The sequence below is a fragment of the Sinohyriopsis cumingii genome, chromosome 4 (assembly GCF_028554795.1).
Source record: "Sinohyriopsis cumingii isolate HCF-2022 chromosome 4, ASM2855479v2, whole genome shotgun sequence".
In the NCBI taxonomy this organism is placed as follows: Eukaryota; Metazoa; Mollusca; class Bivalvia; order Unionida; family Unionidae; genus Sinohyriopsis; species Sinohyriopsis cumingii.
In genome coordinates, this window is record NC_142964.1 from 38,468,117 (window position 1) to 38,612,295 (window position 144,179).

General features: G+C 36.9%; 3 protein-coding genes across 6 annotated transcripts; 2 read left to right on the forward strand and 1 right to left on the reverse strand.

Annotated features, from left to right (window-relative positions):
- Positions 1–18,009: 18,009 nt before the first annotated feature.
- LOC149800951 (uncharacterized) lies at positions 18,010–44,692 on the forward strand. The gene is made up of 3 exons (XM_089956758.1): positions 18,010–19,316; positions 28,128–28,138; positions 44,205–44,692. Exons 1-3 carry the CDS (start codon positions 18,985–18,987, stop codon positions 44,360–44,362), a joined length of 501 nt encoding a protein of 166 aa, XP_089812884.1. The 5' UTR covers positions 18,010–18,984; the 3' UTR covers positions 44,363–44,692.
- Positions 44,693–45,755: 1,063 nt separating this feature from the next.
- LOC149800952 (uncharacterized) lies at positions 45,756–68,302 on the forward strand. Of its 3 annotated transcripts, none has more exons than XM_089955029.1 (5): positions 45,756–45,879; positions 48,867–49,213; positions 52,215–52,501; positions 54,968–54,991; positions 66,993–68,302. In XM_089955029.1, exons 2-5 carry the CDS (start codon positions 48,925–48,927, stop codon positions 67,299–67,301), a joined length of 909 nt encoding a protein of 302 aa, XP_089811155.1. In that variant the 5' UTR covers positions 45,756–45,879; positions 48,867–48,924; the 3' UTR covers positions 67,302–68,302. The 3 variants fall into 3 exon arrangements, with proteins under 3 accessions (XP_089811155.1, XP_089811154.1, XP_089811157.1); XM_089955028.1 differs by having other exon boundaries at positions 45,841–45,938; XM_089955031.1 differs by lacking the exon at positions 54,968–54,991 and having other exon boundaries at positions 45,843–45,938.
- A 4,679-nt stretch (positions 68,303–72,981) lies between these two features.
- Positions 72,982–109,262, reverse strand: LOC149800953 (phosphorylated adapter RNA export protein-like). 2 transcript variants are annotated; one of them, XM_089955027.1, is made up of 6 exons: positions 109,144–109,262; positions 99,493–99,698; positions 89,599–90,092; positions 87,101–87,192; positions 85,569–85,711; positions 72,982–74,842 (listed from the first exon to the last, which is right to left on the reverse strand). In XM_089955027.1, the coding sequence occupies exons 1-6, from the start codon at positions 109,249–109,251 to the stop codon at positions 74,572–74,574; spliced, it is 1,314 nt and encodes a 437-aa protein (XP_089811153.1). In that variant the 5' UTR covers positions 109,252–109,262; the 3' UTR covers positions 72,982–74,571. The 2 variants fall into 2 exon arrangements, with proteins under 2 accessions (XP_089811153.1, XP_089811152.1); XM_089955026.1 differs by having other exon boundaries at positions 109,138–109,262.
- Positions 109,263–144,179: the final 34,917 nt, after the last annotated feature.

The window sequence follows — 144,179 nt, forward strand, 5'->3', positions numbered from 1 at the left end:
TGAGAGAAAGACTAGAATCTGAATCACACTTTCACTTTCATTTCCACGATTGAGTCTAACTTTCATTTTCATTACCACTAACAGTTTCTGACATAATTTTTCTTAGTTGTCTTGTGCTAGTATTGATTTTTTTTTTTGCCTCATATTCACGGGACAGTTCTGATCTAATTTTTTCTATTGCGAGAGAGAGAGAGAGAGAGAGAGAGAGAGAGAGAGAGAGAGAGAGAGAGAAATTCCCTCACTTCATTTTCCTTTACTGTGGCCAGCGATTGAAACATCCCCGTTTTAATTTTTTTTACGAACCGGTATTCTGATGGTAGCGTGTATCCACCCTCCTCCTTACGGCCTTGTAACGTTTCAAAATCAGAAATATTTTTTAGGATTTAGTTCATCAGATATATTTATGCCATCTTTTTCTAATATTTTAATAGCAGAAATAATATCATAGATATTTTAATAGTTCATTATACAGTATATAATATATCTTTAAATTATATTTCTCAATAATACAATTGTGTAAATCGCAACTTCTAGATTACTGAAGAAAATATTTTACTTACCTCTGCTGCCTCCCCTTAGTCCAGAATGACTAGAAAGTCTCTGATTCTCCGTCTTTTTATAGTTATACACATAATGTTTCCGGTGAGTTGTTTTGGGAACTTACACACGCATGCTGCACTAGGAAGTCGCTGATTCTCCGTCTTTTTATAGTTATACACATAATATTTCCAGTGAGTTATTTTGGGAACTTACACACGGATGATTCACTAGAGAACATGTGTATAACTATATAAGACGGAAAATTTTGATTTTCTAGTCAGTCGGACTAAAGTGTAAGCAGGAAAGGTAAGTGAAATAGTTTCTGTCAATTATCACGTAAACATTTAAATTGTATGATCATAACAAAAAATATTTATTTACAAGCATTTTTGAAATCTATCTTCGTTGACAGAGTCAAGGATAAAATCAGGGGAACAACGATAACTCCATCAACCACTTTACATATCAGCGGCAGAGTTTCCTCCGTTTTATTATCAAGGCTGTTGTCCGTATCTAACACAAACGGAATGTATTCAAATGAAATCCATTGTTCATTCTTGTATGAAAACGCTGATTTTTGTATTTTATCTGCAACACGTTGTACCCCTTGCGGGTGAATGCCGAAATACCTGCCAGCTGCATACATTGATTAAAATATTATTTCTTCACCGGTCTCAATATTGACAGATTTAACTGCCTTCTTGAAAAAGTTCTGCATTTTCCAGAATTCCCACGTGTAGAATTTTCACTCTGTGTGACAGCTTGTAAGTTATCAAAGAATTATTTTTTTTTTATCCGAGTCAATATCATCGATCACAAGACCGTGTTGATCACCCCAAAGAAACATTAGAATATAAATTTATGACAGAGATAATTTTTCCCCTTTTCGGCCGTGAACATGAGATAACCAGTATTATTGACAAAACCGACTGTTTTCTTCAGCCTACAGTGTCTTATTATGCCATCACAAGATGCTTCATAATTTTGGATGATAGGATGTCTGACAAATTCTCTTTGCTCTATATATACAATATTATTTGTCTAATAATAATTTGTTTTCAAATCTAGCAATATATTCTTCATGGTTTCTTATAACTTTATCAAGAGCAGAGTCCTTGACAGAGTCAGGGTTGTTATTTTTTTTATATCATAATACCGCTTTATTTCTCTATGTCTTTTACCACCATATTACACATACAACTGCGTTTTCCCTCTAAGTCCAACACCACACCTTAAACACGGTTTTGGACCAAGACTCCGTCTTCGCACGCTTTGCAAATGCTGTCCGCAGAATTCATTTACACAAGATTTGTTACAAGGAGTTAAAGATCCTATCATCAACCACTTGCACTGATTTCATATTTGAATCATTGTATATATAACATCTTAATTTAAATACTTGTTTTAAATATAATATGGAAGAGTTTGGGAGATTATCTACAATCCAGCCTTGGAAAACTTCGTTTCCTGAATCCAGATTCTATCTTGACAGGATAACTGCTGACTTGTGGAGGAGAGCTCTGGCTGATCCGACTAATAATCTGATTAATAATATTCGGAATGCTAAAAAGGAATTTCGTGATGATGGGGCGTCTCAAACGTGGTCGACATTCAAAATTATACGCACCAACAAGGGTGTCAACGAAGTCATTGATGCTACAATGAACGATGAGCGGTCGAAAAAGATTCTCGATTATCTCAATGATCAAAAATATTTTTTCAGAATAAAATTTCTTGTGCTAGCAGAAACAGATTCCGCTGAGTGGATTATCCGTGACAAACGTGACCCTGTCCTTGCTAATGGAAAAACCGTTGTGCTAAGTAAAAATTCCAAGCCAGGAATGCTGACTGGAATTGACAGACCATATTACGCTCGAGCGTATCCTATGACCGCGGTTATTTATGGAATTTATCAGCTAAATGATAACCCCAACATTAATGATATTGCGCCAATGAGACTTTCAAAGCTGAACTGTGTAGCCGAACGAGTAATCAAATATTTTACAAACGCGATGCGTGGAAATGGGTTAACAGATCTACGATGTGAAAAAATAGACAAATGGGCTGAATCGGTTAAGGAAGTAAATTAAAATGTCAAATAACTGTAGAAACGATAACCGGGTAGATTTTATACGAATCAAAGAATAAATCGAAGGAAGCTCCAATTGAAATTATTGATCATAATGCGCACGCGTGGACCAACGCAGTAACAATATTTCCACGATATCGAACCATAAGATTTTACCCAGAGAAAGACCATGGGAGAAACATGTTTGATTTTATTCACGAAATAAGTAAAAACGATCCTGTATCAATATGGCTATTTAAGAGTTCAGATGATGAAAAATATGATCAATTTGTACGACCTAACGGCGAAATATATCGTAAAGAATCTCTCCACAATGAAATGAAAAATTTGGCGCAGAAATTTTCAACAGAGAATACTGAACAATTACTAAATAATGGTTTCACCGTTCCGTCAGTTGCGACTCACTTTGAAGAGAAAAAAATTCATGGAAGCCAACACGATTTGAATTTCTCGAAGACGTACAACTAAGTTGCTGTGAATACAGACACGGTGGATTGTGGAATACCAAGTATGAGCACAACGATGTTAACTCGGTTGAAATGTTCGCGTGTTATCCTGGAAGTTTTCTTGGTAACGGAGAGTGTTCAGGGTATTTTAAAAGATTTGGACACCCCACACACAAGATGACAAGAGTATAGATAAATGGACCCGTACCTGATTTTACTCTGACCGGATTCGCTCGTATTGTGTCATTTAAGTTTGCTAAAGGTCTTCATCCGATCTGTTATATTTGGTTTGGGTAGGCAGTTTTCAGAAAAATGCTGGGTACCAATACTGCTGTTTAGATATATGCTTGATTGTAAATATTAATATTGTTGATTGTAAGTGATGCAATTATATCATACCGTCCTCAGGCCGAATTTTGGTTACCACTAACTGATGATGAAAATAAAACCGCAAAAGATCTCAATAGAAGAATAATCGGTAAATTTACTCAAGGCGGAGCATACGATCATAAACAACATTATGCACGATTGATCATATACGATGTTGAATATGATTTTATAACTGCTGATGCAACGAAGAGAGATATATCTGCAAGTCGAGAAAACGCTTACTCGTCTAACGGAACACGATTAGATACAATTGTTGGTTATATTCATGATGAGTCACCTCAGTTTACTCATGCATGATCCTCAATGCTCGCTTATGTTTTTATAAATTTATTGTCGATTATTTATTACCCCATTCACCATCAGCTTGGAAAAAACAAATGCCATCGTGCAAGATACCACCATTGCCTCTTCCATCAAAATCGACGATGTCAGCCTAGAAGCAGTCAACAACTTTACCTACCTGGGGTCAACCATCAGAAACACTCTCTCGCTTGATATGGAGCTGGACAGAAGGCTTGGAAAGGCAAACACCATCATGGCACGACTAACGAAGAGGGTGTGGGAAAACAACGCGCTGACAGAGCACACCAAGGTTCAAGTTTACCAGGCCTGCGTTATCAGCACCCTTCTATATGGAAGTGAGACCTGGAGTACCTACATGAGGCAAGAGCGCCGGCTCAACTCCTTCCATATATGGTGCCTAAAACGCATCCTGAAAATCAGCTGGCAAGACCGTGTTCCACACAGCCAGATCCTGCAGAGTGCACGTACCCCCAGCATGTACTCCCTGCTGAGCAAACGCCGCCTTCGATGGCTAGGACACGCCCGACGCATGGAGGATGGAAGGCTGCCAAAGGACATCCTATATGGACAGCTGGCCACTGGAGTGAGAAGAGTCGGCCGCCCCTCACTCCGTTTCAAGGATGTATGCAAGAGGGACATGAAGGCATGTAACATTTCACCCGATGGCTGGGAAGTGCTGGCCGAGGACCGAGGCACCTGGAGATTGACGGTAAACAAGGGCATATCAGTCGCTGATGCGAACAGAGGCCAGTTAGCGGTGGAGAAACATGAGAGAAAGAAGAACGCGGCAGCAACCACAGTAACTCAGACTTCCCAGTATGTCTGCACCAACTGCAATAGGGACTGTCACTCACGTACAGGCCTGCACAGCCACAGCAGACGATGCCAACACATAAGAGACAGACAACACCCCAAGGGCGCTATTCTCATGATCTCTCGAGACTGAGTCGCCAATGATGATGATGATGATGATTATCGATGATAAATAGATTTCCTTGTACCACGGTCAGGGTTGCAACGGACTTATTCTATATCGAAACAAAAATCTACAGAATTACTGACTCAATTTACAACCACTGATGCATCATGGGGTGAATGGAGAATACAACAAGAAATGTTATATAATTATCCTGAATCCGCCGATGTTGCGGTTAAAGACATTTATTACAAAAATAATCAGATATCAGAATTATCGTCTGCGGCATCCGTGTATGATCCATTATCTAGACACAAGACTGTTTATCTAAATGGACCGGGAGGTTCTGGTTAGACGACTCGAGTGATCGAATTATTTAGACAGAGTTCGGATGATATGGTTCTTTTAACACCTACACACAGACTCGCAAGAGAAATGAAACAACGAGGAGTGCGATCATGTACCTATCATAGCTTTTTTCGATACAAGCGTGACACATGGACTCCTGATCGAATGGGAGAGAAATATATTCCAAAAATTATTATTTGGGATGAAGTATGCACAGTATCTAAAGATATATTAAAAATGTTTCTCGATTGGATGTTATTGAAAAATACAGCTGTGATAATTGCGGAAATCATGGTCAACCAACACCGTTTGTTGGGTTATCTCCGCACAAATGGCTAAAGAATTTTGTGGATTATTACGAGGAGATAACTGATGATCATAGATCTTTCGATGTAGAATTAAGGGAGTTTAAAAAATTAATCAGACTACAACCGAATAAAATTCAACGTGAAATAATGCGTAAAATAATTTCAGTTACTTCTATGAACGATTTTCTGCAAACGTGGAGACCAAATGATTTGATAGTGGCAAGTAGAAATTTAGCTCGTGATACACTTCAACAGCGGTTATTTCAGTTGCATAAAGAAATGTTTTCAGATCTACGTGTACCGTTGTTTTATAGACCAGCTGATACACGACGACAGAATATCGACGTTGATATACCAGGACAGACTGAGAAACAGAATCTCGTATTAAATGATGTCGCAGTTGACGTTAGTGTTGTTGAGGATGCGCTACGCGCTGATAAATCCCCGTGGACACTGGGATACGCCATGACAATTAACTCATCTCAAGGGTTAACCATCTCTGATACAGTTGTTTGGATTGTTGATGATCTTGTCGAATGGTCAAACTTAGTTTATCTCACAGTGTCTCAAGTCAGAAAAATATCTCAGCTGCGGAGAATCGTCATAGACGCTACAGAAACCCTCGATAAATGCCATTGTGATAGTGATATAATAAGAAAAAATTAGCTGGTTATAAACAAAGTGACAAAAAAAAAAGAGACTTTGACCTCGATGTTGAATTTGTCATAGCGCTGAAGCAGCAGCAGAATAATCATTGTGCGAACTGTAACGCAGTAATGTTGTGGCAGTACTCGAGTAATAATCCAAGACAGTTTACCGTAGATAGAAAAGATAGTAGTCTTGGTCATACACGCGAAAATGTGATGCTGACCTGTCTTGAATGTAATCGACGTACGGGTGCTAGTTAAGTGATCGAGGTGGTAACTGTGTATCCGTAAGAATTACTTGTAATTGTTCACGTGTAAATCCACGTTGAGGAGCAGTTGAATCTAGTGTAGATTGCGGGTCTACCCGTAAATGTAACCACACTGGAAATTGTATGTGTCGTAATACTCCAGACAGGATCAGTCGCTCTTTTTTTTTACCACCTTCAAGTTCACCGGGTTCATATAAATACCTGACAGCAACATTACCCAATACTGGCTGCGCTGAAAAATCACGTCGTTGTACGGGTATATATTTTTTTGTGATCGCGCTAATAGGTTTCATGTTGGTTGTTCGAGTAATTTCATTATTTAGTACAGCTATCATACTTGGTAATCTTGCAACCCATTCACGAGATCCTTTGTCTTGAATTATCTCCTTCGCGTATTGATATCCAAATAACCGCTCAGCAAGTGTTCGATTAAATCGTTCAACAATTGCCTGATCACGGTGTATTGCAGTATGTCCGCGTCGTATTTTTACGTTATGTTGCTGCATCAAAGATGATACTGCACCCTGAAATTCTTTGCCAGGATAAACCTGTAGTAGCTGCGGCCATCGTAGACCGTCACGTCGATAAATTCGGTCCAACGCAGAAGCTACTTCAGTTGCTGTCTTTGTTGATAGTGGCTCTGCTTTTGTATCTACTTGCAACATCAACGACAGTTAGCGTGTATTTGTATATTAATTGACGTCTGTCAATTTTAATAGTATCATGTGGTAAAAATAAAATATCAGCCTGATGAACTTCATTTGGCACGCTAACACAAAAATGTGCAGGTTGAATTATTTTAGGTGGTGGTTGATAAATTTGCCATATTGCCTGTCGTGCTAACCATTTTTCAGCAGCAACACGTTCGACACATGCTGCTTCGGCGAGTTTACTAATCGCTGCTCTACCCCTCCAGTATCCTCTTGGGCTATAATAAATCGACTCCATTATAATAATAATCGGTTGATTAATTACCAGCTCCTAATACAAGCTTACCATTCAACGCAGATCTCACCAACCAATTAGCTAATGATTCTTTAAAAGATTTATTTTTGATGGAATTTAGCGCATGAATTAATTTTACATCTGCAATATGTCTATCTTGTAGGTTTTTACTTTTATAAGCTACATCATGAGCGTGACACGCTTTATCAATAGCATTTATTGGATACTCACCAGGTTTTGGTTGATCTTGGTTATCAACCTTGATATCAAGTTGAGTACCAGGACCGCAATAGTTATATCCTAGAAGATGCTTTTCTCCTGGGTATTTCCCCCATTGAGTTCCTGGTAACTTTGTTAACTGGGCGGCAATATCACCTCCCTTTTTTTCACTTTTTGGGCCCGGAATAAATTTAAACTTTTTTGTGCCACAGTGTTCACATTTGCCTGTGAGTACTTGTCTGTTATTATTTGTTGTTATAGTTGTTAGTTCACCTGTACGAGTACGTGTCCTGCATTTCACACAATATAAATCCATATTATTTATTATATTTCTATAACATGGAGGTCACTGATTTCTCGGCAACAAAAAAGCGCGAACCGATCAAGCATCATCCAATGCTGCCAAATTCTATTCGAATAATTATTATAAGACCGTTTTATTCTGGTAAAACACAATTACTACTTAATTTGATAATGAAGTGGATGAAATGGGATAAGTTGTATTTGATAGCTCCGTCAGCTGATGATCAACGATGTTACGATATACTTAAGGATTTTAACGAGCGCGCGAAAACGATAAAAGACGAAAACGTCATTGAATTTATCACTGACATCAATAATGCACATGGCATAGATGACCTTGACAGGGATATTAACAATTTAGTTGTATACGACAACATAATGCTATACAAACAGGTAAATCCCGCTAGAATATTTTCTCGAGGAAGGCATACAAACGCCGATGTGATTTTATGTACTCAGCGGCAGGGCCGGCGCTACCATATAGGCAAACTAGGCAGCCGCCTAGTGCGCTGATTTCAGGGGGCGCATTTTAAATTTTTTTTTATTGTTTATAAATTTTGAAATTGATATTTTCGGGGGCGGGGGGCTTCAGAATCTAACCTTGCCTAGGGCGCCAGATAGTCTGGCCGGGTCTGGCGCCGGCCCTGCTCAGCGGTATACACAAATACCTAAAGTGATCAGGGATAACTGTAATGTATTTGCGGTGTTTAACGGAGTTGATAAGTAAACGATAAGACATGTTTATCATACTTGGTGCAGCGGTGATATGGATTTTAATCGGTTTAAAGAATTATTTAGGAAAGTGATGTCAACCCCGTATGGGTTTATATCAGTAAACTTGCATGACCCGCAGGAGCGATATCGAATTGGTTTTGATAAAAAAAATTAATTGATAGCAGCAGAGAGGGCGAAGTCTCATACTCGGCACCCAGTCACCGCAATCCCCTTTTCTGCGATTTATTTTTTTTTTTGTTGCGATTTTCAGGAAGGCTTATTTTTGCAATTGACCTTACGCCAGAAGGTAGATCGCTCCGCCTACCGAACACGTGACTTGACAACGTCTTAACCTCCGACAAACATTATGTGAAAATGGTGGGCGTGATAACATTAAAAGATATACCAGACGATATTGGTGAGCAGTATTTGTCATATGAAACAACACTGAGACAGAGACAGAAAGCGAGAGCATTTATCCATCGCTTGCACTTCTCTAAGTTACGTCGGTATGCGGAGAACTCACCCCCACGTATCTGGAGAAGTCGCCCCAGAGTGGTTGGAGAAGTCGCCCCAATTGGTTGGAGAAGTCATTCCAAAACTTGTCACCCAAATAACCTTTTTATAACAGAATTAAGTAATCTTTTACGTGATTCATATTTATATTTGTATATATACGCGATCACAAAAGAGATATTAACTAAATTAAAGCAATATCATAGTAATATTTATAAGGACAAAATTAAGTCTGTATATAATCTAATGAATGATGACAGTATAGTGATTAAAAAGGATGATAAGTCAAACACTATTATTATTGTGAATCAAGATGATTATGTTAAAGAAGTTGAACGTCAATAAGAAATTAGATAAACAATTTCAACATGCATTAATGAGATCGCGAAAAATAATAATTCCATATGTGAGGAATTTGATACTTTCCCTCTTAACATACGTACACCTCAAAAATAGTAATTCCGTATATGAGGAATTTGATACCTTCCGTCTTAGCATACGTACACCTCAATTCTATATATTACCCAAAACTCATACAAATCCTGACCATAATTTACCTTTAAATTATCCAGGACGACCCATTATATCAGGTTGTAATTAATATACTGAAAACCTATCCAAATTTATTGATAGTGTTTTACAACCTTTAATGGAATCACTTCCTTCATACATTAAAGATACAACTACTTTCATTAAAAAGTCGAAGTCTATTCCACATCTGTCTGATAATTTCAATCCTGGTATCATTAGATGTAACATCACTATATACCAACATTCCGCATGCAAATGGTATTGAAGCGTGCAAATATTTTTTTGATAACAATCCTAATAATAGCACACTATCTAGCGAAGATATTTGTAAAATAATAAAAACTTATCTTAGAAAATAATTATTTTCAATTTAATAATACGAATTACATACAGATAATGGGTATTAATATGGCTCCTATATACTCTTCCCTTTCATGGGTGAATTAGAAAAGGATTTTATTCAAAACGAAAAGTTTAATCCATCTCTTTAGGTTTTTAGATGACATATTTATGATCTGGAAGCATTCAACTGAAGAACTGAAAAAAATTATTGATCGCCTAAATCATTTTCACCCGACGATTAAATTTACTTATACTGCATCTAGTACGCATGTTTCATTTTTAGATGTAAATGTAATAAAAAATGTTGATAACACTATCTCTACAAATATTATTAAAATGCATCTAATGATTTGAAGAGCAGAGCAAAAGGGACAGATAACACTTATTTTTCGTTAAGTACAGAAGCGGAACTGATCAAATGGAAAAGTTGAATAATTGCAAATTTTATAAATTTAATAAGTTATTAAGTTGAAGAAAAACAACAATAAATAAAGTCTTAACCATGTGGCTGTATCTCAGAATTACTATATATGATCCTTGGGGCGACTTCTCCAGGCGAAGTGGGGCGACTTCTCCGAACCGTTGCGAAATTTGTAAATATATACAATAGCCGAGTCCATATCGATAGAAGCAGCTTGTCGGAGGAAAATGGCGGACGTAAACAGTGCCTGGAGGTGTGTATAATAGCGCTCGCTGATTGGTCAATCGAGCTGAATGATTGACAACTGGCGATAGGTTAATTCGAGGGTGAGTCAATTAGAGTCTGTTCGCCCTCTCTCTGGTGGCATTATTTGTTATAATTTTATTCAACTATAGCAGCAGAGAGGGCGAATGCCTCAAATGTGTCACGGTGCCGCCGCAACCCATTTTTTGCGATTTTCAGGAAGGCTTATTTTTAGGATTCGAGAGTGAATCAATTAAAGGCTGTTCGCCCACTCTGCTGCTAGTGAAAATACCATGGTGATATAACTATCCATTTTCATCATGGCTCACATCGGCATCATTGCTTAGGAACAAACTGTACATCATAAGACGACGTTTAAGGTACCTGGACGTTTCGCCCCATGGACGTTTCGGCCCAAGACATTTCGCCCCACTTCAATGGACATTTCGCCCCACTTCAATGGACATTTCGCCCCACATGGTACATGGACGTTTCGCCCCATGGACGTTTCGGCCTATGGACGTTTCGCCCCACATTAAATAAAGTATGAACCCTCACTCGAGTACAGCCTGTCTCAGTATAATGGTAATGCGAGAAACGACACACATCATCAATCATACAAAACAATATGGTTTATTTGTCGTTTAAATATAATACACTATTTATTCACCCAAATTCTAAACTAAATTTAAAATAAAAACCGGACTAGGATTAACAACCCTATATATTACACTAGGGAAATGCATAAATACCCCGACAAAATTTTGAATTTTTTTGTTCAGAAATCTTTTATAAAGCAAACAAATCTCATACCTTTGGGGAAACATACACATATAAAACAACTTTATTTTTTTATAAGTAGGGTGTATCTGTCTGGTGCCATAAAGAAAACAAATGTTTTGGCGTTCACTATTGTTCCCAGCAAGTGTTAATATGAGTAGTTAAGTGGGGCGATTCAGGGTCTATGGGACTTACCTTTAAAAACAGGGTCCCGGCACCATAGGGTCTATGTAAATTTAACATGGGGAAAACTAGCCCGGCACTATAGGGTCTATGTAATTTAACATGGGGAATACAGGACAGGCACTATAGAGTCTATGTAAATTTAACATTAACACCCCCCTGGGCCTGTACAGGGTCTATGTAAATTTAACATGGGGAAAACTAGCCCGGCACTATAGGGTCTATGTAATTTAACATGGGGAATACAGGACAGGCACTATAGAGTCTATGTAAATTTAACATTAACACCCCCCTGGGCCTGTACAGGGTCTATGTAAATTTAACATGGACGAAAAACCCTGGGACAATATAGCGTCAAGGGAATTTAACATGGGAATAAATCGTGGGACTGTCTAGCGTCAATGGAAATTGAATATGGGAAAAATTGCTGGGTCACTCTAGGGACAAGGGGAATTGAACGTGGGAATAGAGTGTGGGTCTGTCTAGGGACTAGGGGAATTTAACATATGGAAATTGAACATGGTGGGTCTGTATAGCGTCAAGGGGAATTGAACATGGTGGGATTGTCTAGGGACAATGATGGTAGAGGGTCAAACACAACAGAGACAGAGACATACATACACTAGTACAAGCGTGAGATTTATATATAAAGCATTACCAAGACCTGAAATCTTGCTGGGGTGTACAAAAATTTGCATAATTGTAATGATGCTATAAATAGCTATAATCAAGGAAATGCTCAACGACAAAATGGATGTGACTAAAAGTAACGCTAAAATGACGAAATTGTCCCAGAATTTAAAGGAAAATAAACATATCCCCGAAAATTAAGTTACAATGGTTTAGACTAAAATGGATAAAATTAGTAACTACTTACAATATCAACTTGTGTGACGATCGTGGATAAACACCCATGTATCTATTTATAGCTATAATCAGCTAAAATTCCTATGAAATCCCACTATCTATTTATACCACAACTTGTGGGTTATTCCTTTGGAAAACCCCACTATCTTTTTATAGCCTCAGCTTGAGTGACGTTCCTGTTTATGAACTCTAGTACATATGTATAGCTACAACCTGTGGAAAACCCCAAGTCCATATTTATAGTATCAAAATTTCCAGCGTCAGTGACGTCACTGTACTGGAAACTAGGGGATAAATGGCAACAGTGTTGCAAGTGGCTGACCTGAATACGCGCTACTGTAGGTAGGTAGGTAGAATGTATTTGATAGGGATAAAGGGAGTTTTATAGGGACAAACAGAGACCAATACACACACACACACACAGACGCACACCACAGAGGGAAGAACAAAAAACAAACCCAAAATATACTATTCACACAGGGAAGAGGAAAAACCCAACAAATATACTATCCAGACGTTCTTACACACACACACACACACACAACAGATCGAATAATAAAACTAAAATTAAAATATAGTATCCATACAAACGTACGCTAACGCGTACAAACCCCAAATATACTATCCACACAAAGTCGCTAAAGCGTACAAACCCCAAATATTCTATCCACACAACGTCGCTAACGCATACAAACCCCAAATATACTATCCACACAACGTCGCTAACGCATACAAACTCAAAATATACTATCCACACGGAATGGAGGGAAAACAAAACCAAATATACTATCCATACAAACGTACCCGAACGCATACAGTTCCCAAATATACTATCCACACAACGTCGCTAACGCGGACAAACCCCAAATATACCATCTACATTCGGGAGGAAGAAGAAAAAAACAACCAAATATACGATTTACATAACGTACGCGAATACACACACACACACACAGGGAAGAGGAAAAAAACAAACCCCAAATATACTATCCACACAGAAAGGAGATAATACTAACCCCAAATATACTATCTATACATGGAAGAGGAAGAATACAAATCCCATACCTACTATCCACACGGAGGTGAGATGTAAAAAAATAAACCCCATATCTACAATCTACGCAGAGGGAAGAAGAAATAAATAACCCAATATACGCTATCCTCAAAGAGGGAAGAGGAAAAAAGCCATAATATACTAACCACACAGAGGGAAGAAGAAAAGCATTATACACTATCCACACGGAGTGAAGAAATAACCCTTTATATATACTATCAACATAGAATGAAGAAAATAACCCATTATATTCCATTAACACAGAGTGAAGAAGAAAAAGTTTTTTGAAAGCACCTAAACCCTCACCTGCAATGACCAACTCTGCCAAGCACCTACACCCCACCCCACCCCCAACACTACAAAACCCATTTAACCCGTTATTTTATGGCATCAGTGTGTGATTTAGGAAACATCAAGACACAAAATGATGGATGAATAGACTGACTATTGTTTACCGACTTGCATGCCTAAAGAGCGTGCGTGAAGGAAAACATCCTTTCATTTCAATTCTAACTAAAACATGTTCCAGAGGGATAGAGATAGGTGAAAGAGCACAATTTCATAAAGTGTGAGTAAAAAACAAAACACGTCATCCTTATTATAGAATGTCAAGACTAAGAGACACTTACGTTTTCTTTCTGGTCTATTCTCTTTTAGAAGGTAGTGTGAAATTTCACATCAGGGCCAACGCATCGGCTCACATTGTCAATTTTTCCATTTCCATGTCTTTACTGGCACAAGTTCTTCATCATCTTCAATTTCTTCTTCTTCTGAATCCCTCTTCTCTGTTTCGTTTTGTTTATGTTTCTTCTCTTTACTCGTAGGGCACTCTGAATCCCAGTGTCCTTTCTCCCGACAGCGATGTTAGGCATATTGACTTTTGTTTCTCTTTCTTAGACGAAGCAGGTATTCTGGAGACAAATACCCATTTAACTTTGCAGATATAGCAAACTTCATCAGCACTTACACACTTTCGTATGACTCTCATCAAATCAACGACCAAAAGAGTCAGTTTTGTTGCCACTTTCGCCTGTGAATTATGCTTTCGTATGACTTTTAGCAAATATTTGACCAGCAGGTCGATCTGTGCTGACTCTTCCATCTTCTTGATCGTTTGAGAGTGGAATGAATACTCTGACGCTAAGACATTCTCCCTATGTACAGGGACCTGCTGCGTATGAAGCCTAGTCAAATGTAATTTTGCAATAAGATGAAACGATTTCATTGATAAAGTAAAAGGCAATGACGTGCCGTGTCGCCTCACACAAGAGCTGAAGTGTTAGCTCAAATCCGTGTCAGCAATTTCGAAGACTACATAACTGAGCTTTCATCAATGTTCTCCACATATGCCACAAAACCACGAGTCCTGCTTCACGCCAAACGAAATTTCGTTCAGTCTTAAAATATAGTATCACATCTGAGAAACGCAAAAACGAACTTCCAGAAAACTGAGAACGACGACTTACACCTACAACGTAAATGTATGAGTTCAAGTAGTGCGTAAAACTTAGTCAAATTACATTTGTATAGTCAACACGAAACGATCTCTTTTCGAACAAGAAAGCAGACACCAAGCGACAATGGCGATCCGTGTCACACAACACTTTTCAAAATGTATATTATCAGAGGTTTGTTCTAGCGATCTGCACGGTTAAATTAAATGTTGATGTATTTTGCAATAAGACGGACACAATTTCCATGGGATCGCCCATGGTACGATTGTTCGTGCATTATTTTTATTTTTAAAAATATTTTTTATATAAATCGCCTATAGGATAGACCCAGTAAAGCATGGCCATTCTCGTCACTGTGTGAATAGCTACTCAAGTCAATTCGAAGTGAACGCGGTAAGAAAATAAGTATAGCCAATGAAATGGCTTACAACGGGTGATGCATTGTTTTGTTCTAGGACTGTGTGGCATAATAATCCCTATGTTCTTGCGTTGTTACCATTACAGTGCAGACAGACTGAAATGTGAACTTACAAGCCCTCTTTGTGTGTGTTGTACCATTTCTTCTTACCACATCAAAATACTGAGCGTCACAGTATTGGTTCGCGTTTTCAAGCTGACCATTTTTTTATATCTCACTTAAACATTTTAACATAAACACTCACACTCACATCGGTAGAGTCAGAACAGACGTGTTACAGTATTGAAAGTGAAGAGTCTGTGCAAGTGTCAAAAGCCAAAGTCATACAAGTTTTGTATTTTGTACGGCTTGTAAAGATTTCCACTTTAGAAAATGTGAAGTATCACAAGTTATTATCACACACAGAAGTGGAACATAGGGGCTTGCAAGAAAGAAAATAACCCAAGACAGTTGGTGTCATCAAGAGTGCTAGAGACGGTACCCGAACTTGCTTGCTTGCTTACTTGAATTAAAGTGATTTTCGCTCCAATGGAACATGTATCACTGGTTTCATCACGCACCGCGCGATTTTTAATTACTCCTGAGGAAGGAAAGAGAGTCTCATCCCCCAGGCACAGACCTAAAAGAAACACTCACTCACTTTTTACAGAACATTACTATTTTTAAAATTTTGATAAGCGACGGAAACGAACAACTTAGAGTCACACTTTCTAACCAAGATAAAGAAATCATGTGCTGATAGACTCACTTCTGTATTTTTTCTTCTAACTGACTAACATATCATAGGCAATGGAATGTTATTTCTTTTCGAGAGTATGGGGTAGCCCTGAAATTTTTTTTTTGGGAACTTGAAGCTATGGCGATCGCTTAGGTTATAAGATGGCTGCCTCCTCTGACGACAGGCTTTCTCACAGGATAAGGTCTGCTTCTTCGGAAAGAGAAGAACTATTTGGTGTCGATACAACTGTTGACAAAGCCTCTGTCAGGTTCATGCTGCTGCTGCTGTTGCTGCTCTCTCTGCTGTTTATGAAGTCTGTACTTCTCCGTCCATTCTTCTTTCTCCTTCTTGAATTCCTCCTTGAAGAGCTCTTCTTTCAGGTCTTCAGTGACTTTCAACATTTTGATATTGTCTATCTCTTCAGGTCTCGGTATCAGACTTGTCATGACCCTATGCAAATTCACATAGGCATCGTTCAACTTGGCTAATCTTGAGCACATCTTCGTAGGAAGACGAGTCGACAATGGATGGGCAGACTGGAGATTGTCCGTTTTTATTTTAAAAGCGCGGACGTAAAGGAAATCATTACTACACGGTTTTCGAGTCGAACCGTTCAAATAGTGTTATGGGAGGGATAGAGAGAAGTCAAAGAGCATGAATCAGGATACCTATAGTTAAACAAACTACAAAGGCATTTTTTTCTTCAAAACACAACATTTTTATTCCAAATTACTTAACACTAACAAACAACTCTAACATTTTTTAACAATAATCCAACAATATAACATCAAACATTTTTTTTTCTAATCACAAACATTTTTTTTTTCAATTCACACATTATTTTGGGCAGGGCTGACAACGTTGTGAATGAAATTGTGATTTCCACTGTTGTAAGTCATTAGGCCATTGATGGACACTACGTTTCCTAGTTAGAGCACCTTCCTGGTCATTGTTTGTGGTACTATCCACTTGGAAAGGAATGACACGCAGTAACGGCACAGAGGTGTGTCCCACCACGTTGTACTCCACCACATCGGAATACACAAAGATCAAATTAAATCCTTGGTTCAGTTCTACCGGGTTTCCAAAAGCTCTGTAAAAATCCATATTACTGTTGATCTTGGGGCTCAAATTGTTTGCGACCATTTCTGCATGTCCACCCAAAATTTCAAACAAACTACCATTGAACCTGAGGGACAATGTGTCCGTATCTTGAAATTTGATCATGAGACGATGAGCCACTTTATGGTACTCAATCTTCACACTTTTTTGGCTCTGGTCAGTGCTTTGCCAAAGGCTAAGTTGAACCTGTCCGCAATAGTGTCCACCAAATGTTCACCACTAAAATAATAACCTGAAGGAATTTTTAAGGTGTAGATAATGAACGCTGGATTGCTAGCTGGTCTTGTGTCCCCTAAAAACCCGATTTTATTGATTTCTTCCTCCAATTGGTCATTCAGGATTTCCACCCCTATAGTGCCGGGACCCTGTTTTTAATGGTAAGTCCCATAGACCCTGAATCGCCCCACTTAACTACTAATATGACTTAATTACATCCAGGTAACTTCTTTGATCTTCATATTTAAATAATCTACTAAATGTGGTATCAAGGTAATTAAGCTGCAGCCAGAGTTTTGAGTAAGTCGTGTAAGCTTTTATGAAAAGGAAATTACTATTTAGCACATATGGTATGGCGTTCACTAATAACAAAAAATAAACAACGTTTGATCTTAGTATATCAAGTGCATTGTCCGACAGATCGTTTGGTATAGAAGCTTGTGCACGTGTTTGCATGGAAATTTATCAGTGGCTCTATAAATTGCAGTCTTTCCTTTTCTTGGTACTAGTTGTTTCAATATCACGTAAATCAATAGATCGAACAATGTCTTCGTGCATTTACTGCAGAAAACCAGTTACCCGTCGTCAGCAAGCCATAGATTGCGATAGTTGCGGCCTATGGCAACACAGAGCATGTGGAAATACTGGTAAGTTTATTTATTTATTTATTTCTACATCATATTACGATCATTCCGTAACTAAACGGGCATAACAAAATAAATACATTTTTTATAATAATTTTATGTATCTAGTGACCCTTTCTCGCATGTTATTGTTCTTGTTTCAGTATATCCAATGTCTTTCAAAATAAATGTTATCATAAGACGTAGATAGAATTAACTAAATGATACTAAGAAATGGTTTCTATTTACAGGTTTATCAAGCTACAAGTATGGTCTCCTTAGACGTAAAAAGATATCTTTTCAGTTTGTGAGTGACCTGTGCAGTTCTAAACCTGAGGTAAGATTTCATTACAAACAAAATATTTTAAGAATAAAGACATGTTACAGTAGCTGGTTCCCATTCGCATTCGATGTACTTAAGCTACGGTTAAATACAAATTGCGAACAAAACGTGGATCGCTGCCTACATTCTCCCTATCACAAATGCTGGAAGATTAGTAAAAATAATTTTTCTTGTATCAAATATTTCGTTGTTTTTCTTGGGCTACACGACGTTCCATTCTAGTAAACGTTCTTATGTGTACTATTATAATATTTAAATATTAATACTGTTTACAGGCAGATGGCTACGATGTCGAAATGGACTTAAGCGGCATACCAAATACATCTGACAGATTTGAAATGTATGCCGGTACAGCACGGGGGCAGATGGAGAGCACGCGAAATTCGACGTCGATTTCTATCAATAAAGAGGATATTTCGACAAGGTGAATGTTATTTTATTTATTAGAATCGTACGGGTGCTTGCATACGTCTTTATGTTTAAATACCATATTCGGTATAGTTAAACTTGGTTTTCTCTATATTTGCTTGTATGTTTTCAACATTTTCTGACAAGTTCAGACATTTCTAATTACAGGCTGGATAGAATTTAACAAGTGAACGAGTTTATGGGCAACAATGATGCATAAATCTGTTCATCCCAATTCTTTCTTTTTAATTAAAAAATAATTGTATTTTCGTTTCCAATTCTAGCGGGTCTATCAGGAACACGACAGTATGTACAAACTTCTGCGAAAGGTTTTCGCGCTCCCCCTATTACCAGCAGACGACATACCACCGTCATTTGCAGAATTACAACGAAGAGTTGATCCAGAGGCAGTGAATGTGCAGTCATTCCTACGATATGTGGAAGACACCTGGATTCACAATGACATATGGACTGTTGACTCCTGGTCAGTTTATGGCAGAAGCATCCGATCCAATAATGATGTGGAAGGGTGGCATAATCGTATGAACAGGAGAGCAAGAAAGGGAAATTTGCCTTTCTATCTCCTCATAACTTTACTTTATAAGGAAGCCAGAGAAGTTGGATCTGTAGTAGTAGTAAAGTGGGCCACCCTAGCGACAATGGAAATTAGCATTACAAAGACCCCTGGGCCACTCTAGCGACAATGGAAATTTAACATGGAGAAAAATCGTGGGCCACTCTAGCGACAAGGGGAATTAACATGGGGAATAGAGTTTGGGCTTGTCTAGCGACAAGGGAAATTGAACATGGGATTTTTTGTTTGTTTTTTTTTTTTTTTTTAAAAATTTAAAAAAAAATTAAATTTAAATTTAAAAAAAAGGGGTAGGCAATGGAAAGGCTATCTCTTTTCGAGAAATATGGGGGCCCTGAAAAGGGCCTTTGGGTTTTCTTCTTCTGCTTCTAATTTCTTCTTTTTCTCCACCAAGTTCTTATTTTATCTCCTACACTCTTCTTTCCTTTCTTTTTTTCTTCTCCTCCTCTTCTTTCTTCTTCTCTTCCTCCTCTTCTTTCTTCCTCTTTTCATTTTCTTCTTCTTTTTCAATTTTTTCGTTCCATTTGCGTATTCTTATTCTTTCCTCTTCATCCTCCTTCTCCTCCTTTATCTCTTTCATGACACCACTAATCTTGTCCTTTGCTTTTCTTAAGTTATTAATTTCCATCTTTACACGATGGGGACTATAGGAATAATGGTCTTCAACGAGTCTTATTAGCATCTGTTCCATTATTCCTAAGTTGTCTAAAACGTTTTGCAAGGTTTGTATTTTGTCCATTTGGTTTGACGCCATCTTCTTTTTATTCTTTGCAGAATGGTTTGAACAACGAACACTGTGGGTTCTTATAGTGAAAGCGCGGACGTGAGGGAAAACATCCCCCTAATAACATAAAATTGATCTTACCTAGATCATGACCTAACATCGCGCGTACGTGAAGGAAAACATCCCCCTACTTTCTCATTTCATATAATATAACCACAACTATACTCTCTACATACGCTAAGAATCAATAAATAAACCCATAATCTACTATTCACACAAACTTACGTTAACGGTTACAAACAAAAAAACACACAAACACACAAACACACAAACACATACACTTTCACCATTAAAAAAGAGTTAGTGTTTATATTCACACTACTCTACCTACACACATTGGCAAATTGATCGTTATTTCTTTTCTAGAGTATTGGGTAGCCCTGAAAAGGGCTGTTGGTTTTTTTCAACTCCAGATGCACCTATCTAATGGTTGCACCTTCCTGGCCTTGCGCCACACACGCATCTTTTTCCCCAGTCTTCTTTCACCTTTCTTCTGGGGAGCGCAGAGGGAGGATGATTCGCTTCAACACCCCAATCCTCTGTCTCGGGAATATTGAACGACATCCTCTCTTCTCTTTTCTTTTCCTCTTCTTCCCTCTCTCTTCTCTCCTCCTCTTCTTTCTTCATTCTTGCTTCTTCTACGATAGCCTCCGCTGATAGTTCGTTTACTATGCGCCTGGCATATTCCAGGTGCATCTGGAGTTCTAGCAGCTTCACAATCCTTGTATTCATTGTCTTGCTGTTAACAGGTCGACGATGGGCCCAACTGACGATTAGTTTTTAATTTATACTGAAAGCGCGGACGTGAAGGAAAACATCCCCCTAAAAACATAAAATTCATCTTACCTAGATCATGACCAAAAAAAAACAACGCGCGGACCTAAAAGAAACACTCACTCACTTTTTTATGCTACCCATCACTATTTTAAAATTTTTTATAAATCACTTCAATAGACTATCCACATACGCAAAGCAATCCAATCTAACCCCAAATATACACCTCAAACACCCAAAAAAAACATCATATTAATCTACTATCCACACCAACGTACTTGAGCACTTACAAACACAGAATCTAACTTAGCCATTTTAAATGACGGTACAAAAACACGCCTTAACCCAGAAAACGGTCTCATGTCCGCCATCGACCTCACCATTTGCTCGCCATCAATAACCCAGGTGGCGGACTGGAGAGTGGATCAAACTGACCCCTTGGGCAGTGACCACTTTCCAGTAATAGTCACCCTGCAGATGACGGTCCAATACAACTCGCTAAAAATAACCCCTAGATGGATATATTCAAAAGCAGATTGGACCTCATTTAATGAAACACTAAGCAAAATAGACACCAAAAACATAGAAAATGATAATATTAATAAATATTACGAAGACCTGATTGATACCATACTAAAGGCAGCCACCACTAACATACCCAAAACCAGTGGTAACCCACATAAACAAGGAGTCCCATGGTGGAATGATGAATGCAAACAAGCCATCACTGATAAGAAAAAAGCCCTCAATAAATTCAAACGCACTAAAAACTCTATTGATTTCACTATATATAAACAAAAGGAGAAAAACCTTAAAAACATAATTAAACAGGCAAAGGAATCAACTTGGCATAATTACTGCACGAATATCAATATCACAACTAGTACCAAACAAGTCTGGGATAAGATTAGATCAATTAGAGGAAAGACAACTAACACCACTCCAAAAATAGCTGGAGCCATTACTAATAAAGAAAAGGCTGACCGACTAGCTCAGCATTTCTCAGATATGAGTAGCAACACCAACCACACCCCAGCATTTCAATTACATAGGGACAAAGTAGAAAGAACCCATAGTAATCTCTTTAAAGACCTCGGTCCCAAAGTCTCGAACCTAAATAAAGACATTACAACTTACGAATGGGACCTAGCATTGAAAACCAAAAACGAAACTAGCCCAGGGGAAGATCAAATAGGATACACAATATACAAAAATATCCCAAATAACATTAAACAAACAATTATTAAATTACTAAACCAAATATGGACCTCAGGCAAACTACCCGATAAATGGAAACACGCAATAGTAATTCCAATACCCAAGCAAGGAAAAGACCCTAACGATATTAGCTCCTACAGACCCATTTCCCTAACAAACAACATTTGTAAGATCATGGAAACCATAGTCACCAACCGACTCAAACACCACCTAGAGAGCAATAATTTAATCTCCGATAATCAATGCGGATTTAGAAACAAAAGATCCACCACGGATCAACTAATACGATTAGAAACCGCAATTAAATTGGCGTTCAACTCCAAACGCAAAGCTGATAGGAATTTAATTGCAGTATTTATTGACCTCGAAAAGGCATTCGACCTTGTATGGACCAAAGGCTTATTAGCCAAACTCAACCACTACGCCATCACAGGTCGAATGTTTAAATTCATTGAAAACTTCCTCGCTGACCGTAAAATATCAACCAGAGTCGGCGACACCTACTCTGAACCACACACACTTGAAAACGGTACACCACAAGGGAGCGTACTCAGCCCAACCCTTTTCAACATCATGATTAATGACTTGGACACCAACTTAACATCAAAACTAATTGAACTCTCACAATTTGCTGATGATAGTGGATTATGGAGAGCAGGAAACCCCTCCAACCACAAAGTAATCAGCGATATTCAAACAAGTTTAAACAAAATAGGGAAATGGGCTGATAAATGGGGTTTCAAAATATCCCATGAAAAAACCATAGCAGTATTATTCACCACCAAACGTAAATTACAAAATCAGTTTCCCAAACTCACCATCCAAAATCAAGAAATTAAATTCGTAAATGTAGCACGATTTTTAGGAATGCATTATGACTCCAAGCTAAACTGGGGACACCACATAAACGAACTAGTCAAAAGGTGCAATAAAGACCTTAACCTCCTTACAACCCTTAAAGGAACCACCTGGGGATCCAATCAAGAAACCTTACTAGCTTTATATAAATCGTTAATTAGATCTAAACTAGATTACGGATGCCAAATTTACAACTCGGCACCGCAAAATAACCTAAAAAAACTAGATAGCATACAAAGAAAGGCCCTAATTATTTGCACTGGTGCACTACCATCCACATCACTAGTGGAACTTCAAATCTTAACTGGAGAACTGCCGCTCCACCTTAGAAGACAAGAACTCACCCTCAGATATGCAGCCAGGCTAACAACACACCCCGACACACACCCCACCCGGCTAGCTATAAATAAATGCAACATACCTTTTAGAACTAAATTATCACAAAACATACCAGCAGGGAAATTAGTCCATCAATTAGTTGAACAACTTCCTATAGACAAACTCCAAGCAGAAATTGCAAATCACTATGACAAAGAACCATGGATAAATATCAACCCCACAGTTAACACCCTCATTACGAAATATGGCAATAAAAACGAACAGGAACTCAAACTAAACACAATCTGTACAGAAGAAATCAACTCAAAATATTGCAACTACATTAAGATTTACACTGATGGATCCAAAATTACAGAACCACCCAGAACAGCAGCAGCTTACGTAATCCCCGAACTTAACATTAAAGTAGGACGAAGACTACCTAACCTCTGCTCTATATACACAGCTGAATTCTGGGCCATACTTGAAGCACTCAAATGGATCAAAGAGAACAAAATACCCCAAGCGGTAATAATAAGTGACTCGCTAAGCGTCATAAACTCAATACTTAATAACAACACCAAATCAAGAGAAAACTATCTTAGGCAAACCAATTTATTGTTAAAAATACTGAACAATAATAACTTACAAGTAGAATTTATGTGGATACCATCCCATATTAACATACCAGGTAACGATATGGCAGATATAACAGCTAAACAAAAACTAAACGAAACCACTCACATCAACCTAGATTATAGCATATGCTAACTCAATAGCATATCTAAAACCCTCATTGATAATAAATGGCAGGAATTATGGAACACAAGCACTCAAGGCAGGAAACTAAAAACCATCATTAAAGAAGTATGTAGAAATAGGAAACCACCCAAAACAAAAGGAAGTGAACAAAAATTCATAAATAGAATACTCACGGGCAAAACCAAGCTGGCTAACAGCTTCGGACAGTACATAGGACCACAACCACATAACCCTAACTGCTATCACTGCAGGGTCCCAGAAGACATAGAGCATATTTTTAACAACTGCCATACACTTGAAAAAGAAAGGGCTAAGTTTAAAGTTAAACAGCATAAAATTGGATCCCCTACAACATACCCAGAATTCTTGATGAACACAAACCCCAATATTAATCTAACATTCAAAAATATCATAAGTTTTATACACGAATCCAATCTATTCAAAAAAATCTAAGAAAGTAAATCAAAGACCAGTTAAAAATATAACAAATCACTGTTTGGGAATTATGACGGCCGGCTCGGTCTCGTGGGTTCACAGACTGACACAGCCGTTCATAGCCCGAATAATAAAAACCAGTTAAGGACGAATATTACAAAATCACTGTTTGGGAATTATGACGGCCTGCTAGGTCTCGTAGGTTCACAAACTGACACAGCCGTTCATAGCCCGAATAATAAAAACCAATTAAGGCCACAAAAAATTAAAATAGGAAAATAGGAATTAATTAAAACAGGACTCCATAATAACATACAAACAACCATAAAACAAGTTTTCATTCCAAACCAATAAGATAGGGAATCAAAATAAATATGGAATTCATGAATAAAAAAAAAAAGAAAACGAAAAAATAAAAAAATAAAAAATAAAAAAAAAAAAAAAAAAAAAAATACTCCTAACCGTCTCCTTGTCTCTTAAACAACATCTGGCTGAACTTTTAAATCAAGCTTCCACAGCTATTTCTACTAACATACTCAGCCAAATCCAGGCAATGTTGGCAGACGACACTGAAGAATTTGAAACTTCCACGCTGGCAGCGGCCCTGGAAGTATCATCATCCAGTGGCGATGAAGCTGATGAACCTGCACCACCTAAACAGAGTGGAAAAAAGGAAGGCTCTGTCTACCGGAATATCGGACTGGGGAAGGCAATTGATGATATCAAAAAAGCGGGCCACTTCGTCAATGCCACAAGACCGGGTGTCCTAATGTGACGTCATCGCTGCCGACCAATCGTGGCGGGAGTCACACACTGCTTGGTTTGACACCTGGGGCATTTCAATCCAACTAAAAAACACGAGTGTGTGGTGTGACTATTCCCACTCATGTCTATTAGCCTTTCAGTCAGGTTGTTAAGGACTAGTTAGTCCTACACCTGAGTGGCTAAATTAAAAAGTACTCTTTGAGTACATAAAAGCCTGGGGGATGAGGCTCCTTTTCCTTCCCCCAGGAGTAATTAAAAATCACGCAGTGCGTGAATAAAAAAGTGGTACATGTTCAAAAGAACGAAAACCACTATAATCCAACTAACTAACTAACTAACTTACAAACACACAAACACATACACTCTCACTATCAATAAAGAGTTAGTGTTTATTTTCACACTACTCTACCTACACACATTGGCAAATCGATTGTTATTTCTTTTCTAGAGTATTGGGTAGCCCTGAAAAGGGCTGTTTTTTGTTTGCTATGGCATTCTTTTTTTAGTTTCTAAGAATGCGATGTCCTCTGAGGATAGACTTTCTGGCGATAGGTCTGCTTCTTCGGAAAGAAAAGAAGAACTCTTTGGTGTCGATACGGCAATCGACAAAGCCTCTGTCAGCTTCAGGTTGCTGCTGCTGTTGTTGTTGCTGCTGTTGCTGCTGTCTCTGAAGTCTGTACTTCTCTGTCCATTCTTCTTTCTCTCTGTTCATTTCTTCTCTGAAGAGCTCTTCTATCAGGTCTTCAGTGATTTTTGACATTCTCACATTCTCTATTTCTTCTGGCTTCGGTATCAGACTGTGTCTGACCCTATGCAAATTCACGTAGGCTTCGTTGAGCTTAGCTAGTTTGGAGCACATCTTCGTAGGAGGATGAGTCAACAATGGATGGTTAGACTGGAAACAACCCCGGTTCTTAAAGTCAAAGCGCGGACGTGAAGGAAAACATCCCACACAGTTTTCGAGCCGCAACGTTCATGAGAGGGATAGTAAGAAATGAAAGAGTATCAATCCAACATTCTTATAGCTAAACAAAAGACAAAGGCATTTTTTTCAAAACACAACATTTTTTATTCAAAAATCACTTAACACTAAACAACAACATTTCTAACATTTTTAACAATAATCCAACACTATAACATCAAACAATTTTTTTCAAATCACAAACATTTTTTCTCAATGGACAATCTACTTTAAACAGGGTTGACAACGTTGTGAATGAAATTGTGATTTCCACTGTTGGAAATCATTAGGCCATTGATGGACACTACGTTTCCTAGCTTGAGACAAAAGATAAGCATAATGGTCACAAAACCATCGATCTACTTTCACATCATTTCTAGCAGAAGAACGAGGATCGAAATGAGTCACTAAATGTTCTAAGGAATAGCCTAGGCTGCGATGATGCAGAAAATACACACAGTATTGTCCACACACCAAGGAATCTGTGCCTTGTAATTTCACATTATTGAATCGGGTGGTTTGAGCATTTCTTCTCATAAAGTCGATAATATCGTCTTCCAAAGGGGGCAATCCGTACGAATCGAAATATTCCACACATCCTTCTTGAGGAAAGTAGACGGCTACCCAGTGGGTTCCTGGCAGATGACTGTCGTCCGTGTTGATCACGTAAGCTTGATGGTCTTTAGGTTTGCGATGAGGGAGTTCATCTTTAGCACAGACGACAGGATTCCAAGAAGCCGTATACGAACTGTGGTTCAAAAGGTAATAAAGTTCCCAGGTATCCATTGATTTGTGTGTGCTTTTTTTTCTTCTTCTTCACAGGTAATAATAAGTCGTCAATTCGATCCTGACTTTTTGCTTGAAAATGTCTGACGAATAAACGGTTATTCGTTCTGTTTCCTCACTCTGATTCAGGAGAGCTTCGATACGATGGATATCTTGAGTGGTTAATGGTGGACAAGAATGTTCACGCAAGTCTTTATACCACTGGTGCAACACGTCTTTGTTCGAGATGAGACTCCAAGCTTCGTCCAGATACTCGTCCAATTTTTCTTCTTGACTCAACATCAGGCATTTATCGTGTTGAATTTGACTGGGATGATCGTTTTGACATCCATAACAATTTTTCTTGATCAATTCCGTCATTTTGTCGACCAAGTGTTTGGCAAAACAGGAGACTAAATGGGCTTCTTGTTCTGGCCATCTCGACTTCATCACGATCACTTCTTCGTCTTTGTCTTGAGATTCTTCTCCTTCCACGGTCTCCTCACATTCCATGTCCAAAGTTTCTCCACTAGGTAAAGGGGGATAACAATCTTCCATGACTTCTAATAATCTAGAATGACTTCTCTCAAACTGTTGATTTCTATGGTATTATCGAATTCTGCATACAGGATGACGTTCACTGTCGCTGGTAGTTTATCTGCAAACTGAAGTTCCACACGAATCTGGCCTGATTTTATAGGATGGAAATGTCCCTCGTCGCTGCCTTGGTCTGGAGTGAAATCGAAAGCCCACAAAGCATAGCCTCCTGCGTAATCGTCGTACGTAATGCCGTGACTGGTGTTGGTTCCTAACTGGCCGGTGGCTTCGTACAGGGACAAGTACGATCTCAAGTAATTCATTTTTGTGGAATCAAAGTCAGGTTCGAAAGGTCTGGTACACAAGGTCTTGCCATCGCGACTGACTTCGACTTTCTTCACAAAAAAGTGTTTAAACTCAAAAGAATTTTCAGCGAAGGCTCCGTTGAAGGCTGAATTCGAGACCATACCAAGGATTAAACGCTTGGGTAACTGTCCTTGAAACAGATGATCTTCGATCATGGAATGATGGTTAGCGGGAATGGTGAACGTTTTCACTTCCACGCGTCGTATGGGATACTTGGCGGTCGTTCTGCTCAACGTCTGACTGATGTCGTTACCTACTTTAGGTAACACTTCCACGCGTCGTACGTAGAGTTTGGCCTCCTCGATTTTGCTTTTAGGATTTCCAGCAGTAGTATCAGCCAACAAATGGAAAGCGGTACGGCTACGATTCAGTCTCAGGCGGACATTGACCCCGTTCAGCAAATATTTCTCTTGCAACCACATGTCCAAATGCAAACGATCCATCAGTTCTAAACTCTTTCCATCTTTGATTTTGTTTCTTCGTTCTGTAAATCCCTCATTGTATGGTTTATCTTTATCAGTTGTAATAATTTCGAATTCTTCAAACTGGCCTGCATCGTCAGGTTCCCATAGCACACAGGCATTAAGATGGGTGTTCTTGGCATCTATTCCGTACGTCAAGAGATTTTCCAGGTAGGCACGATAAGGGTAAGTATCCATGCTGCTACTGACTAGTTTGTTATTCAAGTACAAGTCCACTGAGCTGAACAAGGAATGCATGAAATTGTTGACGGGAGCTACTGGCTCAGTGTCTATAGCATTTCCATCCTTATCTAGAACTTTGACTTTCAAGTACAAGTAACTGCTATTCAGATCGATGTAATCTTCGGGCTGTCCCTTGATTTCAAACTCGATGTGAGCGGAATCGGCCAGTGAGGAGACGGGGTGAAATTCCACCCACTGGGACTCTTGCATCGTCATCATGGTGGGGGGCATGGCAAACAGATCCAGTTCCGTCTTGGAACAGGCGCAAGACTCTCGGTGCATCATTTTTTGTTCTGTTCTTTCTCAATAATCGAAAACGTCTAAGTCTCGAACGGTTCTTCTTTTCTTGGCCTTTCTCGCTTGAAGTCTGGTGAAAGGGTGTTTTCTTCGTCGTCTCTTTCTGCCTTGTCCTTGCTGAATGCCTGACTCGGAAGCATGCAGGGCATTTATAGGTGTGTCTCGTCGGCCCAAAATGTCTTTGCCCGTTTGCAGCAAGACATTTTTACCTGCCCTCATGAAGGCTTCTTTAGGGTTTTGTTTGTCGATGATGACATTTTGGAGAAATTCTTTGCCTTGCGTCAGTGCCGCATCTTTCAAGGCGTGCAATCCGCGTGTCACCATCGGTTCAATATCGGGGCCACCGAACGAAAGGCCGATTTTAACATGTCTCCTAAACCGTGTCCTCGCTGTCGTGCAACCCCTCGGTACACTGGATACATGACTTACTTACGAATCGTGAGAGAACCGTTTTCGAAAATGGAGTTTCACCGTGACTTTTCCTTTGGTGAATGGAATATTTTGCCCCAAATCTCCTTTTATAGCAATGTTGACCGTGTCCAAATACGACTTGCTGACAGGCAAATAGTGAGGATGCACAAATTCCCGGTGGACGTGGTAAGTGTTTCCACCTTCCTGGTCATTGGTCGTGGTACTATCCACTTTGAAAGGAATGACACGCAGTAATGGCACGGAGGTGTGTCCCACCACGTTGTACTCCACCACATCGGAGTACACAAAGATCAAATTCAGTCCTTGGTTCAGTTCTACCGGGTTTCCAAAAGCTCTGTAAAAATCCATATTACTGTTTATCTTTGGGCTCCAATTGTTTGCGACCATTTCTGCATGTCCACCCAAAATTTCAAACAAACGACCATTGAACCTGAGGGACAATATTTGGGTGTCCTGAAATTTCATCAGTAAGCGACGAGCCACTTTATGGTAGTCCAGGGTGACACTTTTTTTTATTCTGTTCAGGGCTTTGCCAAAGGCTGACTCGAACCTGGAAGCAATGGTATCCACCAAATGTTGGCCACTAAAATAAAACCCTGCCGGAAATTTCGAGGTGTAGATACTGAAGGCTGGATTGCTGGCTTGTTTTGTGATCCCTGAAAACCCGATTTCATTCATGGCTTCTTGTAATTGTTGGTTCAGGATTTCGACCTCAAAAAAGTTTTCAGTTTCAGTGATGTTTTGGATTTGTGTAGGGTGAATCATTTCCACCAAAGCCACTTCCCAATGGGCTTCGTGATCTAACGGGATGGCCTGAGGTAATTTAGCCGTGTAACAGCACAACGTGTTATTGGGAAACACCTCCATGGAACTGTCACTGGGTAAGGTTAAGTAAAATTGGTTTTGGTGACTCATAATTCCAGAGTTCTGTGGCTGTCCGAGGGGATATTACTGGACGTCAGAGGCGTGTCTCCGCCCAAAATGGGGTTCTGGTTGTGGTTGGAGTGGTGACTGGCACTGGGACTGGACACAACGTTCCCGTTCGAGGAGAATTTCAGGGAGGGATTGGGAAGCAGGTAACCGATGCAACTGCTCAATAAAATGGTCCACAATTGTTTGTCTCCTTGTTGCAAACTCAGATTGGCAATGGCTGCCCTGATGACACAATACACCACGAAGATTTGGCAGAAAAAGACGATGTGCGTTTTAGGCACACGTTCTCTACACCACACCCACAAGGGTTGTTTTTGTAAATCTTGCACAGAAGAACTAGGTGAAGAAGGACTGGTCGACGTAGCTGCGTCTGCTGTGTGAAAGGGCATGATGGTCACTTCTTCTTTTTATAGTCGATGACTTGCGAAGCGTCGATCCAAGAATCGAAACTGGGTGGATATCCTTTCCAACGTACTTTGACTTCTTTGACACGTCGTTTGCCCACTTTACGGGTTCTGCGTTCGAGAATGCTTTCGATGTCGTACACGTCGTCTTCTTTTTTGGTGACACGTTGTAACTCGGGCAAATAAAACGTTCCTTTGAGCACTTCTCCGTTCATGTCTTCCAATTTATAGACGGCAGGATGACGGCCATGCACTTGTCCAGTGACGCGAAACAATTCGGTCGTCCAGTTAGGTAAGTAACCTTTGTCGAAAGTGCGTTTGGTTTTGACAAGGCGCACCCAATCTCCTACGGTCAACTCTCCACTTTTCTTGGGGACAGCCCTCGTCGGGGACGTACCAAACAGGCGCTCGAACACCAGCACTTCGTTGTCGGGAGTCACGTCTTGCGGGGCACGTCCGATGCTTCGATGGTAAGATTGGTTGTACGCTTGCACCAGGTGCGGTAAGATGTCGATGTACTTCAGAGTGTGGTGATGCGTAAAATATTTCCACATGCGTTCTTTCAAAGTGCGTTGAAAACGTTCCACGATGCTGGCTTTGGTTTCGGGATTCTCGGTGGTAAAAAAATGAATGTCACGTTTCTTTAATTCTTTTTCGAAAGCTTGGTTCAGAAATTCGGTGCCTTTGTCCGTTTGCCATCGAAGAGGGTGACGACCGCTTTGTTTCAACACCCGTTGCAGGGCTCGCACTAACTCGTTGCTCAATTTGGAAGTCAAGGGCACGACCCAGGCAAATTTGGAAAAGACGTCGATGACACAAAACAAATATTTGTAACCACGATTGTAGCTGGCCAAATGAGAGACATCGGCTAAATCGGCTTGCCATTGATGATCGATGCCTTCCACTCGGGTGCGACTTCTGGCAAACTTGCGTCGAATGGGTTTGTGTAAAGTGTAGGTAGCTTGTTCTTGTAACCATCGTTGCACTTGAGGTAAACGGAGACTTTTCAGTCGCGTTTTGGCAGCACGATACAATTTTTGAACTCCTGCGTAACCTGCAGGATGCGAGGGATCGTAGTAAATGCTGGCTAAGACTTTTTCCATTTTTTATTTTGTGTTGGTGTGTTAATAAGTCACCCACTCTTCGGTGATGCTACTTTGGGTGGGTCGAAAGGGTGGTTTGGAAACGGATTTACGTGTCCGATGGGCTACGGGAGTAGAAGTCGAAGGTAGTGGTGGTGGTGGAGGTGGCAATGGAATGGCTTTGGTTTTCTTTTCTTTTTTCGCTTCTGGTTTCCCTTCTTTCTTTTTCACTTCTGTCGAAGGAGGCGTAGACATCATCTTTTTAACCCAAGCTTTCATTTCTTCTCGTTGGGGTGTGGGGGACGGGGTCAACAAGGATGCTGCAATCTTACTCGAAATGGGAGCTGCTGACGGTGTTTGAAACACTTCGCGCATCTCTTCTTCCTCAGGTCTTTGTGGGGTAGCATCTCTGGTGACCCTTGGGAATGGAAGTGGTGGTGGTGGTAATGATGATGATGGTGCTGGACTTTTCATCAAGGTCTTAAAATCTTTTAGAGTGGGTAAAGCTGTTTCGTCTAAAGCTTTCTGGTGAAAGAGTTGCAGTCTTTGCAAGAGTTGACCGTACTTTTGCGATTTTTCTGTTTCGGACAAATCTTGGCGATCCATCAAGGATTGCAATTCGTGTTGTAACTGGGACATCTCGCTCAAATTGGGATTGGGAGGTAAATGCGGGGTGCGTTGTTCTTGCCACCGATGGTATTCCATCCATCGTTTGTAAGGCACTAAAGCTAGTTTTCGTCCTTCCATGGGGTTGTCAGGGGTGAATTCTGAGATCTTGGGACTTCCGAGGGCCTTTTTATCTTGCTCCCACCAGTCCTCCCAACATGGTTCCCAAGACTCCTTTCAGTATGGGGCCTAACAAGAGAGGTAAAATGCCTCCACGTTGAACCAACATCTTCTTTTTTTGACGAATGGGAATTTTTTTTTGAACCATTTTCCGAAGAACGTGACGATGTTTGCCTAAGCATTGTTTCTGGTGTTTGGACAAAGGGATCGTGCCTTTCAAAACGTTCAAACAGCATTCGCACACGGTATCGATGACCTCTTTGGAGGCCGTTTGAATGAGTTTTTTTCGTAGAGGTGAAGAAGCTTTCGACAGGACAGATAACATGTCCCCATGTTTGGCTAAACGTGGTGGTAGTCCTTTTCTTTTCTTTCCTTGGGGTTTTCTGGAGGGTGACATCTTTGCTTGTGGGTTCCGGGACATTCACCGAACAGACACTGACGTCGATGACTTAACACACACCCTTTTATCTTTTTTTTTTGGGACTATCGCTTTGTCATAAAGGTGACAATGTTTTTCCCAAAATCGCCAAGGAATCCTCCCCTTTGTTGACGCCTCTTTTTCTTGGAACGACTGTGTCTTTTTTTAGGGTAACGTCGATGCTTGGCTAAGCGCTTTGTCGGATGACGCGTCTGTTTTTGTCTCTTTCTTTTGTGGCTTCTTGGAGGTGACATCTTTTACAAGTTCACTGATACCCCGACTTGGTCACAGGTCTTTTTTATACTGGAACGCGTCGCCACTGATTGTCTTTACGTCGTATCAGTTTGAGGACAGGCATGACACGTCGTGCAGGGGTACGCAACGGACTAAATCGAACCAGTTCTTGCTTGGACAAATCCAGTAAACTTTGTAACATGCCCGATCTTTCATGGACTTTGATTTTGGGAGAAGGTACTTTGTGAGCAGCAGCCACTGCCGCTAAATGGGAAGGTCCTGCCACTGGGGAAGTTCTTTTGGGGGTCATCAACGGAGAAGTTCTTGGTGTGATCAACGTCTCCAAGTACTCTTCAGTTCCTGGTGTCATCAACGGAGAAGTGGACAAACGTGAGGATGCCGGAGACGCAGTCACTGCCGTGGCAGGTCGTGGTTTGCGAGTGTAAGGCTGCGTCCTGGCCGAAGTGCCTCTCTTGCGACTAGTTTTCTTCTGTGGACTTTTCTTTTTCTGAGGACTTTTTCTCTGTTTCTTTTTCTGGGGGCTTCTTTTCTTTTTCCGGGGTGGTGTCTGGTAAGAGGAGGGTCCTGCCACTGGAGAAGTTATTCTTCTTGGGGACTTGGTCTTTTTCTTTTTCTTCTTGGGGCTTCGTTGGACTTTTGTCTTGGGGATAACTTTGGGGGCATTAGGATCCCATCTTAAGAGTGAGCGAATGATGACCCCTCCTAGAGTACCGCTCCCTCCAGGTTTCAAAATGATTTGTTTTTTGGTTTGAGTGTCGATGCGGGGATCGGCCAGTTGGACCAAAGCGACTTTGTTTCGATCGAAAAAGCGTTGGGTTTGATGAGGAATCTGAATGATTCCTTGGAGTAATTGACGTGCCGTCACCGTGAACCATCGTAAGACTTCTTTGAGACTAGCTTCTAAGACACGAGCTCGTGTTTGTGGATTTTTTTCTCGACTGATGCCATACAAGGCACGAATCAATTTGACGGGAAGATGCGACTGAAGGGACGACATGTTCACACTGTGTGAGACAGACGAAAAAGGGTCTGAGGGTTTTATAGATTTTTTGATGGGGAGTGAAATGAAGTCGAGGACGGAGACGTGTACAGGACAGGCCCTCCGTCTTGGCACCAGTGGTGAAACAAATGGGTACGAAATCGCAAATCCTCGGGAGTCGTAGGTTTCAAATCGACGAGTAAATAGGTGTGTGGCGTTTGAGTGGCATCGTCGTACGCCTGAGTCAGCCAAGGCGTTCCTAACTGTTTGGCTAAGACTTGCACTTGCGATTTATCTCGAGGGCTTTTAAACAAGACCACATAATGCGCATTGAGACTGATGGTGCGATGGGCTTTACTTTGTTGAAACAAATTTTGGGTGATGTAAACGACACTGGCATTACGGTGATGCCCTTTGCGCGTAAACCACAATTTAATTTCTTCTTCGTCTTCTCCTAACATGTCGTCGAAAATGACCAAATGGGTTAGACGGGAGTCAGAGACGATTCCGTCGTCTTCTTTAGGAATGCCTTCCACAAACACGATGGAATCGCCTTGACTTTCTCGCAAGAGGCTGTACGCCGATTGCCACTCTTTGTAACACCACACGATCCGTTGAGGGGGCCGATCGATCAAATGATGTTTATGTTCGATCAAACGTTTGACGAATTCGGTTTTGCCTGAACCGCTAGGTCCAGCAATGAGCACGTTAAAGGGATGGCGAAGATACAAAGCCTCCCAACTGGCACGATCTAAGTGTTCGTCGATGACTTTGACAGTAGAGGAAGAGGGAGCAGAGACAGCAGAGGTAGCCATGGTGTGAGAAATGTCACTTGTGACACGAAAAACAAACAAGACAAGAGTTTATATACTTTTTTCAGAACACGTTTATTGAATGTTTCAAACATGAATAAGAAAGACAAAAATGCATAAAAGCCAAAGGCTTAAGTACAACGATAAAAGGCACATGATAACGATGAACGTGGAATAACCACAAGTGTCTGTACAACAATCACATGTTTTGGGTAATGTTCTAACCAGTTCTATAGTAGGGGGTAAGGTCACACAAGTGTCCTCCCGAAAGGGTCTTTCAGATCTGTCCACGACAGTCCTGTCCTGGGTGACGGGTTCTTCTGGCACCGTCACTAACACGGGTTGAAAAGTAACTTTTTTCCTTGAACAATTCTCGTGCATACTGGGCCACTTCTTGGGTCCAAGCCTCAAAACCCCATTCTTTCCAGGCACGGACATCTGTCCAATGGGGATGTAAGTCACAAGCATCGTCATACACGTCTTGGGTAGCTAAAAGTTGACGAATCTTTTTTTCCTGTTGAGGTCGAGAAGAATCCAGATGAAACCGCAAGGCTTTGAGCAAAAGGAGTTTTTCGTGACCATTTAAGGCCATTGAGGTGGTAAGTACTGATCGTAAAGAGTCCACAAAGAATCGGCTGGTAAACGAAATCCCAAAAAACAAGTCACTAAGACACACACCACTTGTCGTCCCAAATTGAATGGATACAGTTCTTGTAATAATCGACGGTAATGATCCACGGTTTGAATATGGTCATTGAGTTCCTTCCACGGAATCTGTTGGATTACATACGACATAAGTCGTGGCATAGCAGCCTGTTTTTATAGTCTCTTTGTTTCGAAAAGAATACACGTACTTTCTAGCCAGTGATGTTCGTTTTCCAGTTGGGAATGTAAATCTTGCATACTGTAACCTGAACTTCAGATTTCGATTAGAAGTTTCCTCTTCCGCTAAGTAGATTCCACGTAACAAATGTTGGTAATCCTTTACCTCGTCTTCTTCAATGGGTTGCTCTAGGTGAATCTCGAAGTAACCAAAATGATCAACACGTGAATCATCGGGGGCTGGAAGTATTGAACAATGTCTGACCACTGAAACAATTTCTGACGAATCAGTTCTCTTATACCATTCAGGTACCAGTGCTTAAAGATCTGGTGATGTAACGGATGCAATTGTTCTTTACGTTTCACTTGTATTTTCAACAGCTCTCGGTAAATGCGTTCTCTCAACTCCACAGGCAAAGCACGAATGTTCTCTTGTAAAGTATTCATGAATAGGTCAGTCCGTACAATTCACAAAAGTAATCCACATAGTGAGTAATTTCTGACCACTGCCATTCAGGGTAACGTCCAAGAATGTCACTGAACTCTTTTGATGTAAAAGGTCTAGAGTGATATAATAGGACGAATGCACACTTGACCCAAAGAAATCTAACACACTGGTTGACTTTTTTCACTTTCCTCTTGTGAATTTCACGGCACAAAAGTTCTACAGTGACCCATTGAGAGTTCACTCTGGCAAGTCCCTGCCAAACTTCCTTGTAAATCTTCTCTTGCAGTTCTTTAGGTAATGATTCAATATCGTTTTTGAAATCAAGTTTAAATACTGGTCTCGGTGATGTCCAACATTTGACTCCTAGCCAAACTGGTTTCTTCTTCGTCAACGACATGGTAAGTTACTTCAATGTCTCGGTCCCACTAAGGGTAAGTAATGACAATTCGGTGACCATCGAGCATGTTCTACGTAGGCCGAATCTTGCGGTTCCCAGTGGTGAAGTGACACACCGCAACTGAAGCACTTGATTTTATCTCCTTCGCCCAAGTAGAAAAATCCGGCTCTGGCTAATTCTTCGGGGTTCGGTCCTCCCAGATACTTAGGCCATTTTCCTTTGAACGATTGAAGACGATTTTCAAAGTCGCAGTATTCCGACAAACGCACAGGAAACGAATATTCGTTTTTCGCAGGTTCGTTTCGATGAGGCTTGGGTGACATGAACAGGAGTTTGCTCAGGGCTGGATGACATCCGTAGGGGGGTAGACGTGAAGGTGAACATTCCCCTTTAAAACGAAACCCAGTAAAATGTCCAAGAGGACGAGCGGCATCACTTTCGCATCCCTCAGGTTTGACACGCACAGCATCCCTTTCCATGATAGGGGTAGGGACACTAAAGTTCCCATGATGCTTTACGGCATCGCTCAGGTCACAAGGTACAGCATCGTATCCATCGCAAGGCTCACAATCGCACTCGTCTGCAAACTCCGTTACGCAATTACAATGGTAACCACATGGACAATCGCAGTTTCCTTCCGGACATTTTCCGTCGCAATGCATGGGTCTTATCCATCCAATATTAGTCACACTAGAGGAAGATACAACTTTTTTACAATCCCCAAACTGGAACGATGTCTCTTTCAAAGTATTCATCTTGTTCGCTCGGTCTTGGTAGTCACAATGAACTATCGATCTTGACCATAGCCCCTTTTTTATACTAGTCGCAATGCAGTCTCCAGCTTGTACATCTTTCCTTTTTTACGTTTTTTATGTCTTGTTCTGAAAGGTACCGTCTCTAAGGTACCGTCAACATTGTACCGTAGTGTGATGGGTGGAAAGGCCATAGAAAGGTAAGGGCAATGCGGAGACCATCGAGTATGCTCCAGAATAGCTGAATCTTTATAGATACATAGATCCATTCGTAACTTCAGTTCGCAAGCGAAACACTGTACCTCGTATCCCAATCCTGACTCAGGTCCCAAGTAGACAAATCCTGTTCTAGCTAAAACATGCGAAGAAGGTAATCCTTCCCTATCCGTAGGCCATTTCTGAAACGTGTCCAATCGACGGGCACAATCACAATAGTCAGGTAAGAAGACTGGAAAATGGTAGGGTTTGAACTTGGAGTTCTCATCGGGTTTCTCACTCGATTCTTGCTGTGGCGAAGTCATCTTTCTGGTGGGGTAACTATCCTCTTACAACCAATGTTTTATACCAACGTGTCCATACGGTAAGGTGAAATGATTGGGAAGTCGCACTCGCTTCTGGTACACGATTTGATAGACTTTTTCCAAGGGTCGACTGACGATGTGGTGAGTGGGTAAACGTACAATCTTGATCGGTTGATAGGTGGTCACTTTAAAGTTTCCATCCTCTCCCGATTGCAAGGCTTCTTTCAATACCCCAAAGTTGACCACTCGACTGGTACGATGATTCAGAGTCAGTCCTTTCACTTTGCACGTCGTGTGCACTTCTCCTTGTTTGTCCCGGTATTCGTAGCCGTAATTTTTGCGACCACCACTGACGAAACTTAGAATCTTGTCGTCGGGATGCTCGTCTGTCCAGGCTCCTAAACGGTCTCCTTCGATGTTAGGGTGATGTTGAATCGGGTGATGGATGTAAATGCAACTGTCCGTGTCAAAGTACAGGACGCGTTCTTCTGACAGTTCTAAAGCTTCGTACAATTTTAAGCGAGCATGGGCTGTCACGTAAGCCGCAATGATGACATTTCCAAAAGGGTCGTCTTGTACAAAGTCCAGATCTTCTTCGTAATTGACCAAGATCAAATCCTCTCGAACGACGTCCACGTGTTTCATGTATTTGGTTTTGTCGTGAATCATCTGGAAGTAGCGGGAAGGTTCTGTCAAATATTCCGTCTTGGGTAAACACGGTCGTTGTGCCATTTTACCCCACAAGCAATTTAACATCACTTTGGCAAACGATCGCCTGCCTTCGTTTTTCTCGATGTGGTCTAAAGTGATGCCTTCTTGTTCGTAGTATTTCTCTTTGAATTTTATTTGGTCTTCGGGAGTGTGACACCAGGAAGGATAGCCGCTGGCTTCTTGTTTCAGTTTCAAAAAGGCATCCACGTAGTCGGCGAAAATGCCTTTCTGACTGGGATCACCCTTGTGGTATTGTTGTGTCTTGGGAAAGTGGCAAATTTCGTACACTTCTAACAGTTGGTATCCCATGTCCAGAGCTTTGAACAATTCTACGCTAACCCAGGTTCCCGTCAAGGCCCGTTCTTCCTGGCTGTGCTGACAAGGTTGGTCTTGGTTACACGTTTCGGCACAAGTACGGCACAAGGGAAACATCAGTTTGCCTTGACAATGGTGAGGTAAGACGGAATGGTATAGGTTCGTGGGAGGCAAAACTTTACACTTGATCAAGCCTTCGTATTGTCGAATGTTTTTCAGGTCGATGTGTTCCGTGAACAATTGCGGGTGTCCTACAGGAAAGCGACAATATTTGCACACGTAGGGATACAGCGAACACACGTCCAAGTATTTGATTTCTTCTCCTTCCTCTTCGTCGGCTTGGTACAGCAAACAGGTGGCATTGGTCCTTCCTCCGTACAAACTATCCCTCGGGTTCAGTGGGTCCATGAACTGGTAACTTTCCACGAGGCGTTTAAACTCGGGATCGGTTTTCATACGGTGATCGTACTCGTGTTCCCACATTTCCACCACTTGGTATCCTTGCTGTTCTAACTTTAGGCGACGCTGACAAGTGTCCTGGTACAAGTCTTCCATGGTCCGTTGTAAAAACTGATTTTTAGTGTCACGGTCAGGGTAGCAGACGGGACATCCGTGAAATAAGCAGCCGTTAAACTCGTACACGATCTTGGGGTTTTCTAAGTCCCAGCCATCGACCGAATACGTTCCGATGGTCTTTTCACCCCCTCCGTTGCGGGCATGCTGAATCCATTTATCTTCCTTGTCGCACAAGTAATGTAACCAGCGTAGGGCTTTGACCGAGTATTGACGCTTGACATAGTGGGTCGTTTGAGGGCTGATGACAGCTACGGTGTTTTCAGGCATGAATCGTTGACGGTACACTAAGGAACACGCTTTGGCAATGGTGCAAGCTTCTTTCAAAGGATCGACCCCTCCGTGTTCCATGAACAGTTCTCGAAATTGTCCACAGCAACGCCGTAAAATGTCCACGTCGGAACGACAATACTTTAGCATTTCTTCCTGAAAGTCGAAAGGGTCCGAAGCGTGAGCCTGGTACCAAGCGTAGAAAGCTTCTCGTTGTTCGGTACGCATGTTGTCGGGGTCGTAATAGTGAGCCTCAGGTAAATGGGGTAGAACGGCGTGTTGATTGGCTTCCGTATTGAAAAAGTGTGGAAAGTACCCTTTAGCCATTTCTGTCATTCCAAATGTTTTAGGCATTCGACTCAAAGGCATGGCCAAATAGCTCATCGAATCTTTAAACTGCACTTGTCCCACTTGCATGAAAATGATTTTGGCTCCGTTCAAAGTGACTTTAGGACGTTCGGTGCCATGTTCCGTATAGTATCTGAGAAGAAACTGTCCATCGTATCCGGAGAAATTGTGAGCCATCACCGTGGCATGACGATGACAATCTCCGTAACGTTCGATGTCCTCTTGGCTCCACGTCTTGTCGACGGGGTCTAAAACCCATTGGGCAAAATCGGCTAACGTGTTCGGTCACCGAAAGATTTTTTCACGTCCTCCAGGAATCTTGCTGCAGTGAGGGCAATGACTGAAGATAGGTTCTTGAATGCACTTCTCGCACGCTCGATGAGCCACGCAGAAATTAGGGATGTGAATGCCGGTCTCTAGCATGCATTCGAAATCGAAAAAGATGAAATTGCCTTTCTTCTTGTGACCGTCCTCTTTCTCTGGCGGGGGTTGGTATTTTTGCACGTAGCATTGGTGTTCCAAGTCCACGACGTGGTGACAAATGTGATATTTTTTCTTTCCTCGACATACGTGTGCCTTGGCATTGTTGGTAAGTATGCCTTGTCCACACGTAGGGCACAATCTCAGGAGTTGACAAGCACATTTCTTCTGTGAACCTTGTGTCTTCAGATGTTGTTGGTAACAGGTAGGGCTGACAAACGTGCGCAGACAAGTCGAACAAGGCACTGGTTCTTCGCTCAGACAGGGTGGAGAGGCCAAACATCCTGGGCATTTCCATCCACAATGTTTGTGTTGCTCTCGATTGTTATAACCATAATCACATTTCTCACAATAATATCTGTATCCCAGGAATCCAGTGATACTGGTAATGGTATCGAAATGGTCATCGTGATAATAAACATGAATGTATTTTCCGTCCTTAAAATGTTGGCCTCGAAACAACAGAGGCCCGCGCATTTCCTGAGGGTGCACTTTCAAGGTGTAGCGTGGAGCTAGGACATCTTGCAATTTTTGCATCTCAGGAATGCCACAGGGTGTGTCTTTGGACAGGCCGGCTTGTTGCAACAGGAGTTCTGCTTCGTTTCGTTGTTTGGCTCGATCGGATCGTTGAATAGTTTTCCAGGTTCTTTTCCATTCTACCGTGTCGTTCTTGTTGGCATAGGTTCGTCCCACCACGATGGCTCGGGCTAAACACATCTGGTCTTGAGGGTTGTTAATTCGGACGAGACTTGTTTTGGTGTTGCGAAGGTCGTCCACCAATAACATCTTTTTGCGTCCTGTCCCTTGAGGAAGAGAGACGTGGGCCATTTTCAGTGTGGCTTTACCATCGGTGATGTCAAACTGGTCATTAGATTGTTGTACGTGTTGAATCTTGTCCATGATTTTGGAAGGGGTTAGTTCTGCGGGTCTGCTAAACTCGATCCAAACAGGGGATTTCAAACCGTCGTGATCTATGGATAGTGTCAAGCGATCGTCTTCTTTGGGTTGACATTGTCGCTTGAGTGAGGTGAGCAAAGAATCCCACATCTCGGTGATGAACCCTTCTGCTTTCTCCAAGGGTACGTCGGCCTTGAAATCTTTAAACTTCACCGTGTAGGTGTAAGCCGTGGTTCTAAATTTTCTAGAGGAGCGCTTTTCCGTCTCTCGAATGGAATAGTATTTTTCAGGGTTGACTAAGGGTGGTGAACTTGGTTTAGAGGTTTCAAATTCTGGTTCACTCATGTCCTCTTCAAAATCACTGGCATGAATTTGTGCCAAGATTTCAGCTCTGGTACGAGGCGATAGATCACGTTTCTGCCTCTTACTTTCTTCTTCTTCTTTCTTCTCGAATGAATTAGATCGTTTCATCTTGAAAGCAAAAAGTCAAATGACTCAAGTTCAAACACCATGAGCTACTTTATAGTCATAGCAGACCAGCGTATATAAAAGGGTGTGAGTCTTGTCCTTTCACTATTCATTTCACTCTCAAGCCGAGCACAACGATGGAAGAGACTAACCAGATGGAACGTTTCGTCAGAGCTTTGCGAGGGGTCATTAGAAAATTCTCTTCAGACCAGCCTACGGACTACTCTCCTTCCTTTCGAGATAAAAGTCAAGATACTTGCTATATCTGTCAGAAGAAAGGGCATTGGTCTTCAGAGTGTCCAGACCGTCAAAAAAGAACAAAAACAGGGACTAAAAAAGACAAAAGTCAAGATACCTGTTATTATTGTAAAGAAAAAGGACATTGGTCTCCAGATTGCCCAAAAAAGAAACAAGAGGAGTCAGAAGAAAAGAGGGATTCTTCAGAAGAAGAGAGGGATTCTTCGGAAGAAGAGAGGGATTCTTCAGAGGAAGAAGAGGAAGAAAGAAGAGAATTCTATTTACAAGAGGCAAAGAAACAGGAGAAGAAGAAAAGAAGAAGGGAAGAAAATGAGGAAAAAACGGTGAAGAAATTCAAAAAACAGAGAGACTAAACAAGGAGAAGGAAGAAGTCAATGAACTTTTTATTAAAGTGTTGTGTTGTGAATTGTGAATTGGATTGTAAAAAATGGATAAAAGAATAAATTAATGATATAAGGTAAGTGTCTTTGAGTTATGATTTTAAAATAAGAACGTACACTCACGCACTCATACAAAGACACGTACTATAGGGGTAAAATGGACTGTTTGTGTTTTTTTTTTTTTTTTGAGTTATTGGCAAATTGAAATTGTATTTCTTTTCGAGAAATGTGGGTGGCCCTGAAAAGGGCCTTTTTCTTCATGGTGAAGGGGTGAGTTTAAGCAATCAACTTTAACTGCCTTAAGCCTTTGCCACGGCCAAGGCCTACTTCTGGACTGCGTAATGTTGATGATGATGATAATGATTGGGTTGAAATCACTAAGGTTGGTACGGTAGGCTTAGTCACAGGGTTGACGTGTTTAGCTCGGGAAGGTCGTATTCTCTTCGGTCGTAATAAAGAAGTCTGATACATTTGTTTCAGACTTCTTAACTCTACTAAAATGTCCAACAGTACCGTGACCGTTTGATTTTCACCCTCTTGTTTCTTTGCTGCTACTTCTTCTTGCTGTTGTTGCTGTTGTTTTTTTCTTACCTCTTCTTCTTGCTGCTGTTGCTGTAGGAGAAAAGCTTGTTCCGCTTCCTTTTGTCGTTGTATAAATTTCTCCAATTCTTCTTTCTGTCTCTGTCTAAAATTCTCCACTTGCGGTAATGAAGAAGGTAACGAAGGTTCCGGAACAAATTCTTGCGAGGAGAGAAAATCCACAAAATCCCAATTCACCTCTTCTGAAAGTAAGTCCGGGTTCCCTTGGGCGGTCTCCCCTGTTGGTGCACCCCAATGGATCGTTTTCTGAGTTTCCGTCATGTTGAATCACTGTCGCATAGATTGACTGCACACAAGCGCTAGCGAATCTATATAGACCAACAGACGTCACAGACTGCTCTCTTCGGATTGGATGCGGGCTGACTGAATTTTGTAACGCGTGTTCGGATTGGTGAATGAACTCAATCCGTTTCAATCCTTTCTGTCCCTATAAATAAGCGCAGTAAACTGTATTGATTCACCTGTTCTCGGAGCCTCAAGATGTGGACCGACGTTCAATCTTCAACCCTTGTGTCAACAATGATGTTCAGGACGGACATGCTCATGTATGTCCGGTCCAAGTGGACTGTTGTTGATAGGACAGATACTAGTCTATGGATGAGGAGAGTTTATATAGAAAGACAAGGATGTCTCAAGAGGGTACTTGTGTATGGACCGGCAGTTAGAAGGAGTTTAAGAAGAAGAAGAAGATGTGACAGATGCCATCTATGTTAATATTAATATTAACATAAACCCAAAGGCCCTTTTCAGGGCCAGCCATATTTCTCGAAAAGAGATAGCCTTTCCATTGCCTACCCCTTTTTTTTAAATTTAAATTTAATTTTTTTTTTTAAATTTTTAAAAAAAAAAAAAAACAAACAAAAAATCCCATGTTCAATTTCCCTTGTCGCTAGACAAGCCCAAACTCTATTCCCCATGTTAATTCCCCTTGTCGCTAGAGTGGCCCACGATTTTTCTCCATGTTAAATTTCCATTGTCGCTAGAGTGGCCCAGGGGTCTCTGTAATGCTAATTTCCATTGTCGCTAGGGTGGCCCACTTTACTACTTGTAGTTCGTCTGTTGCAAGAGGGGAAGATAAGACGACATCAAAAGAAACAGACAACAAAAGTTCAGGGTCGCCTTATCAAGTTATGGGAGAAGTATGGAAACCACCAAATCCGCACGAACACCTTGCTTAAATGCTGTGCCAGATTGTATGGTCCGACATAGCAACAGTAAAGCTGGACGGAGTATTGCTTTCCAAAACTGGACATATTTTATATACACGTGCCTTGTGCGTTGTCCATATGTTGAAAACATTATACTTCAGTAGAGATAATATGTATATTTGTATTTCAGTTTCGTATAGCAGTAGCTGATGTTTTACTTGCATGCATTAAAAAAGAAATAATAGATAGTTGCTGTTTAGAAGTATACTTTTGCACATCATAATTTGACACCTATACCTTGTCATGAGATGTAATTTTGATTAGTGATGTGTTTTGATTTAAAAATGCAAATACATGCTTCATATTTCAAAAATATAAATCTCTGAAACCATTTTTATATCTCTTTATTGTTAATTACAATTAACATTCCTCGCCCCTCCTCCTGTCTTTTCATTGCTCGCGATATGTCGGGCAATTCTGTGCACAGCTTTGAAAAGATGTAATGTATAACGATCGGGCTACAGAAATGAAATACATTAATTTGGACTGTTTCTGTCAGCAGTTCAGTCGAGTAATTAGGACCCGATTTATAGCTAGTTTTACAAAATTCAAAGTAACAATGCCAATAAATGGCAGGAGATAAAAAGTCAATTAACCCGAGCTTGAAAAACAAATGAGTAAAGTTCAACATTTAAAAAAAAAGTTTAACAATAGTTCTTATTACATAAATGAAGAAAAAAAAAGGAAAATATTGTTTGATATAACGGCACGCTGAATGTAATTGAAATGGATGAGAGTGATGGGATTATGGGGCATGAAATTAAATCATAACGGCAGGCCCCTAAAGTAAAATGAAGATAATGGTGTAATGCTTGTGAATTTCTATAAATGTCCGATATTTCCAATGATGTGGGGCGAAACGTCCATGGGCCGAAACGTCCATGGGGCGAAACGTCCATGTACCATGTGGGGCGAAATGTCCATTGAAGTGGGGCGAAACATCCTGGGCCGAAACGTCCATGGGGCGAAACGTCCATAATCCGTCGTTTAATATGACCGTCCAAAGCAGGAGTATCAATAATTGAATAACAATTGTTTTAATATGGCGGACATATTGGGCGGCGGGGGGCAGTTTTTATGTACAAATTTAATGCCGCAATCAGTGACCTAGTAAAAAAAAAAATCATAAAAACTCAAATACACAAGTGAGGTCAAAAAGGTATATATTTTTGGATACCTATATTAAAACAAAGCATAAGACTATTATCCACTTGACCAGAGAAGTTAATGGCAGTTCATTGCAAAAGAAATGTATGCACCCCGATTTTCATGTCCGATGGTATTTTTTGACACCATGTGTTGCTCACAGTGCAAATACAAGCCCTTTTCCTAGATGACAGTTCCGCATAATACTGTGTACTAAGCAGGCCGATGCAATCGAAAATAGCTGTCATCCAAGCCGTTTTTGAAATATTCTACTTGCTCCCAACCCACATATTTCCTTTGTTACGAGCAGTGCGCGAGCAGGCTTGTGTGTTTTACACTTAAAACTTCCGTTTAGCTTGACACACGAAGAAGGTATGTAATGATGCAGACGAAAATTATTGATCCCTACGGAGTTTCATAATAGTAGCCAGGTACTAAACTGTGCAAAGGAAAGAGAACTTCTGACCTACACTTGTAAAGAACAGAACAATGAAAATTTGTTTTGAACTTAGCTTGGGTACCGCAAAACATTTTGTACTGCGGTATTTCCTTACGGCAAAGTACCGCGCGATGCGTTCTAGGTAGTCCTACAATGTAAGACATAGCACGTTTTTTTTTGTTTTAAGTGCTATCACCCACGGGTGCTGGACGCGAGCTTGATGTTGAGAAAAAAACCCAATAATAATCTGAAGGAAAAAAAATCTTACAGAGTGAAAAAAATACCTTAGATTACCCTGGTGACCCCTTCTGACATGGGACCCTCTCTATCATAACATATATTATGATAGAGAGGGTCCTATGTCAGAACGGGCCATGAGGGTAATCTAAGGTAGTTTTGTCACTCTGTATGATTTTTTTCTTCTCTAAACATCAAGCTTGCGTCGATCACCTGTGCTATCCCCCACCCCCCGGAACAAAAATATCGGGTGATCTGTCTTACGTTGTAGGAATAGACCTGGTCCGATAAATCAAACCCACAAATCTGTGTTGATACTGATGGACGATGTTGTTGAAAATCAATATCATCACAGATGAAGGGCTGATTTATCGACCTAGACGTCCTACAACGCAAGACACATCACCTGATATTGTTTTTGTGGGGGGTGATGGCACTAAAATTAAAACCATATGTGCTATGTCTTACATTGTAGGACTACGTTCTAGGGTATACCGCATTTATATTAAGGACCAACAATATGTTGTTCTGTGGCAGGAACCTGACACTTTTTTAAATTTAATTCCATCAGACAAAAACAGGAAAAAAATATTTTTTATGGCGAGTACCCAACAGTACTTACTGTAGATGAATTTGCAATGTGTATTTTAACTGCTGTATAAGTTGCAGTCGCCAGGCTATAATTACAGTGGGATGATTAAGCTTACACTAGAACTGATAATGTGATGGACATTTGTGCTGACATAGAGACCCTATTGAAAAAATATGCAGTGTTGATACAGAAGCATTCACTTTTCTTGCTATGCTATTGATTTAATAGACAGGGAAACTTTGAAAGTGATAACCACACCTGGGCAAGATATTTACGAGATCGAGGACCAGTAAACATTAAACATTCTTACTCAACAAACGAGAAAATATTTAGAGGCCTTGAATGAATTACATTAGTTAAGACAGAGAACAAGTGTGCTGTTGAGAATCATAGGATGATTCACAAAGGAATGGGTTGTTTTCACAGACTCACGATTGTGTCACCTTGTTAGAGTATTTCCGGACAATGATCTTCGGGACACAATAACAGTTACAGATATAAAATTTCATAGCATGTGTATTATGCCAGAACTTTTGTGTACAAATGCTTTTTGCAAACACGTGCATGTGTTAAAGACAGCTGACAAACCAGTTTTATTAAGTAGGGTCAAATATTGTATTTGTGGTGGAGATTATGGATGTAGGATGATATTGAGAGAGAGAGAGAGCGGTAAAACTGTTGCTGACTGACCAACCAACAGAGCATGATGTGGGGGGGGGGTATGGAGACTTATCATAAGATTATTGTTTTTGTAGTCCATCCCTTTACTTCTCTGCTGGTTGATTAGTCCACTGTTTGACCAAAGAACAATGAGACAAAAAGAGAGAGGAGAAGAGCATCCTTCATACATTTTAATATTTAAAAGTAAAATGTTTTTAGAACCCAAATATAGGTTTTCAATAAAAGTTCAAAAAAAAGAACACACCCCGCAGGTACTATATAGATTATATTACTAACCAGTCTCAACAGGCTGTTGAAACCTTGTATGATTGGTATTATTAATAGTGTAGACAGATCTCATGAAAAATGTATACATACCATTACAATGACCCAGGTTACTTGGTGGAAGTTCAGGTTAAAAGATTTCATCCAACTCTCTCACTCCACACATTTTTGTCCTTTATGCATGAGAGAGAGAGAGAGAGAGAGAGAGAAAGCAGAGAGTTCATTGAAATTACGTACTATGTTTAATTTGTTTAGAAAACAGTGATTAATAACATTTTTTAAAATAATTTTCTTATGTCGGTATTGATGAATAAGTGGAAATTCATGACTGATTTAGAGATTATAGAAGCAGTGAGCTACTGTGTATATGCACCTTGGGCAGATCACAATTTGATATACCAACAGTATTGGTTCCATAATGATGGTAAATCTAGGGACACTGTAAGTCTTGGGACACCCTTAATTATTTTCAAAAGTAATTTTTTTTACCTACATTAGTTGGGACACAAAATTAAGGTAATATTTGCATGTACTTTAAGTCTTAGACATTTCTTCTAATGACTGATCAGAATATTTTATTGATCGTAACATCATTTTTTAAAAGTGACTTACTTTGATTATAAATTATTAGATGGAAATTTTATAAATTAAAATTTGATTTAATTCAACATTTTAAAAGTCATGTTATTTTTAATGTGTGTGGTGTGTGTGTGTGTGTGTATATATATATATATATATATATATATAATAATAATGCTGCTTTGTTGTTTCCTTCTAGTTTGGTATGTCGACACAATGTATGGCATGTGTCTCCTTAAACGGTTTGCACCAGTTGATAAATGAACTACTTGATTATATGTATTAGTTTTGGTGGTTGTACCATATTGCATGTTGATTTCTTTCTATGCTAGTTAAAAATATACTGCACAGAGTATATTTAGTAATAATTGTTTGGTAACCAGTTCTGTATGACAAATGGGAGTTGCATCGGCTGGTCTTGATTCAGGGCATTTATGGGCCTTGCTGTAAGAATTTTAAATTTGAAAATATTAATTTCTTGTCTTCAGTATATCCATGCAACAACTGCACTTATTAAACTACAAATTTTGAAGCTTGAATTTATCTTGTTCTTCTCATATTAATTAGATAATGCCCACGGTGACCGATGTATTGAACAGAACATTGTCTTGATACAAAAACAGCTATGGAAATCAATGTAGCACAGCGGAGCAGAGAATGGTTTGATTTACGTGCAAGTGTTTGCATCACTTCCTCCAAGTTTGGTGATGCTATTGGAGTTGGAAAGGGAAAACCATGGCATTTTTTTCAAGCTCACATTGAGCAAAATGCTGATGATGATCACATGGGAGATAACCCCTGTTTGCAGCATGGCATTGTGATGGAGAAGGTGATAGGTGAAGCCTATGAGTTGTTGACCGGGAACAAGACAAGAGAATCTGGAATGTGGGTTCCGAAGGATGGCATACTAAAAGGTTCGGTCATTTATCTCACACACATGACAGAGACTTTGAAAGTTGTTATCATCAGTAGAAAATTTCACCAGGTATAGATGAACATCTTTTCTTTTCACCCCAAACCTTTGTCTATATGTTCAAGATATTAACTTACATTAAGGTTATGTCTTTCTGCAGTGATTAACAATCCGTGTTACACGTGTGAATATTGTTTTTAGCAGTTTAGCCTGCTTCATCAGTTTTAGAAACAAAGTAGAGCTGCATTATCAAGTATGCAGCGTTGATGACAAAATCCTCACCTCAGTTTCTTTAAGTAATATTTAACTTGAGCATCATATCATCTTGAAATTCTAAAATGTATCAGCTGGCACAGAGAAAGTTTATAGTACATTGGACCTAGCAGATATGTAACCATACATGCCAACCATGCTTTTGGCGTAATCATTATGCTTTTTTTCCCACTAAATTACGCCTTACATGTAAACTTAATTGGATTATGCATTTTTCGTATGTCCCCCTCCCAAAAAAATTTATAATGTTTTCTTATTTTTATTAACATCCCATTAATCTTTCAGACCATATTGTAGAAAAGATGGCTGCTACATAACTACAACACAAGAGTATGCTTGTCCATAACCTTGTATGTACTTTCCTAACAATATTATGTTCTATTTATAGTATCTGTCCTATTTCCAAGAAACATGTCAGTTTTACTTTCAAACTTTTGACCTCGGTTTCTATTTATAGCAGCTGTATGGCTTAGTTAGGAGATAACAGACTGGTTTTCTAATTTTTAATCTTTGCTTGCAGATTTTTTGTTCTAATTCATATTTGATACATAATCAGTCTGTAGGTATTTGGCACTAAAAGTCAAGTCAGATTTATTCTTGTAGATGCGTGTGTTAGAGCAAAAATGTTTTTCAAATAATTTCACAGATGGATTAGAAAAAGATGAAAAACTGATTCAAAGATGAATACGTGAATTACACAATACAGCGTTCCATTCTAGGGCAGCTTCATGCCTACTGCAGGCTGTGTGGAAAGGATTTTAATATTGGTCATGATGGTAAAACAAAGAAACCTTGAATTAGCTTGTTTTACAAACTCCAATACTAAGGTAACTTGTAACTTCTATTTTAAAGCAGAATTAATAAATGCAAAGGTGTTATTTACTGAGTTCTTAATAGAACACGGACTAGAGCAGTAGAAGACTACGTTGGTCCTTTGTTCAAACGGATGTTTCCTGATTCCAAAATTGCAGAAAATATGCATCTGCAAGAACAAAATCATCTAATATTGTTAGGTGTTTAGCAGAAGATAATTCGCCTAAAATTGCAGAAGCCCTGAAAATTGGTCTGTTTAATATTGCAACAGATAGGAGCAGTGATTATGATTAAAAAAATGTTGTACTGTGTCTGTGTAAGAGACTTTGACATTGAAAAAGGGCACTGGAGAAAACATTTTTTATTTGTTTGATAATTCTTTGAATAAACATAAGTTGGCAGAACTCGATGAGGTTTTCAGCTGATAATGCATCAGTGATGACTGGAATTCATAAAGGAGTTGCATTATATATTTTGAAAAATGTCTCCATCAGTGTACATATCAGGATGTCCCTGTCATATGATGCACCTTGCTGCCAGAAAGGCTGCTGATAAATTAGGAGAACCCCTGAAGTATCAAGTTGTCATTCTACCTGACAATGTACTTCATGCGGACAGGGTTGATGTGCAGTGGCACCTTATTTGCCAGCTAAAAGATCCAATAACTGGAAGATATATATTTCTTCTTCTTTGTCAGGTTATGAAAGGAATATTGGTTCTTTGCCATTCTAATGCTGACTGTGACAGATTGTTCAGTATTGTAAACAAAAATAAAAATGAATTCAAATCCAGGCTCTGTAACCCAGCACTTGGTTCTCTACTGGTGTGTAAAACATTCATAATTTCAGCTGGTACAAAGTGTTTTGGAATGCAGTATGAGAGACATTTGCTTTTTAAAGCTCAGAGTGCTGTATATGAAAACTTGAAGCAGTAATTGATGTTAAAAGACCAGAAGGAGTAAATAAATCATTTGTTACATATGCTTATTGAATTTTATTGTGTTACATATGGATTTATCTTTTTCTGCTCAGATTACTCTTTTTGTCCACTTGGATTAAACTTTTTCATCCCAGGGGTTGGCATGTATGTGTAACTATGTATTTGTAGACACTTTCCAGCACCTGCAGTAACATTGATTTTAAGTAATTTTTCCATTGTGTATTTGCGTGATCCAGTATATCTGTAGGTCACATGGTTGATTGGGAAGGATCATCTCAGAATACATTTGTCTTAGGTTAAAACTCCCAATGCGGCTTTGTTTTTTTCTCTCTTTGTCTTATTGAAGAAGATAAAAATTCTATTTAAATAGGACCACTTGCTGAATTCACAAATATAAGTAACAGTTTAAATATGTCTTTCTTTAAGAAAGCCTTGAGCCGATGAAAATAATTCATTTTATTGCTTTGTGCACAGTACTTGGTTACAGGGGTATTTTTCTATTGAATTACACTGTTTATTTCTCCATGTTGCATATATCTTGATCTACATTGTCCAGTATACCTGTTACAAGTCAACTGAGACTGAGTCTACCTGACTTTATGGTGGGTAAAAATGCTGGGTCCAAAAGTTAAAAATGTTGATCCTGGACCTTGGAAATTTTCAGTACCTGTAATTGTGATCATTTTATCTCTTGTGACTGGAGCCACAGTTTTTAATCACCATGCTTATGATAATGATGGCAGCACTAGTGTGATAAGGATGAATATGATGTTGTTGATATGATCATGAATGTCAATTTTATCATCATTACAATGAACACTTTTATCATCATCATTATCATCATAGTTATCAATCTGAAAAAATAAATGATAATTACTCATATCTTTTAAGTTTTATACTTCATCAATTTATCTAGTATTGTGTCATATTTTCTGGCCATAAATTTAGTATTATATAGTAATTTTGACTATTTCTAGGCCTGGTAGCTGCCAGCCCTGATGCCATTGTGTGTGACCCCAACACCATGTTTCCTGTTGGACTATGTGAGTTTAAAGCACCAGTATACAAGATATATGCAGATGGGATTCCCAGACATTATATGGCTCAGATACAAGGCCAGATGGCAATCACCAACCTCCCCTGGTGCGATTTCATGGCAGTGTGTACAAAGACAAGGGAGATAACACTCCACCGAGTTTTTTTTCATCAGGGTTACTGGCAGTACTTGTCCACACTCTTGTATACATTTTGTATGGCTGTTCAGGTATTGTTCTTTGATCTTCATATTTCACGTATTTGCTTACATACATGAAAAAAGTTGTAATTAAAGAATTTAAAAATAAATTTCCAAAATACAGAACTAAAATTAAATTTCATATTCAGTATGTTAAATGAACCTCATTCTTAAAACTTTTAACAAATTTAGTACAAGTTGGCTAATTTTATTTTAAGACAGTCTTAGAAAACAGTCCAAAACAATACAAGAGCTTGTTATAATTTTTTATTATAACCCAAAACTACTCACTTCATCTTACTTCTGTTATTTAAAGTGGAAATTTTTTGTTAAAACATTCTTACTGAGGTAGCAAATTATATCAGAATTGTAATTATATTGTATCAGGTTCTCAGGAAAGGAGACACAAAACCAAAACGAAATGTTGAAATGTTGTAAAAATTATATGTATTTACAACCATTGTATGAAGTGCTTTTCATGTTGGAGCAGTAGAAAAATCGATTTGTCCATCCCATTGTCCAACTGTGTTTCAAGTTGCATTAATTGTTAAAAGTGTTGCAGATATTGTGACATCTGCATTTGGAGTTCAGGGTCTGTAGGGGACCTTGAAAAGCCTTGAAAAATGAATTGTTCCTTCAGGACCTTGAAAACACCTTGAAAATTCAAAATATTGTCTAGCTACCTTGAAAAGCCTTGATTTTCTTGAAACCAAAAGGAATCAATAAATAGTTTTCATTTTACAGAATTCAGTAAAACTAAAAGAGGAAAAAACCTCAATGCTGATATTTATGTTTTGGGAATCAGGGACTTACTGCCTAACTAATGGTGCTGTGTAGTGTGTTTTGATTACGACTAACATCATAACAGAAGTAAAAAATTTAGGAATATCTCACACAACTCACAACTAAAATAATGATGCTTTTCTACAGTGTAAAGTCATAATGTTTTAGTCAGGATTTACTTACTCTGACGTCTTTTCTCTAACAAATTCAAATTCTCACAAAAGAAATTGACCTGTTTTCAAGTTTCGTTCACCTACATTTCATTTGGCTGGAAACCAATGAAAGCTGGGAATGCCGAAATTGGGTTAAGTTGAAATATTATTCTTTAATGAAACGAATAAAAATATGTTAAGCCTGTTGGAACTGTAAGCAACTTTTCATTTTGTTCACAAAACATATCCCCCACATAAACCTCCTTGAACATACTTCGGCATACCTCAACTACTGTTGCATTTCAACAAATTCCAATGTATGTCAATGGAACATGCAAATGCATTGATTTGCTAGTGTCAGATTTTGATTCCACCAGGACAAAAACAGCACAGTGAGTATATTAATTACATATGAATTTGAGGAAGAGTGTTGATATGGCCTGCCAAGTGTGTAAGATATTCCTGAAACTTTGACTACACGTTCAGATATCAACTGACATCGGAACATGCTATACAAGCCTGTTATTTGGGTAGTAAGACAGCACTAAAACAAAAATAATGTGCTATGTCTTTCATTGTAGGACTAGGATGGATGATAATTGCAAGGAACACAATAAGTCTAAAAATATATCTGATATGAAATAGTTGAAAATATCCATATTCTGTTTTTAAATAAGCAATAATATAAAATATATCTTTACTTTTTTGTTTATGGGGATGGGTGAAGAAGAAAGGAAGGTACTGAAAAAGACATTGTGTCAGTGACAGCTGCTGCTGATGACTATGCATTGAAAGCAAAGCTCCATGGGAAAATTTCCTTTATCATGACATCAAAATGAAAGGGACAAAATCACTGAACTTGGAGCTCTTGAAAAACAGCTTGATGACAAGCTAGAAGAACTGAAAAATTCACTCTAAAATATTTTGGACTTTATAAATAAAATAGTTTGGACAGTATAAGGTGCTGTACATTTAGTATGTACACATGGAGGGGGAAGGAGGATTAACCCAAATGCATACGCTTATATATGGCGAGTGTACTAATAATGTAAGTATGCATAGGAAACATGGGGTGGGTGGTGAAACCTCGATAATAATTTGTCTAATACGTAACCTGCTTGACTGGGTTGTCGGCATTTGAATTTTAGTGGACACTAGACAGACTTTTTAAAGTTATGCAGCTTATTTTCTTGATGCAGCCAGACATTCAATGTTGGTGGACTTTCTGTTTTATTAAACATGTTAATATTAATTCTTAATCATTTTTGCATGGATTAAATATAGGTCGTTCTATAGAAGTTGGGGTGGTGGTGCATCAAGCGTACATACGCAGGTGGGGTTGTAAAAATGTATGCATGTGTACAGGGAGGGGGGAGGGATCAAGCTTTGCCAGACTTTTGCATACGTACTAAATTGATGGCCCCTAAAATGAACTTTGTTCAGTGACTACATTATTTTATTGCCCCGATGTAGGATATTTAATATTAATGGAAAAGATATTAATGATCATTCTATTGACTTCATGTTTAATTTGTTTTTTTTTGTTTTTTTAAATTGCAAGAAATGTTCCTCGTATGGAGCAATAGTAAGTATTAACTTGTGTTTATATACAGTTTCTTTTATGTATCCTTTAAAAGTAATGCAATAATGCACCTTAAAATATGCTACAGAAAAACCCTGGGAGTTTCAAAGAATTATATCCTTGCAAAGTTAAACATGAAATATACATGTGCAGCAGTGGTTTTTTAAATATACCATCATATTTGTCATTGATATGAAAAGTCATCATGTGACATTATCATACATGTGTCAAGTTGGAATTCTCAATGTAGGAGATTCATGTTTCTAATGTGGGGATATCTTTTGTCAACATACTGATGTAGCCCTGATACCAATTTTCACTTAAATTTTGAAACCACTTCAGATTTTGTTATGTATTTACGTAAAGGGTACAGTTTTTTGTTTTTGTTGGTTTTGTCGGAATTTTAATACATTATAGGCTATATTATGGTGAGGAAATTGAGCAATTTGCCTTTTCCACAGACAGGCTGAGGGAGTCAACCCAGGACTGGCCTGGGCAGGTATTGAACCTGAATTACGAGTCCAACAGCCAACCAAGCAAAGCTACTGCAGCTTCCATATTTGGGTACTGTTCACATTTACCACCTATTTGTAGGACATGTATATGAATAGACTGACACAGTTTTACAAACAAAATGAAAAACACCTGTATTTATTTGTATTTATAAAAAAAAACACTAAAGGATTATCTTGTGGGTTTTTTATTGGCAAGCAAGGATATAATGCAGCTTAATTTACCAAGCTAGCCTCTTACCAGAATTGAACTTGTTTTGCACATAAATACATGACTGTGACAACAGAGATATAGTATTAAATTTGCAGGCAAGATATTTAAGGAAAATGATAATTTTCATTAGTTCATAAATTATCTGGGGACAGAGAAAAGTAGTTTTTTTTAAGGCTGGATGTTTACAGTGATGATGTAATTGAGATTTCCTCTGGTACTTATAAAAATAGATCTTGATGCAAGTGTTGTTGTCACCATGAACCCAGATGCTTGCATAACCATGTATAGACAATGGTGGACAAATTATTTTGTTTCTTTCTCATAACTGATAATAGGGTGATAATTGGTAAAACAAATGCATTGCTAAATCCCATGTTCAGTGTTGTACCTTGAGCACTGGATTTATTTTCTAATTTTCCTCAAATCTTTACAACAGTGCAGCCTGCTAGCACATTTTTTTTCATTAGGAAAATGATAGAATATGATTACATCTTTTCTTTAATGGACATATATTGATGCTTATATTGGCACTAGCAATAGCTGGCTTAAGTGGATAGAGTATCCACCTGGTGAGAGTGACTGCCTCGGATAGGAGGAAGCAGGTTCAAACCCCGGCAGAGTTGTACCAAATACTTATAAAAATGGTACTTTCAGCTGCCTCACTTGACACTCAGCATTAAGAGGTTAGTGCTAGGACTGGCCGGCCTTGTTTCAGGATAATGTGACTGAGTGGGACATGATGCCACATGTCTGTGGCATGATGCATCAGTCCTAGATATCACTATAAACTGCCTCACTGAAAACTTGTTAAAGCTACATTAAAATCCAAATCACACACATGCACTAGAGTTGCCAAAGGTGTAAGATGGTTATTATTTTTCATTTGAACACTCCATCTGGCAATGTTAACAAGGAAAGTTCATGGTAGTTTGCCAAGCTGCAACATAAAGCTTTTGATGGCCACCGTTGTAATGTATTTTCAAGGTTAAATTCAAAATGCATTTCAAGTTGAATTAATGTCATAAGAGACTAAAGTTATGCAAATACACAATGATTTATTCATTGGAAAGAAAAATTAATCTGAAAAATGGGTATTTTTTATTGTAATAATGAGTGAAGACTAAGTTTCAGTAAAGGAGAGCATAATCCAGATTGGAATATTCCATGGTGCAGCTCATTTCAGATTAACTAGCTATTTAAACAGCTTAATCTTTTTAAGAGTTACTTGAGCACATGATAAAACTGTTAATTATAATATGTACATGTCCAAGGAATTGTCCAGTGAAGATGACATGGTCTAGAAGGCAAAACTGTCAACGCAAACAAGATCATTTCATTTTGTTTAGAACTACTAGAGCATGATTTGGTACTATTTTCCTTTGCCCCTTTTAAATGTTGTGTGCCTCCCAAATTTGGAGGGTTGGGGCTGCAGTGTCCCTGCCTTTGGTATCCTAGGTTCAACACTACAAGTTCATATCATCTCACTTTCTTACAAAAGTAGTGTTAATTTGGTATATGAGCCCCTTTTTTAAGAGAGAAATAAATAGATCATGGCATTTCCCAAAATAGCTTCTTCCAACCTGGAAACTGGTAGATTTGATGATTTACAGACACGATTTTTCTCTGTTTTACTTTCTTCCTGACTTGAATCAGATTTTTCTTGATATAGTCCATTTTTTATATCATCTCCGATCTGGTTTTTTAAAACGGTCTGTCTGCTCCCATTCCGCAATGACCCATGTAAATTATTTGTTCCATATATTAGTTGGCAGTCAACTCTTATAAAGAGTATTCTGATTGGTCAAAGATTTAAATTCATCCAATGAATCTTCATGTAATGGAAACTGATGGCAATGGAAAGAAGATGATTGCTTGCAAAACATGGCATCCCGAGTTGTTGACAGAGACCATGACATGAAAAGTTTACATAAAGGTTTTTAAAAAGTACTATGGAAATTTGAATGGCTGGAGCAAACAGTTGATGGAATATTAGTTGGTCAGTTTATAAGAAAACTAAATGCTGTAGGACTGGTATTTTGTGACCTCTGCAATAAAGATCTGAATTACTGAAATCGTGGTTGGAAGAGTTTGGAACAGTACCTACAAAAGAAGCTACATATGGAAAAATGGAAGCTCAGAATGCATCTGGAAAAAGTACAGTTAAATACTATAAGAAAAAAGATTTCTTGCATGAGAGAACAGATGTAGCCCTCTGTCAGAATATGCACACTGCATGTCGCCAAGCACCAGCTTGAAGGGAAAATTGAGAAGGAAAAGAAATGATTGGTCATTGATAAAAAAAAAAGTCAGTGGTGACAAAATGGGAGGGCTAAAGAAATCTTTGCCAAAGCTGCAAAAAGAGCTCAACTGGCGTATCAAAAGGTTGTGTCAATTAGAGAAAAAGACAAGTGAATGTATAGGATTATTTGCATATAGTTGATATACTTGGGTGTTTATTTTACAGATTTGCTAGGAAAAGAGAGATGTATTATATATTTGCTGCAAAAATTGACATTATTGTGACTTAATTATGATGTGAACACTGACATGCACCTGAAATAACTTCAGCATCAATAGTGTTGGAGAACAAATTTATGTGACTATAAATATTGTGAAATTTTTGAACTCAGGTTGAATATTTTTAGTAAGTTTATTAGTTTTTTTCAAATGATTATCTTGGTTTATTTTATGATCATAAGTTGCACCAAGAGCAGTTTTTTTATGAGTGTAAAATACGTTTTTGAACAGGGGCCTTCGGTTCCTTGGACCCCCAGATTGGGGTGCTGCCCCTCAAGACCCTGTTGGGGGAGGACCCCCCCTTTAAAATATTTTCATTTTTTTTAAGGAAGACCAAATGTATGTCATGATTTAGCAAAAGACAGATAATCAAGGAGATAAGTTAATTTCAATGGCTATGTATGCTTTGTTCAGAACCAGTAAAGTTCATGAAGCAGTGCCTTCCCTAATTTTGACTTTTTCTGAATACCATGTATATAAATGTATCATAGTACACAAAGACCATTAGTCATATTTTTAACTGGTGACAGTAGGTTGTAAAATGATATTATTTTATGCTCATTTTTTTCCCCCATTAACTTTACATTGTTAGATATGTGCAGTATTACCTGATACTGAACCCGCATGCCAATACACATATAGCATTCACATGCATAAAATAACTACTTTCTATTGTAAACAAACAATAAACGCAGACGCCAGCACTTTTGATTTGTAAACAAATCATGTACACTCGCGTAAAAGGCGCTTTACGTTGTGGTTGTTTAAATTTGTTTCTGAATGAACTAAAACAGATGTTTCATGGACTGCCACATCCCAGCTGCTTTGGCACATTCCGCGTTGATACAATGTTTCGGATTTAGGCTAGCTACAGTATGCAACAGACGCAAGATAGGGTCCTTACAATTAACATACAAGTGACAAGTTGTATACTGTCTTCTTTAGCTGGTGATAAGAATGGCAAAAAAATATACTACAGTTTTACATCCTGAATTTCCTCAAAATGTACTTAGTTCTGCAAATCCGAATTGCATGAGCCATGTCATAGGTTCTCAATTTTGATTACACATTTCAAAATTGTACTGTAATTTCGATAAGTGCAGTTACATCCTCCTTACTGCACTCAAAATGAAAAAGGCATTAAATTCCGTAGCATCTTTTTGATAATTGCAATTGAAAGACTTCATATTTTTCTCACATTATGATTTCAAACATTCAGTGACAGAAACACATTTGCAGATGTCAACATGCTTATCCCTAGCTGCTTCAATCCCATGTATTTCATATGGAATTGTCACATACAAATCCAGTCCATAATCACAAAATTTTGTGGAATTGAAAACAATACCAAAATCTATTCATTCCAGATCAAATGGAAAAGTTGTTGCAATGCACGTTCATTCACAATATGACTCCAAATTTCAATTTTAACTAGACACACCATTTTCTTTCGAAAGTTATGTCGAGCACGTGACTAAGTTTAAATTTATCTGGGCAGAGTTATGTGCACAGTAATAATGTTGTGCTGTGTAATGATGAATATGCACTTGTGTATTTAGTATGAAATGCTGCATACATTCAGTTACATTGTTTCGTGTAGTGTATTTTGTTAATATAATTAAGCATTAGGTAGAATTAAACAAAATTAGCATATAATAAAAAGGTTACTCCATTTGTATTGAAAATATGAATTCATTTTGTCGGCTGGATATACTGCACTCCCATGGTCATGCAGTATTTCCATTCGAAAAACTCGCTCATATTTTCCCATACAAATGCAGTAACCTATAAGTATGGCATTGGTAATATTTAGAACGGGGGGGGGGGGGGCTTTGAGGGATTTCATGCTACATAGCCTTTGGCATGATGCTTAACCCATTTTTGATATTTGATTTTTTAAGTTTAAGCTGCAACTGTTTCCTTCCTTTTTATATTTTAAGTAATCTTTAGCTCAGAAGAACGTTTGCTATGGCCCAATTCCAAAATGTTAATGGTGCTGATCTGATATACAGAATGGCAGGCATTGCAACAGTCTTTAAAATCTTGTTATCACGATTCCTCCTTAACAGATGGTCGTTCTGATCAAGAGTTTTCAGTAAAAGACTTGTTATAATGTCTGCTTGGCCCTAAAGGAAAATGGTGCTGATCAGACATCAAGTATAGCCTGCATGATGGCCATCTTGAAAATCTTATAGACAACTTTTCGTGAACGGATGATCTTAATGCATGGGGTTTTCATGAGAATACCTGTTATGTGGGTATGTTACCTAGTAAGGCCACCACCATTGAAAATTGTATCTCTACAACTTTCGTGGATTTGGTCATATTGGTTTAGGATTTATTCCAAATGGCTTCTGATAATGCCATGTTGGTAAAAGATGATGAAATTTGTGCTGATTTGTTATTTATTATGGCAGCTATCTTTAAAATTATGTTATTGCCATTTCTTAGAATGGATTATCATATCAGTGGTAGGTTTTCACTACAAGACAATTAATACCTCTTATAATGTTTAGTTGGTCCTGAAAATGGTGCTAATCAAATTTTCAGTTTTGTGGTCACTGTTGACATCTTGAAAGTCTTGTTATGGCTGCTTCATCACAATTGATAATTACAGCATCATGGGGTTTTCACTGAAAGACTTCATATGATATATCCTGAGTGAAAATGGTGTTGATCAGGCCTACAGCATGGCTGCCATTGTAACCATCATGAAAATCACACTACAGCTTGATCCTATATACGGTACATGCAGTTTTCACTGAAAGACCTTTTATGATGTCCTCTATGGAAATGGTGTTGATCAATGGTGGTCATTTTGAAGACTTTGTTGTCACTACTCCTTTTGAAGTTATGGACCAATCAACATTTTTTTAGTTGTCACAAAAACACTTCACAATACATGTAGTTGGTCCTAAATGGAACTGATGCTAGTGTGACATCCCAAGGTATAAAAAATCTCACTAAAGTAATTTCTCCAGATTTGATGGCCATACAAAAGCCCACACTTCTTTCTTGTAATACAATTATTCCTGTATTGAAATAATGCATATCTAACCTACAAAATGGCTGCTATGATGGACATCCTGAACGTCTTTAATGATTGTATTTATTAGAAGTTTTGTTGGCATAAAGATGGTCTCATGCCACCACTACTGCACTATAGTAACTGTTGCAATATGTAGCCATTTCTAAATGAAAATGACACTGAGCAGTTGTTTAGCATGATCCCATTATAATCATCTTGAAAACCATCTTGAAAACCATCTTGAAAATCTTGCCACTACTCGCATGCATGAATGTTGAGATTAATATGGGGTTTTTGTGACAAAATTTCTTTCAGATTAACCAGCTATTCAGACACCTTAGTATAGTAAAATTCATCAAGTAAGCAATATTGTAAGTAAATCATATTTCTCTGATAATACTTACCCAATCGCATTATGTTAGGGAACATTTGCCTGCTACCTCGTGAATTGAGCAGGGTGGTTGTCATGGTTTCTAAGTAATGTGATTGGGTAAGTATTTAAGTACTTTGAATACATTCCTCGATCACATTACATAAGTAATAGGAGCAGGGATTCTGAGCATCCGACCTCTTTCTCATGTATCCTTCTAGAGAAGAATAGCTGGATTTCCCATTTGAACGAAAACCCGTTCTCCTAATTACATAAGCAACACAGTCCGGATTCACTTGACCAGTGACCCTAACATACAGTTAAGAAGATGAATATTGAAATCTTCATACCTACAAAATTTCACTGGCAAATTTAGTGAAGCAAACCACCTGTATTGATTGATCTAATTGTGTCTGGTGGCTATCTGTGACGGTAATCTATTTTGTGCTGCAAAGCCTGGCTGTGTCAAAAGAAGCACAAAACCCTCCAGTCTGAACTGAGTTTGGGTCGACGTAGAGGCATGTAGCTCACTTACTCTGCATGCAGAAGTTAAAGCTATCAGAAAACATGACTTGTATGATAGTGACATTAGTGTAGTGGGGGTTAGAAGTTTGATAGAATTTGAATCTAGCCATGTTAAAACCCAAATCTGGTTTCATTTGGAAACAATGAGGGATTTTGGTCGATTGAGACCAACAAGGTCTAAAATATCCGATAGATCCATATCTTTCCCAAAATCATGTCTGTCATGATGCAGGAATGTGTGCAATATCATGGGGTGGTAACCTTTGAAGGAGACTGAAGCCAGCTGTTTCTTCTCAATCAGCCAAAGATAAAAGTTGGCCAGTTGAAGGATTGAGGCATGCAAAGGGATGATGTTGGCATGGCAGCAGTCCCTGGAAATATGCCACTTTCACACATAAAAAGCCTTCAGAGTGGAGGGCCTTCTTGCTCTCGAGAATCTCGACACAATCGTATGTTTGAATTGGTTGTCTTGCAGGACTGTCCTAATAAGAGCTAAGCATGTAGAAGAAGACAGTAAAGGGCAGGGAAGGACCACCCATGACTGTGTTTGCTGAAGAAGATTCAAGTCAGTCTGAATCTTTCTGGGCATATCTGTTTCTAGAAAGAGTAGATAAGAGACCCAGGACTTGTCCTATCTGAGAGGGTTATCAAAATCATCTTGCCTTTCTGACCCCATAACTTCTGGATTATTGTTAGTCTAAGCACCATGGGAAGGGAGGCAAATGCATACAACTGCTCCCTAATGATTGACAGTACATCCATGACCCAAGCTTTTGGGTTCAGAAATGGAGAGATGGTGGGTAACTTGTGATTCCAAATCTTAGTGACAGATTTGTCTGTCTAACCGTATGCTGGTGACATACTCTTCCTATGATGGGGTGTTCACTGAGAAACCTGTATGTCCAGCCAGACTCTCAGAGCAGCCAGTAACAGTGATAGCCGGAATGTCTTCTATATCGCCAGCTTCCAGGCCTGCCATTTGCCAGGCAAACCAGCCAGCAGTTCCAGCAATGCTGTGCTTGAGTATGTTAAAAAAGAAGAGCTGTGATGTTTTCATAGAGATGGAACTGAGTCTTCATGCCACCGGGTATGTTTTCTCCAGAGCTTCAAGTAGACCCAGACTGGACCTTGATGCAGTTAATGCTATAGAATAGGTAGATCTTTCTGTGAACAAAAGGTACTTCCTGATTTGTCAGAGCTGGTTTGGAATGTTGATGCTCCTTCTTCAAAGTTGCATTTGGTCCCACTGGCATGTTTGAGACTCAACGGAGACACCCAGCAATAGCCACGCTTGGGAGGCAATGGCCAGGATTGCAAGGGTCATTGACCATGGCTATTCACCATAACACCAATTCACACCTTATATGACATGTCACACGTCTGCGATCCATGTCACTCAACCTCGTCATGCCCTCCCTTTCAGGACAGCCATGTTTGGATCACTATTGCTTTTGGAGAAAGAATAGAAAAAGTTTGGAGACAGGCAGCATTGGAACTGCTCCTCTACCTTGCTGCCCAAACAACACAGGACTTTGTAACCACTCAGCACTCACCAGTGTGAAGGGATGTTAAGCAGCCTCTGGACTGGGGATCTTTTGTCACATGTGAACCAATAGTGAATGTTAGGAAGCAATCATACTAAGGCAGAAAGAAACTGAATTTTAAACTCACTCGATCTCCCTATTCCTTCCGAACTATTATAGTATTAAATCCGAAATAGTTGTAAAAGTTCTATTATATTATTCCATTTTGACAATGAGTGATTTTCTTTTGTCACCCTGATTATAATCAAGAGAATGAGTAGTAAAATGAAGATCACTGTGATCGATACCTCTTCATTAATCAATATGAAGAGCAAAAGTAACCTCATCAAAAGACTGACCAATAAATGTGTCAGCTAAAGGAATAATTTCCTGAACAACTTCATTCACAAGAACTTATTTGCCATAGTAACTGCTCAACCAGGGTATAAATTGGGGATTTCATTTTTTAAATTGGGGATTTCATTTTCAATAGGATCACCTTATGGACCTAAACAGGCTTGTCAGTTACAAGTGGATTAACCACAACCTTGTCTCTAGCTAGGTCATTGCCTAGTAATAAATTAATACTCTTTGATGGGCAAAGAAATTGCTGTTCTGACAATCACAAGTCCTGAGACTTAAGTCTGATGTCAGATTTACACAGTGGAGAGGAACATTAACAAAGATGCACTCAGCTCTCAGATTAAGAACACTTTCATTAGAAGAAGACTTCTTGGATAAAGGCAAAGTACCTGCTAATGAAAGACTCTGAGAAGCTCCTGGATCACTTAATATTTTAATAGAGATGGGTTTGGTAGAATCACCAACAAGTAATATAGAACCTTTTGACATGATTGATTCATATTTCTCCTTAATAAAATCAGACTGGGGTTAGTTTGACCCAACAGATGTATTGCTTAGAAATAAGGTCATTGGAAATAGCTGTCTTTATTCTGTTGCTTATTTTTCAGTCTTTAGCAATCAGAAATAATATGCCCTTTCTTCTTGTAATAGGTGCACATAGGAAGAGATAAGAATATCTGGTCAGTTTTATCAGAAGTTTGATCCCTAAAAGTTGTGCCAGATTGAGATCTGGAAGTGCTCTTACAAGACCGAGATGGTTGTTTTACCCATAAACTGCTGAGAGGAAGGCTTATTAACAAAAGAAACTTTGTGAGTCAAGGAATAATTATCTGCTGTACGAGCAGGATTTTTTTTAGTTTTGACCTTTTGCTCATCAAGGTAGGACCTGATGTCACAGTGGACACAATTCTTGAACTCTTCAACTAATATGTGCTGTCTGACGTTATCATAATTGTGATCAATCTTCTTGGCTGAGCACCACCTGTCAAATAATTGTTTTTTTTCCCTTGCAAATTCAACATGGTTGTGTCCTGTTTCTTTTCTACAGTTACTAAACCTTTATCGATATGCCTTGGATACTAACACATAACCTTCCAGATAAATTCCTTAATCACATCATAATTAGCACTTTGTTGTACTGACAGTGAAGTGTAGACTTAATGAGATTTGCCAGTAAGTACACTTTGTAATAGTTGAGTCCAATATTGTCTTGGCCATTTCAGATTTCCAGCAATTTATGTCAAAAGGAGGAAAATATTGATCTATTTTTCTTTAAAAAAGGGTACTAACCTATTATTTCTGGTCACAACAAAACCTGAGTTGTGTGTAAAGGGAGTGGGAGTGCTTTCTGTCTGTCAGTTCTAATTCTTTTAATCTAAATTGATTCCCCTTCTTTCTTTCTCTTTCTCCTTTTTCCTCACTGAATTTGTGTTTGCTGCAACTGCATTTTCTCTGTCTCATTGAGTTTGGATTCCATCATTTCCTTCTGAAGCTGAAGCATCTTCAACTCTATTTCCAAAAAGTTCTCCACTTCAGAAGTTCAGATGTCATTGCGAATGCTTGTTGACTTCACTAAAGATTTCTCAGATATGTGAAATCAAGATACAAGGACTAAAACATTTCTGAAGCAATGTGAATTTAAATTCTAAAATAAATTAAAGTTTTCTGAAATATTTTAAAGAAATTCATATCACAGACTAGCCCCCCGTTTTCTGTTTGTCTCTGTGGTCTTAAACTTACAGAAAAGGTCATAAACCAACAAGTTTAGTAAAATTCAACATATAATTTCTTTCTCTCAAATAAAAGTGAAAATTTAAAACGAACTTAAAGTACTAAATCCCAAACAGTTGTAAAAGTTCTGTCATGGGTCCAGAAGTATAGAGTATTCTGAATGAATTCCAATTGTGATAGTGCTGATGTACCAGTAGCATGGAATTATATTGATATGCTATCAGTCTTGATATATCACAATGATATAAATAAAAATGTCTCTAAATGAATTCGTTGTAATCCCAAAATATTGATTTAGTCCAAAAGTACTATTCAGCAATGTGTAATTCCAGTGAATAATGTAAAAAAATAAATGCTCTTAAATAATAAATGAAACAACTGGAATAATGAATTTCTGTTTACTTCTCCCTTATATATAAAAAAAGCTAAATATGCGGACCAGGATGATTGTCAAAAGTTAATTTCTAGAACATTCTAAATTGTCAACAATATCGGGTCTATCACTGAAACTTTAGTGAAGAACATGGCAAATGGCAGGTAAATCCAGGAATTCCTGAGGGGGAAATCAATGTCCTGATCAATATTTGTTGACTTTCTATTATTAGATAAATATTAAAAGTATGGGGACTAGTTAACTGTATATAGGACCAGAAGCTTTTCAGAGTTACTGGTAGGATCTGTCAGATATGTGGGTCAGTTTCACACAGAACTAGGACTGGATCAGTATAACAGTAATGTGATATAGATCTGTATTACATTCTGATGCATTCTGATAATCATTTTTAACGGGGCTGGTTCATTAAGAAATTTTAACATTCTGACAAATACTTGACTTGTCAATTTAAATTATGTTCAAGAAATGGAATAAATTAATAAACAGCTTTCTTAATTAGTCAGACATGATAGGAAGTAAACAAAGTTGATTATGTAGAGTAGAATGCCTTACTTTTGACTTTGCATTTACCTAAGCATGTTCTCATTCATATTTCTTTAACATTTACTTATTCTCAGTGTTCTTAGTAAATTGAACATCGAGTATAATATGGCTCAAGTTAGGAAAACATAACAATCTACAATTTAACATACTAGAATAGCGTTAAATTTGCGTCATCAATACATATTATGTATTGAAAATTGCATGTTATGATACATAGCTTGTCAGAAGTGAGCTGTCGACCTCCAATCCATCTTTTTAGATGCAACTTTTCTTAACAATTGCAGGAGTCCAGAAAGCTAAATATGAGAGACGTTAATTCTGTGCAATTCCATGCATTTGAAGAAATTAAAAAGTGGACTGGAAGCGAGAAGATTCAAGGAGAAGAGGAAATAGTCATGCAAAACTTGCTACATAACAAAGCACCATATTTGTGTGGTCCATCTGAGGTTTTGTTCACATACGATTTGCTTCTTGGTGTGAAAGAGGGCAATTCATCAGTTGATGAGGCTCACCATAAAGATGCAATCAGTCAGATTGATAAAGATATTGAAGATAAAGAAGTAGAAAGAGAAATGAGTGTATTAGATTATTAGATTAATATTAGATTTTTAATGAAATCATCTTTCAATTAAACATTAAGTTGATTGATGTTTTTGTATACATTTATATACTGGACCACATAGATTATACAGACTGATGTTTGTAAATCTAGAATGCATTTTTCTCCACATCATAATGGTTCTTCTTAATGACCTGTTACATACAGTAACGGGAAATCGTAGCAAATTTCAAATATTATAGCACAATGAATTTCTGATATAGTTTGATGTAGTTGTATCATCAGAAACATGAAATAAATACATGTCTAGTCATATTGTACATAATTCCACAATGTTATATTTTTTTATAATAATATGTAAGGTATCTGCATCTTTTTTTCACAAATATATGCCACCTAAAATCATTAATTTTGATACAGCAGTGATATATTTTATAAACCATTTTAGTAATATATTATTTATGTTTAAATGTTTTCAGTATCAGAATGTAATTTAGCATGAAATAAACTAATGCTTTTTGTGTTATATAATTTATAACATGAATTGTACATGGGCAGTGACCATAAATACAAATAAAAGTTGTCATTGTCATTTATTTTGTACTTGTATTAAATATTCATTACTTAGTGTGGATAATCAAAAGTATCTATAGATATGTGGGCCATTTAAAATGTTATTTATTTATGAATCATACAACTTTGAAAAATTCTTGAATTTGAGATGTTTTGAAAAGAACTTGAATTTTTTTTTAAAAGTTGGTTTTCTTCCAGGAAAGTCTTTGAATTTCATGACAGACTTCTTGACATGTTCACCAAACTCATGGAATGTATTAGGGAATACAAAACATTAAAACTGAATGCATCACTTTTTAAAATCAGAATTTACATATTATCCAAATATAATGAATACACACGACACTTGTTACGAGATGAAGTTGTGTCTCTAGTGGCATATATTGTTTTTTACCTTCTACGTTTGACTATGTTTGTGCAGTGATGACAACAGTAACACACAGAGAAAATTCAATATTTTTTTTTACAAAAATACTCTTTGAAACTTTCAGAAGTCCTTGATAACGCCCTGAAAATCATCTCTTATGGGCTGTTTCAATTATGCGTACAGTGTGACCCTGCTATAACACGGTAGTTGGGAGCCATGGAACCCGACCGTGTTATAGACCAAACGGTTTTATAAGCAGCCAGGTAAGTAGGCTAAAGAAAATAATGCATGTACCCAAAAATATGTTGGGGGTGGGGGCTTGGTAATAAATGCGGGCGCAAAAATATGTGCTTCATGAAACTTACGTAATGTATATCATCCATAGCATTGAGCAATGTGTGCCTCATTTCAATAGAATTTTGTTTACATTTGTGGTGGTTTTTTCATATTTAAATGCTAAATTTGTCTGTTTATCATAAAAGTTCAAAAGTATTCATTTTCCTTTAAAAACTTTAAAATTGAATGTTTTCCTTAACTTGGATTATTTTCCTGGGATTTGGTGTTAGATATTGTTGAAGACATGTTACAGATTACTGCTATTTTTATTGCCATTCACTGCAAACAGACTAGCGAAAAATTGGTGAACAGTTTACTTTGAAATGTAGCCACGATTTTGTTTCTCTCAATACTTGCTATTTAAATTGAAAGAATGCTGTTGAAAGTTACGATCTTTGTTTTTCAATATAAAATGTGTAAAACTTCCTTCTCATTTATAGTGCCATTCAAATTTTGGAGAGATAAATCATTTTTTAAACCTCACTATTACGACTTTAGTCATGAATTTATCAATTTCATTAACATTTATCGAGACTGGAAAGTGACTGATTTGTCATCTGTCAGAGGGTTAAAAACAAAAAAGTGGTTCACCAGACAAGTGTTTTGCCAGTGCTGAATTGCTTGTTGTTGTTGTTTTAAGATTTAATGCCATTCTTCAGCACAAGATAGGCTATACATGGCAGCCAGTATAAATGGGGGAGGAATAACCCAGGAAAACTCCAGAAGGAACCACCAACTCATGAGAAGCTTTCTCACATACCCACAATGGCTGAGCCCAAGACTCAAACCCATGCAGACCAGAGGTAAGATGGCAGTGATCCATAATGGTGAACGCTTTAGACCACTCAGCCACTTGGGTCCCCCTCTCAATGGTTTCATTGGTTGATAAGGTGTACATAGAATTATAACTTGGACCCACGTATGCTTTTATATTTAGACTATGGTAAATTATGACATTTTGCCTATGAAAATGTGATTTCTAAATGTTAACATGAAGACCCAATCCATGACCTTCTTGAACGTGTAACCCAGAAAACCTATTTAATATTTTTCTTTTAAAATCATAAAAATAAATACATTATTTAAAAGATAAAAATCTGTACCTTAGAACAATATTGTGTCTTAATCCAAGTTTCTGATTTTGCAAGTTTTCCAACACCTACTTGATTGTCTGCTATCCACATGTCAACTTGCCTCTTCTTAAGAAACTCCTGGATTTATAGTTGGTTCCTAAATTCTTTAGTTTTTTTCCCGTAAGCAAGATGTTGAAAACACCTTACATGCTATTCATTGTTGTTTCTCTTCAAAATAATAGCTTATTTTTTATCAAGTTTTGCTAATTTTTACTAAAAAAATTTACCAGACCGGTTTGATTTGCTTAACATCTCTTGCCATTTATTGGCATTGTTATGTTGAATTTTGTAAAATCAGCCATAAACCAACCTAGTTCCTTGGCTGAAATGCTGACAGAAATAGTCTAAAGTAATGTTTCATTTCCATAGCCCGATACATTAACACAACATCTTTTCAAAGCCATGCACAGAATAGGCTGTCATATCTCGAGTCATGAAGACATAAGAGAAGTATTCCATGTGTCCAAAATTAGAATTATTTTGAACAGACTGTTATAGTGACTATGCCACTTTTCATATAGTAAGCATTGCAGTATTTTATTTTTTTGTCATTCGGTTGAATTTTGTGCCAATATTGGTGACAGAAACCTAAGATGTGCAGAAAAACCTAATTGCCGTGTATGTGTTATTTGTGCTTTCAAACAGGATTTGAGCGATACATGATTTAATATATTTAATACTCGAACTCATGGATTTTTCATATACATGTACTTTAACACATTTGTGGAATGTACTATTCAAATGTAACTTGTCAAATATACAAGCGTATTTCAGACTAATTGTCTTCATTTAATCAATATTTCCATTGCTTTTTCCTGTTTAAATTCTAGTCACTGACAACAGGTCACCACTTGAAAGATTCACTTGTATGCGAAATTTCAATTTGTTTTCAGCCCCCAACCACCACTTATCTAAATATCTGCTTATGTCAATAATATTACCTTGCAACAAAACATTGAGGTTGGCGATTGTTTTGGTGACAACTTTTTAAAAGCCAGCACCAACTCTGTTATAGAAAAATTTTCAAGATGGCTGCTGTGGTGGTCCTATTGGAGGTCAGATCAGCACCATTTTCTTTGAGGACCCAAAATTCAGAAAATTCACTTGGCCCACATACAGTTTTACTTGTCCCAAAACTTTGATCTCGCTTAGGTTCAAAGAGATAAATGTATTTTATGTTAAAAACAAAAGAAATAAAGTACATATTTCATCAAAGTGCCTACTTTATTATTTTTTGTTATTGTCATGGTATCTTATATTCACCATTTCTTGGTCGGATATAGTAGCTTCATTCGGAAAGAATGGAAACGAATTTACTGAATTCAGACTTTCCCTAATGTCTGCTCTCAAGTCTCATTCAACTGACAGAACAAACTCTCTTGCTCTGTCTTTTCTTACAAATACCACCATGTTTAAGCCGTTCTTCTGGAGTAGAGCATTTCCATATTACAAAATGGTTTTCCATACTGGGTTAGAGTGTAGGATGTGGTAAAGAGAGCTCTCATTTTATTCATTTGGTTTCATTTACTTTTAAAATTCCTAGTGGAGTCTTAGCAGCTCTAACTTTTCTGCACATGCTAGCTAGTCTCATGCATATACTGTACTGCACAGGCTAGCTGGTGTCATGCATATACTGTACTGCACAGGCTAGCTGGTGTCATGCATATACTGTACTGCACAGGCTAGCTGGTGTCATGCATATACTGTACTGCACAGGCTAGCTGGTGTCATGCATATACTGTACTGCACATGCTTTATGAGGTTGATAACTCCTGAAATCTGCAGGATTATATCCTGAATTTGTCAGTTGATAAATACACTGGCTGAATTTTCAGCCTATGCCAGTTTGTGATAATGTTTGCAATAACTGCAAAACATCTTTCCATCAGAGTCGATTAATTCAAGCCATGAATAATTATCAACCTAATGTGGCCAATATTTCTATCTCTTCATTGTCATATTTTAAATTTTGTTTGTTGCCTCAAGTCTGGCTTATCTCTCTTTTTGGAGTAATAGTTACCTCATACTCAGTGGCAGCCTTACATTTTATCCTTTCACTTTCACGTGAATTTTGTCATTTGAATGCAAACACAGACTGCTTGAGATAATTGCTTCACATCAAGCTATATTGCATGTAAAAGTTCCTCACTATAATCAATTAAAAATCAATTAAAGACTTATTATTTTCATTTAATCAGTTAATAAATGAAACATATTTATGTTGATAAAGTGCCTTTCATAAATTATAAATTTCATTAAATTGACTTGGTGGATTGAAATGTGTGTGTTTGTGAGATTTGGATTTTTAATGTTACTTTAACAATTTTTCAGTTATATTGCTACATTGTCTGCATTGTGGCATTTTATAGTGATGTCTTGTACTAGGGCATCATGCTGCATTCATGCAGTCACATTATCCTGACACTGGGCCAAACAGTCCTAACACTAACCTCTTAATGCTGAGTGCCTAGCGAGGCAGCTGTTAGTACCATTTCATAAGTCTTTGGTACGACTCAGCCAGGGTTCAAACCCGCGACCTTGCAAATTTTGAAACCAATGCTCTAACCAATAGGCCATCCAAGTGGTCTAGATTTAAATCAAAAGAGCAATCAGCTCCAAGTATCTAAATTGAGTAAACATAATATAACAAGGCTGTTAAAAGCACAAATAATTAATCATACCACATTTATTTTGTTACAGGTGTTTTGATTGATAATATGGTTATTTAGCTTAATATGCAGTCAAGCAGTAATAGAAATCACACATGAGACTTATAAATGTCCACTTACTGTAGTATCACAGGATTGAAGTATTCAGTATGCCCAGTTGACATGCCTGGCTTGATAAAGGTAGATTAAGTGATTAAAGTATGAAAAATAACACTTGCCCAACTTGCTTTAAAGTAGAGAAAAAGTACTTGTCTCAGATACAACGCTTTGGAAAATTTTACTCTGAAAATGTACAGTCCAGGATGTCAAACTATGTGATGTGATCAACCCTGGATTGGTACCATTTTCATTTAGGACCAGCAAGACCTTGGGATGATTATGTTTGTCAACTTTCATGTAAATTCTTCAAGTACTTTAGTTGAAGCAGCAATAACAAACTTGTACTAACGGACAGACAATGCACAACAATTCATCCCTTAAGTTCTTTAGGTTTATGAACGGTACAGATAAAAATGATAAAAACTTCATATCTGCTGGAGAGCATTTCTACTTTGGTTCTGCACCAATTATGTTAGCAGGATGAATAAACCAACAGTTTTTATTTTGATCTTGACAAATACACTCTCAAAAACAAAATGTATTCAAAATATAAACTTTATTTGAAACCTGAATTTAAGTGTGAACAATACCAAACATGCAAGAATTGTCATCCACTTATTTACATACTATAACACCTCATACAACAATTTATGTTTTCTACAATGATAATTCTCCATTTGTAAAGCAACTTCCATCATACATGAGCACATATACAAATGATATACATGCTACATGTTTTATGGAAAGGAAAAAATGTAACAAAAAGTCAACTTAATGTAATAATGTTTATGTTATGAAATTATACAATATACTTTATCATTGAGAGATTTTCAGTAGGTATACAATTTTGCAGTTGGATAAGAAAGCAAAATGTAAAATCAAACAAAATTCTGTCATAGACTTGTAGAAAAAAGGAAAAAATGTACATCAGAGGAATTTGTCTACCAAAATCTTTTTTACTTAAAATGCTTTGAAATTTTAACCTTTCAATTATTTATCTCCTTAACAATACACATTTACATCTGTTCTGAAAACCAATATTAACCTCTTGGAATGGGACATTTCTTTACCTAATAATGAATTTTACAAAAAAATAGCCCTGATTGCACAACAGCTAATGCACATTTGTACGTTCCACCCGACTTTACAATGCTTTGACACGTAAAATGAACTTACGGAGGAGTAAGTGAATGAATCTGTGGTAATAGTAGCGTAATGTACGGCTGTCATAAAATGGATGAATTTATTTGTAACTTTATTTGAAGGGTGAAGAAACAGGTCAAAAATTTACATATATACTGACAAAATACAGTAAATTCTCCCAACAAAGATCGTAAATGAACTGGGGAAAAGTGATCCCAATAGGGACGTTACCAGATATCTGAGGATAATTATTCTCTTTTATTTGGTCAGTAGGGATAACATTGTTGCAACTGGGGAATGGTCATTCATGATGGAGATGGGGGTGGGATGATGATGGTGGTCACAATGTTTACTATATATTTCAAGTTCAAACTGTATCATTGTATTTTTAGGTCCTTGTATGACAATATAACTTTTTCAGGTAATTTTTTTAGCCTTGCAGCCAAATATCACACATGTGTGGCAAGACAAACTCAAATTTGTATGCTTGCATGCACTAATATTTATCATTTTGTCAACAAATGAAGCTAGGCATTTTATTTTAAAAACTGAAATGAAACATAGTTTATAATTTTGTATTCTGTTACAGTTATCCGTACGAAGCTAATGTTTATAGTGTACTAAATTGAGAGACACAAGTTCTTCATGGCATATTCTAGGTTTACTGACAAATACTTTTAAAAGGTCTTGTACAAAATGTCTTTTTTAACAATGGGAACAAAACTAACGACCTCAAAAAAGCAAATTACTCTTCAATTGGGTGTTAAAACTAAACTAGGTAAAAATTAAATATGACCTCTCATGTCCTATCCACCAATACCTGGACATACAAAAACTAATTTCCAATAAAGGACAGCTATCCATAAAGAAGTGTAATCAGCATATATCCTGTAATTTTCATTTCACATGTATCAGTTTTATTCAGTCAGCTGGAATGAGCAAAATAAATATAATGATCAATGCTAATAAACTGTATCCTGAAAGTTAATCAATTGTATCATCTCCTATGCCAATCTCAATAACATCTTCCTCGGCACAATTAAGATCCTCATACGATTCTTTCTTAGCTGGCTCCTGTGCTATATCAACCTCCAAATCACTGTTACTCTCTTCAGCATCGCTGTCCAACTCTGACTCATCATTGTCCATGGCTTCTATCTTCCCTTTCTCCTTCCTTGTATTCCGCCTAGGTCCATCCAGGACTTTCTGATTCTGGTATCCACCCTGCCTTTGGGCTTTTTGAATCTTCCTGTTTCTGTGAAAACAAATAAGAATAAATACTGTGGCAGAAAAAGTACACTATGGACAAATTCCAAAATAGTACATATTATTATCAATCATGTTAAGCATTAAACGTGTTTACAATGATGCCTATAGGTTGTTGGGAATTCATTTATTTTCATAGGCATATATATATGTGGACTTGTGAAAATTCCACATTTTCATCAGTTCTCAAATCTGTGGACTGGGAGAGAAGCCCTACTGTTGAAAGTGAGATTATTATTTGTTGGGCTTGTACAAAAATATGTTTCCAAGGTCCAGTTTCAGAACAATTTAAAGAAAAATAACCACAATCACTGTGCATATATTCTATTCTTAAGTGATATTTCTTGGTAAAATATTGTATGCATTCATCTGAAAACAAAATTATATAGCAACTAAGATATACTTACATTTGAAGATCACAAGTACATGTATCAGCATATGAAATCATTTCTGATTTACTCCTTTTGCTTTATACCACCTTAAATTTGTTTGACCAACGTTTATACTGCTATTCTGCAAGTGGTCTTCTCTTTTTTCACTTATTTCAGTTACAATAATTATTTTCTCCAGCAATAAAATTTTTCTCTTTTTAGTTGGAGGTACTTCCATTATTATTAAGCTATTAAGTGTTAACATTATTAGTGCCTAGTTGTAACATCAACTGTAAAGATGGTTTTGACTATGCTTAGAGGAATCATGAAAAATCTATACATGTTCATTGCATATCTGACAATTAATGAAATAAAAAGAAACAGTTATCTTATCCAGAAACATAATTCAACAGCTTAATTCAAAAAAGACATACAGGAATTGACTCTGTAAACAAAGTGTGTAAACCTGTCACACCAACTTGAACAGACGACAGCTTGGTGATTGGGATGCAATCACTGTAACATCGGGGGAAAAAAACAACATACATCACAAACCTTTAACACTGTCAATTAAATCCTGCAAATGATTCTCACTTGCTGATTTAATAGACAAAGACTTTATTCACTACAGGGCAATATGGATTAACTCTAAAAACAAGACAATATACGTGACCACTACCTTAATTCTGGCACTACAATGGCAATTCATGACATGTACATTAGACTGGTTGACCAACTGTACCATCTCTCATTATATACAAACCTGAAGCCAGACTCCATCTTTCTTTTGTGGTTCTTTTTATGTTTGTTTTTTATCAGAACAATCTTTACTATTCAAGCGGTCGTTGTTACAAATGATTACATAAAGGTCAGTGATGTCTGTCTCTGTTCTCATGATACGGTTGTTCATAGAGGTACTGGGGTGGTAGCAACAATAAGGCTGGGAACCAGGCTAAGTGCTGGAATAATCAAAATGTATTTCAGTCTCATTTACAACAGAAAATATAAACAATATAAGCATATCTAAAATATTTCCGATATCGGTAGCCAGCCTATTTCTTTCTTTCGGGGGGGGGGGGGGAGGGGGGGAACGGTGTAAGTGGTCATTGTTACAGGGATTAAATAAAGGTCGGTGGAGTTTATCCCTACTTTGTGAAGTGGTCGTTCATAGCAGTGGCGAAATGCATTTTTTTCACAGGACATCATGGTCGCTGGTCGTGTTCAGCAGGTGGTCGCACATGACAGCATTTATATGTGCATTATTCTGGTCGGAAATGACAGGTGGTCGCTCATAACAGGTTTAACTGTATCAGATTGACAATTTTTATTTAAGACCAACTAGAATCATTACAAAATCTTAGTGAAAACCACCATGCTGACATCATTTAACATTCAGGAGAACAAATAGCATGATTTTCAAGATGGCTGCTCAACATCATCAGAGATGCTGTGCTGCCAGGACTTTATCTAAAGGAGGTAGCTCCTCCTTTGTCACAAAAGTAATGGGGATGTAGAACCCCCTAAAAAGAAGGGGTGGACACAAGGACGAAACGATCATATTTCAATATTTACCAAACTGTACATGTGACAGAAAAGACAGGTCAAATCAGGAGATTTTCCAAATTTCGGCCAGGAGTCTTGATTTTAAAACTGGAGGAATTTCATTGGTCTGATTTTACCATGCAAATCAACCCAATGACAACTATTAAACAAATTCACATTTTGTAATTTTAAAATGTACATATCATCCCTTTCACAGTAACGTGTTTTCTTTCATACTTTCCTTAAAGGTACCACAAGCATTTTTAGCTTTTATTACTAAATTATAGCCTAGATTAAATCTGTGACTGCCTGCATCATTGTTAATATTGTTACTGGATCCAGTTTTCCTCTTCAGTTAGCCTGAATTTTCCTCAGAATGGACTCTGTCATTTCAGTGTTTGCACTGGAATGTGGTAATGTTAATAAGACTCCACTGAATCCACGAAGAAATTTAAATTGCTTCGTGCCTGTTGGTAGATTTATATTTCTGCCAGAACTTTTAAAGATTGGTGATACATGGGTCATATCTGGGAAGTTCCTAAAAACTGACTTTAAAGAAAAGGCTGAATGCATATTCATGTTCCGATGAACTTCATTCCAACCAATGAAATTCCTATTTCCATCCATTATTGAATTTTGTATGATACTTTGGTTGTGTAGTTCTGGTGTTTTAGCATTAGGAAATAAGACATGCTTAGATACTGAAAAACTTTCAACAGGAACCAACCTGTTTTATTTCACCCGAGCTAAATTACTGCTTATTACAGATAGTATAATCCAATGATTCATTTTAGGTTATTGTTTGTAGAATATGCAATTAAAGTTTCATGCTGGAAGACTAAGCCTATACAGTGCTACATGATCATGGGAAGTCTTTACCAGAAATGTACTATTGTAGTTATTCAATAAAACCTCCCCTCCGCATTTTTTCCACAAAAAAAAATAAATTTGTACCTTATTAAGGCTTTATAGATCCATATATGTCCAAAATAATTAAAACCATACTTGAGTAATCTAATGGCTGTTAAAAAATCAAAACAAATTAATTTATCAATGTGTTCAGTCAAAGAGTGATGTATGGTATTAAAAAACATCAACACAGACACCAATAAAAGGACACATTCATACTAAACTTGTAATAGTTCGATTTCAAAGACTTTACATATATCCACTAAACATAACTGTATGTTGCTGGCTTGTTGTTGGGGTCTGAGTCAATTTTTAGAGTGTTTTGCAGTATTTCAGGATGATGGTACATATGCTAATAATAAATGCCCCACCACCACCACCACCATTTGGAAATTGCACCAACCCCAGGGCATCTATTAGAATAACAATGGTATAAAGAAAGCAAGATGCATAAAAAAGGAAACATTTCTGGTCCAGAATTTTTTAAAAACAATAATCTTAAGTACACTGGAGATTTCAATGAGTGATGGGAGACACCCCTCGTCCCTTTCTTCCTGCTCTATTCTGTCAGAGCTCAATTTAAATCAAAATCCTCAAAAGCTATTTCAACAGCTGTATTAACAGTAATCTGTTGATTGTTTCTCAGCTTTGTCTATTCCTTATCTATGTATAAATATTGTTCTGTGCTGAGAACCTCTTTCACAGTCTGCTGTCTGAAAGTCCATATGCACAGCTAATGCCAGTCACTTTGTTTAGATACAGCATCCATTCTGGTGGAGTAGCTGTAACAAGATGACTTTTTTGGTGGCCTGGACATCGAGGCAGCACCATTTTCATTTAGAACCAACAAGACACAGTGTTCCCAAACGTTTTGCAAGAAAATTCTCCAGCTCTTTTCGAAGTTTTTACCTGGTTGAAATTTCATTTTTTCTAGGTTCACTTATTACCATTACTGAATGGAATTAACCTTTTGGCTTAGACAATGTGCATTTTTAAAATCAAAAGTGGTTTCAATTTTGAGGCTATCTAAGAAATATTACCTTGTGCTAAACCACAGAATTTATCACCAGTAAGAACTATAAATACTGAACTTAATACAAATTTTGATGAAATTCTTTTGAAAAACAGAATAAAAATTGTAACATTTTCTGCATAACAACATTTTTTGTATAAATAATGATTTTTAGAAAATGGTTGATGCCTTTAAAAATTATACATACCTTTATATCAAAAGGAGACCAATTCTTTTTGTTTATGAATGAACTAAACACAGGACAAATATCACAACATCATTTACATACACTGTTACTAAAACCAGATACTGTCACCAGAAACAAGCTTGATACAAAAATGGTTTTTTACCTTTTGTCTGCATTCTGAACATAAAATTTTCATGATGTGAGCCCATTTTAGTCACACTAGTTTGCATTATATGCAGGCATAAAAATCAAAGATGCATTCCTCTGCGACATGTTCTCAACTAACAAGTAAGAAAAAGAAACTGATAACTTAGACACTATGGTACTTCTTGACTGTTCCATACTGGGTTTGACTTTTAAGCTAAGTAAGATCTAAAGTTTTCCACACTGGTTATTCTGTTATTTAAAAATGACCTTGTATATGTAAGGTATTGTTTAAAAAAACTTTAATTCTGTTTAATTTGTTGTATGATTAATGGGTGTAATTTAGGTTATAGATTATATGGCTTTACCTTATTTCTGATGTGCACCTCCAGTGCTCAAAGAAAATTTATTTAGACACAGGCCCAAGGCTGGTGATTTAAAAAACCATTCACAAGCCCTGACTCAATTTCCATATGCATAAAATTGCCCCATTTTTAATATTATCAACTGTTACACATCAAATATGAAATAAATAAAACCAAAAATTATGTTCAATTATTTTTGATGTTGCTGAATTATTATTTATTAAACATTAACCTGAAACATCTTGAACAGCACCCTAGCAATTAAATAAGACCATTATATCAAGCGTTTTTGCTGAAATCATTTTTAGCTGGTCTTTCATTTTTATCTCAACTTTGCCAAAGGATAGTAGATTTTTGTGATCTAAGATTCTCAAAAGCCAACACAACCACATTTCATCTCTTTATCTTATAAGATTTAGCCCAGACACTTAAGACAATAATGTAATCAATCAGCAGCTTGTTGTGTATACAAGCCAGCCTTAATTGCATTATGTGGTATCAATGCACTGGTTGTAACAATTGCTGGAAAAATTCCGAAACCCAATAGACTTGTTCTGGGTGGTCTATGACACACAAATACCCAGTATTTTAGAATCAATGTCTGTTAAAACCATGTTAAAGTAAACCAAGTAATATGTTCTCCATTCACAGATCAAATGATTTTCTTTGTACACAAAGTTTACAGCTTACGATAGAAATATAAGTAGAGATCTTCATAACATGGGCCTAAATATTAATTTACAAGTCTTTCAACATCTTGAAAATAAATGTCCTAATTTCTTCAAAACAATCCAGGTTTTCTCTAGCAAATTAGATTTTTTTATCAGCCTGATGGGCACCTAACAAAGAATACAGATGTGGCTGAATCTAAAATTAGAGGGGGTCCGGTGTGTCAGGTTATCAGCCTGTTTTAGCGCTCACTGACTTCTCAAAAGATTGCTAGCTCTGCTTAGTCATTTTCATTTCCTAGACTTCAAAGGCAAGTGTTCATTTTGATCAGCTGTTTTCTTTAGATAGTACAGTTTCCGCAATTTGCACAAGTAATGAAATTTTAATCATAGTACCTTAAAGCAGCATAAGAGGTATGCCAACATTCTATGTACATGTTGCCCATGCAATTTCACCTAATCCTGGTCCCTCTCACATATGTAAATAATAACTACAGAGCTGAACCATATGATAAGCAATGTTTGGCTTCTGGGCTTGCCACGTGTATAAAACCACAACATTCTCAGGGCGCAAATCTGCATTTACTCGTCTTGGGGATCAATAAGTAGTAAAGTCTTCCTTGGAACAGCCAATTTTTATATCGGGACAAGAGTATGAAAAGTTTTCCTGAATCCTGCTTTTTGTCTAGTTGGTATCTTAACATTTATTTTAATCTAACATAGGTTTATATATTTATGCAGTCAGTGTTAAGGTCATCCAGATTATAGGATTCTGCACTGAAAACAAAACCCCAGATTTCCGAATCTCCAAGTATGGAAATACGATAGGTGGCAACCTGATTCTTGGAGATTTAAACTTTCACTTTGACTGTCCTGGAAACCCATACACATCAAAACTCCTAGATTACATTCATGTTTTCAACCTCAGTCAGTCAGTTAACCAACCCACCAATAAACATAGTCACATTTTAGACTGGATGCTTCACAGACCTGACAGCAATATTCTACAGTCTTCCCTGGTATCCCATGAATTTGCATCGGATCACTTCTGCATTATATCCATCTTGATGTATCAGTCCCTAACCCACCACCTTTATTTGCTACTGAGAAACCTCCGTATGATAAACAGAACGAAACTAATGCATGACATCCAAACAAACCTAACAACTTGCTTACCTCCTACAGCAGAACAACTCAATAACTGCCTGTGTTCATTGCTTGACAAACATGCCCCAGCAACCAAGCGCAGAGTATCAATTCAAAAGTGTTCTCCATGGTATAGCAGTGTTAGGGACCAGCTTCACACTGCTAAAAGAGACCGCTGTAAAGCTGTGAGGCTTTCCATCAGACTCAGTATTCATAAGCAAATCTATGAAGCCGCTCAGAAGAACATCACAAACATAGTCCATGCAGCGAAATCAGCCCACTACAGTACTAAGATCACGGAAAGTTCCAGCTGCAAAAAGCTCTAAGAAATTACTAACAAGCTAATGTCAAAAAACAAATGTACACCATTTCCAACTACTTACTCTCCAGTCGACCTTCTGGACCCGTTTGCAAATTTCTTCCCTGACAAAGTACAAACCATTAGAGATAGCTTGACAACATAATTTCAATTGACTCATCGTCACCATACAGTTGCGATACAGAATTTCAGTACCAACTGTTAGCAGCATTTGAACCCATCTTTATAGATTTATTACATACAATTGTGATGAAGAGTGCACCAAAATCATGTGATTTTGATCCAATTCCAACATCACTGCTGCTTGAATGCTTAGATCCAATACTGCCTTAATTAACTGATGTTATTAATACCTCTCTCTCATCCGGGAATTCCCATTTTTCAAAATTGCCATTATAAAGCCTCTGCTGAAGAAACCAACGCTCAATCATAACGATTTAAAGAACTACCGCCAGTTTCTAATCTCCCATTCATATAAAATATCTTAGAAAAGTTGTTCTATCCCAACTTATATCTCATCTAAATTCAAACAGTCTTTTTAGCAATGTACTGAAACTACTCTTCTGAAAGTAGTTAATGACATTCTCTCTGCTTTGGATATCAGAAAGATTACAGTCCTCACCCTCCTTGATTTGTCTGCAGCATTTGACATAATAGACCATGATATATTACTTCACTGTCTCCAGCGTGTATTTGGCATTCATGATACAGCCTTACTGTGGTTCAAGTCCTACTTGGTCAACAGGACACATTGTGTCTGCAAACGGAATACACTCCAGCCCAGTTGATCTATGTTGTGATGTTCTGCAGTAGTCTGTTCTTGGACCTGTTTTCTTCATTCTATACACTCAGCCACTCTCAAGTGTCATAGATCATCATCCATGTCTCACCAACTGTATGCTGATGACACCTAAATATACAAATCTAGCCACCCAACTGAAGCTGATGCTACCATCCAAGGTGTAGAGAAGTGCATTTCTGATGTGAAATCATGGATGACATGTAACAAGCTGCAGATGAATGATGATAAAACTGAGGCCATTCTGATCACAACACATGGACTTTCTCATTTACATACTTTACCTCAAACAATAAATATCAGCAACACCAACATTAGATTCACAGTCAGTATGAAACCTAGGTGTTACTCGACAGTACTCTCTCACTGCACCAACATGTCATGAACGTATGCATGGCTGCATATCTTGAGCTGAGACACATCAGCTCCATTCGCAAATATCTTTCAGTTGATGCCTCTGAAACACTTGTGTTCATTGGTACTTTCAAGACTGGGCTATTGTAACTCAATTCTGTCTGGTTCGTCTCAATATCTACTCCAGAAACTTCAAAACATGGCTGCTCGGATCATCCGTAGAGTACCACAATCTGAGCACAAACACCCTGTTCTGTACCATACTGGCTATCCATTCGATCCTGAATCAAGCACAAAATTTGTTCTCTATGCTACATTTTATTGATGTACTCCAGTCCAACATACCTATCCAACCTCATCCATGTGATGTGTACACACCAGCAAGATACTTTCACTCCTCTTCTGACAATCGTATACTCATTATTCCCACTATGAAAACAGAGTCATATGGACATTCTTTTGCATACAAGGGCCCAGCAACATGGAACAAATTGCCCACTGAACTTAGACACAAAAACACAGTGATCTAATTCAAGAGTGCTCTTAAAACTCACCTTTTCTACTGTAAGAACAAACTTAAAAGACCTAATAATGTTTCCTACCTTAAATATTTTCAGCATGTTTTATGTTTTCTAATTTCATGATGTTTGTTTTGTTGTAATCATATCATTATATACATTTTTGTTAAGTTTTTATTTTTGTTTTAGGTGTTGTCTAATGTTGTAAAGCGCTTAGAGCTTCTAAAGATTAGGCGCAATACAAAGTCCTCATTATGATTATTATTATTATTATTATTATTATTATTTCTAAGTATTGAGCAAGGTCTGAAAGTAAACTTAGTGTTGCAGTTGTTGATGGTTATGATTGACATCAATGTTCAAAACAATTTTTTCTAACATTTACCAAGATCAATGATGTGTTGGTACAATGTGATGCTAGACTGGTGTTCTTAGCTTCCAGATAATACAAGGTACCAATATGAAGTGGACTATGAAGTAACCAGTCTTCCCAACCAATCTGATCATCAGAGTGCTTGGATTGATTATACAAGTATGTTTAGGTCAATTAGCCAAAAGAACTATATAGCAATTGTATCCTGACCGACTTATGAGTTCTGCAACCTCCAAAACTTCCTGTAAGAACTCAATAAATTTAACTCACTTTTGAGTTAAATATTTATTTTTTCTGTCATCAAGAGCCAGCTGAAAATTAGTTTTTCTCAGTGACTTTTACCAGATTTCCCGCAAACGTGGGAACCATGCACACACAAATCTTCTGTTGAAAACCTAATGCTAATATGACTTTCCATTCAGGAGCAGTAGTGATAACAAGATCTGTATGATGGCTGCTGTGGTGGCCATACTCGCTGTCAGATCATCACTAGTTTCATTTAGGACCAAGTAAACATAAGTCTTTTACTAAGAACCCCATGCTAATATGACCATCCATTCATGATAAGCAATGATAGCAAGATTTTCAACATGGCCACCCTGGCAGTCTTGTTAGATGTACAAAGAGAACCATTTTTATTTATATCCTACTAGACATTGGAAGAAGTCTTTTGGTGAAAATTCCATGTTCATATGATTTTCCATTCATGTTAAGTCATAATAAGAATTTCAAGATGGCTACAGTGGTGGCCATATTGAAAGTCTAAGAGGAACCATTTTCATTTAGGACCAACAAAACATTATAAGAAGTCTTCAAGTGAAACCTTATGTTGATATGAACATCCATTCAGGAGGTATAGCAGTAAACAATGTGGCAGCCAAAATTGGATGTCCAAGCAGAATTAATTTCATTTAGGACTAACTAAACATCATAAAAGTCTTCTGGTGAAAACCCCATGTTAATACGACTTTCTATTCAAAAGAAGTACCAATAACAAGATATTCCAAGGGCCCCCGAGTGGCCGAGTGGTCTAAAGCGCTCTCCATTACGGATCACTGCCATCTCACCTCTGTCTGCGTGGGTTTGAGTCTAGGATTCGGCCAATGTGGATATGCGAGAAAGCTTGCCAGTAGCTTCTCGTGGATCAGTGGTTCTTCCATGGGTTTTCCCGGGCTCTTCCTCCACCATTAATACTGGCTGCCATGCATAGCCTATCGTATGCTGAAAAATGGCATTAAACCCAACAACAACAAGATATTCCAAGATAGCTACACTGGTGGCTAGATCTGCACCTTTTTCATTTAGGAACAAGAAGACATTAAAAGGCATTTTTGTGTGTGTGTATGTGTGATTTTAGATTTGTAACGTAGTTTTAACAATTTTTTCAGTCATATCGCTACAATGTCTGCAGTGTGGCAGTTTACAGTGATGTCTAGCATGGGGACATCATGCCACAGATATACAGCATCATGTCCCACCCAGTCACATTATCCTGACACCAAGCCAACCAGTCCTAATACTAACCTTTTAATGCTGAGCGCCAAGCAAGGTAGCTGCTAATACCATTTTTAAGACTTTGGTATGACTCAGCTGGAGCCTGAACCCACAACCTCCCACATCAGAGGCAGATACTCCAACCACTCAGACCACCAGAACAGGCAGTATTAAGTGAAAATTAAATACTGATATGTCCATTGATTCAGGAGGAGTAGTAATAACAACATCTTCAAGATGACTGCTGTGGTTGCCATACTGGATGCCTGAGTAGCACCATTTTCATTTAAAACCAACTAGAGTTTGGGATGAATGTATGTGTGTGCAAAGCTTCTTGGCAATCCTTTCAAGTAGTTTTGGATTGGGAAGCAATAAAAGACTTGTGAAAACAGATGGAAAGATATCAGGAGACCAGCAGAGCTAAAATAAAATTATATTAACAGTCACTGAAAATACATTGCCTTTGTCAGAATTCTATCTCGCACAAGTTTTCACAATCATAGTCTATGCGTACCTTTTTTTTTGTTCCTTCCTAGCTTTATTTCTGGCATCATACTCCTCTTTGAATATCTGTTTCTTTTGTTGACTAGTGACATCTTTGTCTGTTTTCATTAACTGTATGTAAACTCCACCTGGAGTACGCCTTCTAGCTCCATCCTTTAATGCAAAAATAAAAATTGAAAACACAGGTGCATCAGTTGATATTTACCTCAAACTTTTTGCATGGAATAAATTTTCGAGAACACAATTTGAACTCTGCAACTTCCTGCTTTATGATGATCTGAAACTTTGCAACTTCCTGCTTTATGATGATCTGAAATTTTAAAAAGGTTATGGAGCATGATGGCAAAATTATACTCAGAAAACAGCTTGATACTTACAACATTTCTAATTAACATCTACATTTTAACAAAATCAGAGGCCAACAATTACCTAAAAATTGGGCAGCATTTAAAATTATCCTTTATATAATGAAATTATGGCTGAAATGTGAAACCTACCTTTAGCAGATGCTTCCACTGAACACCTGTTCATAAGTACAAAATTTAAAGCCCCTTTCCTTACTTTTATTATCATTTACAACTTCTATATAAATGATATCAGAAAATTAAGGGCAAAATGTTTGCATCTGCTGGGTGTCCATTATAGACAAGTTTCAGTTTATTTTATTAAATAAACATTCTGAAATCATCCAAGGAGAAGCTCTGCTTTCAGGGACTCTTCATATTTAACTTTATTGTATTTTACAACAAGTTTATTCTCATATTTATAGTTAAATCCACTCTCTTTGGTAAAAGATTCTAAGTTATTTTTCAGTTTCAGGTATGGCATTAAGACCTTTATAACTTGAGTCTGTGTCCATTTAACATTTATTTCAGGAAAAATGAGTAGGATCATTTCCAGGTTTTCTGGAGACATGGGAATATGCAATTCTGGAGTTAAGGTGACTTGAAGTCACATTTCATTAAAATTCAGAAGATGACTCTCCTGCTCCAGGAGAGATGTGTCAGCCTCTCCTACTGTGAGATTGTTATCACTTTCTATTGTTGTACTAGCTCTTACAAAAATACAAAATAAAGTTTTCTTTCCTGTGTCTGAATTGATCCTCGTTTTGTTTGTAATGCACTACTTATCTCATTTTCTAAATCAGCTGAGTGAACTGAAAACATAAAGGTATTCTTTTTGTCATGAAGCTTACATTTTTAATGCAGACTTCAAGAGAACTGAATGCTTTTCATTTTGAACTGCCATAAAGAGAATGTATTCAACTATGAACTAGTGTAACCACAAGAAGAGGTTAAGTTCAACCACTGTCTACATAAATTAAAATCTACGAAATCTTTATAATGGACAGCTGAAAAGTATGAATTATGCATACACTCAGACTGGAAACTAGTAAAAATATGATTCAAGTATTCAGTGGCAAATAATGTTCCTTGAGAGAGGGAAAGAGTGAGGTACAGGCATGTATCTTAATGCCATCTCTGGCTGTCTAAACGATAATCATGCCAAAAAGAAGGCAATCTAAAGACAACAAAATCATACCAGTGTAAGCATGCCACCACATTCTTCAGTCCTTTTGGTCAGATGTAGGAGCTCTATAGCTTTCCCTTTTCCTAATGTTTCTATTATCCTCTCTAGAAATGGAAAGACATGTTCATTAGTAGACACCATATTGTCTACAATTTTCAATAAACTATTTTTTACCATCGCCATATAGGAATTAAACAATTTTATTTTTTTGTACAATGAAAATGAGGTATTGGATTTAACAATTTTTGCCTCTAGCTTTTGTACACCCTAAAATATAATCAACAGTACTGTCTAAAAACTACACAACATTCTGATAAGTCCTTTTTATTTAGTATCTCAGTTGCTTATTTCTTTTTATAAATAATGTGGAGTACTGCAGTTAATCACAGCACCGCTATTTTGAAAAAAATTAGAGCATGGTCAAATATTGTATTATTTAAAAATGGATTAGAATAATGCATAGCATGCACCTTCTGAAAAGCAAATTGTATACCAACAAGAAGGCCAATGCCTGCATCTCTGTAAGATTTTTGATCTTGACCCCAAAGCCAAAAACCTGAGAATATGTCACAATGATTCATCCAATGTATGAGCAAAATCAAAGCGTTCAGGAAACATATGCAGATTTAACAAATTTTTTTTAACCAAAACCTTCTTGGAATTTTTCTAGGTGACCTTGAACTGAACAAGAAGTGGGTGAGAATGCATGTCAAAGAATATATCATTTTATAGTCATAATGATCATACCATGCATGAAGAAACTTCATCACGACTTCAATAAATACACACAAATGAAATCAGTTTTTAAAAAAGAGCCAAAACCTGACCCAGAAATCAAACAGGCAATCATGCATGTTACTGAATGAATTGCCTCAGTCATCCCAAGTATTAAGAAAATCCATGAGGGAAAAGTGCTAAGTTGATTAGCAGGCAAGAATATCTCTGATTTGGGGATTCATCAGTAAAGGTTGATTGACATGAAAGAACCAACACAAATCCCTCAAAAGGGACTGATGTTTCACCGGCAGAAAAAGAAGTTCCATCAATACAAGATAAAATCATTGGTTCTTTTACTCTGTTGAGTGTTGATATCATCTCTGATATTCCCATAATAACAAGATTTTCAAGATCATCACCATTTTCACCAAGACATAAGAAGTTTTTTTTTTGAGAAATCCCACGCCAATACAACAATCCATTCAGTAGTAATGATAACAATATTTTCAAGATAGCTGCTGTGTCAGCAATATGGAATTTAAGATCAACGCCCTTATCATTCAGACTGAACTAGATCTCATAAGAAGTCATCTGGGGCAAAAACTAGGTCAACATGGCCCTAAATTCAGGTGCAAATTGCCTCTGGGGAAAATTCCATGTAAATGGGACTTTCTACTGAGTCACAGTGACAAGATGGCTGTTGTGATGGCATTATTGATTGTCAGATTGGCACAATTTTCATTCAGTAACAACTAAATCTTGGGATGAATGAGCATTCGAGGTTTCATGGGAATTCTCCAAATAGTTTAGAACTTGTACTAACAGACAGACAATTGGTCATGAAATAAGCTCCACTGGTTAATGACCGGTAGAACTAATAGCTGTATATTGCAAGAAACAAGGAATTTTCTGGTATGGCCATGAATTTAGAAGTAGATGTTCTGTTTTTGAAAAAGGTCATATTGGTATAATTTATATGTAAGACTTTTCATTGAGGAAAAATAGATATAACATGAATCTGACTGCTCCGGTGGCCTACGTGGTTAAAGTGTCCACCTCGGATCTGGAAGTCAGAGGTTTTAACCCTTGCTGAGTCATACCAAAGACTTATAAACTGGTCCTAACAGCTGCCTCACTTGAAGCTCAGCATTACGAGGTTAGTGTCAGGACTGGTCAGCCTGATGTCAGGATAATGTGACTGGGTGGGACATCATGCTTCATGTCTATGGCATGATGCCCCAGTGTTAGACATAACTATAAACTGCCACACAGCAGAAACTGTAGTGACATGACTGAAAATTGTTAAAGCAATGTTAAAAATACAAAACAAACACAAAATCACATTTTCAAGATGGCTGCAATGGTAGTCATATTTGACATTAGACTGGCATGATTTTCGTTTAAGATCAACTAGGCATAACAAAATGTCATTTGGTGAAAACCCAATGTCAATATAACCATCCATTTAGAATGGGTAGCAATAACAAGATTTTCAAGATGGCTGCAATGGTAACTGATAATTGAAGTCAGACTGGCATAAATTTATTTAGGACAAACTGGACATCATAAGACATCTTCTGCTGAAACCCCCATGTCAAACTGGATGAGTTGCAATAAGATTTTCAAGATGAATACTGAGTGTCAGAACTATACCATTCTTATTTAGGGCCAACAAAACTTCCAACTTACTGAAAGCCCTGTGAGAGTATGTCAGAAGTTGCAATAAAATGTTTCAAAATTGATTAATATAACAAAATACACACACACAATTAGTCCAGTCCATGTAGTCTTACCTATTAATTCTATCTTTGGTTCATTGAGCATGTCAGCTATTGTATTTACAACATCAGTTTCTGAATCTTCTGCAGTTATTTCAATTTTATTGCTTATTGACTTGAACTGTTTCTTGACAGTGTCATTTAATCGATTATGAGCTGCCTTCCGTTTCTTCCCACGTTTCTGTTCTGGATAAATATCCACCTCCTGTAAGTCTGAAACTTTATCAAAAGGACCCAAACTATCATCATTAACTACTGGCATGGCACGTGGTCGATTATCTGTGTACTTTTTTTTGTAGTCATAACTCTCCACATCCCTCTCAACAAGTGTTTGAGCATTTGGTTGCTCCACTCCACATGCACTCAAATTCTGGGTCAAAGTTTGTTCTTGGAGAACTGAGCCCCACACATTGTTGAATTTCCTGTTGGGACTGTTGGTATCTTTCTCCTTTCTGTATTCAAGGGGAGGCAACTCTGGTGCTAAATCCATCAACACCTTCTTGTGTGTTCTGTTCAAGTAGAATGAAATATGCAAAATCTAATGAAAATTGTCAGATTAATGGACAAATATTGAAACACTTCAATAAATACTCCAACATTAATTACAATAGCATCAAACTTTATCAAGATGGGTAATAATTTTAAATAGTCTACATAGGTGACCAATAAAATCAATGAAAACTTAATTGAACTTAGGGGTGAAAACAACAGAACAATATATCATAGCTATGTTAACACTAGCTGTTGCCATAATCACCTATGACAATCGAAACTTTCAGATGGCAATTCATTTCTTTTAAAACCATGAAATCTGACTAACTTTTTGGGCTTATTTTTGTATCAATGCTGCTAATAGTTACCTTTCTCAAGAAAGGAACTCATAAAAAAAAGCATAATTTGGTACTGTATATAGATAGGCTCCAAGTTATTTCATTATAAATGTGGCTTTAAGTATCCACTTTAAACTAGAAATGGACAGCGGCAGCTCACTTCTGACACAATACACATGACATGTACTTACAATACATGATACAAAAGTCCCCCCTTGAACTGCACCCCCACCACACAATGCCCATACATTATATATTTGACTATAATCCCTTGGCAGCATGGAGTTTGTGTTCAAAAGTACCCATCTAGTATGGCCATCCCTCTAATGTGGCTGCTATATTAGTACAAAATATATAAAATTTATCCCTCATGGATTTACAGATGGAAATCTCCCAAATATGTGTTCATCCAATGCACTAACATTTGTCCGAATATGCCAATGAAGTACCTAACTTTAAGTCATACACAGAGGTAAGCAGTATATTTTTCCTTAATGCACTAACATAAGAAAGTGATGTGTGTGTGTGTGTGTGTGTGAATTGGATTTTTAAAGTAGTTTTAACAATTTTTCAGTCATATCGCTACGATGTTTGTAGTGTGGCAGTTTATAGTGATGTCTAGCATTAGGGCATCATGTTGCAGACATGTAGCATCATGTCCCACCCAGTCACATTATCCTGATACCAGGTCGATCAGTCCTAACATAACCTCTTAATGCTGAGAGCCAAGCGAGGCAGCTGTTAGTATTATTTTTATGTCTTTGGTATGACTCAGCCAGGGATCAAACCCACAACCTACCTCATTCGAGGTGGATGCTTTAACCACTAGGCCACCGGAGTAGTTAGCAGAAAGTGAACAAGGTCATCAGACATCCCCAGTTTAGAAAGCGAAATAAATTTGACTAAATGAAAAAAGGGAAAGTCCCTTGATCAAAGCTAAGAAATATGAAGTCAGAAAGATTCAAATAAAACATTGTCTGTTATACATTCTGCAGCAGTGGGTAAATGGAATGTATGGATACTGATATCTATAGCTGGATATTTGTACACTGATTTTATTTACAGGATTTTCAAATGTTCAGTACAACAACTGATAAGAAATCATAAATATTTAAATAAATTTCAAATAATCTCTAATTTATTCCATAAAAGCAATGTATTTTTAAATGATACTATTCAATGTTTTAAAATTACTTATACCCTTAAATTTAATTTTCATTCATATCTGTGTGACTCTTTTTAAAAAGGCCACCCCTCTTGCAAGACCACTTTCCTGTTGTAGAATGGCTGGCCTTGTATGAGGGGGACCACTATATTATTGACAATACACATTTATTGTAATTCAAGCATGATTACCTGTCAATTGTTGTTGAGTTTGCTTAACGTGTGCATACTACACTGAAATGATCCAACTCCCAAGGAAATGTGAACTCACCAGTTGCACCACTGGTTGTGAAGATAAAATTGAAACAAAGACTAAGACATGTAGCGCTACAAAATCAATTTTGTTTACTTCCTGCAAAGCGGGATTGATTGATTCATACTGAAAACATATATTTCATCTGATTTGTTCTGTTTATTGAACACATTTTTTTTATGACAATTCAAGTATTTGTTGGAATGTTACATTTCATTACTGAAGTGAAACAATTAAGAATGATTATCAGTTTTTACCAAGGCTTTTAATACTGACCTTTGGTATATACTCCATAAATAGTGCTTTTAATTTATATGCAAATTGTGCAATATCCTGCAATAGTGAACACTTTAATATTCAACATTTCTGATATTATAGACATCTGATATAAAATTCCTTTCCTTACAAGGAAAATACTTTCCATATGAGGAATACACGCCCCACACGCTATAGTTGCTTACTGTGTAACACGACATCTATTCAGCATACAACTTGATGCTTTCTGTAGAGGAACATGCAAGACTGTGCAGTATCCTTAGCAGGGAACAACAAATGTCCAGAATATTACTTCTAAGCTGAAGCAAAACGACATGTCCACCATAATGCGAATTACTGAAGCCAACCTCAGCTCAAGTTCTAGTTTATTTCAAGAAGCCCATATAAACAATCTGAACTTCAACTACAAATGTATATTAGTGACTTAGTTGCATTTTTATTTTTTATATTTTCTTTGTATTCATGGTAAGATCATCAAGATTTAGTAAAGCATTCCTGTCAGAATTTCTACTAATGATGGTGTAGTGAGCACTAGTTTTAGATCCAGGGAAATCTAGTGGGTGGGGTTTGGCTATCGGTATAAATGTATATCAATACACTACCACATTTGTTTATCATGGTGATATTGACTTATACATCCTGAAATCATCACACTTTTCTGTATCATCAGGGTCAAAATACTTCTGAGTTTGGTTAAGGTACAGTACAGCTCATGCGATTTTCTGAAACCCAACGCATCTTGGTAGGGGTGGAGAGAGTGGCAAGGATCAAGAAGAAAAAACCTCACCATCTCTCTGCATGTCCTTATTGAGGTACTGTGGTGGCTGAACGAGAATTACTCTGCACACCGTGGTTTCTCATGGAGTTCTCACAGATGACTACCAAAGAGTGGATGGGGTCTCTATCAAAAGGGCATAGTTTCCTGCATATGACCCCTGCAAACAACCCCTTGAGAGGATCACAGAGTGAGAGAGAGTGATTTGTCTACATTGTTATCAGCTGATTATAATTATTTCCTAGTTCTAATAAAGATAATGTAATAGACACTATGCCATATCAACTTCTTTTGCAACAAGTTTATGCTTTTACTTTATTTAAAGAAATCTGAACAAATTTATTGACTGACTTGACATGAGGCACACCTTGTTGGGCTTCACTTGAACACTTTAAGTGTATCCTACTATTTCATTTGTAAATTGTAGATATTTATCACTCTGTCATGGAGCAATATCAGAGAGTGAAAGTGGAGGGGATTAAATCCTCAATCACAACATGTGGGGTTTTAAAAAAATCACTAGAGTACAGTATTTTCAGCAGAACTTTAACACGAATGCACATTTCCCTTTGTCAATTCATGGACCTAGTCTTTCTATCTTTAAGTGCCAAATGCTTCTTTATATTATCGATAGTAGCACATCATTAATGACTTATGAAGGCTTGTGTTATGTAACTTAGGTTATTGTGCACTGACCTTTGACCCCCAAGCACGGGTTTGTTTATAACCTAGATAAAGTACAGAGATGCTGTCATAAAATTTTCTTAATGCCCTTGAAGTTGAGATGCCATGGTAATCTGCGATCTTACTTTCTGTAGTTTTTTTTGGGACTGGAATCAGAACATATATTCTATGCACTCTCAAGTTACAGGAACAATAATGACAAATTTCAAAGTCTCTTGAAGTGACTGAATTCTCCTGATACTATGAATCCCCATCAGAAACTCCTTACATTTTTATCATTCAAGACAAATTGGGAACTGTTTTTGATGATTAACCAGGAGTAAAACTCCCTGAAAGCTGAGTCTTGCCTGAAGTGATCTTTCTCACTCTTCCACTTTCTAACAGCAATAACTTGACAAGACTCACAGCTACTATCATCCTTTCATGCTCTAGATATTTCCTTTATGGGTGATTAATTAATCAATTTGTTACACCCCTTGAAAAGACAATAAAATCAGAATCCTCTTGATAGTTTCTGCACAAATCAAACTATTTCTCTATTATACCGCTGTGTGTATGTAAATAATACATCTATAGAGAGACAGATCAACTGAGATAATGGACAAAAAGTAGCAAAATCCTAAGATGATTGGGTGTGTGTGTTAGGTCTAGGCTAGACGTCCCGCTCACCAAAGGAAAGTTAAGCATCTCTCATAGACTCTCCTTTCCAGGCATAGTGATCACTGCAGGACCACTATCTAGCTCTGCTGGGCAGGAGGTTACTTGCATATGGCCTCTCCTACACTAATGTGTCCATAGCAGCACCTTCATGCGGGGTCCCCTGTTTTCACAAAGCCTGCTGTGTGGCATGACCCAGTGCCTGGTGGTAGAACTGGGTGGGCAGACTGAGTTAGTTAGCCTTGGCAGGCAGCCAGTCTAAGAGAAGGAAATCTCAAACTCTAACCCTGGCAGATGGAGCTCATTAGCCCTGTCAGGCAGTTTGTCTAGGAGAAGGAAACTCTATGGGAGTAAATCCAGACAGAAAATCCTAAGTGGAGCCCCAAAGACGGCTGGGTGTCAACTACGACTTCCTTCTGGCAGTTCCTGCATCCGAACTGGTGCCACATGTCATGCTCAGCATTCCTTTGGACCCCACCAGCACGGACAAGAGGGGAATCCTGACGTCTGGGCAGCCCAGGATCTCCATACTCCACACCCAGGCTTGCACCCTGGAGAGTCCACTCCGGCCAATCTCCTGAGCGAGGAAACAACAAGGAAGCTAGCAGTCTACAGGTTATAAGTCCCATCCTATTGGTGTAGTGAAGGGGCGCCATGGGTCAGCTTTGACGGTGGGAGGAATCATCACATCTTACTGGCCGACTACTGCCCGCCTTAAGCTGGGCAGCCCCCGGTCAGTAAGGTGTGACTGGAGCTCAGTGTGTTGCTCAGCATGACAAGCAGACGGAAATTCCGCACCAAACAAAATAAACAAGAAACCAACAAAGATGACTCCAGCTCTTTGATTCGCAAGTTGGAACATATGCACCATGTGCGCAGGCATCTGATGACCTCACGGAGGTGGACGACACCAGGAAGATGGCCATCATCGACAGAGAGCTCAGTTAAATGTCAGCAAAGCTGCCCTACAGGAAAACACCCTCCTGGCCTCAGTTGAGCCTCCCTCAGGGGGCAATAAGCATCTCTTGTCCATCTGCCTTGCCACTGCTGCAGGTCTTGTCAACATCCTCAGTGTCTATGCCCCCATCCTCATGTCTTCAGAAGACACAAAAGATCAGTTCTATGGGCAGCTGGACGAACAGATCAAGGGATGCCCTAAAGATGAGCTACTATTCCTCTTCCTCCTCAGCAACTTTAGTGCCAGAGTAGGTGTGGACCACGAGTCATGGCCTACCTGCTTTGGATATCATTGTACTGGAAAGACCAACAAAAACAGCTGTGCACCTACTATGACCTGTGCATTACAAACATCTTCAAGTGTAAGTCACAACACAGTGTCATGGTAACACCCCAGGTCACATAGCTGGCACCAGCTCGACTTGGTCATCACCAGGTGCTCTGCCCTGAACAACAGTGCCCTCTCCAACAGAAGCAACCACAGTGCAGGCTGGGACTCCAACCATCCTCTCATGATCAGCAGGGTGCGCCTACAGCCACACACAGTACGCTGCTCAAAATGAAATGGCCGCCCTCACATCAACACTGCGCAAATGTTGATCCCCTCCAAGGTGGAGAAGTATGCGTCCACCCTGGATCAGGCTCTCCAGGACCTGCCAGAGCAAGATGCCAGTGGAATGCCATGAAGGGTGCCATCTACAGCACAGCCATGTCCACATTTGGCAAGAAGAAACAGCCCAGTCAGGACTGGTTCAATGCACACATTTCAAGGATGGAACCAATAATCAAGGACAAATGAAAGCGTTCATAGCTTACAATAAATGCCCCAATCAACAGATGCTTGCTGACCTCAGAAGTGCCCGAAGCATCACACAACACATCGCTAGACAGTGTGCAAACAAGTACTGGCAGCACCTGTGTGAAGGAATCCATCATATTGCCGAGTCTGGAAACATCCAAGGTATGTATAATGGCATCAAGAAGGCTCTAGGTCCTACAGTGAAAGGGGTCACCCCTCTGAAATCTCTGATGGGAGAGAAGATCACAGACTGTAAGCAACAGTTGGCCAGATGCGTGGAGCACAGAGTTATACTCCTGAGAAACATCAGTCACTGTTATGACCCTTAGCAGTATACAGAAATTGCCCACCATGGTGGAGCTCAACAAAGTGCCCACATTAGAGGAGCTCAGCAAAGCCATCGACTCCCTCCCAAATGACAAAGCACAAGGTAGCGACAGCATTCCGCCTGAAGCTATCAAATGTGGGAAACCGACAGTCACTGCATGAGCTACTCTGCCTCTGCTGGGAGGAAAGAGCAGTCCCCCAAGACACGCACAACACCTCTATTGGGACCCTTTACAAAAACAAGGGCGACCGCAGTGACTGTAACAATTACAGAGGGATCTCGCTCCTGAACACCACTGGAAAAATGTATGTGAATATCATCCTCAACAGGCTGCAGCTACTGGCGGACCGTGTGTACCTGGAATTTCAGTGTGGCTTCAGAGCAGGCAGGTCAACAACAGACACGATCTTATCACTCTGACAACTCCAACAGAACAGTAGAGAGCAAGGTCAGTCACTCTATGATGTTCATCGACATCACTAAGGCCTTCAACCTGGTCAGCAGGAAGGACCTATTTGAACTTTTCAGCAAGATCGGCTGCCCCCAAAACTCTGCAGCATGATAATCTCTTTCCATTCCAATATTAAGGAAACAGTCCTGTACTATGGATCCTCCTCAGACTCCTTCCCCATCAACAGCAGCGTGAAGCAGGGCTGCGTGCTGGTGTTTACCCTTTCTGAGATATTATTCTCCCTGCTCCTTTCCTATGCCTTCAACTTGTCCACTGATGGCGTATATCTTCATACCAGGTGTGATGGGAGACTGTTCAACCTGGCACAACTAAGCTCGAAGAACAAAGTGAGGTTGGTGCTCATCAGGGAGACGCTCTTTGCTGATGACACAGCTCTTTTTGACCGAGGATGTCCTCCTGAGACCGGGAGACCGTTTTGCTAATGCCTGCCAGCAGTTCGGGCTGACCATCCATCTTAACAAGATAAATGTCAGCATGCAAGATTCCACCACTGCATCTTCTATCAAAATCAACGGTGTCACCCTGGAAGCAGTCAACAATTTTACTTACCTGGGGTCAACCATCAGCAACACTCTCTCGCTGAATGTGGAGCTGGAAAGAAGACTTGGAAAGGCAAACACCATCATGGCACAACTAACGAAGAGGGTGTGGGAAAACAATGCACTGACAGAGCACACCAAGATCAAAGTCTATCAGGCTTGCGTTCTCAGCACCTTCCTATATGGAGGTGAGACCTGGAGCACCTATATGAGGCAAAAGCAACGGCTCAACTCCTTCCATATATGGTGCCTAAAATGCATCCTGAAAATCAGCTGGCAAGACCACGTCCCACACAGCGAGATCTTGCAGCGTGCAAGTATCCCCAGCATGTACTCCCTGCTGAGCAAACTCTGTGCCTACGATGGCTAGGACATGTTCGACGCATGGAGGATGGAAGGCTGCCAAAAGACATCCTAATCGGCCACCCCTCACTCCGTTTCAAGGATGTGTGCAAGAGGGTCATGAAGGCATGCAACATTTCACCCAAGGGCTGGGAAGTGCAGGCCAAGGACCAAGGCAACTGCCAACAGATGGTCCGTAACGACATAAAATGTGAGAGAAAGACTGCGGCAGCAACAACAGGAATTCAGACTTCCCAGTACGTCTACACCAACTGCAATAGGAACTGTCACTCGTGCATAGGCCTGCACAGCCACAGCAGATGTTGCCAAAACTCCAGAGACAGATGACACTCCAAGGGTGCGACTCGCATGGTCTCTTGAGACTGAGCCACCAATGATGATGATCATTAAACCCCAGAGACAGATGATTTTCAAGGGAGCTACTCACATGGTCTCTCGAGACTAAGCTGCGAATGATGATGATGAAAAAGATGATTTGAGAAACATTTATCCGGAATAAAATAAATGGTTATGCAATGGGTAGAACAAACCATGAAAACCACAGATAGGTGATTTGAAAATTTGTCCCTAATTAGTTTTAAAAGCTGTATGACTCAAACATTTTTACAATCATTTATTCAAGAATCTTGGTAATCTTTAGAGATGGCAGAGCTATCAGTTATGATTAAGTGTTAGGTAATCTCAATTAACTGATCAATCAAACATTCTTATGAATATTACTATGCAAGTAATTGAATGAAAATACCTTAAATTAACCCACTCATTCATAGATGTGATCAAACATGTCAAGGCAACTAAGCAAAATGAGTACATGGTGAATAAATAGCTTTGTTTCACAAATACAGTTCATGATGAAGATGTGAGGTCTGGAAATTGTAGTGAACTTAAAATTCTTGAATTGGCACGCAAGAGATATTCTAAAGAAGATTCACTATTAAGTGCAATGAAATCATGGTATCAATGTTATATAACAGAAGTATAAATGTTTTTAAAAATTGAGTTTTGATGTTGATGGTTGTATCATGAAATAAATGTCTTAGGTTTTTTTTAAAAAGGAATCTTGTTTAGTTGTGAATCAACAAGAACAAAAAGCAGTGACACAATAGACAATGTTTTCATGTACATGTGATAATTGTTGAACCCTCCTGGAGTAACATTGTTAATGATCTTAAAGAGGCTGGATATCTTGAAAATAAAATTTATACAAAAGAAGTTAAGAACTTCATTAGAAAGAGCTCTATATTGACTAATATTCCCACTGCAATTATAAATGAGTATTCACCATTTTTCTCCATGTCCAGTGGGGATAGCATCCCCTTATTAATTTTTCTGAGGTCCCTTGGTAACTCACACCTCATTTACAGTGTGGTTCATGTTTTTGGACCCTGCTGCACACAAGTTATTGAGGGAGAGACGTTGTTGTTCTTGTTGTTGTTGTTGTAGGGTTTAACGTCATTTTTCAGCACACAATAGGCTATACATGGTGGCCAGTATTAATGGTGGAGGAAGAACCTGGGAAATCCCCTGAAAAAACCACCGACCCTCGAGAAGCTACTGGCATGCTTTCTCACATACCCACACTGGCTGAATCTGAGATTCGAACCCACGCAGACAGAGGTGAGATGGCAGTGATCCGTAACGGAGAGCGCTTTAGACCACTCGGCCACTCGGGGCCCCGAGGGAGAGATGTATGTGGAATATTGTTAATGGATGTTCAGACAGAAGAACCAACATTTGGATATGACAATTTAGTAATACAATATACCCAAATGTGGCCATATAATGAAAATTAAATATTCTACATTTGAATACCTGAAATACTTTTCTTTCTTTTGTCTCCATAAGGGTGTATCTTCATCACTAGTATCATCAGAGGCAGAACTTGACACAGATGCATTTGGTGTACTACATCTATATGCTGGAGAATCGTCTAAGTGCTGTGGAAACTGCTGGCAGCTACGTAGACCTCTATTGTGTGTTGGATCACTGATGCTGGTGTGAGCAATTTCACTGCCACCCTAAAAAAAAAAAACCTACAGTGATTCTCACTATAAATTCACACTCTACTTTTGTGTCTAAATGCACAGCCAGGACCCAGCCTTGTTACAACATCCCTCAGTATAAGGTTCCCTTACTTAAAAGTAGGTCAAGTTCATGACTCCCATGTACAGAAACAGAGGTTACACTATATTTACACAATACACTGTGAATAGCATATAGTCATATTTAAACTACTGTATCTGTATCTCCTTCTTGCATATGCAATAAGACTATTATGGTCCTAATTCTGTGACATTAGTTGTACAGTATAGGGGGCGCTCACCAATTAATATGTACTTTAGAGAGAGTGATGTATGTAAGGTGAAGTAGTTCGCATTTAAAACATGCACAATGGAGAGAATGTTGGCATACCTATATGCTACAGTAATGTAATGTGGATGATATTTCTTTGGATACTGTACTTTTGGAAATTTTACATGAGTTAAGCACACTGCTAACTAAAATGACTGCTCCCTTGTGTTAAAAAATCAGCCTGAATTAGTCTAAAGTACACTATACATAGCAGCTATTAAAATAGGGAAAATGAAATTTGCCAGACTAGACAAGACCAGCTTCTGAAAGTGCAATGAATGAATTACCAAATATATAAAATGTAAAAAAGTTATCGGCTCTTTTTTATACAATTTACCTCTGAAGTTCAGGATGTGAAAATGACCAAGTAGAGCTAGCACTTTTTTGAAAGGTGCACATCTGAAGTAAGGCCAAGCTGTATACTCTATAACCCATAGTACACCCATCAATCATACACCAAAATAAAGGAAATTAAAGGTTCTTTGAATTATACCTAAGATATACAAGGTCTTTTTTAAATAGCCAGTATAACCAGTGAGGAAAGCAGGGGAAATTCTTTTTCTTTAAAATCCTAACCCTATAAAAAATATGAAACTGTAGAGCGCCACCTTAAAATGTTTGCAATTATTTATTTTTATTTTCATATAATTATGTATGATGTTCTGAATAAAATGGTACATTCATATTGATGTTAAGCATGAAAATAAGCTAATTATGCTCATTTTGCTCTTGCTTATATAATTTGCCATGGGGCATGTTTGTGTGAGTAGTGACCTTAATTATGGGGAAATTAGAAGTCTAAGAACATAGGAATAAAGTCAACTTAAATTTAAAACTGTTGCAATAAGTAAAAGAAATATATGGTGAAAAGGTTTCTTTTCACTTATTTGCAATGAAATGAAAAAATAAATGATGAGAAAGTGAATTCACTTCTTCCATAAATAGCCAGTATAACCAGTGAGGAAAGCAGGGGAAATTCTGTTTCTTTAAAATCCTAACCCTGTGCAAAATACGAAACTGTAGAGCGCCACCATAGGGAATTGATTACAATTCTATTCTATCAAGATTTACCCCTCTTGAATATTCTTCTCATTAAAGAGGAATAACTGTCTTATTTAAAACTAGATTGTTGGAAAAATGTAATATCATTGAAGGTGTTTAATATGTAGCTTTGAAAATAATTTCAAAAGTAAGAAAATCTTCACCCAATATCAATGTTTATGGTAAATTAGAAATAATCCCAGTCAGTATCTATGAATAATTCACAATCCGCAGAGAATTGTTTGTAGTAAGTAATATACAATTTCAAGTATTCCCTATATACTGTACCAATTGCACTGTGGATAATGTTAACTCCAAATAACTGAATTTTGTTATGAATATTCTTAATGACTGTTGACTAATAGAATTATATGACCAACAATAAGTAGATACAAATTTAACAATATTAAAGGTCACCCATATGTTTAAGCATAGATTTATACAGGCATAGAAAGATGAAATTTAAATTATATCTATGTGTATCAACTATATAAAGTTTAGCAAGAGTTCCTCAAAAGGACTGTCACGTTATAATTAAGGAACAATAGCCAGATTGCAACATGTATATGCTAGACCCTGAGGCTAATTATTCGCTTCATAAATGTTGTGTCAGCCTTGCAAACAATGAGTGTCAAAACGATGTGTACACAGCTGGCCGGCCGGCTTACGTTACAATAGTGTAAGCAGATATCAAAAGGACGAGTGGGAAGCCAGTTGTATATAACATGGCCATAGGAACTTGTTACTGGCGTCTTATTTGGCTGCGTGCGATTCACAGGTAAGTGGCATGAAATGCCGGTGTTGGGCTCAAAGGAACATCAAGTGGGGGTCGTAAATCCACCCTTGACAGACTGCCGGGAAGGGGGTAATGTCTGCTAATTATGTAGATCATGGGTGAATCGACAACCACTTGGAATTGAGCAAGTTTAAATCTAGTGTCTTGAAACTAAACGTCAGTAGTCGCGAATTACATAAGTTATAAGCTACTCCGATGTCATTCAAAATTGGCGGGAAACATTGTTATTCTGGGAATTACAAAGGAGCTTTGGATAGGTCAGTGAACTCATTTGCTCGATTGTTGCAATCTATTATGGTAAGGTAATTGTACTTTAATTATATGCAGTATGTATACTTCATTACTAGAATCGTTAGTACGTAGAATTACCATTTGTAGGGTCTGATTCATTTGCAGTGTTTGATCTACATGCATATTTTGAGATGAGCAATGTTTATGTAAAGAATTCATATTGCAATTTGCTATTTGGTTAATTCTGTAGTAACCTCGTGCATTTATTCATGTGATATTCTAGATATGCAAATGCTGAATTAAATTATAACTTTGTATAATGGTTGCAGTGTGCAACATTAGTTAACAAGGGTATTTGACTATTTGTGTATACTTTGTAGGAGTATAATGTATGAGGATATATCAGCACATCGATATGTGGATATCTGTGTACACTTTGTAGAAGTGTCATGTACAGAAATGCGTCTGATTATGTGATATTGTTCTGTATAATAAGATTGAGAATCTATATATACCAATGTGATGAAATCTATTGATATATGCATGATAAACAGTTGATACCGTGTATACCATACCAGAAAGTATGGGTATTTTGATGTGCACGAATGCATGACCAAAGAAGGTAATGGCTTATCTGATGATAGTTCGTTGTTTAGTGTGAGACTAGATAGCTAGAGGAATATACTAATGTCCTTGTGTATGTTCAGACAGGAAGCTTTTAGGGACCGGAGGAGCAGTAGGAAACAGAGAAGGGAAATACCCTTGTACAGTTGGTCCCGAGTCTCTGGGAAACAAGAAAAGGAGAGAACGGAAGTGGAGGAGGTGGACGGGTAAAGGACGTGGTTGTTGGACTGAAGGGGTACTGGGTACCAGTCAAGAAATACTACAGATGAGTAGAAACACAGGACAGGATGAAAATCTATCACACTAAGTCAGATGATGAAATAGTCTGTCACTTGGTCAAGTGAAAGACAAGTGATAGGGTTTTGAATATTGAATTTCATTTGAGGAAGGACTATCTGATTTTGAATGGCATTAAATTTGTTGTTTATTTGAATACCACCTTTTGTACATTCAGTAATTTAACTGTCGCTGACTGGGGGCTTGGAGCTTTGCATCTCTATCACTACTTCAATTTCTAACAAAAACGAGCCAGGGTGGGTCTTCTGTAATAATTAAAGATAATACTGGGAGCAACCCACCCCAACCTAAGGTAGTCTACGAGACCTTTACAGGGACTGACATTCAAAGTCTAAAAAGAAATTCCAGTAAATAATTAAGAATAAGACCATTTCTTCTTTTTAACTGCCAAGTGCTGAAACCATCTCTGATTTCTGATGTGACAAGATTTTCAAATCAGCTACTAAGGCAGCCATGTTGAGTGTAAGATCAGCATATTTTCATTTTCATTCAGGACAAACTAGACAACTAGAAGATGTTTGATTAAAAGCACATTTTGTTATAACAATCCATTCATGATAATTAGTGGGAAGATTTTCAATATGTTCATTGTGACAACCATTTATGAGGCCAGAGCAGCATCATTTTCATTCAGGACTAACTTGGTATCATGATTAGTCTTCTATTGAAAACCCCATGAAAAGCAATAAAAACATTTTAAAGATGTCATGGTGGCCATACTGGATGTCAAGTTGGTGCTATTTTCATCAAGTATCAACTATACATTTAAAGAAATCTATTGGTTAAAACTGCATGACAATCTGGCTTTCATTTCAGGAGTAGCAGTAGTAACAAGACTCAATATGGCTGCCATTAGACATCAGATTAGCACCAATTTCGTTCGAGCAGACATCATGAAAGGTCTTTGTGAAAATCCCTTGTTGATATAACTATACAAATAAGAGGTGTTCTAACTGGCTTAACAATATTTCACAAATTTGCACTATCAAACTTTGATATTACCTTCTACTACACAGAGTTAATTATTTACACTAGTATTCATTCGTTTGCACTAATATGCCACATATAGTCTTTAGTGAAATAAAATATCTAAAAATGTCAGTCAAACAATCTGTATAGTCTTAACGATCCTGTTCTCATATTACTCGACTTGGATAACAGTGATTTCCTTTGAGATTAAATTTAAAGTCAACCACTGAGGCTATTTTTTCTTTCCATGTGAGATCATTACATTCCATCTTTATATGAAACAGGTGTAACTGGGTCTGTGTTTTGTTGCTTTATTAGAGACCAGGCTGGTGGTGGTGGCTCTAGTCTGTACTGCTGTAAAGTAAAGCATCTGCCTTACATCCTAGATGATCTATGTAATTAGATTTGATAAGCATCACATGCCTGAACATACAAGAAAATTATTTTCAGTAAAGACTATTTTGGCACTAATTTAGGTCAAACTTATAACAGGTTTCCGTAACATTTGCATATTATCAAAAGCACCTTCCTGGCTTCACGTGTTCTTCATTAGAAAAATAAAAATAGTACAATATGTGATACTTACATCAGCAGAATGTGATAATAAATAAAATATGGATTAAAAATTGAGACATGCAGAGTTCTTAATAAGAATTTATTAAATTCAGTATTTCACTCCCTGGTTTGAAACTCTCTTTTAAATGTGATGGAATATTTTGTGAACACTGCTAAAAATAAGACTGGATATTAATCAAGAAGACATTAATCATGCTATAAAATGCTTAAAATGACTAAAGCCTAAAAGAAAGCAATTTTTTAATAGTAAATTATTCTACTACCCAATAAATTAAATTAAGAAACTACACTACCTCCAAATCCAGCCCTCCAGCACATTTCTGAAAGGAGAGTGGAGTGAAGGAAATTCTCTGGACATAGACGGATTAGTGTTGATCTAAAATGCTTGAACAGAGCTGAAGTCACTATGACTTGTCTGGGTACCGCTGTCACTAAATCGAGCAGATTGTTGATTCAAGATGTTTCATCTTAGTGTTGCATTTAGAGCTATTTCAGTCAGTGCCCTTTAAGTCTTAATTATCATCATAATCAAAGCTAATGGAGAGAAAGTGTATACCCAGCTGATTAAAACAGCATGTATGGTGCATGCTTGTAAGGTTGGGGAAAAATGAAAAAAAAAGGAAAATTCAAGCATCAAGACAGCCCCAAAGCATACAGAACAGATAAAAGTTCCTGAAGGGACCACTCTGTATGAAACAGTTATCCTCTCTTGACAAAAATTCAACCAGAACAATGAGCCAGCCATGAATGTGTCAGACTTGATTACCTGATAGGAGTACCCATTAAGGTATTCCCATACTGTGAGGCAAATGTCTGGTGATTGTTGGCCCCTTGCAGAGGTATATTACCACAATCAAAGTGTCTGACATGATAACGAATGTGTTACTATGGGCATGTTACAATCATGTTTGGCAGGCTTTTGAGAATGACTTTCATTTCCATGATGCTAATATGAAGAGCCTTATCTTCAAGTATCAACATGCTGCTGACCATTGCAGGTCCAATAGTGAGCATGTTCTCCAACCTGATCAACTTGCATTTTAACAGGTCTATTCCTGCACTGAGGAGCTGTAAGAAAACTACTTGCTTAAACATCTTGTTTAATGCTTTCTCAATGACACTAGGGAGAAAGACACCAAGTTAATGTGGGTTAAAAGTTCCATATCTAGATGGATAAGATCCGACTTCTCTATATTGATTATCCACCCTGAACTATAAATGATCTAAGGTTGTTATTGTTGTGAACGGAAAACCATACTTACTTATTTTTTGAGCTTATTGTCTACGAACACCAGCTTCACTATGGAAGAAGTCCTGAATTGGGATATGATATGGACTAACATCTTACCAAAGATCCAACTTCAACATCTTGATGTCTTCTCTGATGTATGAACAATTCTTGTGATGCATTTGGGAGGAATGTGTGTGTTTGTTTTGGATTTTTAACTTAGCTTGAACTATTTTTCAGTCATATTGCTACACGGTCTGCAGTGTGGCAGCTTATAGTGATGTCTAGCACTGGGGCATCATGCCGCAGACATGTAACATGATGTCCCACCCAGTTACATTATTCTGACACCAGGCTGACCAGTCCTAACACTAACTTCTTAATGCAAAGCACCTTGAGATACAGCTGTCAGTACCATTTTTATAAGTTTTTGGTCTGTCTCAGCCGGGGTTCAAACCTGCAACCTCCTGCATCCAAGGCAGATGCTCTAACCACTAGGCCATCAAAGCAGTCCATTTGGGAGGAAGATGCCAAGATATATCCTAAGGTTACCATACCTAGCTGGACAAAATGTTGTGAAGGAACAAGGTCGAACTTCGCTACACTCATTATCCACCATACAATGAGGTAGGTTGTTTGTGTCATAACCAAATACCAAATGTTTCTGTGGTGTGTCATGCAGAACATCTTGATCTCTGCTGCTAATATCCTGCACTCTTTGTGAAAGTACATGGACCTAGATTTGTATCACATAAATTGATATATGGAGATGCATTTCAGGTCAAGACCGATTGCGTACTCATTGCATCTCTACTGCAGGTATCAATTCTGTTGGATTTTGCGACCTGATATTTTTGCTTTTATGTCAATGATTTAATTTTAAAGATATGAAAATTGACCAAAAATGTTATAACTATATTTTAAAATGGCAATCTAGTAAATTAAGGTTTCATATTTATGTATATGTACAAGAACACTATAATGAATATATACTATTGGTTTCAAATGTAAAACATAATTTCAACTTGTGGTGTATGATTCAAGATAATTTTGTTCATGCAAAAATGGGAGGGGGGCCTCATAAAAAGCCCAGAAAGTCTTCACAAGTACCCAGAACACATATAATTAAACGGTCAATTTATTCATGTTCACAAAATATTTCTATATAACCATCTCCAATAAATATAGCGATAACAACATCACTAATGGCCTCTTCATTTGGGCCAAGTGCCACATCTTCCTATTTTTGTATAGAGAGGGTACCCCTCATTATGGGGCTCCCATTCTTTTAACATTGATTCTATAATTTCAAGAACAGCGGGAACATTTTACATCATAACCTGTGCAAAGAAAACCATCTGGCTTTTCTTTTAAACCACAAGTTGTTGGTAAGAATTTGATACTGTTCAGAGAAAATTTTCATGAAAAATACACAAAATGTGTGGATCATGAAGGGTTTCATGTTGAAGATTATTTATGTATCTAAATATAGAATGTGCCAAGAATATTTCACATCAGAATAAATAGTCAAAGTTTCAGGAATATCTCATATTTGGCAGCATATATCGACACTCTTCCACGAATTTATGTGCTGTCTTTATCCTGGCGGAATGAAAATATGACACTAGCAATTGGACGCATTTTCATGTTCCGTTGACATACATTTGAATTTGTTGCAAGGCGATGGTAGTCGAGGTATGCCAAAGTATGTTTAAGTAGGTTCATGTGGCAGATATGTTTCTTAAATGAAATGAAATGTTGCTTTACAGTTCCAAATGGCATAATATATTTTTATTCATTTCGTTAGAGAATATTTCAACATAACCTGATTTTGGCACTCACGGCTTTCATCGCTTTTCAGCCAAATGAAATCAAGGCTAACCAAACAAAAAAAACAGGTCCATTTCTTTTGTAAGAATTTGAATTTGCTTGAGAAAAGACATCAGGGTAAGTAAAGTCTGACAAAAACATTATAACTTTACTTTGTAGGAAAGCGTCATTATTGGTTGCCAGTTGTGTGATTTTTCTGAAAATTGTACTTTCGATATACTGTTAGTCGACATCAAAACATGCTACACAGTGCCCTTATTTAGGCAGTAAGGCCCATAACCCTCCAGAACATAAACATCGGGTGGTGTCTTATGTTGTAGGACTAAATCCACCTATGCAATAAAGCAACTGCAGAATAAATAAATAAATAAATAAAAAGTATATACAGTAACTTTTCATAGAAAATGTTAGAGAAAAATAAATAGTTTATGTAAACTTAGTCATAAAAACAATATTTTTTGATGAATTAGTCTTAATGAATTCTCATACAGGTAGGCATTTAAAAGGAATAAATACCTGGATTGTCTTGTTACACTGTCCGTATATATTTCTTTGGAAAGGTAAGGAGGCAGATGTTACCAATCCCTTTTGTTTTTCACTTTCACATGAATAAAACATGAATAAAAACAAGCTTTACACATAATTTGGCTTTTGGATTGGACATACACTCATAATTGTAAACTCTGATTAATAAAAGCTGCAAATTCTGGATTGGCCTAGGCACATTTCCCCAAAATTTCCTTTTATATACCACATACATTTGTAAATTATGCCTCAAGAACTGTCTGGTTATATTCTCTAGTGACTGTTTCATTAATTAACCCCAAAAAACATTCCATTACTGGATATGTTTTCAATATATACACTGTACATAAAATGCTCACCTTTTGGGTAAATCTTTTTTGCAGCCAATAAAATAAGTTTTTTGCACTTGCTATGAGCAAAGATCATGAAAAGGAGTATACTTTACTAATTTGTTATTTCCGATGCCTTAACCTTCTAAAAAAATACCATATTTATGAACCTGAGATGAAATTTTACATTTGGCCTGGTATCCCTAATAAATATGCCGATTTCCGCTTAAAATAACACTAGGTAAAGAATTTGCTAAAATGACGAAAGACTATATGTTTAAATGCTTCCTGTAAATTTATTTTAACAGACATAACAAAGATACGTTCACTTTTTTATACTCTGCACACTGAACTTATGCATAAAACCTTTCATTTTTATATATTCTATAATTCTGAAGAAAAATCCAGTTGCTATTCTTTCTTTAATGAAAACTTCGAAGTCCATGAAAGTTATTTTATAAATTTTTTAATTTTTATTTTTATTTTGCTCAGTGGACTCGATGTAAATGTACAATGCAGTGAGTCCAGTCACTTTGCAGGATGTAGTACGAAACTTTGGAGATAAATGGGTCCTACGTTCATGGTCGTCAGCGTTTATGATAGTCCAATGCATACCATTCAGTTTAACCTTTGGACAGCTGGCAAACCTCTATACATACGTTTACCCTAAGTGTGCCATAATTCGATGCATTTTGAGAGTCAGACCCATTTGAAGCAGGCTGTGTGTCTTCTTCGCCAGAGTCGACTATTTCCCCATCTTCCAAGTCGGCCATTTTCCGCACGTTGCAATACTAAATTATGTTTTTATGTTAAAGAGTGACTATAGGGGGAGCATCTAAAACACGAAGGCAATACACTCGAATAAAGCTTCTAATAATGAGGGTAAGAAAAATAATAAAAAAGGACAAGCTATATGTGCTTTTTTGATTAGGTATGAGTGGTAAATAAAACTGAGATTGATGTTAGTGCATTCGAAATTATTTTGTTAAAAATGTATTTTTAGCATAGAAACAATATTCTTTTACATTCATTTATTTATATAAATAAAATTAGTATAAGGCAAAATAACAATGCGTGGTTCGGGGGGGGGGGTAAATATTTTTTTATATATCTTTTACTTTTCGTGATCCGGACGAGTTTAAATGAAGCATAAACAAAACAAAAGCGTTGTTTACATTCTGAATTTCAATTCGATCGCAATGATATCCCTTTGTTAATTTTTTTTCTTCTTCTCTGCTGCATTTTAGTTTAGATATTTTCTTGTTTTTGATGTAGGATCTGCATTTGAAAATAGTTGGACCACACATATTTTTTAATACGGACTAAATAATAAGCGCATATTTTTTATGCACGTGTATATAAGTGTATGACTTCATTATTTGAAATACGACTGAATGAGTGTGTGTGTGTGTGTGTGTGTGTGTGTGTGTGTGTGTGTGCATGTATGTATGTGTATTTGTGTTTGTGTGTTGGTAATTAGTAGGTAGGTAGGTGTTTCTGACTATATAGTTAAATTGTTATTTTATTGGTTATAGTTGGTAGAATAGCTAAAATGACTAATTTTCTTATTTAAATAAAACGGACTAATTAAGATTTATGAATGTCTAGAGTTGAACCACTAATATTTTGTAGTTTACACCCTTGTTTTATATACAAGAGAACATTCGAAATCCATAATTTTAAAATATAACTAGACAATGACAACATGGAATGTGGAGGCTTTTTTTATTTAAAAAAGATCATTATGCATTACTATACAAGTTAGACCAAGATGACGAGTATTATATATATATATATATATATATATATATATATATATATATATATATATATATATATATATATATATATACATCATAAAGAAGGCGCAAAATTACGTCGTACTGAATGCAGCCATTTTAGAGAGGTGAAAAATATATTTCACAAATACAACATTAAAGCAAATTAATTTACAGTATACATAGATAATGAAGTTTGTTTATTAGTTGTTGTGTTTTTTCACATGGAATAAAAATGTTGTTTTACCGACTAAAATTCAAGACAATAATCGTGTTAATGTGTTTATTTCTTACTGAAAGGAATAACAAAGATAGATATATGCAGATTCCCTTCTTTCAAATATCAGGAGGCTTTATTCTCCTGATAAAAAGAAAGCAAAAGAAGCAGTCTACAGCTTTCAAAAGAAAAAATACGGTAGCAGGCACAACTTTGCTCGTTGGCGATGAGCCACGATAGCAGGACGTCGGCCTCGTAAAATGCAATGGGTCGCCTGCTAAGTGTATCCTTGAGACAGACACTGAATACTAATTTGCTTGGCATGGTATAACCAATGCTGTGTGTGTGTGTGTGTGTGTGTGTGTGTGCGTGCGCGCGCACGCACGTGTGTATGTGAGAGAGAGAGAGAGAGAGAGAGAGAGAGAGAGATATTTATCTTACGACATTTATGTTCTCTATGGATGACTTTTTGAGCACGATTATGTTGTTTCAATGCCAAACCTTACAATATTATCACGATGTTTTTGGTTACCAAATGAAAAATGGAAAATGATGCACCGAGATTCTTGCGGACGTACCAAGTTAGTTCGATCTGTGATCGATATGCCATGTCATTGAGAGTGATGATAACGCAAGAATCTCAATGGGTAGAAGAATTTCATCGTGTGTCGTTTTTGACCACCTCAACACCGATCGAATTTAAAAGCAAAAACCTAAGATTACATCGATCTGAATAACAGTTACTTGTACCAGAAAGTCAAAGTTCGAATAGTGGACAACAGCAACTCAGTCGACCTTGCTTCACCGTTACCACTTGAGTTGGATCCAAGATTGAAGGTTATCTTTTCCAAGGAGAGCTACTAAACAAATTTGTCATTGGCATCATCATCATTTTTCAAACACTGTTCAAGTTCCAACACTTAAACGCGTTCAGGTTAGAATTCACCTAAGAGGACCAGATGTTGTACACCAGACATTTTTAACCGAACTTTGACCCTCAAAATTACTTAAATCTTAATTAACACTGTTTGGAGCATCATTACATTTGGGTATCAACACCAACCACGGCGTGTCGTACCAAAGTTATGTAGGAGGACTTGCTTTGTGGGGATTTAATTTCACTCCAGAGCAAAGCAGCGAGGAGGAATATTTCCATCGTATGAAATCGGACCAACTTTGTGTTCGTGTGGAACTTCAGTTAGCAGAAGTTCTGGTCAGTACAGTGAACGTCATTTTATATGCAGAATTTAACAATATGCTGGAAGTTAACAGATTAAGAAGTGATTCTAGATCATTAGCATAAAACAAGGAAAGATGGAACACGAACCTGTGGAGATAGGCGATGAGGATGATTTTGATCCAGAACAAAACCAACAGTAACAAATAAAGGCAACAAACCACAAGGGTTCAAGAAGACAAAAATACAGTTATGATGTCAACCTGGCCCGAGCAAGAAGAACGTTTAGACTTCAGTTTTGCTGGTCTCATGGCTGAAAGAATCGCAGATCTAGCTACTGAATATTGTTAAGTTTGTCAAATCAATCATCTTAATCAGAAATAACAAAACCTTTTGATAATGAGTTCAGAATAAAACTTGGACCCGTATCTACAAGAAGTATGGACATCATCTAAGAAGAGAAGACTTTGAGAGAAATCATCATAAAGACTTGCATGACCATTCCTTACCCCCATTAACTTCGCTGGAAACAAAACGCCTCGAAGCACTCTTGGAACAGAGTACTGAGACCACCTATTTGTTCATCGACTTACTTGATAGAACTTCTCAAGGAAAACGCTAGGTGTGAACCCATGACTTATCATTAATGGTGATGAAAACAACGAAAACAATGATACCAGGAAACTGTAATAACTTGGTTCTCACATTGCATATACGGCTTCATGGAATCCTATGGCTTGTGCTGAAGATGTACTTCCACTCCGAAAACCTAAAGACGTTCAATCCTATATCATCAACAGCAACAACAATCACTGATCAGGTACCAGTTGGGTTACCGTGTACTTATGTATGGAATATTTTGATTCCGATGGATTGCCTCCTCTATGAGAAGAAATGCTCTACTGACTCAGTTAAAAACTGTGAGATTACAAGAATTAGTTTCTGTGGTGTGTGGACAAAATTTTCTTCATCAACGCAATTCTGCATTTACCTTAGAACATTTAGTGACCTCCTTTTACCGCGAATACTCTAGAAACAAAGATCGTTTGTGGACATTATAGCTAGCTGTTTTCTTTCGCACAAAACGTAGTGTATATCATTGACATAATAAAACTGATTTAGATAATTGTTAGTGTAGCCTGACTCCACAACGTTCTCAACTTTGGAAGTAAGTTCAAGCTTAATGGACTATTTTTTTTTTTTTTTTTTTGGTCGTTGTATATAAAGGGAAAGTATGTACCCCAATCCTCCATAGTTGATTTAAAAATATTAATTTAGGATTCATTTGTGCTGACTCGTTTTATAAAAACAAAAATAAATTCTTTTGGACATGTTCCCTCACATTCTCTCCGCTGATCTTTGAACTTGTTCTAAAAGGAAAGTTTACTTTCACATCCACTCCTTCACCGAGTTTTCTTTAATTGGTGAGCATGGTGTGTTGGTCACTCGAAACAGCATGAAATTGCTAATTTGTTTAATAAGTATCTTTCACAATTTTTAAAACAATTATTCAAATTATGAACTTTTGTGTTACAATTTGTAAAATATTGTTTGGAATTTAAAAATCTGTCTGGAAATACAGTCTTCGCTAATTTCATTATCTTTTTTTTATTCATTTATATATAAAAATAAATTTATCACTTTTAAAAGTAACGTTTTACAATTTGTAAAATTTCTATCTGCATTTCTACATGTTGGTGACATTTTTAATCTTCGATAAATTCCGTATTAGTCTAGAAATTTCAATGCTAGTTTTAATCTCGACCATATTTAACATTGTTGGGACTATTTATTTTATAGTATCCGCTAAAATCCGTATATGTTTCAGAATTTTGGTTCTGCTTCTGGGCAAACACTTTTGCATTTATTCCGTTGTTAGTTTTTGTTTTTTTTCAGTCTCAGCTGAAGTCATTGACCGTTTGGAAGCTAAATACTAAATTAGTCTAGGTCATCATAATCTAACGTTCAGGTTCTTTTTACTAATATCCAATAAAGTTCGTGATAGAGTACTGCTTTTAGTCGCATCTAGTTTTGTGTTATGGTGAGTTCTTTCCCCTGATTAAAGCTATTTATAACATCGGTTCAATATATGGTATCACGGTACCAATTGTTTTTCCATAGACCTTAATGCTAATGTTTGGAGAAATAAATATATTTTCTATCCTACTTTAGCGTGCATGTCACATACTTTTCTAGAGAGCAGTGTTAGATTGTCAGTTTGACAAGGACAAAACCAGGTACTCCATTGCATTTAAGAGAGATAACTCTGCTGGAACTAGACAGGGGTAAGAGTTATCTAGTCATAACAAACACAGTTTCAGACATGTGTACCACATTTTTAAAAAAAATCATAAAAATATAAAGTATCATCTAGATAGGAATTAACATAATCTCACATGTTGCCAGGAGGCACAATTTTTTTTAAAGCCTAACAGAAGTTTAACTCTTATATAATGCACCAATCACAGCTAGTTTTGTTGTTTATTTCGAAATACAATCTTCCCTACACCGTAAGCCCCGCCCACCTGGATTTGCACAATTGGTACCGTTATACCATATGCAAAGAGAGAGAGAGAGAGCATATTAAAACAGTATTCTACTTGCATGGGTATCTTTAAGATCATGGTATATGACAGAGTTTGCAGGAACTGTGGATTTAAAGGGTATTACGGAAGGCACTAATGAAAGAACAAATGGAGAAACTATACAAGGCGTAGACGAACACGTACAACACGTGCAGCCCGTACTAGCATCGGAAGTGCACAAGGCTACTCTGCCTTTATTCCCAAAAGTAGAAAACACAAGTAAAAACAGACCAACCTCTTCAGAAACAAAAGAGAAATAGTGGCAGAGACAGAATAGCTACACATTTAAATGGAAAGACAATTTTATCCTGTAACAATTTTTATACTGATTTTGCTTGTGTAACTTTTGATGAAGATGATGATGATGATGATTAAAATGACGTGATTCCATCCTAAAAGTTACCATCTGCTAATATCTACTACTGCTGCTAACACTACTACTCAAGTTTAAGAACAAATTATTTTATTCAGGTGTATCCACACATACAAAATACTAGCTTTATTAAGCTTTCACTAAGGACTATTTTAAAACAATAATTTAAATAAGAATTTAAAGTATTAATACAGAAAGACTACTTACAAACATACATCATAAGTTGTGAATACTATAGTAAACACAATAACACACAGCTGTACTTAGCTTAACAAAGTACATCAACATAAAATATTACAAACATACATGCAAATCAGTACAGTAGTATTTGTATAGTAACACTAATTGCACGGTTAATATATGCTTACATAGATCAGTTATGTTCTGTTATGATTGTGGCATGAATCTAGCATGCCTACTTACATACATATAACCACCCACCCACCCACAAACATACATAAGCATACACACAAACATGCATACTTTCGTACGTTCATCAAGACTGATAAGTACTTTTATTTATTGTAAATAACAAATTGGTCCAAGAATTCTAACAATATAACTATAGCACTTAAGGTTATAATTATTCAGCTTCTCTTTGTCACATTAAAGATATAAAAAACTTTAAAAGAATTTTTGAAATATGAATGTAGTGACGCATGATTCCGTCTTATTAAGTGTGCTGCTGTTTGCAATATAAAAGTAGTTGACGACTAGTGACAATGCTCGCTAACTACTGCATAATCATCCATGCCATACACATATAAGAATTCTGTATAATTTGAATATTTTCCTTACTTCTTATATATATATATATATATATATATATATATATATATATATATATATATATATATATATATATATATATATATATATAATTAAACTGCCACTATAAACTGCACGTTAACAGTAAAAATTAATTTCATACTGATGAGAGAATAAACAGAATCTTCATCTCTGTAATGTATTCTCTCTCTCTCAAGTAAAAAATACAAGAAAGAGAAAGCACAGCCTTGACGTGCAGTTATCTGCAATTTGCTCAAACCATATGAGGTCTTTACAGATACAAAATGCAGAATTTGCACTGCACTCTAAATACTAAACATGCTCTAAATTGATAAGATTGTGAATGAGAATATATAAACAAATTAGGACCTTAAACCTTGCTTGTAAGCGACTACCCTATTCTGCCACCGTGCGGTAACGGTTAATTACACCCGCAAAATGTCCAAATAAAAATGGGGTGGGAACGGTCAGCGAAAACATAACTTTGTGTAAATACATCTAATTGCGTACAGTTTGATACATTTAATTTGTTTTGTGCTTCTTGCAGGCTACCTCTCTTCCAAATGTTAATACTTTGAGAAATCAGCTGACTGTAATGCGGTATTATAATTTGAATATTTAAATAAGATGCCCAAGCATGCCGTAAAGTGGTATAACCTCTCAGGGGAGTAGTAGTATTGTAAGAAATTTACGTGTCACAGCGCCATCTGTTGTCATAATAAGGCGTTATTTTATGCTAACTTCCGTGATGCTAACTTGCAACGTGCTTGATACTACATTTTAATCATGAGCTTAGAAGGTGCAATCTGTGAAATAACATGTGAGATAGCAAGTTTATAAATAGAATATTAAAACTTGCAATAACTGACATAGCATTTGCCATACGACAAACTAAAGAATCAATTCAGTAGTTAGCAAATTGCAAGATACAATGCCGCAGAAGGCAAGTAAATCTAAGCACTTGCAAGCATCATTTTACAGCTTGCATCAATGAAGAATAGAAAATTCATGACTAGAATTATGAATGTAGCATATGCAAGCAGCCATTGACAATAATACGGAAGGAATATAGCACTTGCAAACTTCCACGTACAATTTGCATCAATGAAGAATACAATATGCATGGATAGAGTTATGAAAGTAGCACTTGCAAGTAGCCATTTACAATAATGCATCAAGGAAGATTAGAAAATACATGCACAGAATTATGGCCGAAATCCCCCTCCACAGAGTGAATCCTCTTGACGACAACCACGTCCAATATAAAATATGCGAAGCAAATCCATTTTGAATCACACATACGTTTGCATTTCTTATGAATACATATTTTACTTGTCCACCAAAATTAAAGATGAAAACATTTTTCCTGTGCAGAACTCCAACAGACAATCAAAAGCTTCTTCAAAATCAACTTGTAAAATAATGGCATTTATATTTGTGTCTTCCGCAAAGCATATATTATTATATATCAGTCTGTCTACCTCCTCCATATACCTATCTTTCATAAAGCCTCTTTGACTTTCACGTATTAATTTGTGCAAATATTTGTTTAATTCTGCTAGTTATTACTGATGATACTATTTTGTAGGACATATTTAAGAAAGTAATAGGTTCCAAATTTTCACAAAATTTGCTACATTTATTTTCCTTAGGCAATATCGTGATAATTCTCTCCCTCTGTGTTACAGATAAAATTCCTTTTTTGAATCCATGAAGTATTGAATTTATAAAAAATGTCCTAAATCTTTCATGAAGAATATATATATATATATATATATATATATATATATATATATATATATATATATATATATATATATATATATATATATATATATATATGTACACACACACACACACACACACACACACACACACACATATATATATATATATATATATATATATATATATATATATATATATATATATATATATATATATATATATATATATATATATATTCCTGAAACTGTTTGCAAATTTGGTACAGAAGTTTACTTTAGTTAGCAGTTCCTTAGATATACCATTGTTGTCTTGATAACAGGTCCGATTGCTCTCAAATGCAGGTTTCGAGATCGTTGGTGTTATCTGAGTCAAAGAAATATCATATCATGAAACAACAATGACAATTTGACAAGGTGATTGCAGTCGTGTCAGATAATGCTAAATCCGTTTCAGTATAATTATTTGTTTGGAGGATTGTATTTTTACATATTACGGAGAATTGTTTTATAAAGTTTAATAGGTAGCCAATTTTGACCTCAACGTGTTTTGCTTTTCTTCACATGTAATTAATGAATTCCCAAAAGCAAATGTCGGTTTACGGCTAAGCCTGGAATATATCCCAATCCTTTCCGTGGTTGTCAGGAACCATTGGAACAATAACACACTTTCCCTTCTTTATCAGATAATTTAAAGATTTTAGTGTGAGTATGTAAAGGAAATACCGTCCGCATACTTGAGAGTTTGGTTTTCTAGGTACAATAAAAGATGTCATAAAGATGGCATTAATAAATCTGTTAAAAATGGTCGAATCTAGTGCAAAACAATTTGGTACATCATCAGTGACATTTAAGTATTATTTGTTGTAAGTACGTATCTAAACACACTGTTGTATGTTACTCTGATAATTAGCAACGGACTGACCATTTAAGGTTTTTAGAGAGAGAGAGAGAGAGATGTGCATGTATTAAAAAAACCCATCCGGCTTTAAACTAGCTCGAAAAAATATTCTTGTTCTGATATGTCCCGCCGTTGTTCAGTGATGACAATCACCAGATTAACAGTAATATGCACTCGTGAAAGCGGAAATAAATGGGTAAAAGATGTTTCTTAGATATTCATCCAGCTGCTCACATATTGATCTAAAAGTCTCTTGACACAATTGGCAAAATGCTGACTGGTCGATAATTTTGTTTATCTAAAGGATCATTTTTTCCTATACACTGGGTAACTATTGCTAGTTTTAATTGTTTCGGGAATGAACTTGAATCAATGGTTCTATTAACAAGATTTCCAATGGGACCTGACAATGCTGGTTTAAACTGGATTTAACCTGCTGCCTTGGTGATGTTAATTGGCCCGATGCACATTCCTGCACGTCTAGGAGGTGACTGATTAAGGCAAGACATGTGATTGTTTAGTGTGCCGGACACACCACTAGGTGTGGGTTCGAATCCTACAATCGGATCAGTCCAGGTCCGTTTCGCTTGCGTCCTCGCGCAACGTACTTTACTCCAATTGACTCAACACAATATAAATCTACTTGTGTTCCTTTACCAAAATTAAATCCAAACCAGCAACACTTTCCTTTTTCTTTTCACACAATCTTTTTGTTTCTGAAACATTCTGAAAAATGAACTTATCTTAAAGGATAATACTTTTGTTATGGATTGCTTGGATACTGGGGTGCATTTGTATATCAAAGACATTGGCAGCATTTCCAACATTCTTAGCAACATTAACGAAAACAGTAATTAAATGTTACATATTTCTTGATGATTTTATATAATTTTAATTTTCTCAATTAGTAGGGTAGCATTATCATTATTTCTATCTTTATTTGTCAGAAATGGGCAAATGACTGGCCAGAAATCAGTTGATTTTGTTCGACCGGCACATCTTTCAAACCATTACTACTACTAATCTGCTGGGATTGCTAAGCAGAGCTTAATTAGTCAGTGATGTCATCTTAAGGTACACCTGCAAAAGGGCGGTTTGGTTAATGCTAACTGCCTACCTCCGAGCAAAGCTCTGTCTTGCAATCCTTTCTCACAATGAGCTGTCCACAAGTCCCATGTTCCTATAGATGCGCATTGAATGCCTTTGAATGATATGAAAGTTGTAACCTTGTAGTATCAGGCAGATCTGCTGTGAAAATGTCTGCCGAAATCTGACAAAGGTCATCCAAGAATGTATTTTATACAGTGCATTGGTGATTTACCCGAATTAGCTTGATGTTAAAAGACACAAGCCAATTCAGTAAAATTATGCTGTAGAGGGCCGAAACCACACCTCTTCGCATTAATGGTACTAATCATCACGCCCTTCTTTCTTCCGACCTTGGTTTGCAGGTCATTTTGTTTATTTCACGTGGCGCGGCGCATTTCTCTCATGAGTTAACAAGGAACTAAATATACATTTAGCGGATTGTGGTAGTCAGGATTGTTCGAAATTATAGTAGGCTGCAAGCTCCTCATGCAATGGACAATGTGTTAACTATTACAACGTGTCACCCGTTGTTGTTATTTTTGTCAACGAAGAGGTCCACAATCCTGATTATTAGACACCTACACTGTTTCCACTATATACTATGTATACATATGCCTGATAAAATACTTCGTTATTTGTTGTTAAATGTGCATGCAATTGTCAATATCAACATAAGATATCTTCCCAAAGATGATGGATTTGTTTTTAAAAAGGCACAGTAGTAAATGTTCGCGACAGGCACATATGTATTTCCAGACATTGCTACGCTGACTTTTTTTTTGTGCTTGTAGATTATTTGTTGTAAATTCTGCTGCATTTTATGTATTTGTTATTTTTGTATATTATCATTTATAATTTTTTAAAATACGCTTTGCTTTCTTTGGACATCTATGAAAAGCATTAGTGACTTAAAGAATTCCGAAATAAACAATAAAATATTTTTGATTAAATAAAACAAAAATAATGAAATGTACTTTGAAATTGTCTAGTTTAAATAAATACAAATAGTTAAAATATATTCTGAAATTCTGTTTTCATATGCAAATAATTAGTAGGAAATTATATCTTGAAAAATGCTATTTCAGGAAATCAGAAGTCGGCCATACCTATTTACTAATTTCTCGATTCCAAACAAATTCAAACAACGTACAAGCTCATCTAATACATCGGCAACAAGAAAAGAACTGAGTCACATGAATAAACAAACTTTAAACGATTCAATGTTTAAAATATTTTTATATTCCTCTTATAATTCCCAGAAACCATCAACATACAATTTGCAAAAGATACATGAATTATGTTTGACAGATTGATGTGCTATTCAAATAGAAGATATCTCATAACATATGCTTGAATTCTATGTCTCCTTAAATGTGTACAACGACAGTCTATTCAGATAAAACAAAAACGTCAGAACCTTTCAAAGAAACGTGTAAGCAACATATACACTGAAAACAATCGCATCGAATTTGTATTCGTAGTTTGTTCGATTGTTAGAAAGTTGATATAAATCATTCAGTATAGGTTGACTTAGTTTTTTTTAAAAATAGTTTTTCTTGCCATCAGGATCATTTAAATAATTTATACCGTCAGTACCATGCGGAGATGAATGTATAGATAAATCACCGACGATGTTCTACAAATGCTGTATCAGCACACATTGTTCTTTCACTCTTCCCTGCAAATAGTTAAGTGTTTTTGATCTATTTTTATCGAAATATTCGGTGTTTCTCTGGTACTCTTCTGGCATCTGAGGTGCAGACTTGTTTTATAGTCAGTTTAAGCGGGATAAAAAAAACCCGTTGATTTCCACAATATCACTACTCAAAGCTTTCATCTCAATATTTATCCTTTATTCGATTGGTTGTAAACACGTTTTATGCATGACAGATCATTGGCTCATTTCTTTCTGTTTGAAAGGTTAGTATAGATGTGAGTAGAATAAATATTCAACCTCTGAATAATTCCTATGCATCTTTGTTTATTATGCTATCACCAGTCTTCTTCTGTACCTCTAAGATTTTGCAGTTCTTTTAATTCAGTAGCTATTAATAATATTGTCAAGTTTATCTCTCTCGCTCTACTACTTAATATCTTTAAAACCGCTTTTATGCAAAGGCTGACGTATTCTATTATCAACTCGGTTCGGTGCAAAATATGTAACAACTGTATCAGATATTTCTAGTTGTTTTCCCAATGTCTTAGTCATTTCTTTTTGTTTCATCTAGTGCATTATGTTAACATCTGTTTCTGTAAAATGTTTAAAAGGAAGACTTCACTAGGACCTCTACGAAATATGTATCTATTCCATTCATTATCTATGTTATATTTTTTAAAATAGCACAGTTTGCAGGCATACCGTGCAAACTTGTAATTTTCCATCTTTTTCTCTGATGCTGACAGCCAGTCTATTAATGTTACACATTTGTTATTGCTTGAAATGGCCATTATGAACGTATGAATTGAAGTCTCAGTGAAAAGCATTTTCGACTGACACAGACTGTAGCAAACACGTATATTAGCCGTTGGTAAACGATTACAGGGGAATTTCTCTAATAAATTCTCTCTGTAAAATATTCACATATATTTTGAACAGACGAGAAGAAAGGAATAATGTAATATATTAATCTCAGTTTGGTTTTAGAAAACACTAGAGTACTTGTAATAATATAGTCAGTTTGCATGGACTAACCGGATATTTTGATTGCAATGTGGGAAAAAGATGTGTTCTAAGCACAATTATTTTTGTAATCTTTTTATTGACGATTTAGTTCAAACGATATGAATTAGGTATGATAAGGACATTTTCATCAAAGAGAATACGCCAGAGATATTTGCCTTATTGTATGCAGATGATGTTGCTATTTGTGATGGAACAGTACGATTATGACAACAGCATATCAATGCTAGAGATAAATTTTGTGCTGACACAGGAATGGAAATTAATCTAGCAAAAGCAATTATATTTGTCTTTCGAAATGGTGGTTTATCTGATAAATAAGGAGCGTTGGTATTATAAGGGAAACCTATTGCAACCGTGTCATTTAATAAATACACTCGGTTGCTTTTCACATCGAGTTTGAGTTTGACGAAGGCAAATCATTCTTATCATCACAATCGTTTAAAGACAGCTCTGATGGTCTCAGTTGTTAGGCCGCGGGTTCGAATCCTTGTAGAGTCATACCACAGACTTATAAAAAGGGTACTTTCAGCTTCCTCGCTTGGCGTTCTGGTGAATATGCATACCCTCATACTGCTGAATCGCAATTATAATATTGGTTTTACCATAGAATCTTCTAATATTTGTTGATATCTAAAACTTCTAGATACTGATTTCAACGCTTGTGTGTGTGTGTGTGCGTGTGTGAAATTTTAACGTATCTGTAACAATTATTCAGTCATATCGCTACGATATCTGCAGTGTGGCACGCAGACATGTAGCATGATGTCCCACCCAGTCACATTATCTTGACACCAGGCCGACCAGTCCTAGGCAGCTGTTAGTACCATTTTTATAAGTCTTTGGTATGAATCGGCTCGGGTTCGAATTCGCAACCTCCCGCATCTGAGCCAGACGCTCTAACCACTAGGCCTCCAGAGCTTTTGTCATCATGATTACATAAAGGTGGCATAGCAAAATACAAATGGATATAAGAAAATGTATTTAAAAACAGACACCATAAAGATATAAACTGTAGAAAAATTAAAACCATACATTCATTTCAATTTCAGATGGCTAAAATTTACAGAACCTGAAAATGTTAGTGATGGCGACCTTGACAATGAACATGTCAAACATGTTTCGGCTTAAATTGGTCTGATCTGAAAAACAAAATAGATGTTTCCACTGGTTAAATGTAAAATACACGAGTAAGTGAAAAGGTGTTTTAATAAATGTGAAAATGCCTTTGAAGCAAAAAATAGAAGATCACGAGAAAAAGATCGAATCATTCAATATTGTTAACGTCATCACTAAGGAAATCTCGAGAAGCATTGCCTAATGTGTTTTTCTTGTAATAATTAATTTTAGCGTAATGCACAAAGACTAACAACAACTATTGTTGCAAGTATCGTTAAAGGCACACGTACATCAACAACAATGCATACTTTTCTTGTAATAATTAATTTTAGCGTAATGCACAAAGACTAACAATAACTATTGTTGCAAGTATCGTTAAAGGCACACGTACATCAACAACAATGCATACTTTTCTTGTAATAATTAATTTTAGCGTAATGCACAAAGACTAACAATAACTATTGTTGCAAGTATCGTTAAAGGCACACGTACATCAACAACAATGCATACTTTTCTTGTAATAATTAATTTTAGCGTAATGCACAAAGACTAACAACAACTATTGTTGCAAGTATCGTTAAAGGCACACGTACATCAACAACAATGCATACTTTTCTTGTAATAATTAATTTTAGCGTAATGCACAAAGACTAACAATAACTATTGTTGCAAGTATCGTTAAAGGCACACGTACATCAACAACAATGCATACTTTTCTTGTAATAATTAATTTTAGCGTAATGCACAAAGACTAACAATAACTATTGTTGCAAGTATCGTTAAAGGCACACGTACATCAACAACAATGCATACTTTTCTTGTAATAATTAATTTTAGCGTAATGCACAAAGACTAACAATAACTATTGTTGCAAGTATCGTTAAAGGCACACGTACATCAACAACAATGCATACTTTTCTTGTAATAATTAATTTTAGCGTAATGCACAAAGACTAACAATAATTATTGTTGCAAGTATCGTTAAAGGCACACGTACATCAACAACAATGCATACTTTTCTTGTAATAATTAATTTTAGCGTAATGCACAAAGACTAACAATAACTATTGTTGCAAGTATCGTTAAAGGCACACGTACATCAACAACAATGCATACTTTTCTTGTAATAATTAATTTTAGCGTAATGCACAAAGACTAACAATAACTATTGTTGCAAGTATCGTTAAAGGCACACGTACATCAACAACAATGCATACTTTTCTTGTAATAATTAATTTTAGCGTAATACACAAAGACTAACAATAACTATTGTTGCAAGTATCATTAAAGGCACACAAACATCAACAACAATGCATACTTTTATTTATCAAGTACGTTTTTAAATATATTTTCAGATTTCTTATGCTCAGTTGCTGTTTAGAAATTTGTGCGTTTGAAAGTTGAGTTCAGATAGAGGAATACAATTACGCTGGCGTAGTTAATTCATTTTGATAAAATGCTGCCATCTTTTAGTTCTTTTGTAATATGTTCCACTTGTCGATTGGATTTTTTTCTCCATTGTTTAATGCACTGTGTGCATTACAATATCTGACAATCATTTATACATTTTTTGCAGATCTGACATTTATATCGAATTTCTATGTGTTCTGAGATGGTTTCGAACTCATTTTCAGTCACGTTTAACATGCTATGTCTCGTGTGTTTCATTTGAAATGGACACTCGAATTCATGCTTGTATTTATCTATTTCAATTGAAATCGGGACATTTTTGTCTATAAATCCCAATCACTGGTTTGATTTCATTTATCCATTTATTTTATTTTTAGATAACGAAAACAGGCGTTGTCCGTATACAACAAGCACTGCCTTCATCCGAAAATGACGAGCCTGATTGCAGAAAGACAACAGCGTATGTAAAGCATATCCATTGATAGGTCATTAGATCATGCGCAGAACACAGATTTAATTGCACTTGTAAAGATAATAAATCGTTGTGTGTGGTACAGATTCTGATAGATCTGAAGATCACAAAGATGATGATTAGAAGACCAGCCAAAAATGAAGCTGGTGATTATCCCAAATTGTATAATGACAAATGAGAGCAAGATCAGGACAAATTTAAGCTCAAGAAAGTACGAAATTATTATTATGTGTTTTTGATACATACATATAAACAGTAGTTTAGTTAGCTTAAGATTGAACAAAACGAAGTGTTTTTTTAGCATCTTGCACAATAAAGACAAGATGAGGAAGATAGTAAGTTTTAAAAGATTTAACTGAACCAATAGATTGACATATGCGTTGCACGAAAGACCAAAACGACTTAGAGACGCAAAAGTAACCCAACATGTGCAAAGTATGCCAAGAATATTTGCAGAGCACAACCTAACACAACCTAAATACCCTCTTGATCCTAATCAGTATGCAAGAGAGGTGCAAAGCTCAAGTGGTACGGACCGCAGACTAGAAACTGGAATGGAAGAAACGTTTGAAGAAGTTAGGAGAGAAGAATGTTTACTTTAATCTGAAGGTTATTTTCTGAGTAAGAAGATACGGAGACCAGGCGATATAAAGATGTTGAACTTAAAAAAAATTATTAAATTTTAAAACAGAGCTTGAAAATCTTGGCAAGTAGATAAAAGCACTTGAAAAACATATTGAGAAGAAAGAAAATGATATAAAAATTACTTTACAAGAAACTAGAAAAATATAAAAGTATGAGATTATAACTAGTGGGAAATTTTTAAAACTTCAAAAACTATTTACAAGTTCAACATAGATTAAATCAAACAAATACTGAGTCGTAAGCTCCATCCAGGGAAAGACTAAAACTAATTTTCAAAGGAAACGGTTTAATAAATGCTACTATTCTAGAGTGATAACATATCAATGTCAGCAAACGGTTTAATAAATGCTACTATTCTAGGGTGATAAAATATCAATGTCAGCAGTTAGCGTGTCTAGAATCAACTTGGTGAAATGTTATGTAATCGATATTTATTTGTATTCGCCTTATCGTTCTCCACCTTTACATGCTCCACATATTCAAAGCGAATCATCCGTTGGAAACATTAAAACATGTTTAAAATTTAGGTCATTAATTGTTTGGTCGTTCGCTTTGTTAAACCAAAATTGCAGTTGGAGAATTACATGGAATTATTGGTAGTGTGATAGGTTGGATCCTTAAAATTGGAGGCCATTTTTTATTCTTCCTTTTATGTTAATTCTGAACATAATAATTGACAAGTTTTGAGCATTAGAAGGTTTATAATTAGCATTGATGAAAGGGGCACATACAGCTTCTAGAACAGTAAGATGTTAGTTGTCGCTTTTACAAAAAGACAAGTTTAGTCACATAGATAAAACGTCTCTAAATGTCATGAGTTCTTTCTTTGAAGGAATGTGCTTTATTTAAAAATGCAAACCAAAATGCCTCCGTCAATCATGAATATAAAAACAAATTACACGTTTGGACCGTCAATCATGAAAATAAAAACAAATTACACTTTTGGAGTTTATTTAATGGGTAATATTGTTTCCCGGCGTTTCTAAATTGTGTCCTTTGAAATTCTCCTTATCTGTTTGTATTAGCAGACCGTACATAGGAAACCGTGGAGCATGTGTAATGCATAACAATATCATGATACTCATCGTTTTCTGCCTACATTTTACCCAGTTTGTCTTCCTTTTATGTCATCTACATTTTCTTTTATCTTACTGTTGCAGAATATTTGTTAACCTTAGTAATACCTCTATTTATTACTTCTATATTGATATTAGGGTTTAACTCTTGGTTTAACGAGTAACTGAAATTTCTGTAAATTATTGTTTTATTATACCATAATACCCATTTTTATTGCTACCCGATAACCAAACGACAATCCACGACGAACGATATAGTCCAGTTTAATGTTTTAGTGTGGCGTCACTCGGGTTGGTGTCACCCAGTGCGGTAGCTCATGGTGTCACCCCCATGGTCCTCCTTCCGTAACAGACCATACATAATCCTTAGTAATGTCATTTTGGTGTCACCCCCTCTGATGGTGTCACCCGGTGCAGTCCGCATACCCCGCATCCCCCTAGCGACGCCACTGCTGTGCCTGCTAGTCATGTATTTAACTATGATCGGTTATCCGCTTATGAAATCCGACTAGACCGAGCAGTGTGTGCCCTGTAAAATTTGCAATTTTTCATTTTGGTGTCACCCCTCTGAGATGGTGTCACCCGGTGCGTTCCGCACCCCCCTAGCGACGCCACTGTAGTCCGATATATATTGTTTTAATTTTACCAAGATGTTTTTATCTGTGTCATAATGTTGCTGACCTAATATTAATAGTTCATGCTCATTTTTGTCTCCGTTAACTTTACGTTGTCAGAATTGTGCAGTATTTTACGATCCTGAACACCTTCATGTTGCATGCACATGGACGACACGTGTGCCTAAAGATGTTATGGGATATTGGTGACTACTTATTAAACAAACTATGTACACTCATGTAGTATACGCTTTAGGCTTTAGTTGATTAATTTTTTTGGTCAATGAACTAAAGCAGTTCTTTCGTCAGTTTGAAAGCACAGACGTTAAAGTGAACAATATGGACAAGATCACTGAGTCAGAACCAAAATTTTCAAAGAAGCCAACGAACGATTGTGATATTCGCAATGTGAACAGCAAACGTGAGAGACGCAGTTCTGATCATTAAAGGACTCAAGGTACTAATTCAGTTCCGATAGTAAACGTATGCAACCACCAAGATATTAAAAATGCAATAACTTAAAATGTATAAGTGCTCATGATCAAACCTATATTTATCAGTATAGATAAAACCTGGATGTCAGCTTCTGTGTTGTGGAAAGGATATGAGCCGTGGCATTTTCTGGACCATCATGTGTTTGAAACATGTGCTTTCAATTCCGCACCAAAGAGTCAGGTGCTAATTTTATTAATGAGTGTTCCCAAAAACAAGGCTGTTAAAGGACTGAAATTCCATCAATAAAACAATGTCTCTATTTTTTTCACTTACAACTAAAATAAGCTCTCAAAAGATTCTTTTTCCTAAAACATAACTTACATTATTAACCAATCCTGGTCAGTCAAACCCATACATACGCTATTTTATGTTCACCCATTTCCAGGCTGGTTCCCATTTTTCCATATCATTAGTGCCGTGTGTCCTGAAATAGCTATTTATGAGAATATTACTTTTTTTCGCAAATAGAATGGTTAAGACAATGACGAGTGCACTTTAGGATCTAAAACATATACCATTGAAGAACATATTGAGTTGAAGGGCTATTGCACATATATCAGAGACGTACTATTTTACAAGTTTGAGGTGTATTTATTAAAAACATTGAATGGCCTGTTTGTGAACTTTGTAAGGTGATGTACATGTTTTGTTTTTAACCTTGAAATACATGCTTTGTGTGATAAAGTTTCAGCTTTGCTAGCTAAAACATTAGTTTGCTGGACCATGTTCGTTTATACTTCGTGTATGATATTTCCTTTTCCTTTGCAAATATAACGAGTCACTATAAACTGTGTTTCCACTTTCGATTGTGATACTCGTTTTGAATATTCTCTCTAATCTGTTTATTTCTATATTTTAATATCAAATTAATTTCGATTCGTTTACACAAATTGTATCTCTGGTATTTTGTATTGAATTTTTCTATTAGATCTGTCTCCTTTCATTTGTCGAAGTAATCAACTACTGTTATTCCTTCAGAAGGCCCGACAGGAAATATTGGCGATGTATCTTCGAGAACAAAAGTAGTCGTCGTCCGGAAAGGACAAGCCCTGTTGCACAGCGATAAAGTCAAAGACCCACAACGTTACCTTTGAATATAATTGTATCATGTAGTTCAGAAATCTAATTTCATTTGCTATCATATAAAAGTTTACGTGAAATTTCCTTGTCGAAGAAAATGCATAATTGATCGTGTATTTGTGTGGATCGCAGCTATACCTTTTTTGAAGGAAAATTTTAAATAATTTAAATGCAATTCTGATTGAATCATCATCTGTGGATTGAACTTCCTATTTGATATTTGTTTATATATATATATATATATATATATATATATATATATATATATATATATATATATATATATATATATATATATATATATATATATATATATATATATATATATATATATATATATATATATATATATGTATATATATATATATATATATATATATATATATATATATATATATATATATATATATATATATATATATATATATATATATATAAAATGTAAAATTTCTACGGGCGATTCATAAACAGATAATTCATATACTAAGTCAACATATAATGTTTACAATCGAACCTTGTTTTCAATGGCAATATGTTATGTTAAAACGTTGTACATGACATTCAAAACTTCATGAGATCTTTTTTTGTGCTGTATAATTAAGCAAATGCCAGTTTTATATACTTGCTGATATCAAATACTTAAATTTATTACTTCTTCCTACCGTAATTATTTCGACAATTTTGCTATGGTTATCTCCACATTAAAATCATTAAATGCAGCCTGAAAGTCTCATCTTTTCTACAGTATTGTACGATACTGATTAATATTTCATTTCAACAAATCGATTTTTTTCTTATTATACCTTATTTTTAAGCACAGCTAGATTTGTCTATACGGTATGCCATCCAAACCTGTAAACAAATTCACGTTATCTTTTGATAATATGGTTGTTATTTTAAGTCAAAGTCTTCGACTATTTATTTCATCTCTTTAAACACCGACGAATATGTAACTATATCAACCTTTTGTCATTGTTTATGTTGATATAAAAATTAAATTGTTTGCGCTCTAATAAATGTTAAATCAAGAGATGAAAGTATAGTCTAGGAACGAGGGTGTGTGCTGGTTATGTTTCATAAATTTATCAGTGTGCTCCTTGTGTTTTAGAATTAAGAAGTCAGCTTGTTGTGTATTACAAAATTTACAAATATAGTCGCTGTATTCTGATTGTTCCTTTAAAACAAGAGTTGTTTTTCTGGAACAACTTCTCTTCACTCGAGGTTGTAATAGTAATTTTGGAACGAACTCACGTGTTCCATTTTTTCTTAGAAGCAAGAAAATTAAGAACATCATCGTGAAAATTCAAGACAATAGTATAGCGTAAGCCCAACATGCTCCTTGTTTTCTCGTACCACTTAACGACATGGTAATATACATTTGATACATATTGCAGTACACTCATTATCTCATGAATGTTGCATGTCACTATTTATCGCAAGCAACAGCAGCATTAGTAAAAGTGCACTTGCTGCCAAGCGCTGAATACATTATGTAACACAGTGTTGGTTCCTGGGTAGTAAGGGTTAGTTCCTAATTTCTTATGCCTAAAAATTATAGACAATAGCCATTATTCCTCACAAACTTTGCTTTGTGACCAGGACAGCGATATTTTGAAGTCACCTATTTCCTATGAGAAAACGGGCGAAATTGTGTCTTTTCGTTCACATAAAGTCAGAAAAAAACATATGAATTAAAATTTACATGTATTCATACTAAAGTAATACAAAAATGACTACAAAAGATTTAAAAGTGAGCAGTTTTTCCAGATTTAAGGTTTTACTGTAAATCACTTTCACGAATCAGCCCCCAAATGTAGTTTCCCTTTATGTTCTCGTTATAATGTACTTGATAGCGCCGTTCCAAATCCAGTATATAATGATGGAAGCGCTTGCCTTGCTTCTCCGAGTATGCTTCCATGTTCTCCTTGAATTTATTTAGATGAGAATGAAGGATATGGACTTTGAGGGATATCATGCAGCCCATTGCGCCGTAGTTCTTAACAAGAGTCTCAACCAGCTCCACATAATTTTCGACCTTGTGATTGCCCCGGAGGCCCCGAATCACTGCGACAAAGCTGTTTCAAACCGCTTTCTCCTTACTAGTGAGCTTTTTGGGAAATTCGTTACACTCCAGGAGCTTCTTTATATGTGCTCCGACGAAGACACCAGCTTTGACCTTTGCCTCCGACAGCTTAGGGAAGAAGTCTTAAAGGTACTTGAAGGCTACCGATTCCTAATCTAGAGCTCTGACAAATTGTTTCATAAGGCCCAATTTGATGTGCAGTGGTGGAATAAGCACATTCCGGGTCCCCCACTTGACGATGTTCATTCCACAGAAAACTCGGTTCGCTGTTGCCAGTCCCGCCTGTGGTAGTGCGCCTTGGTGTCCCTGCTGTCCCAAAGGCAAAAATAGCAGGGACACTTGGTAAAATCGCCTTCAAGACCCATCAGGAATGCTACCATTTTAAAGTCTCCGATGACCTCCCAACCGTATTCATCATACTTCAAGACATTCAGTAAGGTCTTGATGTTGTTGTAATCCTCTTTGAGGTGCCCTGAATGAGCCAGGGAAAGTGACTAGTACTTGTTCTCATTATCGAGCAGCACGACTTTGAGTGTGTGGGTGTGATATGGATTTGTAACGTAGCTTTACAAAAATTCAGTCATATCATTACGATGTCTGCAGTGTGACAGTTTATAATGATGTCTAGCACTGGGGCATCATTCCACAGACATGTAGCTTGATGTCCCACCCAGTTACATTATCCTGACACCAGGCCGACCAGTCCTAACACTAACCTCGTAATGCTGAGCGCAAAGCGAGGCAGTTGTTAGTATCATTTATTTAAGTCCTCGGTATGACTCGGCCGGGGATCGAACCCACTACATACCGCACCCGAGGCGAATGCCCTAACCATTAGGCCACCGGAGCACCGCTTTGAGGTTCCTGAATGCGCTGTCAATGAAGAGGCGCCACTCATTCTGGTTACAGGCGATTCCGATTGCCTCGAACAGACTTGTCACATTGTGACAGAAGCAGAGCCCATCTTGACGGGTGAAGAAACTGAAAAAGCTCTGATCTGCGGTTTGCACAATGCGGCTTGCACACTTTCATCCAACAAGTTCCACTGCTTCAGCCTTTATGTCACAAGCTCGGTATTGGACTTGGTGAGACCAAGATCTCCGATCAAGTCGTTGTGGTCTTTTCGGCTGGGGTAGTATGGCTTTCCCTCCTCATTTCCACCTCTGAAGTTGTCATCTGGATCTACAACGTCGTTATCGCTCTCTGACTTGCTGCTTTATTCTAAAGACGGCTGCTCTCTCTCCGGAGGAGTGGGCGAGCTCAGAGCAATGTGGCACAAGGGCGATGGATGAAAGAAGATCCGGATGCGTGATAGTGAGTGCATTCTTTCCAGTCCAACGTTTAGAAGGGTCTACCATGCAGAAGTAGCAGTTGCTTGTGATAGCGAACTTCATGGCTCTCTTTCCCCCTCTGTACCATCCTACAAAATACATTTATTTCACCCATGACTAATGTGTAAGAGATTCTCGCAATATTTTTCATATATGATATATTTTTTTCAACAAAACTTAAAATTGTAAAATATTTGAAAGTTGAAAACTTTTGCAATTGTAAAAAAAAATTAATAAATTTTATGACATACTATTCAGAGCAACAGTTGTCCATCTTACCTTCCAGATTTTTTTTTTTTTTTTTTTTTTTTTTTTTTTTTTTTTTTTTTTTGCAGTGCTCGCAGGTGAAATAAGGTGCACAGGGTTTGTCTTGATCCCCGACAGACATGCCGAAATATGCCTTGTAGCCCCCACACATCTTAGCAGACGCTTCCACGGAGTACTTCTTCGCTCTTGTCTTGATAAATTGGCAGCAGCCTTAGCAAAATGCGTCTGCCGGAAACTTGCGCCTCTTGATGCTATTTCAGAAAAGTGCAGATATGTATCCACTTACACATCTGAAAGTGAACTGAACTGGTGGGCTTAAGGCCCTTGTAATTATATTACTATTTATATCACTGGAAAGTTCCAGAAGTTACTTCAAATTTACTCAGCACTGAATCTATCTGAAATGTTCTGGAAATGAGGTAAATTTCAAAATATAACTGTCTTGGTCACAAAAGAGTTTGTCGGGAATAATAGCCATTTTGTTAACTTTAGAGGCATAAGCAATTAGGAAAATAACACTTATTACCCAGGAATTTAAAAAGAAATTGTTACACGGTGATATGAAGTGTGCATTATTCTGATACAATAAAACTGCTGACATGCTCATTGATTCAGAGAGAATACTAGCGACTTCATGCAGGGACTTCATGTAGGGACTTCTTGTAGGGCTGCCTTGGGTAAATTTGCTGATTGCTCAAACCTGAGTTGAAATGGAAATCTATTATGGCCTTGGATCATAAAATAGGTTGACATTAAATGTTAAAGTTGAATTTCAAATATATTATCAGGAGTGATTTAAGACATGGAATAATTTTGAGGGGCATAAATCGACTGTAAAATATTGACTTTCAGACAATGTGATTTATTCTTATTTGTTTACTTGTTTTAACCTGGTTAGGGCGTTGACATGTTTCTAAACACTCGTTTTTGAAGCTTTCGGATTCTCATCTTTTGGGACCAAACGTTGAAGTCCATCCTCCCTTTTAGTTACATTTTGTTAAAAAAAATAACCAGACTCATTGCCCAATCTAACCGAAACTCTATGCTCATCATTACCTGATTGGGAAGGTTTTTCTATATTCTCTCTGTCTCTGTCCCTTTCTGTCTCTGTCTCGCTATCTCGATCGATCGACTGATAATGTTATTCAAGGATACTGTTCGAATCTCGAGTCATTAAAGCAATACAGAGAGTTTGAGTTATTGATGTTTAAGTCGTCAACGTTTTGCTGTATGTCATTTCGTTTTGGTTATTCATGACACTTCATCTGAAACTACAGATTAACAATTGCAGTAAGCCCCGTGTCCTGGAAATTTCAGCTCAGACACAAGCTACATGTCTAGACTTACTATAACTGTAACTGTACATAGTACAAAGTTAGAAATCAAGGAATTTCATTTTTTCTTGATCTCCCGAACAAACCAATAGTAGCCTACCGCAGATCGAAACACCCCAGGGACATAGCAGTCAGAGGAAAGTTAATGCCAGTCACAAGCTACGACCACACCCTCACATCTGGGCCACGTGGCGACAAAAGGTACACAGATTGTTAGCACCTGACGTTATTGACCAATATATTAATGAGCACAATGAACAGCGAAACTTTGAGTATATATGGTTAAAACATAACGTACGAAAATAAGAAAAGTAATTTATAGCATGATATGCAAAAATTACTCGCAAGGATCAATCTTCACCGAACTAATTGGATAACAAAAGCTTGACACGTGTTCAATAGTAGAATAATTTTATCAATAGCCATACTTTCAGCCATATACTAACTATAATCTCCCACAAACTCATCTGGAGTTCCGAATCCAGGAAAGAAACGACTTCTTACTGGAAAATTCGCTTAAGAACACCGAAACCAAGCGACTTAAACCAAAGAGACCACACACGCGCAACTTCTCACAAAAAGTAAAATCATTATTTGTTTAAAGTTCATATTTTTAAATTCCAGATTCATTCCACTTAATCCACTAGTCCTTTATTTGCCTGTAATAGTTGCTTTGGAAAGTTTTTGTTGGTATTATTATATTTTCATGAAAACTTAACTGTAATATTAATCATAATTGATGATGTTGTAACTTTTAACTCATGTACACAATACATATAGAGAGCTAACTTTTAGCTTTTGTCCTCGTACTTAGGACTTCATATGCAGACTGATCATTCTCTACTGACTGTTCGCATCACTCGAGGAAATAGTGAACGATTTTAACATATTGTCCCAGATATGCGGCAGGTTGAAATATCAACAGCACGTTAAAATTACTGTTTATCGTAAACCTACGCATACCGACCAGTATCTTGATTTTTACTCGCACAATCCATTAGATCAGAATGTTGGGGTCATCAGAACAGTACATCAGAGAGCCAACCTCGTCACGTCTGACGAACAGATTTAAAAAAAATTCTTCCCTCATGCCAATGCTTCCCCCGAGGCGTGTCATTATTCGGAATGGGTGATTAAGAAGGTTTCCAACAGGTTGAATGCAAATCATGATGACAGTACCAGAACGAGTCGATCAATAACTGGGAACATAGACACGAAAGGTGAAATCATCCTTACAGATGTGAAAGGGATTTCCGAATGCCTGAAGCGCGTTTTTAGCGACAAAGACTTAACGTGCTTTTCTAAACTATTCGGACTCTAAGACAGACGCTAGTTCATCAAAAGAACTAAACTGAGATGAGAGATATTTGTGGATCTATTTATCACATTTAAGTGTGATGCACATGTTGAAAGTAAGTGCCATCACAACTATATTAGGAAAACGAAAAGACGTTGAAAAGCGAGATTTAATAAACATATAATATAAAGTTCAAGCTCTTTGAGTTCTCACAGCACGTCCGCAATGTTTGCCCTGGCCATATTGTATATCGAGACTCAGTAAAAATATTCTATCGAGAACAAGCCTGGTTTGATACGGGGGTGGGGTGGGGGAGATAGAACATTTACCTATATCCTTGCAAACGAACCGAGGCTGAGTATAGATGAGGGGGACAGTACAACCCCTCCCGCATATCTGGGACAATTCGTTCACATCGCTCACTATTTCCCAGGGGTTAATATCCAGTCTGCTGACGAAGTACTTTTGCGGTGGAAATATCATATACATTTAAAGTAAAAAAACGTAATAGACATTCAAAACTATGTAACAGCTGTCCAGTCAAGTACAAGCCAGTGACTTCATTACATGAAAAGAGCGATAAATAGAAAATCACTAAAATCAAAGTTTATATTGTTTGTTATGTTATCATTATTAAAACACATACAACTCATAATACATTTATCTTCATGAGTATTATAATGCAAAAATGTATTTCGGTTTCTGAGTGCATTTCGGTGTTTCAAGTTGCCCGGTTACACCATTCCATAGTAAACAAAGAGGTTACGCTCTTACTCCTTCTTTCGTTGGTCAGCACTAACCAGATTTACACTATCATCACTGGAGTCGAAACTTCGAAAGACGCGATATTGATAAGTGTCAAATATTACCAGCTAGCATAGCTGGTAGGTTGTGAGGAGCCCACATATATCAAATATATTTCGATCAGACCTAAACCCATCGGAATTATTAAACTTAAGCTTTTATGCGCTGATACGCACGTGACTTCTCCAGGCAATAAGTTCACGTACGTCACTAGCACATGACCATAACGTTAAGTAAAATACAAATGGATGTTTGTATAACAATTTTAATTTTACCCTTTTTATATTAAGACATTAATGGTCAAAGGTGACGCATTTGGATCAAATGCCATTTTGTAATCCCAGCTTTGAATATATGCTTCGCGATGTAATTGAACCAGTGCAATTTAGTAACCAATTTAATATTAACAGGGGGACCCGAGTGGCCGAATGGTCTAAAGCGCTCTCCGTTACGGATCACTGCCATCTCACCTCTGTCTGCGTGGGTTCGAGTCTCGGATTCGTCTAATGTGGGTATGTGAGAAAGCTTGCCAGTAGCTTCTCGTGGGTCGGTGGTTCTTTCTGGGGTTTTCCCGGGTTCTTCCTCCACCATTGATACTGGCCGCCATGTATAGCCTATCGTTTGCTGAAAAATGGCGTTAAACCCTACACCACCACCACCACCACCACCAACAACAACAACAAATATTAACAGCGTTGACTGATGTGCAGTTTGTGACCAATTTAATATTACCAGCCTTCAATAACGTAAAATTAATAGCCACATTATTATTTACAGCTATTTATATCACCTTGAAATTCTACACCCGTGTCAAAATGATAGATCTGCAATGGCGTTTATGACTATTGAATTAACTACAACTACAACTACTACTACTGACACTATTTGTAATACAGGTCATAAGTCCAAAAATAGAAGGAAAATTAGCATGCGGTATATTAACATAACGGTGATCATACCTAAGAGTATGTTAGAGCGATAATGAAATATAAAATCAGTATTTTATGTTTAATAACAATGATATTTATGAAGCTAAATCATAACTGGTTGTAACTTTATATATTACTAGTCACATATATATTAGATAAATAAAATATCACTCACGTATGTAGAACAGTATTCATGCTAGCTTGAAATATTTTACAAATTTCTTTTTTTTAAAAAATAATTTTCATGGCCTTATTAATTATGATTAACTTACTTATTAGTTAAACAAAGATAAGACAACTTATGATAAAGTGATGTTCATATTTTATTTCTGCCTTAGATAATTCGCATATTCTATCATGAAAACAAATATGTTCGTATCTTCCTACATTTCCGTTTATGAGAGAAACTATTATTTTTCCTAAAGGTATTCTCTAAAAAAAAGTTTCTGCTATACATTAAATTCAACAAATGTTTGCTTTATTTTAAGTGACTTGTTAATTAGGACTAGTCCATTATAAATATCCATATATATATATATATATATATATATATATATATATATATATATATATATATATATATATATATATATATATATATATATATATATATATATATATATATATATATATTGACAAACCATTGTACTTTAAATAAAACATAATCATCGTATTTCAAACTGTCATGGTAACATTTGTCTTCTTTTATTATAGCATAAGCCTTGAAACAGAAGAACATCACTTTTAATGATGTTAGATTATATTACAAACGGGGAAATCAACAAACTTGAAGGTGTGAAGAATTCTTTTCATCTACATCAATACTGAGTTATTGAGTCCATACATAACAAAAACATTTTCATACGGGTGCGTATACATGCACCAACGGTCATGCACATAGCACGCATGCAAATATACGTACCCACTCCGAGTCCGAAGACATTCGTACGTTTTTGTCTTGAAGAAGCTGTTTAATCAGGAATAAGGCCAGTTTTGTACCAGTGTTGAGGTCAGAAGAAAATCTGTTCATTTTAAATTTTATTCGAAACAATGGAGCAATTATAATTAACTCATCATCCGGTTCTGACGATCGTTCAGTTTACGTGCACACCACCATGTAGACATATATGCTACGCGCATGCCCATTTGAAGTTTAACTATTAAACTAATATGTATGACATTCAAAATCGAGAAATTGAAGACAGAGAAAGTTGTAAAAGGGAGACTACATAGCCGTCTCCCCCTCTCTTTCTTTTTTTTTCTCTCTCTCTCTCACACACACACGCACGCACACACACATACACACATATACACATACACATAAATAGACAAAAGCAAAATAATATGCATTAATCAACTTCAGCAAAGTGGAATGATAAATAAGAAATAAATTAGATAATGACAAATAGACAACAATACATTTTGCAAGCAATTGAACAGGCAGAATTTTAATAATAAATGCTTAGAGTTATTATAAGTTTTGGTCAGAGATATGGCTTTCAATTATGCTTAGACTGTTTGTAAAATGAGAATGACAGAAAAAGGCAACAATAATAAGCATTAAACTATCGACGTGGAGAAAAAGAAATGTATTAATACGAATGAAAAAATATTATAACTCGAATAACTACTCTAATATTTACTTGTGATCCAATGCAATACCATTTTTCTCTTACACCATTGCAACAGCATATATATATATATATATATATATATATATATATATATATATATATATATATATATATATATATATATATATATATATATATATATATATATATATATATATATATATATATATATATATATTGTTACGTGTTTAGGCTCGAATAACCAGTAACACAGAAAGAGTGAAAACAACAAGCTTTTTAAAATTTAACAGATAATGTATTTTCCTGGAAGTTTCTGTAGAAATGAAAAAAGAGAAGAACTTATGGTTTCAATAATCAAATCTAAAATTAATCTAAGAATAATCCACGAATTAAATTGCAAAAGTCCTAGTAATAAATGTTCTAATAATTTTAAGTTCGAATCCTGATGGAAAATCCAAGATGGATGACGATGACGTATGCTGTAGTCAGTACTGTGCTTATCTACAGTTCCTTGTAGAAATACAAATAAGGGCACTCCGATGTTGAAAATCCAAATTAAATTTGAAAGCAATGTCTTTCCAAAATTTCCGTGTAAGCACTCCTCAAAATATTTCCAGAGAATAAAGAATTAATCCTTTTAAAATCCAAATGATCTGAAGAAAATTATAGCTTAAGCTCTGGCTACAACAAATTAACTTGACATCAGTGTGAAAAGCCAAAAAAAAGATCTCGATCTCGATCTCTCTAAAACAAAGGTTATATTGTATCATAAGACGCAATTTCAAAATTCCCCCAAGTCGCAAAATCAAAGGGGGGTCACGTGATCATGTTTGTTATATCACGTACACATAATACGGCCTTGATTAGACCAGTGATTTTATTCCCAGAATAAAAATTTAAAAAAGTGTTTACTTCTTAACCCACATAATCCCATCATGACCTTGACAACAACCAATCATTTTAAAATAAAATAGAACTTTGTTTACTAATTTTGAATCAAGGTCAGCTTCCAGGCCAACACCTGGTGTTTATGATAAGAATGATTCAGGTCAACCAACTTTCTGAAAAAGGTATCATCTCCAGTGAATAAATTTACATTACAATATCATGTAAGAAAAATAAAAATTTAAAACTGACAAACAAACAATTAAATTAATATATATATATATATATATAATCAGATTTACATAACAATATATATATATATATATATATATATATATATATATATATATATATATATATATATATATATATATATATATATATATATATATATATATATATATATATATATATATATATATATATATATACGCACACACACATATTGAAAATAAAAGTTAAACTCAAGCTTTGTTAAATTTAACAAATAATTTATTTCCCTGGAAAAACAATGCAAAAATGAGGAAAAGAGCTTACGGTGTTAAGAATCAAATCCAAAAATATTCCAAGAATAATCCAGCAATTGTTAAATTATTAGTCCTAGTAATATAATGTTCTGATGAATTTGAGTTCGAGTCCCGACGAAAATCCAAAATGGAAGGCAACGACGTACGCTATAGCCTTTATAGTACGGATTTAAATACCGATGTGTCTACAGTTTTTGTTGATCCACAAACAATATTCCTGTGTTTGAATTTCCGAATAAAATTTAAAGAAATGTCTTTATCCAAGAATTCTGTATGAGCACTCAGATATTTCCAGGAAAAAGAATTAATAATTCCAAAAATAAAATGTCAACTCAACAGGTCAAAGCAAAACACTTTTCAGTGTCAAAGGTAAAACGCCCGGCTGACTAAATTCTCTGTAGACAAAGGTTATACAGTCTACGTAAGAAGTTAAATAGATACCGGCATGAGGGTCATGTGATCACTTTCCAGAAAATTGTAGAATACAGTCATCAGTTCTTGGTAATGGAAATGAATCTGTTTATGTCACACTGTTCACCTTTCTATAATCAGTGCACATACGGAAAGTTTTATCTTTTTTCGGAACAAGTATTCATGGTGAACTCCTATCACTTTTACTGGGCCCAATGAAATCATTCTCCAGTAAATACTGAATTTCTTTTTTCAAGTATTCCTGTTTGAGAGGGTTTATCCCGTACGATTGTTGTTTCACAGGTTTGGAACTTGCAATTTCAACGTTATGAAATGTTTTGTTTTTTTCGTGTAGGAACATCTGGAAATATGTGCTTATATTAAAATAATAAATGTTCATGTTCCTTTCTTTCTTGCTATTGCAAATATGAACTTTTCTGGTCCAGATCTTTCATAATTTCTGAATTCCGAAGATTTGTCACTCCAATATCAGTAGAATCCGATGATATTCCTTCACTTAAAGCTTCACTGAGTGGGACAGGTACAACTAAATTGATTGCATGTTTCAATATACTCCTTTAGTATGTTTATGTTCCACATTTGTTATTTTTTTCGCCTCCCAGGATTATTTATGATGTAATTTAGATCATTAACTTTCCTGTCAACTGTGTAGGGACCATAATATTTAGCCTGAAGATGATTTTGTCGTATGGGCAAGAGAGCCAGGCTGAAAACCCGTTTCCTTCGAGTTTTTGTCATATCCTGTCTTCATGTTTGATTGAGTAGAGTGCAGACTTGCTCTTGTAACATCACAGGCCTTTGACAAGTTATACTTAAAATTTGAAATAAGTTTCTCTTTCAACAACTTCAATGGTCCACGCACAGTGTGTCCAAAAATCAGTTAAGTTGGACCGAAGCCGAAAGAATCTTGAACTGATTCAATAGCAGAAAAGAATAATAAATGAATGCCATCATCATAATCTTTACCCGTATCAAAACAATGAGATTGAATCATATGTTTCAAAGTCTGATGAAATCTTTCTAATGTCCCATGGCTCTCAGGATGATAGGCAGAAGATATAATTGTTGGATGCCTCATTCGTAAATAACTTGCTGAAAAATTTCAGACATGAAATGTGAGCCTTGATCAGACTGACTTTACCAAAGCTTTTGCTTTTTTTAGATTTAATATTACTCAAAGGAATTGCTTCTGGTAACCTTGTTGACGCACGCAAAATGGTCAAAATGTATTAGTTACCTGACTTGGTTTTAGGTAAGGCACCAACACAATCTACCATAATTCTACTAAATAGTTCGTTAAATGCAGGAATAGGTTGTAGATGAGCCTTAGGTATCTTCTGGATGGGTTTTCAACCATTTCACAAGTATGGCAAGATATACAGTATTTACAAACATCACTTTTGATTTTGGCCAATAAAAGTGAGTCAAGATCTTGCGATAAGACTTATTAATCCGTAAATGACCAGCCAAAGGAGTTTCATGGGCCAGACTACGTATTTCCTGTCAGTAAGGTTTTGGAACTAGAATTTGATAGTTCACTGACCACTCAGCATCAGCAGGTACCTCGGGAGGTCTCCATTTTCTCAAAAGAATTCCATTTTTAATGAAATATCAGTCAGGTACTTCAGTGGCTTCAGTTTCAATAATAGCCCTTTGAAACAAACATGAAATCTCATGATCTTTTTCCTGTTTGACGACAAGTGATTGTCATTTATCATCCTAATTAGAATAAAGAAAATGAGTAGTTAAAAGAAGATCACTGTCATCAGTGCCTTCTGATTGATCCAAACAAGGAGTGAAAGTGACTTCGTCAAAAGCTTTACCAATACACGTGTCAGCTAAAGGAATACTTTCCTTATCAACATCATTCTCAAAAGCTTTCTTTACCATAGCTCTGGTAACTGCACATGCTGGGAATAAATCAAGCAATTTTTTTTTAATAGGATCGACTTTCTGATCCAAACAAGTCTTGTCAGTTATAAGTGGATTAACCACAACCTTGTCTCCAGCTAGTTGCCTAGTAATAAATGAATGCCCTCAATGGGTAAAGCAAACACTGTTCCGTCTGTCACTGGTCCTGAGACTAAGTCTGATGACAAATTTACACAGTGTGGAGTAAGACTCTGAGACAATCCTGAGTCCCTTAAAATTATAATAGGAATAGGATTGGTCGAATCACCCAAGAGTGATATAGAACCCTTCGATATGCATATTTCATAATTCTCCTAAATAAAATCAGACCTGGGTTTATTGTCCCCAGCAAATGTATTGCTTTCAATACATGACCGTGACCTTGACTTCTTAGAAATACGAGCATTTGGAATAGGTCTGTCTTGATTCTGATCTCTATTTTTCAAATTGTAGCAACCAGAAATAACGTGTCCTTTCTTCTTGCAATAGTTACATATATATGTAAAGTTAATAAAAGAAAGCGCGAAAACCAAATTTTGCAAAATTCAACAAATAATTTATGTCTCTTAAAGATAAAGTGAAAATTTAAATAGAACTTTCAGCATTGTGAATTAAATCTCAAATAGTCCCAAACGTTCTGTCACATGTCCAAATGTATATGGTTCCAACGGAATTTCAGTGGTACTCCAAATAAGTTTCAACATTGAATTGCCTGTAGTTTCGAACGTGTTAATGTGCTAATGGACTGGAGTGTGGCGATGGGCTAAATCTTCTGATGCATCTCAATAATATTATTCAAGAGGTTCTTCCCTTAATTCCAAATTAATGTTCCAGGCCAATAATATTATTGAGCACTTTGTAATTCCAGTAAATAATAACTGGAATAAATAAATAAATAAATCCAGCCAAACGAAAAACAGAACACAACAATAAAACAGATTCTGCTTTAAGATGTTAAAACAATAGTTAGTTATTTGTTTTTACAAAAAAACAAGATTATCTACATTTCTACTTGACCTAGGTCGCAATTACCTTTTCTGAAAATTCTCTGTAATTTAACGAATTGTCCATTGTAGAAGATTCTAAGGTCAGAACCACGACTGCATATGTTAATTCGAATTCAAGTAAACATATTTACATTAATGATGATCTACATATTTAATCGACAACCAAAGCGAAAATTCCAACTGTATTTTCTGGTCAGGTACATTACGAACTTGATTTTGGACAAGGTCAAGAACAAAATACATATACATGTATACATACGTACATACATACACACATACATACATACATACATACATACATACATACATAAGTACGTACGTACATACGTAAGTAAATACATACATACATACATACATACATACCCACCTAACAACCACCTATATACCTATCTACCTACTTACCTACCTACCTACCTACATACATATATTCATACATACATACATGCATACATACATACATACATACATACATACATACATACATACATACATACATACATACATACATATACTATCTTTAATAAACATTTCCTTGACCGCATTATTTCGTACGTCAAGATCTAGTCAACAGTTTCTCTATCACAGAGGAAGTTAAGCTTTAAACTAATTCACCGAATTGAACATTATAAAAAATGAGCACAATTATTCAAGGAAATATAATGATTATGGTGTAACTTTATAATATAAACTATTAAAATCACTTTTATTTGCTGACAATGTGGGTGCCAAAATAAGCCCTTATACAACCCTTTTCTGTTTTTTTTTAACTGAATCATCATTTCGTACAAGTATGAAAGATAATTTATGCAGTCTTCCTAATTTAAATAACTTCTTCGATATATCTAAAAGATTCGTTATATTCCATTTTTAGTTTGAATAAATTTCACTGCTGAAGAGCAAAGACGCTTTCAAAAGACCTCGCCGTGTTGTATTACGGTGAAATTCTATTTATTTCCTTTTTTTCACCTTAGTCCCGCCTTGCTAGGCCACCACGAAGATGATACAAAAAGGAATCCAGTCCTACTCAGATGTGGGCAGAATAGTTATGATGATTAGGTATGTTGAGAGAAGAAAA

What these genes read in the sequence shown, in the direction of transcription:
- LOC149800951 (XM_089956758.1), top strand. Translation starts at nt 18,985, where the DNA reads ATGTACAAACTTCTGCGAAAGGTTTTCGCGCTCCCCCTATTACCAGCA.
- LOC149800952 (XM_089955029.1), top strand. Translation starts at nt 48,925, where the DNA reads ATGGAAATCAATGTAGCACAGCGGAGCAGAGAATGGTTTGATTTACGT. An exon ending in GAAGGATGGCATACTAAAAG is followed by an intron (nt 49,214 to 52,214) that starts GTTCGGTCATTT and finishes GACTATTTCTAG; the next exon opens with GCCTGGTAGCTGCCAGCCCT. An exon ending in CATTTTGTATGGCTGTTCAG is followed by an intron (nt 52,502 to 54,967) that starts GTATTGTTCTTT and finishes TTAAATTGCAAG; the next exon opens with AAATGTTCCTCGTATGGAGC.
- LOC149800953 (XM_089955026.1), bottom strand. Translation starts at nt 109,251, where the DNA reads ATGGCCGACTTGGAAGATGGGGAAATAGTCGACTCTGGCGAAGAAGAC. An exon ending in ATGGCACACTTAGGGTAAAC is followed by an intron (nt 99,699 to 109,137) that starts GTATGTATAGAG and finishes TTTTTTTTTTAG; the next exon opens with GGTGGCAGTGAAATTGCTCA. An exon ending in ACCAAAGATAGAATTAATAG is followed by an intron (nt 87,193 to 89,598) that starts GTAAGACTACAT and finishes TTCCATTTCTAG; the next exon opens with AGAGGATAATAGAAACATTA.